Source organism: Castor canadensis, chromosome 9 (assembly GCF_047511655.1).
Source record: "Castor canadensis chromosome 9, mCasCan1.hap1v2, whole genome shotgun sequence".
NCBI classification, from domain to species: domain Eukaryota; kingdom Metazoa; phylum Chordata; class Mammalia; order Rodentia; family Castoridae; genus Castor; species Castor canadensis.
This window is the reverse complement of record NC_133394.1, coordinates 100,827,013-100,971,191: the sequence shown is the minus strand read 5'-3', so window position 1 is coordinate 100,971,191 and position 144,179 is coordinate 100,827,013. Positions and strand designations below refer to the sequence as shown.

The window sequence follows — 144,179 nt, the reverse complement described above, 5'->3', positions numbered from 1 at the left end:
AGTAGCTGTCTTGGTTACTAGACTAACTGCTGAAGCGTTAGTTTTCAAGTAGCCATATTTTACTTAATAATTAACCCAAACAGCAAGAATAGTGAGGCTAGTAATTCAGACATCTCAAAAAGAAGCCATAAAGTGCTTCCTTTAAGTGAAAAGGTAAAAGTTCCCAATTTTACAAGGACAAGAAAAAAATCATAGGCTAAGGGTGCTAAGATCTACAATATAATGGTATTATGAAAGAGATACTTTATTACATTGCTATAATTTTTCTACTCTATTACTGTTAATTCTTTCTGTACCTAATTTAGAAATTAAACTTTGTCACAGGTATGTATATTAGGATAAAACATGGTAGCTATAGGGTTTAATGCTATTCAGTTTCAGGTATCCACTGGGAGTCTTGGAACATATTCCTCACGAATAAGGAGAAACTACCATAAACAGAAATCAAACTCAAAGCTACTAATGAACCAAGTGAATAAAGATACCTTACTTTGACTGCATTTATAAAATCCAAGAGGGTAAAATCTTCTTTTCCATGTATAATCCATCTGTCCCAAATTGTAAATGAGATTCCATTTCTGTTCAAAAATATTCACAACAGAAACATTATTTTCTTCTCTTTCGTAATGATAATAATAATAAAAAAACTTCCCACAATCCATTACTTGTGATTTAGTAATGTGAAGGAAAAAACCTCTAAAATATTCCATAACTTGTTTCCCCATAATATCACATAGGTAACTACTTTTATCTGTATCTTGTTGATTTTTTAAGTGACTCATTACAAATCAGTATGTCTTAGAGAGTACCTCTCTTTCATTATAAATAGTTGGAGGAGTTTTATTGTGGGGATGTTCCAGTCACCTATTACCAGACATTTGGATTATTTTAATAATTGGCTATCATAAACAATGTCAGAATAATTATGTTGCATATAAATAACTTAAGTGCGTATTATCTGCAAATTTGAAATACAGCATTGTATTTCCCTTATTATATAGTATTTTGTACTCTCACCAGTCATGTGTAAGAGTGCTTGCTTTCCTTGCCAAGATAGTTTTATTCAAGTTTTTGGCTGTTGCCAGCATAAAAAGTAAAAAATGGAGCCCAGGGAATTGTTTTTCTTTGTCACAAACTGGTTGAATTAGATTCTACATCTCATAATCCACAGTCAGATGCTAGAGAGCCTTCTAATGTATCTGAGTTAGGTAGATATCAACAAAACCATATAGTACTAAATAGTGTGGCAAATCAAATGCTATGACAATTCTTTGTCTTGTTTACTCAGAAATACTTCATCAGGATCAGGTTTGACTTACTCTTGAAGTGACAGCAAGGATTTACATATATATAAGAAAAGAAGAGGGAAAGGCAGTATTTTTCCCTTTTAAAAGACAATACGCACAAGCAATAGACCTTCGTACATACCTGATTTCAGTTTTCCTTACTTCAGATGCCTCTGTAAACACTATAACTGGAATGGCTAAGTTCAGGAAACAATTTTTATAAGCTTCAAATGGATAGCCACCAGTTACTTTGATCATCTCCAAGGCAACCTAGATAAAAGAAGGCAATCTAATTATACGAAGAGTCTAAAAACTATTCATAATTTCAATTGGCTCTACTCAGTTTTCCTAAGTCCTTCTCAAGCACTTCTGTATAAAGAGTAAAACCTGCTACAAGACTGGAGTAATACGAATTTCTTATTTGTAGGTCTCTATATTTTTATTATATTTTATTTTCAAACTTTAAACTTACTCCATACAGAGTGAACAAAGTTATTTGACCATGTAATCTTTGTACTTTGAAAGCAGATGCCCGAACTCAAAAAATAAAGCAGTCTAAAACCACTCAATATAAGGGTAAGCAGCTAACTATATAGCCTTTTCAGACAAACGCTATAAGATGGGATAATAACTAAGGCCATGCTAAAAATTCTGAATTACATAAAGATTAGGGCAGTTTATTTTATTCAAGAATAACAGAGAACCTTATTTATACAGAGAATATAAAGATGACTGAGATAACTACTTGTAAGAAAATTTGTATCTTGAGCTTATTTTTCAAGATGTCAATTTCTGAATTTTCAGAACTACCTTGAAATTTTAAACAATATAACCTTCCACCTCTAACATCTGAGTGACTAACTCAGAACACAGGAAAAGGCAATAAAAAAGAAGAAATTTTTAATTGAAGAATAAGCTTACCAAGCCAGAAACTGCAGCAGTGGATGTTGCTATAGCAGGTATAATCTTACCAGCTATGCGCTTTGTTTTAAAACGGTCAGCTGGTTCAATGCTATACATTTTGGCACGAAGATTGGATGCAGCTGTGATGAAATCTATGTGTCCATTACTATCATCATCTTTTTCAAATGAAAGTACTGCCATCTGAAGGTCACCTGGTGAAAGAGGTCAGAATAAAGTTCCCTAGTAAGTGGTAAAAGTTTTGCTAGGTAAAAAGCAATGGGGTTCAGTACTTTTAAAACTTAGTAGCTGGTGCCAGTGGCTCATACCTGTAATCCTAGCTACTTGGGAGGTGGAGATCAGAAGGACTGTGGTTCAAGGCCAGCCCAGGCAAATAGTCTGTGAGACCCCATCTCCAAAATAACCAGAGCAAAAATGGACTGGAGGTATAGCTTAAGTGGTAGTGTCCCTGCTTTGCAAATGCAAAGCTGTAAGTTTAAATCCCAGTCCCAACAAAACCAACAAATAAAACCTAGTAAATAGATAAATAAGAAGGCTGAGTACTACATTTCTGCTGTCACACAGTTTCATAAAAAAGCCAACCTCTGTGGTATTATTAAAAATTTAATCCATAAATCCTTCTCTGAAACATTTTCCCTCTGACAACTAATAAAGTCAAGTGGTTAAATAAAAATATGTACTTTCTAAATCAGTAGTTTCCAATATTATTCTAATAATCATTTTCAATTAGTTTCCTGACATTTTATTGATTCATGCATAAAATCCCAAAACTCTGGAGCCACTGATTTATACAACAAAAGATGGTGAGCAAGCATAACAATAAGCAAATGGATCTGCTTTCAAAGAATTAAATGTTCACTTTTCCTAGATTTTAATATGTAAAAATCATTTAACAAGGTTGAACATAGGATACTTTGTAATCCCTGACATCAGTTAAGCAGAAAAAGAACCTAAGAAGAGTTCTGTATGATTCTTTATCATAAAGTGATACAAATGGGTCTAAAGATTAGTTTCCACAAGGACCCCATTATCCTGAATTTTTAATTCCTTAACAGAGATATTTGCTCATGTTTTAAAATGTGCTCATATTTAAAGGATTAAAACAATCAGTACTACAATAATAACAGCAGTTAACATAATTTGGAGAATTAGATTTTAACACTTGAGGGTGGGGTCACTGTGAGGAAAATGATGAAATTTAATCACAGGTAAAAATGAAAAATGACTTTCACATGATAATGAAATCAACTATTACTATTACCATTTAATCTCACAAACTTTCCAGTATGAAGCTGGGGTAACATAAAAGCCCATCTATAGCTACTTGGGAGGCTGATATCAGGAGGATTATGGCTCGAGGGCAGCCCATGCAAAACGTTTCAAGACCCCCCCCTCCACCCTCCATCTCCAAAATAATCAGTGTAAAAGTGTACTGGGGGTGTGGCTCAGCAGCAGAGTTCCTGCTTTGCAAGTGAAGTCCTGAGTTCAAACCCAGTACCACCAAACAAATATGTAAGCAAAAAAACCCCATTTTAAAATGTTTTTAAGGAGTTTCCCTTACTTTTGGAAGCTTCATTAGATGAAATAGCCTTTTCTAGTTGGAAAACAGCATTCCTTTCATCTTCACTGCTAATAGGAACATGGTCTGGTTTCCTTGCAGTTTCATCTGTTTGAACAACCTTTAAGTATACGTAAATATATCTATTAATGTTGGTTTGGTTACAATTTATCAAGTAGATCAAAAGAGATAGTATTTTCTCCCTGTATTTTAATTATATCATTAATTACTACAATCCAATGTACAACTTTTCCTAATAAGTAATATTGTTATTTGTGTGGTTTTTTTTTTACTTTATTATCTATTCTCTCACACTGCCATGTATACTCTATTAAGAATAGGGCTCTTATCTTGTTCACCAAAGAGACCCTCCAGTAGACCTAAAACAAACTTTTTCATACTGGTGCTAAAAATATGGAATGAAGCTGGGCACCAGTGGTTCACACCTGTAACCCTAGCTACTTGGGAGGTAGAGATTGAAAGAATCAGAGTTCAAGGCCAGCCTGGGAAAAAAGTTGGTGAGACTCAATTTCAAACAACAGCTAGGTGTGATGGACCATACTTGTCATCCCAAGCTACATTCGAGGCTGAGATCAGGATTGCAGTTCCAGGCCAGCGTAAACAAAAAAAAGTTTGTAAGGTTCCACCTCAATGGTAAAAAACTGGATGGAGTGTGGTGCTGTGCACCTGTTGTCCCAGCTATAGCAGGAAGAGTAAAATAGGAGGACTGTGGTCCAGGTCAACCTGGGCAAAAAAAGCAAGACCCTATCTCCAAAATAACCAGGAAAAAACCCAAAAAACAAAACAAAAAACAGCTAGAGGCATGACTTAAGCAGTAGAGCACCTGCCTAGTAAACTCAAACCCTAGTAAAGCAACAAAACAAAACAAAAAGTACCGAATAGATTATACAGATATAATCTATTCTGAAATTCCGTATTGTTAATTCTGACAAATCTACTTTCAACTCAAATTGCGTATCTTTAATTAGTGTAGCGCTGTTTTATGTAGTAACAGAAATTGAAGAAATCCATAAAAATATAATATGGGCATCCTTTAAATACTTATCAACAAGAAGTTCTTTCTTGAAGACTGTGTCTTCCTTCATACACAAAGTTTGGCATGGTAAAGGCAGTATAAAACCACAAATACTTTTTTTTTAATGGCAAACTGTTTTTTAATTAATTTTTGTTACAAGTTTAAAATTTTCATAAGCCCAAAAAATAAATGCCACCTTTTAAAAAAAGGGGAAGAAAATCCTAGGCACTAAGGTCTTGGACATGGCAGGGGAGTTATAACTAGTTCATATTGATTTATTCATTGTTACATACATTAAAAACTCTTTAAAATCTGCTCATTGTCATGCATTTTAAAAGAAGGGGAAAAATTGGCCAATACTTCCTAGTTGGTGTTCCTCCCATCTGGAGTTTTCAGTTAAACCACAAATACTTTATTCTTAAAAAATTACTTATTAGATAGTGATCTTTTGACCACCCAGATTTAGTACAATACAATATGCATATTAAGTGGATTCTCGGTGCTGTATGGCAACTCTACATCTTTTATTTGGTGGTGCTGGGGTCTGAACACAGGGCTTCACGCTAGGCAGATGCTCTAGCACTTGAGTCACTCCTCCAGTCCTTTTTAGTGCTAGATATTTTTGGGGTAGGGTCTCATGAACTTATTTTCCTGGGCCTGGGCTGCCTTCTAACAGCAATCCTCCTGATGCCTCTCCTAACTAGCTAGGATTACAAATGTGAGATGCCAGTGCCTGGCTCAATTCTACATCTTTTTAAGTAAGAAAACAATAATGTTTACTGTCACACTTGAATTTCAATCCCTTGGAAGTCCCCTCAGGACTACACTAAAGTATACATAGAATCTAATTCCTTCTCACCACTGTCCTATTATTTATTACTTCATTCAAATCACCACCATCTCTGGCCTGCATTCTTGTAATCACCTAATAGCTTTTCCTGCTTCCTCTCTGTATGCCCCATATATTCATTCGTAACTAAATAGCCAGTCATCCTTTTTAGGGAACTGATTTTTTTTGGTGGTACTGTGGTTTGAACTCAGGGCCTTAACACTTGCTAGGCAGGCGCTCTACCACTTGAGATACACCTAAAGCCCCAGAGTCATCCTTTTAAATCTAAGTCTTACCATGTTACTCCTCCTCTGCTTAAAACCCTCCATTAGCCTCTTATCTCACAGTAAAACACACAAATACTTATCATAACCCCAATCACCTCTCACATCTCACGTTTACACTCTCCCCTCAGCATATTCTCATACAGACAATCCTAGCTGTAAAAGCCTTTCTTTTTACTTGTTCCTAATGTCTGCATTGTTCTTTTACCAGTACATGGTTGGAGAAAAGATCACTACCAGGTATTGGCATGGCTCTTTCCTCCACTTCCTTTAAGTTACTGCAAATGATGCTGTTACCGGAGAGAGGCTTGACCCTTCCATTCCACATAAAAGGATTATCCCGTCCCCAGTATTTCTTTTCCTTTTCCCTCTTTTATTTCTTTTCTTAGCACTTGTGTCTACATTGCAATATTGTATACTTACTGGTATTTTTGTTTATAATCACTTGTTTCACTGGAATACAATACTCACAAAGGCAAGAACTTTGTTCTTTGTGATAGTCTCCACATTTAGAATGGAACTTGTCACAAGCAGAAATTTAATAACTATTAGCTAAATGAATGAATTTGTAAATTTACCTTGTTGGAAGGTTTGAATTCCTGAATCTTTACTTCTGAAAGAATATTCATTAGGGCATCTGCTGCTAAGTCCTATTCATTAAAAAAGTAATTTTATCAACAAACATATTCTTCCAATTCTAAAATCTAAAGATAAAAATATCCTATAAAAGGTCCTGTATTTAAATATTTAACTATCTGAATATTTAAACTATATTCATTTGAAACATTTACCTTTATTTCTATAGAATTATCACCCATGATGACTACTGGGAGGTGAAAACACACTTATTAGTAAAAATATCTGAAATCTTCATTCTGTAAGCTATAAAAAGTTTATCGTTTTTATTTCCTTAGTGTCAGAGTTTTACAAAGTTTCAATAAATACATAAGTTAATGGAATTCAGACCCTAAGAAGCAGGAAAACATTTACACAGTTCAAGATGAACTTAGATGAGTTTAAAGCTACTGTATACACATTCTCTGTTAAGAAGCTGTTTAGGAAAAACTAAGGCATACTGTGTCTGAAAAATCTTTTCATAAAAAGAATACCAGACCGAATGCCACCATTTTTTATTAGACATTTACTGGTTGTTTTATCTATATTAAGTTCCAGAAGTATGTATCACCAACAGGCAGAGTCAGGTGGGTATGGTGATGCATGCTTGTAATTCCAGCACTTGGGAGACTAAAACAGGAGGATCAACAGTTCCAGGCTAGAGCTGGGGATATCAGTTCACTGGCTGGATGTTTGCCTAATATGCACAAGGCCCTGAGTTCCATCCTTAGTATTGGGGGTAAGGGGAAATCAAAAAAACAAAACACATTAGAGTTCCAGGCTAGCCACTCGGCAAAATTCTGTATCAAACAAAGCAAAAACAACAAAAAACCCCACACTGAAACAACTGACTTCATATTTCACCACTGTTTACCTGAAAGTATAGAATTTCTTAAGCATTGATATGCTTTTTCAAAGAAAAACTGACATGCACAACTGCCTCTTAACACTGTATCTGGCCCTTCATATGTCAATGAAGATGATATCTAAGAGAATGATGATAAGGGTAAGACAGGTCAATATGGGGGACCATTTTTATGTTTCTGGAAAAGCACAGAAGTTAACATTACGAAATAAGTAAAATATATTAAAGAGAATCTTTAAGAAGTATTTCTAAAATGCTCTGAAATGACTCACTTTGGCCTTTTAGAATAACTAGGATATCAGAGTGGATAAACAGGTTATAAATATTTTAAAAATGAAGCATGATTGTTTTTACAAATATTGGTGTTTCATTACTTCATAAATGCAAGAAAATTTAAACTTTCTTTTATTTACTAATACTGCAATGAATATTTAGCTTCTGCTATGGTAGGACGGCAGTAATACAACATAAAAAAAAAGTTTATATCAAAAAGAATCATTCTGCTGGACACCAGTGGTTCATGCCTTGTCTTCCTAACTACTGGGGTGGTAGAGATCAGGAGGATTGTGGCTTGAAGAATCATTATTATAACATAAAAATACATTTTGAATCAATTAACAATTCTAGCTTGGTTTTTTATTACTAGCAAGGGCTTGAAGAGTATCTTACCTTTTCTGTAAATGTAATGTAATATATCGTAGCATACAGTTTTGCAGCATTCTGAAGGAAACTGAGGTGCCTTTTTAAATTAAAAAACAAAGCAAATTTGAATGCATGGTTCTGAAGGAGACATTTAACTTATCTTTAAAACAGTGTTGGAGGAAAAACAGTCACAGAATTTTTATTACAGGATTATATGTATTTTAAAGTTAGACAATGAAATTCTAGTCTAGGCCAAAACACTGCAGAAGTTATAAAAGAGAAAATATCAAATATTTATCATAAAAAACACAGGTAGTCATCACAACTACTTTGAAGATAGACATGAAAGTCAGAAGTAGAAAATTTAAGACTAGTGGAAGAAAATTTTATTTTAATTCTTAACTAAATATTATATACCAGGTATTACAGAATATATTTCAGGTTCAAACTAACAAATTTAGCTTGTGTAAAAACACAACAAAACAAAAAAAGAGGTTACATCTTATAGAAAAAGCAGTTCAGGATATTGTGAGTATAGGATATTGTGACAAGCAACAAATCAAAGCTATTTAATAGCTTTTCTCAAGCAAAATGCTATTTGTAGAAAGGAAGATTAATGAAGGCAAGCTAAGTGTTTAATTAAAATATAGGCACATAAGTGTGAATATAACATAGTGTCTGTACCCAGGCATTCATGTAGAGACCAACTCCTTTGAAAACTTACTTGAGATTAATTTAGGGAGATACTCAGCAATAATTGCTTCTTCCATATAACTAAAGATTCTTAGCTTTATTAAATACAAAAATATTTATTGTCATTTTACTTTTGTATTGACAAAGTCAAAGAGATGATTTTGGTTTTACCATAGAGTAGATATTAAAAATAATGAATTTATTTACCATGTAAGTAAATGGATTCACATTTGTGTGGGAAGAAGGGTTGTTGCTAGCTTTGTTGATCAGAATGGCTTGTTAAATTCTTGGATTAATAAGGATGCAATAATTTAACATGAAAGACACTGAAATGTACAATTAAAACATTTACAGTTAAAACAGATATACATACTTACAAAGGTTCATTTAAATCAAATTTTATTGGAGAAGGTGGCCTTTTTGGCGATTGCCAAAACAAACCTGACAAAAAGACACAAATATTATTTGGTATATTTGTAGTCAGCAAAGAGCAAATTGTATTACAATTTCTTCTCAGCATTTGTTCATACTTACTGCCATCTTTTAATTGTGTGTCCAGAGGAAAACAGTGAAGAAGCTGAAGAGCCTAAAGAAAAAAAGTTGAATTAAATAAGCCCACTAAATATTATCAAGGAAAAAACTATTTTTATTAAAATAAAATTTTTTTGTGTTAATATATGCTTATGCTTTATAAATCCAAACACATTAAAGAATCCCAGCCACCCTTTAATTCAGTCTGTTCATTCTTTATTCTTCTGTCATTATCCCACTATAACCAGGGTTAAAGAAAAATATACACACACACACACGTACACACACACACACACATACACACACACACACATATTTTTTTTTTTCTTTTTGTGATGCTGAGGATTGAACTTGGGCCTTGTGCATGCTAGGAAAATGCTCCACCACTTGAGCTTTGACACTAGTCTTTTGTTTTTATTTTGTTTCTGACACAGGGTCTTACCATTACCTTTGCCTGGGCTGGTCTCAAACTTGTGATCCTCTTGGCTCCACCTCTTTAGCAGCTGGCATTACAGCTCAGCTTTTATCATCATTTATTTTAACAATAAACTTTTTTTAAATTATTTTTAATCAATGTAGTTTTTAATGTGTACAGCAAATACAAACATAGATTACTTTATCCCTTTAATTATTGTTGAGTTTTTGAAACACGGTCTTGCTACATAACCCAGACTTGCCTTAATTTGAGAACTCTTGCCTCATCCCCACAAGTGCTATGATTATACGCATGTACACCTCATCTGCCTACTTCACTCCTTTTAATATAAATGGCATACTTTATATTATCATTTTTTGTGCACTTTTTTTTTAACTGAAGAACTAATCCTTAAACCAGAAGAAAGTCAAGTGAAAATGCACAGTATACTGTATCTTGATATGTGCTGGAGCTGTGCTTCAAAATCATCTGGGAGAGGGTGAGAATGGAATGTAGATAATACAAAATTATAGGCTGATAATGGTTAAATTTAGATGTTAGGTTAATAATGATTGTACTGGGATTGTTAGCTATACTATTTTCTCTACATTTCTATGGTTGGAAATTTTCCATATTCAAAAATTTTAAAAACCACTCTCAGAATAACAGGTGTGGTAGTATACACTTGTAATCCCAGCTACTTGGGAGGCAGAAGCAGAAGTTTTTGAGTGTGAGGCTAGCTGGGCCAAAGTTAATGAGACCCTATCTCAAAAAGAAAATAAAAACTAAAGGGCTAGAGCACTTGCCTAGCAAGTATGAGGACCTGGTTCAATACCCAATAACATGGGCATGCACCTAAAAAATACCCACCCCCCCAAAAAAAACTCTAAAGAACAAATACACAGATAATATGATCTAAAAACAATCTTTAAGTTCTGAAACACTGACAATAATGGTAAAAGAAGACACATTTTTCTGGATAAGAATGTGACTTTAGACCAATTTCCTAAAAAATAGAGCCATGAATAAAGTGAAAGGACAGGTAAGTATAATCATAAGATTTTTTTTTTTTTTTGATGGTACTGGGGTTTATTCTGTAATAGGCAAAAGAGTGACTAAAAAGGAAATAGGAGGCCTGGAGGCATGCTTTAAGTGGTGTAATGCCTGGCTCACAAGCACAAAGCCCTGAGTTCAAACAAAAATATCACAATTGTATGTAACTGCAAGTAAGAATGATGACTAACATTTAGTGATTATTTACATGCCATATTCTGTTCTGAATACTTTGCATATATTAACTCATTTGATCATCATCACTACCCTATGTATTAGATATCAATTTATTATCCTCAATTTACAGGTGAAGAAAGAGACATAAAATGTATTTATGACATATGGTGGAAAAAGTAAAACTTGAACAAAATTTCTGACAAAAATTATCTTATTGTATCTGCCTCTTGCTTCTATTTTGAACAAAGTAGACTATAGACAGAATATACTTGTCATTCTCTAGAAAGAAATGCTATGTAAAACCCAACTAGACAAGATCAGTTAAATAACAAGCCAATAAGTGTATTTTAAAACTCTTTTTTTTTTCTCCTTTTTTTAGGTACTGAGGTTTGAACTCAGGGCTTTGCACTTGGTAGGCACATTGTTATTTTTGAGATGGGGTCTAACATTATGCCTGGGCCAGCCTGGACCACAAACTTCTTATTTGTGCTTCCCTGCATAGCTGGAATGACAGGTGCTTGCTACCATGCCCAGTTTTATTGGCTGAGATGTGGTCTTGTGAACTTCTTGCTTGAGCTGGCCTCCAATCCCCCCTCCCAAGGGTGTAAGTCACTGGGTGTGGCAAATTCTTTAATTAGTAACACTCAAAGACAGATTAGTTGTATGCCCAGCCTTTCTTCTACTTAAGTTACTACTTATTTCTGAAAAGAAGAAAAGACATTTTAGGTCAATGAAATTAACTTAGTAATAACTAAATTAACTGATGTCTCATGATACAAACTTACCTTATGGTTAAAATATTTTTCAAACTTTAATCTTGCTAGTTCTACACACTGGAACCAATTTCTAGGTCTTCTGCTAAGTAACTTAATAACTTGAAAACAGCCTTCTAAACTCTGTCCACTTTTTATCTTCTAGAACGGGAGAAGAAAATAAAACAAAACACAGGTCCAATTACAAATGCACACTCATTTCAAAAGTATTAATCAAAAGCTGAAGTGCCAGCTCATGTGTTCAAAATTTTTATTCTATTTTTTCACATCAAGCCTCTTTTCTCTCTCTGCCTACTTTTTTTTTTTTAATTAGGAAGGAATGGAAAGAGATACCACAGAAAATTTTAACTCTCAAGTTGGTTAATTCACAAGATACCTTCATTGTCCTAGGTGTAAATTATCAGTGCCATGTATGTACTTACTATATGGAGTCCTAGGAATAAAAATGAATATAAAAAAGTTGACCTTTTTAGTAGTACAGAACTAAGGAATGTAAAAAAATCTTCGAAGCTGCTCTCATAATAGGAGTAATAAGTCTAAGATTACTGTCCCCTCAAGACATTTTTATCTGAACTTTCCTCAACTTTTTTCCCAAACAGCTTTGCAAGCCCTTTATTTGTTGCTCTTTTATCATTAACATCACATCCTTATTAGTCTGAACCACCTGAGTTGCTGTTTTGTGGGTTAAACATGGACAATTTCATATAGTTCATCTTTATTAACAAAGGCCATTTTGTGACCTAATCTCCAGATTCTTGATGTATCATTTCACTTTTTATGCACAATGGTAATACTTTAACCATTCCTAATGCAGGTAAAATAAATAATTTGTAGGCAACTTGAACGTAAAATTATATTGACAGAAACTGTTATGTCTGTATTAAAACAAATTTATTTGTTACCTGTAAGACTTCTTCTGCAGATGGATAGGTTTGCCAAAATTTATTAAACAATGAAGGCTTGTGAGAAAAGGAACTTTCAAACTGTAAGGAAGACAAAAATGTTGCAAACGAAACTCTTTAAAAGTTGGAACTACCTTCCTTTTTATTTCAAAGAAAACAAATTCCTTAAAAAGAACTTTTACCTTATCTCTTGCCCATTGTATAGTGTGTTCAATAGCAGCTGGAAAGGATTTTAGAGTACAAAATGGTATTTCCTCTTCTGGGGGGTCCCGCTATTGTAAGATATAACAATGGAGACTTAATAGAAGCCATGACAAATTTTTATTGAATCAGTTTAAGTTTTAAGAGCACTATAAAAATTAAAATAAAAGCCAGGTGCCAGTGGCTCACACCTATAATCCTAGCTACTCAGGAGGATCATGGTTCGAAGCCAGCCCAGACAAATGCTTCCTGAGACCCTAGCTCAAAAAAGCCTTTCATGAAAAAGGGCTGGTGGAGTGGCTTAAGGTATAGGTCCTGAGTTCAGTCCCCAGTACTGCAAAACAAATAAATAAATAAAAAATAAAATAAAAAACAAAAAAGTTCAATAATACATTTTTGTATCTTCTCAGGCAGTATGAGAAAAAGTTAATTCTTTCGATTCTTCACCTATTTGTTAACAGTGATACAATGAAAAACACAAATCCTATTATCATTTATTACCTGTGTACTCATATAACATACCATTTTACTAATGGCAGATCACTAAACGTTATTCATTTTTTTTCCTCTAAAAATCTAGGTGATATTTGAATTTTTGTTGTACTACTCCCTAGTTTTAAAATCCAAGAATCTTGGATTTTCTCATTTCCTGCAAAGGGAGTAAGAAATATCCTCCACACTTTTTTCCCACTTCTCCCTACCTTATCCTCTTCTAAAATTATGGCCTTGTGAGACTTTGACCTTTTTGTGAGTGAGACAACTTGAAATGCTTTGCACATAGGAATCTCAAATTTCTGAATTTTGCATGGAAGCTGGGTAACTGAGAGAACCCTCTCATCCCTCATCTAGTCACAGAAGAATGGCTAGGCTGAGCCAGGAGTTGAATCTCACAAGTTTGGATCCTTCTCTAAGGTGTTTACAGTCAAACTCATGGAAGACATCTGTAGGAAAAGTATTTCTATCTAACAAAGTAAACTGAGCAGCATTTTTTAAGATGCCAGGATATTACCTACACAGCAGAATGAATTAAACTCAAAAAATGGATGCCAGACTATCCTGGGCATCTCAGCCTGGCAATGAAGGACAATTAAAGACAAACCGGGTAACTGGTCAATGGATGCCTTCAGAAGAAAACTGTTCAGAAACAAGGGAAAATTTGTCAAAATAAAAATGGAATCACACCAGGCATGGTGTTACATGCCTAAAATCCCAGTGCTTGGGCAGCCGAAACAGGAGGATCACGGACTACACAGAGAATTCTAAGCCAACGTGAACTATGTAACAAGACCTGTATTCAAACCAATAGCAAAATGGAGTCACCCTGCCAACCCTTCTAAAGTAACTAAAGCCACAGTTATGAAAAATGGATTCTTATGTGTGGGTATCTCACATAGGCAATGTAATAGATACTTTATTTTTAGCAATTAAATCTATTCCATCAAAATGTAACAGCCATTGATTATAACCTTAGTTTTACTTTTGCAAGGGATAGTAGCACCTAATCTGATGCTGGAGATAGCCAAGGAGACAAATAAAACCTTATTGTTCTCAATAGCTCAGTGTAGTGTGACAGATTCTAAACTTATTGTCTTGGAGAAAAGATTACATTAACAACCAAAACACCTTAGCAAGGGAATTGAAGTTTTTAACTTTACATTGTAGAGCTCTACATCAGTATGTGGATGATCTTAAACTTCTTGGGGTCTACAGGATCCTTTCCATTAAAGGCACAGATCGCTAAGCAAAAAGTAAAGTTATCTAGGCCATCTTATAGCACCAGAAGAACAAACTCTTACCCCTGAAAAAAGAAAGTTCTTCTTAAAAGTAGGGCCTCCTCAAAGAAATAGCTTAAAACTTACTGTAAATGGCTGGGGTTTAGAACTCTGGCTTTGGGGTAATAAAGAAGTCCTTTTAGTCCTTTTATGAGGTAACCCAGGACCTGACTGTAAACACCTGAAATAAACTACAAAAAAAGCCTCTCAAAGCTGAAAGAATTACTGGTACCTGCCCCAGCAATTATATATTTTTTTGGTTTTGTACTGGGGTTTGAACTCAGGGCCTCATACCTGCTAGGCAGGTGCTGTATCACTTGAGCCACTCCACCAGCCCTTTTATGTGTTGGGTATTTTCAAGATAGCGTATCAAGAACTGTTTGCCTTGACTAACTGTTCAAAGCAATTCTCCTGATCTCTGCCTCTTGAGTAGCCAGGATTACAGGTGTGAGCCACAGACACCTGGCAGAAATTCCAAATTTTGATAGGCCTTTCATTCTATATGTAACTAAAAGGCAGGACATGACATTAAAAGTTTTATTCCAAGGTGGGGAAAATTCTATGATCTATGGTTTCATTTTTTCAAAACTATTAGGACATGCTTCTTGGATTCACATTCCAAAAATAAAACAAAAGAAGAAATAGCCAGATTGATCAAGAACTAAAATATTTTATTACTATGAGTCATTTACACTCAGTACTGAATGAAAACATTTTCTAAGGAGGGTAGCTAAGACCTGACTGGTACCATCTAAAATAGACAACAGATGGTTATAGGCTGCCATCTTTACAATAGCTATCAATCTGCTATGCTGTTTCTATGGCTGACAGATATTTTTAATACATTAAATCTATAAGCTTTACATTTCCTTACTATTTTTACGTTTCTTCTTAAAAATTCTATTAACCATATCCATATAGGAACACTTTTTTACTTTTAAAGGCTGCTTTTCACTAATTTCTCTTTTAGCAAAAGAATAAGTTGATGTCTTCTGGTCCTGATCGTGGCAACTTGTCAACTTAATTTCCCATGTCACTTCCTAAAGTAAGATAGGGAAATGACTTTTTGGTTCCCTTGGTAGGTAGGGTACCTACAGAAAATGGACTATCGACCTCCTGCATCACTTTTAAGATTAAAAAGGACCAAAGTTATTGGTGGTGGGGGTAATGAAGCAGGATAGATACATAAGGAGACAAAAAATAAAATTAGGGGGCTAGACTCAGACATTAAAGCCATAAAGTGAAACCTTAAAAAATATATAGCAGCAAGTTCCCCTCCCGTCACCTTCTTTTAGATGTTATGTTACAAGGATAAGAGATATGAAGACCCTGCAAGGCTCCTTGAATGAAAAAAAAAAGACAAAAGAATAAAAGACATGTCTGGCAAAGGGAAGTCCTAAAATTACCTATTGTCCTTGTCTTTTGGGTGGGTCTAGCTCTCCTCTCCATGTTTTAGAAAAATAAACAGCACCCATCATATTCACCCAAAAACCTTTGTCTAAAGTGTATTTCCCCCAGCTCAGGAAGCATAAAGCAAAAGCCACCATTTTGAGTCTTTATTCCCATTTCCTGCATGAAGAGCAGGAAATGTTTCTTCCTTTTTTTCCCCCTCCTCTCTTCTCCCTACTTTACCCTCTTATACTAAAATAAGTCCTTGCTAAAGCTTCAAAATGAGAAAAAAAAAAAAAAATCCTCAATACAGAGCTCATGGTACCACAAGTCTCTCCAAAAACATCTGAAACAAAATGTTGGATTCTTAGTAGTTTCTTACATTAAAGTGTGTACTAAATAAATGGGAAATTATTATCTATCATAGGGTGTGTTTATAGTTCAGGCTTACTGGTTTATTCAATATAAAATAACTTAATTAGTTTCTCTTCACTTAGAGATTTATATTTTAGTTTGTTGACTTATGAGTTATCCCTATATCTGTATAATCTAGTAACAGAAGCCAGAAGAGTACTACATTCTGGTTTTTAGAGTTTGAAGTCAAAAAACTTAGAAGACAGTTTAGGAAACATGAAGAATGATAGAAAACTTAGAATTTTATAGTGTTCCTTACTTTGAAAGTCTCCCAATAACATTCAGCATATTGTGATTTTTTCCCCCACCTAACTGCCTTCAAGTTCAACTTGTCAATTTAGTCTATTATAATGTTTTCACTGCATATATAAATTTATTTCATGAAAAGACATGGGGAAACTATAAACTTCATAAAAATTGAGCAATTTTAGTAAACCAAACACATATCTTAAGTAAAAGTACACTAATGCTTATAAAATTATCATGCTTTCAATTATTTTACTTGAGTTGATCTTTTTAAAATTGCAATGGCTACAAACCAGGTGCTGGTGGCTCACACCAGCAATCCTAGCTACTTGGGAGATTGATGGGAGGAGTTCAGTTTGAGGCCAGCCAGGCAAAAATTTCATGAGACCCCATCTCCAAAAGGAACAGAGCAAAATGGAATAGCAGTGTGGCTCAAGTGGTAGAGCACCTGCTTTGCAAGTGTGAAGCACAGTGCTCAAATCCCAGTCCCACCAAGTAGGAAAAAAAATGCAATGGCTACAGTTATTTCCTAGACTAGAGGTTTCAACTTTGACAGTATCTCAAAATAGCTTATAGGTTTTAAAAGTTACATTTATATCATCTATTTAAAATATATACACAGAGATGGCTTAGTTTCATTTAAGAAGAATATGATTCTTCAGTTAGACTTTGAGTAAGCCACGAGCGTTTGTACTTGATAATTACTAAGTTTCAGATATTTCTGACACTGCATGCTAGGGTTGTAAATTCTTTAATGAGAACAAACATTGTATATCAATTAGAATTGAGTTCTTTACTTTTTACACCAGCTAATGTCTAACAAAATATAATAAAAAAGAACAACAAATGAAATAATTTTATGTCTTTATTGACAGTTCTATTCTCAGTCTAAAAGTTTAATTATTTTATGAAGTAATCTTAAACTCTAAGGTTAGAAAAGTAATCAAGAAGCTCTGAGAAATAGGTTGAGGACCCAGCTCAAGTGGTAGAGTGCCTGCCTAGCAAGCACAAGGCTGTGACTTCAAACCTTGGCACCACAAAAAGAAAAAAATAAAAGAATATTCCAGAAAGGACATAAAGTTTTAGCCATTACTAAAAAATACATTCAATTATATTTTTAAAAATTCACACGGACATACTTGGGGCACCAAAAACAGAATTAAGAAAGCTAGATCTAGCCAGACACTGGTGGCTCATGCCTGTAATCCTATCTACTCAGAAGGCAGAGATCAGGAGGATTACGGTTCGAGGCCAGTATGAGTAAATGTTCTTGAGACTCTATCTTTAAAATACCCAATACATAAAAGGGCTGGAGGTGTGGCTCAAGTGGTAGAGCAACTGCCTAGCAAGTGTGTGTGAGGACCTGAGTTCAAACCCCTAGTACTACCATAAAGAAAAAGGCTAAATCTAAATCTATTTTGTTGACTGAATGATGAAGACAAAAAAATTATGATATAAAGACGACAGACATTTTAGTTCAAAATACTGGTTCACTTACATGACTATTGTAAGATTCAGTCAAGTGAGGTACAACAACTTCAGTGTGTCCCTTAGTGCCCATTGTTCCCGAATCTAAGAGAGGCCGTAGATTTGCTAAGCAACGGCTGTACAAAAAAATAGTATGTACAAAACACACAAGTGAGCAATAACAAGCAAACAAAGGACATCCACCACTTTCTATTTACCATTTCCATATTGATCACTACCTGAATGTAGTATTTTAGGAAACAGACGCATGACCCATTTCTACTTCCCAGCCAAAATCTGCCATACACATAATTTTCTTTTTTACTAAACCCTAGTCATTTTTGTCTTTCCCTTCTACTACTACCAGGTTAATTCTTAACTGTGTTACCCAAATCGTATTAACTTTTCCAGTATTCACGTTATCTACATTCTATGCACTTTAATGTCATAAGTTTCTAGTTCCTTTTACTATCTTCCTCTCAAGATTATAATCTCTCCACTACATTTCTCAATGGTAAAATTTCATGTGTTAATATATCTGCTCTAGCATCCTAACATTATGGAGTCATAAAACAATCTAAGAAAGATTAAGCAAGGTGTACATATTTATAATTACTCATTAGTATCTATTTATTTCACAAATACTTATAGAGTGATGCCATGTATTTGGCACTGAAAGTATACTGATAAAAAAATAAATGGTCTCTGGATGAATGATTTAGTGAGGAAACAAACATTACATAAATATCCATGTCAGTAAGAATCATTAAAGAAAAAGTATATTGAAGGGTCAAAAAAAAATCTGTTTTAAGAAAGACATTTAGGTTCAAACTGAAAAAAATGAAGAAAAAACCTAAACTGAAGAGCGGGGTAGCTAGACTTGAGACAGGAGTTTTAGAGGAAGAGAAATATCACTTCCTGAAGACTGAAGAGTAAGTGGGAGTTCCTGAGGTAAAAAGTGCTATAGGTCTTCTAAGAACCAAAAGAAGGCACATGTAGCTAGGTGCAGAGGGGGAGCCTGGGGGAAACTGGGTACATTTTAAGCTGGTGTGTGGATAGGTGGTAGGAAGTACATGAAAAACATTTACATACTGAATTTTTTGAAGTATAATAGGAAAACATCAAAGGGTTTGAGTAGTACTATAATAGAAACATAAAGAATAACCAAAAATATTGGTAACTTTTTAATTAGTAGGTATGGGGAAAAAAGCAAAAACAAAAGATAATTCCTTATGAACCTGAATTTCAAGAACATACCTGTCTACATATCTCCTGGCTTCCACATTATCTAATGCTGTAATAATTATATCTTGTTTAGTATAAAATTCATCATTATAAATGGTCTCAGTGGCTGGACATACTTTGTTCAGATGTGCATCTATCTTTATTTGAGGATTTATTTTCAGAGTGGCATCAGCAGCAGTATAGCTTTTAGGTTTCTAAATAAGTAACAAATACAAACAGAAGATATGTTAAATAAAAGAAAGATGAATTATGATTGAATTTACACATTCTTATCATCTGGAATATATGTATGAGTGAGAGCAAAGTAATAATACTAATCCCCATTTCTGTTTTGTGGAAATTATAGTCATTGTAATAGACAACATTTAATAATGTGCATTATTCCAAGCAATTTATACTTTGTTAATAAAAATTCAAACAACCTTTATTTCATAGAAAACTGCTTCAGAATTTTTTTTTTTTTTTTTTGGTACTGGGGCTTGAACTCAGGGCCTTCACTCTGAGCCACTCTACTAGCCCTAGTTTTGTGAAGGGTTTTTCAAGATGGGGTCTCATGTAACTATTTGCCCAGGCTGGCTCTGAATCGCAAACCTCCTGATCTCTGCCTCCTGAGTAACTAGGATTATAGGCATGAGCCACTGGTGCCTGGCCCAGAATTCTTAAAATACTTCAAAAATTATTACTTATGTTTCATTTTTATGAAAATGAATACCTAATTATAATCAATTCTTTTTTTAAAGATTTAGTAATCATTAAATCTCTGGTATCATTTCAAAATGTACTGCTTCTGATACTAAATTTATCTAGCCCACTCTGAATTCATGCTTCTAATTGAATGGTATTTCTGTTTCTTCTCACACTGTTAGGCTCACATGTTTCACTTATGAATATTCTTAGTAAAGAAATCAGAAACTTTGTTTCTGCTCAGCAAAATAATAAACAGGTCTTTATAGTTGTTTTAAAAATAAAGTGTACAAAGTGAATACATTTTCTGATATAGTTTAGCTCAGGGGAGACCTTGTTACTGTGTCTTTTATATTTGGATAAGGCAATTAGGTTAACTATGTTACCTGCTTTAGTTACTTTCTGTTCATGACATGCCTAAGTTTAGTTTACTAACACTGTCAATGTCAACTGTCAACTGAACAATAAGGGGAAAAATTCCTAAGGTAAAAGCAAATTTGCTTGACTAAAACAGCTTCTTTTCCTGACTTAAGTGAGAAAATAGCATTAAGCGAATAGGATTAAAACTAGTGCATGAAAAATCTAAGTGTTAAATTTTACCTTTTTATAACAAGGACCAAAAAGTTTCCAATTTGTGATCTGTTAAAACTTCAAATTAGAGAAGTCGTTTCAATATATTTAGTTTCTAAAACTAAGTATGGAAACAAACTTTGGTGATCACAAAATGAAAAAAAATGCTGTTTCACAACTTGAATATTAATATCTAAAGTCATGCAAAGACAATTTTTTGCATTAAAAGATATTATGTTTTTCCTTTCCCTTTCCATTATTTGATAATTCAAGAGATTCTAATAAAGAATATATGCTTAGTCCCTATTTTCCATTTATAAAAATAAAACTTTTTTGCATAATACACAGATAATCTAAATTTGAAACAAAATAGCCACATACCTGTATATGATGAGGACGAAAGAGGAACTGTCTATTTAAATTGGATTTTTCTATCAAATCAGGATCTGTGACTGTAACCTAATACACCAAGAGGAAAACATATACAGACAAAAGGAAAACAGATAAATCTATTTTGCTTTTCTTAGTATGACTACAACAGTCCCCACAAACTATTCTAAATTGTTTTGGCTGGTAAAGGTCGTAAGAAAATAAATACTCTAAAATGGTCATCAATACCATGGTTTTTTGTTTATATTTAAATGTAGTTAAAATGTTTCACATAGGAGTATGTCAAATAAAATAGCTGACCTCAGTAGTAATTCTTGATCAAAACTTTTTTTCTTAAATTATTTATAACAAAACAGAAGCTGACAACATCTCCATCACCTTTTAGAACTACACAATTGTTTACCCTCAGAGGAGCTATGTCTTTTTTCTCTAAATTTATGGACATTTATTCCTTTTTGGGGGCAGTACTGGGGTTTGAATGTAGGGCTTCATCCTTTATTTATTCTAATCTCAAATAACTTGGGAAGAATGCTGATATATCTCAATTTGAAATGAATTACAGCTCAGGGACGGCCTTCAGGGCAGTCTGGCTATTTCTATAAACAAAGTGAAGTTTTACTGCATATTGTCTATGGCTATTTTCATACTTAAAGGGCAGAGTTGAGTAACTGTAACAGAAAGCTATAGGCCTAAAGTAATTGCAAACTGATCGTTTAAAAGTTTCCAGACTTCCATTCTAAAGGATCCAAGAAGAAAGTAAACAGACCCAAGATAACCAAAGAGTATTCAAATGCATTTCCACTAAGCTAGTATTCTTTTTTCTTTTTCCTTTTATTTTATCGGTTTTATATTTACTTGTATGTGTATACATTATTTGTGCCACCTTCCCCCTAAGCTAGTATTCTTAAACCTTGTTATCCTTCTGTTTATCCTTCAAATACTATTCACATGATACATTTTTCAGTGCTCATGATGATAATCCTTCATCATTTTACTTACTAGATCGCTTTAATTTGCCTTCCCTCCTGAAAGATAATTTCAGTTTATAAATTATAATTATAATTTTAGTTTATAATTTATAATTATAGGTTGATAGTCATTCCCACTTGTACTATAAAGATAAAGTTCCATTATCTTCTACCATTTACTGATGATCAGATATCTTGAAGTCTTTACACAATATAATTTTGGACCAACATACCAGGGTGGCACATGCTCTGAATTGTATGTTCTCATGAGTGAGTTCCCTTTTTACTTAAGGTTTTGAATAGACATTCAAGTTGTGTCTTAACACCTGCAGATTTCTCTTTGTACCTTGGCTACATATGTAAACATCTATAATACTTTTTGTACAGTAAGCCCATGTATTTACAGTATGATAGAGGCTGGTCTGCATGTATTCACTTTGTTCTGTTGCCTGAAGTCAGTAGATCTCCTCCCTTCTTTTCCTCACCTTTACATGCTGATGAGCATTGTGAATTCACAAACACTAAAATGTCTGGGTGATACACAGCTTATATAACCAAGGATTTTTGCAGTACTGGTGTGCAAACTCAAGGCTTTGTGTTTACATAAGTGCTTTACTGCTTTAGCCATACCTCCAGCCCCAGGAGTATTTTTAAACCACCAGAACTAATAGCAGTTTGTGGAACACAATTTAGGAAAAGGTGGGCTAGGACAATACCTATGATAGTAACGAATCCCCTTTTCAACTGCAACAATGTCAAGTTTAATAAACTATAAAATGTGAATTATACACATTTTAGTTATTTATGTAGTCAGTCTGTTAGTTACCCTGACAAATGTATGAAACCACTAATGAAAGCTATTTTATATCTTAAAAGGTAAAACACCAGCTGGGCACCAGTGACTTATGCCTGGAATCCTAACTACTCAGGAGGCAGAGATCAGGAGGATCACAGTTTGAAGCCAGCCCCAGGCAAACAGTTCACAAGACCCTATCTCGAAAAATACCAATCACAAAAAAGAGCTGGTGGAGTGGCTCAAGGTGTAGTCCTGAATTCAAACCCCAGTACTGCAAAAAAAAAAAAAAAGTATTTAAATATTTGACATGACTTTGCAATTAACTCACATTTAGTCTGAAGAATTTTAACAGCAGACCAATGCATTATTTCTACCAATCTGATACCAACTGAAGCTACATCTGATTACTCTGCAACTTTCTAATGTCTTCTCTCATCTTAAAAGATTTAACAATTAATAGCATCTAATAGAATAACGTTTTTTAGTTTACAAAATCCTTTTGCATTCGATCTTCATCATAATGTTATGAGGCAGTATGGATCTCAGTTTCATAATATTAGAGAAAGAACTGAGGAGCAACGAACAAAGTAACTTGTCATGAGGTAATATAACTTGAAAAGCACTCAGAAGATAATTAGAATCTTCTAATTTCTAGTTAAATGCTCTGGCTTAAATTTGAACTTCTCAGATATGTAATCAAATACAGTTCAGAAAAAGGGCAGCAACAGAAATATAAACATTTAACTCTCAATGATTTGTATCTTACCATTCCTTTCTCTTTGCTTGTACCAACACCAAGTAAAGCAAAATTTTTTAACATTTCACAGCCTATGGCTCCACATCCTACCTAGGGGAGAGAAAAATGATACATAATGTCTACTCAACAAATAACAACTTCATTCTAGTTTTCTTCAAATGCTGTTATAATAAATATATATTTTAAAAACTGCCCATTTGTGATTCATTTTACTTATAGGTTAGTGATGCCATTGTAAGTGTCTCAAAGGAAAAAAAGTGTAAACCAAATAAGGAGAAGTATAATATTTATAATTCCTTTAATCAGATGACATATAAAAATTCCAAATAAAAGTCAAACAGAGAGCACATTTTTTTACATATGATAGAAACAAACAACACAAAACTTGGCCTCACACTGCTAAGCAGGTACTCTACCACCTGAGCCACTCCACCAGTTCAGGTATGACATTTTAATGAAAAAAATTCTTTACTTTTAGACGTTTCTTGAAACTCATCTGATGGCCAGAACTATTCTAAAGACTTCCCTACTAATAGTTTTGAGTAAGATCAGATAATCAAAACCTGTTAATAGTTGATTAACATCCATGTAGAAGCTCAGTAGTAGTTGCTGATCTTCCAAACATTATTTTAAAAATGATTACTACAAATCAGTATTTTCAAAACTGATGTATAATGATTATGATAATAATGAAAGAGCTTTATGCACACTGAGGAAAATTTCCCTGCCAATGCACTAAGATATTTAAAGAAGACAGAATTCACTCAACACTGGTGGCTCACAGCTATAATCCTAGCTATTTAGGAGGCTAAAATCAGGAAGATCAGCATTCAAGACCAGCTCAGGAAAAAAGTTAGTGAGACTCCCATTTCAACCAATACTGGAGTGCAGTGGTGTGCACCTGTCATTCTAAGCTATGTAGGAGGCTGAGATCAGGAGGATCATGGTTCTACGCAAGCTGAAAAAAGCTACTGGGACCCCATCTCAACAGAAAAAAGCTGGGCATGGTTGGTATGTACCCGTTATTCCAATTATGGAGAGAAGCATAAATAAGAGGATGGCGGTCCAGGCTGGCCTCAGTAAAAAGGAGTCATAGTCTCCAAAATAACCAAAGCAAAAAGGGCTGGAGGTGTGCCTCAATTGGTAGAGTGCCTGTCTAACAAGCACAAAGCCCTGAGTTCATAAGTCCAGTACTGCCAGGAAAACAGACAAATTAAAACCAAAAAGAAAAACCAGAATATCATTCAATGTTCAAAACTATCATACTCATTTTAATTTGAAATTTATTAATTCTTTAGGCCATGTGGGCTGGCAAACTTCTTATGTAAAGGATCAATTAGAAACATTTCAACTTTGTAAGCTATATGGTTTCTATCATAACTATTCTCTACTAGAATCAAATTTACTTTAGTAAATTAGCATGATAAGCAACAGCAGTTTGAACATACTACTTATTCCCATCAAGATTCACACTTACTAAAAAGATATTCAAATTTTGGAGCTTCTGACACAAAGTATCTCCAATGCAGGCTCGTAAGGCATCATACCTATCTCCTCTGAAGAAAATAACACAACCAGGCAGAAAGACATAAAAACATTAACATTAGTTTAGTTATTGTTAGTACCAATTTAATGTTGTGCTTTAAAATAGAATATACTTTTAAGTGAAGATGACTTTAGATTACAGCAGTCCCCTTTGACTCAAGATCTTCAGTGGATGTCTGGAACCCTGTATGGTCCCAATCCCTATGTATACTAAATTTTATCCTATACATTCATACACAAATTTAATATCATTTTCATCTTAACTAAGTAATTATTATATACACTATTCTTACAACTTTTGCAGGTTGAGGTGCAACAGAAAAACTCTTACCTCTTGAGGAATGCCTTCACCCCTTCTCCCCCTTCCTTTTTTAACTTTAGTTTTTTACTTGTTTTGTTTTGAGATGGGGTCAGGCTGCTCTTGCACTGTCAGTGAAAGTAATCCTCCTGCCTCAGCCTCCAGTCTAGCTGAGACTATAGATGTACATTACCATGCCCAGCTAGATTTATTCTTACTGTAGATAGATCTCAACAACCTCAGCATAGAGTGTTTTTCTTTTCCTTACATTGAGAATTTTCATCTGAACTTTACTTTCTTCTCTTTGGTGTATGTGAATTGCCAACATCACTATTCTTGCATTTTGGGGCCATTATTATTAAGTAATGGTTACTTCAACACAAGCAACTATGATAGCCACAGTTGATCTGATAACAGACGACCTCTAAGTGACTAAGGGGTATACAGCACAGATAAATTAGTCAAAGGGATGATTTGACTTGTGAGAAAGGAAAGTGAGATTTCATCATGCTACTCAGAACTACAATTTTAAATTATGGATTCTTTATTTCTAGAATTTACCATTTAGTATTTTCTGACTACAGATAACTGAAATCTCAAAAAATAAAATTGTGGGTAAGAAGGAATTACTATATCTAGGAAAAAAAATTCTAAGTCGGTGATTTTTAAGAAAGCTCTTAAAGGAAACTATGAATGGAGTTTAGGAATTATCAACCCTCTTAAATTGAAGACATGAAGGAGGCGCTGTTTCTCACGCTCCCTCCCTTGCTGGAGCAAGGTTTTTTCTCTCCTTCCTTCAGCAGCAAACAGGGTGGAGCAGAAGCTCTTGGGGGAGGGGCGAGACATTATAACAGGAGAGACCTGTGTTCCTGCTTCTCTGAATGCAACCTTAGGAGATGCAGCTGTACTGCTTTTTCTGTTTCATGACCTGGGCTGTGCCTATCTCTGCCTACAAATGAAAGAAATTAAGCCGCATCTCGCCTTGCTTACGTCCAGTTCTCATAGGCTTTTCTAATCCCCTCTCATAGGGAGAATGAAATCTATAAACTTTTAACTGATTCTGAAAGAGATTTATGGCCCAAAAGGTGAAGAGGGACTAACAAAGGATTGTAGATAGCATTTTTTTCATCTAATTTCACTATGACATTTTGAATACCACTCTTCATGGTATACAATTAAGTTTATATTCCTTATTTATAAGGTGGTAAACAGGCATAGTATTTTATAATACTCAACCCTTAAGTAGAAAAAAAGCAACTGCAAAAAAGTAAATGAGTTAGGAGAAAAGACATCTAAGACAAAGGCATGTGTAGACAAAAACTTAATCTCTGCCTCTTAAAAACATACTAACAAAAAAGCAACACAAACTTCATTATTACCGTGGGAGAAATTCTTCACGTTCAGGTTTGCCGAGGGATTCAACAATATCTGCTGCTTCAAGATACAACTTAAAAGTAGATTAAAAACATAATTTACTATGTATAAAACTTAAATCACAAAAAAACCAGCTCTTCTATTGTCAATAATAATCATGCTAAAAGCTGATAAAAATGCCAATTTAGCATAAAGTTACCTTTTATAATATAGTATATATTCTTATATTTTTTTCCATTTAAACAATGGTGAAACATTAAAGAACTGTCAAGAGATCTATAATTTATATCATTTATTCATCCTAAAGATGATACTTTCTAATCTTTAACAGGAAATTTCACCTCCAAAACTATTTTTCTTAACTATATAAAAACTCTGCAAGTCTTACTCAATTTCTGCACATTTGAATAAGTAAGCTAATTAATTTTTGAAGAGAAACTACCTAGTCTGTACTTGTTTTCTAGCTTGGATATAGGAAATGGTCTAGGAAGCTCAAAATTTCAGTACTTTAAAAGTATCACATAGAATTAGTTTAAGTCAATGGAAAAACAAAGAACCTAGTGTTACTCTCATTTTCACTTAAGTAACTTATGTGGCTAAATTTGAACATGACCAAATGGTTAAATTTATAACACAGAATCTACAACATTAGTAATAAATTACATTTCACACTAATCAATTTCTACCAATCGATTTGCATTGTGTTCAATAACTCAGCAGCAAAATAGCATCATGTGGGTACTTTCATAATATAAAAAATGATGAATGTTATATTCAAAATATTTAAACTGTTTCAAAACACTTAAACTGTTTCAAAACACACAGGGTCTGCAGAGCATGTGCTTTGATATTTTCTGCCAATTATTCCTTTTGGTAACACAAATGGTTTTTACTCCATCTTGTTTTTAATCTTATATAGCTCTCAAATCTACACCATTTCTATGTTGTTCACCTTTAGAAGTTTATTTCCAGGAAAGAGACCTGAAGATCCACGACAGCAAAATGTTCTATGGAACAAGGTCAAGAGTCCTGAGAGTCTAAGAATTTTAAGGTAACAGTACTGGAGAAAAACTAACTATACCAAATGAAAATTCACTTCTTTGCTCTTACAATAGAGGGAAATATACCTGAAAAAGTATCTTTGCGTTATATCCCAATGTCCTCAACATATGATATTGTTAATTTCAAATACAGAATTAAGATACTTATCTCTCATGTATCAAACATTTTAATTTTAGTTTTTAATATATAATTAACATTACATTATAATACACAATACATTTATTATATGAGTGGAAACTCAACCATAAATATAAAGAAATGGCAAAATTAGAACTAACCCACTGGCACAAAGGAGAAAACTTTCCTGTCACAGCTTTTAATACTTCTTGGCTAGCAACACCTCCTACTGCTGCAGCAAGTGGGGGTAAAAAGCCTCGAGCAGTCCAAGAGAGCCACTGCACAATGTCATCGTTTACTTCAGGCTGAAACACAAACAATGAAAGACAGTAATATTAACGCTATTTGCATAATGCCCTTAAAATTTCAGTGACTAAAGGTGATATATTACACTTAACTTCTAAAAAAATTACTCAAGTTCTCTACTAAATAGCTTTTAAATCCTAAAAATTTCTTAATCTCATAATAAAAGAGATCAATTTGCATGTTATCTGCCCATTTTTTGCTTTCAAACTCTATTAATAGCCTATGGTATCATTTAGAATTAACAGAAATATCTACCATCTATAGTTTCATTAAAGAATAGTTCTGTAATACCAGTCATATTTACAAGAAACTGGAATTACAGAAAAAGTTAATGAAAATACAGAAAAAACATGATAAACCAGATAAAGAAAAGTAAAAATAAAAAAGAATCCAAGAAAAAATGATAAAGAAGAAATATAGCAGATTAGAGACACCAGTGCTTCCATGAATCTCTACAAGTCTGAAATGAAACTTCAGGTACATGGCTGTCAGTGGTGTGGATGGGCATGGGAGTGCAACAGAATATAGGAGATAGAGACCATGTGAAAACTGAAAATACTGAACTTCAGATTTGTAAAAGAAACTCAATGGACACTAACACTAGGTGCAAAGCAAAATGGTAGGGAAGGGGAAAATCTTTTTCAGCAGGGTTTTAAGTGAATCAGATGAGCAAGTTCCACAAGGGCACAATGTGGTCATCTGCAAACACACAATTTAAGATGGAGGATCTACGATCCATACAGCAAGCACAGGTACAGAAAGGGGGCTCTGAACTTCCTATTTTACTCACTGGTGCTATGGTGGGGAACCACTTAAGAGAGGTCATCCAGTCAAACCTTTTGACTAAATAAAGCCAAAGACCCTGCATTTTTTATCTTTAAGCCCCAAAGCCCTTTTCCCCTGGCTAAGCAACACCCTGAAAATCAGTGTGAACCCAGGAAGCTGGTTTTGACATGTGCATAGGTTTTCATGGTGGGAGTGCAGTCCATGCTAGAGGGAAGTGGAGGACACTCGTAGCAGAGAACTATGGTTTAAGTTTGGGAAGAGGAAAAAGACCAGCTATATGTGAATACAAGCAGGCAAGGCTAGGTTAGAGACATCATGGCCAGGGCAGGCAGGGGGTCATGTCTCACTGTGTGAGTGCAGACTACCTTGGTCTGACTGCTTTCCACACTCTTAGAGCTTCATGGAAAAACAGCAACTGCTTATCCATTTCTCTCACCCATGACTACGCTGGCAGAATACCTCTGGGGCGAGGGAGTTTGTAGAAGGGGGTATTTAATAGTGGAGGTCCTTGTGCTCAGCAGATAGAAGCATTCTGAGGGAAGGAGCTGCACCTGTCACACTGCCAGGCCTGCAAACTGAAAACACTGGCAGGAATTCAGCCCACTGGTCACAGTAATGCACAACCTGCAGGAAAGGCAGGGCAGGGATTGGACTGAAACAGATTAGTTTAACTAGTTTGGGCTTCAGAAAGAAAACTACTCAAATCCCCTGTCATCCCCACCAAGTAAACTTCAAAACAAAAAGCCTGGGAAAAACATGAAACATTGCCATCCTCTATCTCCTCAGCAAGGAAGAAATATTGATTGGTCTTTTTCTTTTTGATTGTTTTTTAGTTGCCATGTTTGTTTTATTGTGTTTCCCCTCCTTATTATTTTTTATACCTTCATCTTATCTACTTTTCCTCTTTATCTTGCTGCTCTTTCTTCCACTTCCTATTCCCCTTCTTTTTGTTACTTAATAATTAATACATTAATACTTTAGCTCATTTCTTTTCATCCTTATTAGGGGTATAGTTAATATTTTCAATTTTTTTAAACTACATTTAAAATTTTATTTGTTTCTGAAATTAATTACTGTGACGCTTTCTCTCTTCTGAGTGGTATGGGAATTGAGACCTCAAGAAAACAATGTCCATGAAGAAGATACCCATATAAAAACAGAAGCAATATCCATGTCAAGAAATGTGCAAATTGCAGTATAGTAACACAGAAATATGGTTCCTCCAAAAGTTCTTAACTCCTCCATAACTGAATCCAAAGATGGTTCAAATGCTGGGCAAAAAATCTGTTAAGTGTAGTTTTAAAAATGACCAATGACCTCAAAGAGGAATAAACAGATGAGTAAAGTAAGGAAATCAATTCAAGACATGGACAAGAAATTCACAACTTGGGTAAGAAACTCAGTAAATAGATTTTGCAAAAAAAAAAAAGAAAAAAATCAACCAAATGGAAATGCTGGAAATGAGAAGCTCAATAAACCAAATTATAAACTCAGTGGAAAACATCATCAGTATGTTAAATCAAGCAGAAGAAAGAATATCAGGAATTGCAGACAAGGTTGAGGAATTATTACAGTCAGAAAACAATAAAGAAGAAAAAACGATCATAATCACAACTTTCAAGAATTCTGGGACATAACTAAGAAGTCAAACCTAGGGCTGGTGGAGTGGCTCAAATGATAGTGACCCTGCCTAGGAAGCCTAGCAAGAAACCAAACCTAAAAGTCCTTGGGTAAAGGAAGGAGCTGAGATATAAACTAAAGGAACAGTTTGAAACATATTCCTTAAGAATCTATTTAATGAAACTATAGCAGAAAATTTCTAAGTCTAGGAAAAAAATATGGACATCCAAGTACAAGAGGTATTTAGAATCCAAAAGAGACATGAGCAGAAAAAAACCTCTTCACATTACATTATAGGTAAAGACATCAAGAACATACAACAAAGTATAAATACTAAAAGCTGCCAGAGGTAAAGGTGAAGTTACTTACAAGTGCAAACTCATAAGAATTACATCAGACCTCTTAGCAGAAACCCTCAGTCAGGAAAGTATGATATAATTCAAGCCTGACAGAAGACAACTGATAACCAAGATTACTACATCCTACAATGTTATCCTTTAAAGTAGATGGAAAAATAAAGACCTTCCAAAATAAGCACAAATGACAGTAACTCATGATCACTAAGTCAGCATTGCAAAGATACTGAAAGGAATCCTACATACAGATGAGAAAGAAAGTCACAATCATAGGAGCTCAAAAAAAAAATAAATTTCATGAGAAGAATGGAACAAATGAACATCAGGAACAAATCAAACATACTCAACTCAGTAAAATAGTAAACTTCACTTGGGCACCAGTGGCTCAAACCTGTAATACTTGGGAGACTGAGACTGCAAGGATCACAGTTCAAGACCAGTCTAGGCAGGAAATTTGAGAGACCCCATCTAAACCAATAGCTGGACAAGGTAATGTGCACCTGTCATCCTATCTATACAAGAGGCTGAGATGGGGAGGACTCAGATTCTAGGCTCGCCCAGTTTAAACAGAAATAGCTGTGAATATTCACCTTCTCTTCCAAGGTTTCACTTACTGATGTCGCCAGTTTCATTAGCTCTTCTGAATCTTGTTGGCATCTGCAATTTAAAACAAAGCACTAAAATAAAAATAAAAATTAAAAAAAAAAATAAAATAAAATAAAATAAAACAAAGCACTTTGATTTCAACTTTCTCTATTGCTATAAACAGCAAGTCACGTTCAAAACTAAAACACGAGCTATATGTAAAAAATGTGGAGCTGGGTGCCAGTGGCTTATGCCAATAATCCTAGCTACTCAAGAGGGAGAAATAAGGAGGATCATGGTTCAAAGCTAGCCTGGGCAAATAGTTTACGAGACCCGATCTTGAAAAAGCTGTTCACAAAAAGGGCTGGTGGAGTGACTCGAGGTGTAATCCTTGAGTTCAAGCCCCAGTACTGCCAAAAAAAAAAAAAAAGGAGATATTTGCCAGTACATAGCACAAAGTGTTTCACTGAGTTTAAAGGTAACTGGCTTATAAATGTTACTTCAAAAGCATAATCACCAAAGGGCAGTATATAAAAAAGATTTAATTTTAAATACACAAGGAATGACCCTTTGTAATGGTTTATGACTTAGACTAGAAGGAAAAAAATAGTACCCTAGATTAATAGTTTAGTAATTCTGCTTTTCATTTAAAAAGTTAATAGTTTTTTAAAGGCTTAAAATAGGAAAATTATCTGGGTATTGGTGACTCCTGCCTGTAATCTCAGCTATTTGGGAGGCAGACATCAGGAGTATTGTAGTTCAAAGCCAGCCCAGGCAAACAATCTGAGAGGCCCTATTTCAAAAATACCCATCAAAAAATAGGGCTGGTAGACGGGCTCAAGTGGTAAAGCGTCTGTGTAGCAAATGAGAAGCCCTGAGTTCAAATCTCAGTACTCTCATCCCCACAAAAACAAACAAAAAGACTAGGAAAATTCAGCCAGTATGATCCCATTCCCAATTTCTTTTTCCCACCAAAACAAACACTCCCCCCTCAAAAAAAAAAAAAAAATCCCAAAAAAAGTCATAATAAAAGTTTATACAGTTTGGTGTACTTACTGATATTGCAATTATATTGCTTTAGTTTTTTTAATATATAATTTCTGAAACATAGCTTTTACAAAAAGGAAAACAGTTATTTTAAAACAAAAAACATTACCCAATATTTGGCTTCCGACTATATTTCTCCTGAAACTGGTCCAAAGCAAGCATAGCTGTGTGAATCTGTAAAGGAGCCTATTAAAGACAGTAAAAAATGGCCAACATTTACTGAGAGCATAATATGTAGCAGGCATTGTGGTAAATGCTTTTCAAACATTATTTAATTTAATCCTGAACATTAATAGTATGATTATCACTTCAAGGACATACAGATATTTTTAAGAAACATCTTCAAGTGTCAACTCCAAGTGGTATGACTAGCCTTAACATGAAATTTAAGAGTAGTAAACTGAACAACAGTAACAAATCATTTGTAATGATCACCTAATTATTTTTTCCTTTATCAACGTATACAAATTTGGCACCTGTTCATTCTTTCCTCAGCACAAATACATTTACTGTTACAAAATTACACCCAGTGGTTAAAAAAATAGACTATGGTATATGCTTAAGGTTTTTTCTTTTTATATTACACAAAACTCTATATGGTTAGGAAAATCTTTTAAATCATATAAGTTATTGACCTATTTTTTTAAATTATAAATGCATGTCAGCAAGTCACTATGAAGTAAAACTTTCCTCCTGATATTCTAACATTTTTTTCCATGCTAAAAGTTCCCATTTTTAATTCTTCAGAGTTAACTTTGCATCAATAAGAATAACCTTAAGAAAACCTAACAGCAATTAACTTTATAATCACTTACCAACCCCCACTGCCCTCTATGGCCTCTTCCAAACCTGCAAAGTATTTATTTACCTCAGGTTTGCTAAAATCCGCAATAAGGCACTTTGGATGTTTTATCTGTGTCTCCAATCGTTCCTAATATAGGAAAAAAATGATTACTTCACAGAAAGTGAGTGACTACTTCAGAAATATAGTGTTACATGTTGAATCAGTGAAAGTGATTGCATTTTCCCAAAGGTCTAAAATAAGTAAGATTGGACTGATATGTTTTAATTCAATTATAAAATAGCTACGATTTTCTCTTACTACCTAAAAAAAAAACAAAAAAAACAAAAAAACCCCCAAACCCTCCATACAGTAAACTTGAAAAGAATTAGTGAAAACATCTCTATACTCCAAAACCTTTAATCTACAAAGTTCACTTTATAGCAAAAATAAAGTTACCATATTTTTTCCTGATATCAAGTAATGTAGACTAGTTTTACCTCCCAAGCCTTGAACAGATACTCAAAGTTAAAATCTTCTGTGTATGTAAAGAACACAAAGGCAAAGCAAACAAAAATCTGTAAAACAGTAACATCCAAATACCCACTCAATCTGAAATTATTTGAGTAATAAACTATCCAATCAAAAATTAGAACCAGAGCAAGAGAAAGTATGCAGGGGCAGATCTGATTGTATCATTTTAACTTTGGCTTGAAGAAATCCTTGAAAAGGACTATAGCTGCTAAGTTCTAGGGGGAAAAAAGTCAATGAAGTTAAAACCTTGACAACTTGCAAACATACTCCAACCCCCAAATCTAAACAACATCAAATACCAAACAACCAGAGATATGATAAAAGGTTACACTGAGAAGTGGCCTAAGATTTAAGCAGTATGAGATTCCTTAGTTCTAGGACACAAGCAGTCTCTACTTTCTATTCAGCAACTTACATTTTCCTTGTATTGCCAGGAGCATATGGGAATTATTTCAAAAATATACAGTTTTTTGAATCTAAAAATTTAAGACTTGGGTTAACAAGTATAATAAGGAAAATATCACTTTGATTTAAAAATTAAATAAGCAAGACAATACTTGCTAAATCTTTTGAAAATATATGTTTTGTCTTAGAAAGTAAATAAGATATATGATAAATTTTTGATTATTCAGGAGTATATAGTTCCTTTGTGACAGACTCATATACCCTAATTACATGTACATAGTATTTAATGTATAAAAAATGTTTATTTTATTTATTTATTTTTTGCAGTACTGGGATGGAACAACGGGCCTTGCACATGCTAGGCAAGTGCCCTACTGAGCTTCACTGAGCTATATCTCCAGGCCTTAAGTTTTTCTATAGGTATCAGTTTTCACCCAAGAGAGTGTAAATTAAAAATAAACACAAAAACGAAATTTGGTCAGCCTTTTTTAACTGGGTATTTTATTTCTTTTTTCTTTTACATTATTCTTTTCCTGTAAAGAAATATTTTTAAAGCAGAACAGAAGTACTTACAAAGCAAAATGTTTTAGGAATCTTAACTTGTACAGCTATGCCTCCATGTAAGTATGGTTCCAGTTCTGTAGTATCACCAATGCTAAAAGAAAATGGTGATACCACTAGGAGAAAAAAAAAAAAAAAGAAAACCATTACATAGGGATATTTAAATGTGAAGACTTACGTCATAAAGATACTAATTCTCCCTAATTTACAAAATTAAAAGATTCTAATATAGATTATTTTTACAGGGTGGTGGCAATGGAGGGAGCTACAGAGTATTTTTTTCTAATATGAACTTGAGGACTTAAAAATTGTCAAGAAAATTCAGACAGAAAAATAGAGAAGTACAACATACTCACTATTAAAAATTAAAACATATTTTAAAGCCTCCATAACACACTGATACTAATTATATATCATAGTAACTAATATAGTATGATACCAACTCACGAACAGACCAATGGAATAGAGAATTCATAAATACACTCAAATATACCAAGAGACACAATAAATTTAGCAAAGGTGGCAACACAATCCACCCTCACATGGACCCCCAAATAAGCAAATGGTAACCCCAAATGATTAAGTTCAATTTTCACAAAAACCATGTAAAAATTCCTTAATCTTATGATCTCAACTTGTATTCAAGATAGATGTAGTCAGTAAACAAAATCAAATAGTTTTGTTAGCAAAGATGCTTTAATATGGATCGAAAATGTTTATCTACACAGAGTTTGTAACAAGGACTCCTTTTTCTGGCTTTTAATGATGTATTTTTCAGAAATTAAAAAAGGGGCCTGGAAGTCTGGCTTGAGCAGTAGAGTGCTTGCTTAGCATGCATGATCCCCAGCACAAGAAAAAAAAAAAAAAAAAAGAACGAACTAATTCTATAAGTCTTTATAATAACAGCATGATTATAAGTGCTATAAAAATAAAATTAAATCTCTCCTCCCTAAACAAGAATAGACATGCCATAAAATTGAGATACAGATTTAGTGCTCTTTAAGCCTTTTAAAAGATGGCTATAGGAAAAACACAAACTATGCAGACTGATGTCAGTATAAATTCACTATCTTCCACACTGATTGAGCCCTATATTATGCCTGATAATCTCTCTATGTTTTGAAATGAATGTTCTCCTCAGGCCTCTGACCTTAGCACCTTCCCTATCTTTTGGATAATGATCTCACATTACTTTCCTGGGGGTAATAAAAAAACCCAAAAACCTCCTTCAACTTCTTGCCAATAAACTTACAAACTTGCCTGTAGTTTTAACTACTCATCCTTTTTATTTGAGCTTCTGAATAAGAACATATATTCAACCAACATGTAGTTATCTCCATTTGAATACTTCACTGCCACCTCACTCAACAAGTATAATGATAACCAATATTTTGTCTCCGAAGTATAACCTTTCTTGTACGCCTAAGTGAGTAAGTTGCCCAAGCAGAAATCTTTGCTATCTATAGTAGATGCTAACAAAGATTCCTCTGAAATGTCTTAAGACTCTTGTAATTCTGACTCTCAATGCCAGCCTTATCATGGTATGAGTTCTGTCTTGGATCTGAGACTTTTACAGTTTATCTCTGCACAGAATACTCTTTCTCAACACCTTCCTAAGCTAACGAAACCTTCAGATTTTAATCAAGAAACTCTGTCCTCACTGCTGCTGTTGCCCCAAACTGGGTAGATGTGCTTGCTAAGTTTAGAGTTCTTGCTTAATACTACCACTATTTAACATACTCTCATTTGAATTGAGTGTTTTGAGGATAAGATCCATGAATCAGGTTGATGTGTTTTCAACACTGAGCATAGTGTCTGAATTATAAATATGCTGAGTAATTATAACTGAATTAATAAGACACATCAACTTACCAGTTATTTGTTGCGTAGATCCATTCAAACCTGTCATTCCATTAATTTCTCGAAATGTTAGGAACTGTCCTGTCTCAAGTTTGTGAGGATGATTTTCAAGGCAAGTGACAATGCCAGGATCAGCCTAAAATTTTAAAATCAAGCTCATGTATTCTATTCATATAAATCCTAAATCTCACACAATAATGTCAATGTTATTATAAAACTCACAAACCAAAATTCTATTCCATTCTTCTCCATTAGTAAAAAAAGCCTATAAGGAACTACTATGTACTAGGTTAAGAATGTTGTTTAGCTTTTTCAAATTGTTGGAGGAAAATAAAAAAGAGTAATAATATTGTGAAACATGAGAATTATACAAAATTTGAAATTTAATATCCATAAATAAAATTTACCAAACCAAAAAAAAAAAAAAAAAAAAAAAAGGAAGTCCTACAAAATAATGGACCAACTTATCACTACTTTCCTTCTTTTTTTTTCTGTCACTGGGGTTTGAACTCAGGGCCTCATACTTGCTGGGAAGACACTCTACCACTTGAGCCACAGATCAGCCTATTCACCAGCACTTTTTTATTTTTTGATGGTTCTGGGGTTTGAACTAAGTGCTTACACCTTGAGAATTTCTTTTCTTTTGTGATGGGTTTTTTCAAGTTAGGGTCTCATGAACTATTTGCCCGGGCTGGCTTTGAACCACATTCCTCCTGATGTCTGTCTCCTGAGTAGTTAGGATTACAGCCACCAGTGTCTGGCTTCTATCACTACATTTTATAATGAATAATTTCATGGGATTTCATACAGGAGTTCAAATATTGCATAGATTCAGATTCTTGTGATTTGTAAAACATATTTAAACTCATGTTGAAAAAAAAAAAACTGGTATAAGGAGCTCCTACCAACCCCCCAAAAAATTAACTTTGAAAAATCAGAGAAATGTATGGAAAGAGGATGGAGATTTTAAAGATGGGAATCTGGTAGTTCAGTTTGCTCAATATTGTGAAGTCAAGAAACACTGCTTATGAGCTTACTTCCTTCACTATTCCTTAAGTGAAAATACCCATTCAATACAAGAATCCATGCAATCTCTTAGAGCTTATTCTAACTAACAGTGTGTTATTCTCAGGGACAAACTAAAACCAACAGAAGAGAAAAGCATTAATATTACCTGAAAGAATAACTCAGGTAGGACAATAAACTACTCTGTATTCTGAAAGATACACAGAATGATTTTTCAGTGAATTTTTTTTAAAGGCATGAGAAAGGCAGTATCACCCTGGGTTTAAAAATAATGCAAAAAGTCAGAAACACAAGTACTATTATGTCAAATTATATTATCATTCCCTTGTTTTGGCTTTTTGAGGGCTTTAACTACAGAGTACAAATAAGGTAAATTACTTAGACATAAAAGAAGAATATTAAGAGAAGATCAGAATAAATGTTCCAGTTTTTTTTTTTTTTTGAAAACTGGGATTTGAACTCAGGGCTCTGTGCTTGCTAAGCAGGTGCTCTACCACTTGAACCAGACTTTCACTTATTTAGGGAATAAAAAATAAGTTTACATGAGATCAAGTGTATGTAATTAGAAAATACAGGGTTAATTAACTCTTAAAATCCTCCCCCATCTTTTAAATACCGTTTTAGAAATGTAACAGATTAGAAAAGCTTTTATCTAAAAAGCTTTTTCTACATCCAACCAGACTATTAGGCTAAGTGACTATGACATATTTAATTGGTCCATAATAAGACACTGTCAAAAGTCTGGTAAACATAGAACAACAACTCATGTTCTATAGGAATACAGTAAAGAAAATTGAAATTAAAATTTATGACAAGCAGATGTTCAATCAAGAAATAGTGGGAATCCAGAACACTCTTAATAATTAACATTCCAATTTCAAATTAGTTTTAAAATGTAGTCAAAATTGATGAAATAATTCCATTATCTTAAAACACTGAATAAAAATACTGCATATTACATTTTTGCTAATATTACATTTTAAAAAATAAGATTCACACTTAAAACTTTTAAAAAATTTATTAAAAAGTTCATCATTACAATCATACTTGCGTTATGTTTGAAATGAAAATTTCTTTTGGTTCTTCTCCTGTTGTATCTGAGACTTCAAATTCATCACCGAAATCACAAAATAAACGTGACCAAATTCCATGTATATCTGCACTAATGAACTGTGAAATGGCAAAAATAAGTCCATTTATTTATGTGAAAAAAAAAAAAAAACCAAACCTCAATTACCTTAGGTCCTTTCATGACTACTTCATTCAGAATTAAGTATATCTTTTGAAACATAAAGTGAATCACAAATAGGATAAACTGTCTATAGATCAGTTTAGTAATAAAGAAAATTAGTATTTAATGAGTGAATATTTAGTGTAACAAAATTAGAACTACTATCAGTTTATCATCATCATACATTCTATGATTTCTACTCCTATGGAAATGTGCTTGCCAAGTAGGCATTCTACCACTTGAGCCATGCCTCCAGTTCATTTTGCTTTGTTTACTTTGGAGATGGGGTTTTGAACTATTTGCCTGGGTTGGCCTACAACTGGGATCCTCTTGACCTCAGCCTTCCAAGTAGCAAGGATTACAGGTGTGAGCCACTGGTGTCTGGCTATCATTTTTATTAAATAACAAAAATTCTGGCCTTATCATAAATTCAAGTACAATACATAAGAGCCTGATTTCTTGTGTTAATAGTCTAGGAATCAACCTGTATCTAGTACATAGCACATGTTGAAGGAATACTTGTGAAAAGAAATAATGAACCCTTAAAAACAATTATATCACACTTAAAGTTAGATGATGCTCATCATCCTTTAAATTCCTGACCTAATTTTCCTTAATTTTGGTAATTTCTCTAAAAACTAAATGTAAATCTTATTTAAAAATAGGAAATGAATATTATATCAAAATTATCGGGAAAACGTTTACTGTGATTGTACTTTTGTAAAAAGAGTTTCTCTTATAACTCAATGAAAGCTACAAATTTTAATAGTAAAAGTGTCCTTTCTTCGCTTAACTGCATGCCACTATTCAATGACATTACCTTAATTGGAGGGTGACGGGAATGGCAAAAGTCATTGATCTTCTTCTGTAATGGAAGTTTCATCTCAGTCAATACTATACACTGTTGAGAACAAAAGAAACTGCACAATTACTTGGGTAAAATTCAACTTCTAAATTAGAATTATGCTAGTTCCAATTATGCTAAAGATACATTGCTAACTTTATGAAAAAGTTACTATGCTATTGTATTCCAAGGGTAATACCTTCAGAATTATAAAATGGCATAAGCAAAAGTAACATGTACAGGGGAAAACTGACTCACATGACCTTCATTTACCCTCAGAGGCTTCACGATTAGCAGCAAACCTTAATTATCCTATGTGGTATTTAGGCACTCTCCAAATGGAAGAGGTGGAGATGTTTTATCTGTTAATATCATAGAAATACTGATCTAGCCACCACAGTAATAGTTTAAAAGGGCAAGAGTTACAATTTTAAGATACATTTGTTGAAATAGTTATCTTTTACGTCTGAGATTCAACAGATTGACAAAATAAACTTTTGCTTTACAAGAGTGTGATCAGTAAAACCACTCAATTCTATTTAAGACTGAAAGTATTTTCAACATGTATTTAATTTTTTATGATCACCCTGTAATATATGCAGGTTTTAAAATCAGACTTTATTCTAACCTTAGAATCACAGAGGTTAAATACTTTCTCAAAGCCATTTCCTCATTGCTGGTATGCACGAACTGGATATTAAGTTTTACAAGAACATCTTTAAGTGTGGTTTTAGTTTGTCTAGTTCAGAATATACTGTGCTGCCTATAGTGAGACATTCCTCCATGAGTCTTTCTTCTTTACTCTTTTTCCCTATGCCATGACCCACTCTTTACTTGATGCCATTACTCAGGATTGTATTTGCCATGTAAAAACCTGAAGCATGAGCTAATGTCTCCTTCAGGGACAAAGAGAAGATGTATTTATTGCTTGCTATATAAAATAGCAGGTTTGGGGCTGGCAGAGGGGCTCAAGTGGTAGAGTACCTGCCAAGCTAGCGTGAGGACCTGAGTTCAAACCCCAGTACTGCCAAAAGAAATTTTTTTTTTTCTAAAACAGCAAGCTCTCTAAACTCAATATTCTTCCTTAAAGCAAACTACTACTTGTAAAGGAATCCACTGAGCCTTTTGCATTGCACTACTGGGAAAGGGTGGGAAGGGGTTGTAGTGGTGGCTGTAAAAGGAAATACAATATAATGCCCACACTTTAAATTTTTATTTTGTTTTGAATTAACATGTATTAACTGCACATAGAAAGGGGGTTCAGTGTGATTATGTCAATATATGCATATAATGTGCACTGATCAAACTGAGCCTCCCTTCATCCACCAGCTTCCATCACTACTTCCTAACTTCTAGTAGTGAAGTATGCTAACATTCACATCAATTTTAAATTTAAACACGCAGTACTTGTCTTTCTGTATCTGGATTATTTCACTTAAAATACTATCTTCTAATTACATTCATTATTTTTCAAATGACAGGATTTCATTCTTCATTATAGCTAAAAAATATTCTATTTCTGAGGGTAAACTTTTTTTTTATCCATCCATACACTGAAGGACACCTATATTTGACTTCGTATTTTCAAAATTGTAAATAGTGCCTTAATAAAGTGGGTATGTAGATTACTTCATTGGTATGTTGACTTACTTCCTTTGAATGCACACCCTGCAGAACAGGCTGATCACACAGAACTATTACTAATTTTCTGAGGAGCCAGTATACTGTTTTCCATAATTATACATTTCTACCAAAGTGCATGGGAGGTTTTTTCTCGATTTGCTTGCCAGAATGTGATTTTGTTTTATTGATGATATCTATTTTGATTGGGGTGAGATAGCTCAATGAAGTTCTGATTTAGATTCACTGATGATTTAATGACATTGAGTATTTTTTCATATATTTTGTTGGCTATTCGCATTTTTTCTTTTGAGAGGTATCAATTCACATCATTTCCCAAAGTGACTGTTCAGATCAAGATTGATTTACTTGTTTTAATGCTCTTAGGTTTTTTTTTAGTTCCTTGTATATTATGGATATTAATCCTTTGGTCAATGGATAGGTGGCAAATATTTTATCTTATTCTGTTTCCCTTTTTTTGGTTGTACTAGATTTTGAATTCAGAGCCTCAGGCTTGCTAGGCAGGTGCTCTATCCCTTGAGCTATGGCAGTTCCAGCACATTTTGTAAGTTATATCTTCACTCTGTTGATTGTTTCCTTTACTGTCACAAGATTTTTAATTTGATGTAATCCCATTTATCTATTTTTGTGTGTTCATTGTATTTGTGGAGTCATATCCAGAAAACCATTGCCTGTATCAATGTTTCAAAGTGTTTCCCATTTCCTTCTTGTAGTTTCATAAATTCAGGTCTTACATTTAGGGTTTTTATCCATTTGAGTTGATTTTTCTACAGAGTGAGAGACAAGGAGGAGTCCAGTTCAAATCAAAGTCAATCTAGTTATTTTTGTAATATCCAAGGTGCTGGAAGATTTTGTTCTTCCTTTTATTTAGGAAATTGGTACCTATGGTACAGTCAATTATTGATCCATGTACTTTATTATGGCTCCTTAGGAAGTAAAGAATGTACTTTGCCAATTCTTGACTTTGGGCTTGACAATGTGATTTACTTTGCCAATGTAACATGAATGGAAACAATATGAACTGGGCTTTAGGTGTGCTTGAGTGGTTGAACTTGCCTTTTTGTGTTTCTCCTTTTGCCAGTAGAGCATGAAGTGGGTAGCCTTCTAGTTCCAGAAGAGACACATGGACAGAATACAGACTCTGGGTTCAATCTAGGCTAACCTGGGCCTAGAACAGCTGAATTTTCAATTGACATGCAGATACAGTGGGAAAAAATAAATGTATGTTGCTGTAAACTACTCTGAGTCATAGGTAGTACTTTATGTATATTAACTGTCGTGATAACCAGTAATTCTTAGGGTCTTTTCTTAATTTTTTTTGGTGGTACAGGGTTTGAACTCAGGGCTTCATGATTGCTAGGTAGGCACTCTAAAAATGGAACATTTGATAGGTATTATTCCAAAGAAGTCTTCTAACTTGAAATTTTTTGTTCTGCTTAATATACTAGGTTACATCAGTTGTACACTATATTAATTATCTGCCTTGGAATCTATAAAAACATTTAAAACAAAATGATGTACTAACCTGGTATTGTTCTAAAAAGGAGAGATCTGTGGTTTCATTGAAAGGAACAGATGATGATGAGACATGAACATATGGATTTAGTTCTGCAATGTGATGAAGCACAGCTTCAGCCCTAAAAAAAAAAAAAAAACAACTTTACCACCCTTTAATTCAGTTTGCTCAATCTCTTAATGTTGGCCACTTTAATGATATCAGAAGAAACTGAAATTGTAATGAAATTTCAACAGAAACCGAATAAATTCTAGACCAGACTTAGTTGTCTATCATGTAACTACATAACAGCAGGATATATTGTCATATTCATCAGTAATCCAGACAATTTCAAAGCATATCCAAGTTCAAAGTTCCACAAATCTTTTAATGATTCAGCAATAGTAAACTTTCTTTAAATGAATATAGAATCTTAAACCAACTGAAACCACCATAAGAAAAGGACTAAGGTAGAATGGACAAAATTAGAGGAGATAACCCAGTTGGGATTACAATACATCCACACATGGAAATACCACAAGGAAATGCCCTGTGTAGCTACCTATATCACAAACAAACAAAAATGTCATGTTTTTCTTTAAATCTTTTCTCTTGTACAAAATTGGAGAATAGGAGGGCAGAACAGGTCCTGCACAGGAGAGAGGGTTGGCACCAGTGGAATGGGACAGGAGGCAGGTAAAGGGGGTAGGAGGGCGAATACAGTGCAAAAAACATGCACGCACGTATGTCAATGCAAAAATGATACTTGCTGAAACTATACGAGGAATTGGTGGTAGTTGGGGGGGAAGGATAGAGGTGGACAGGGTGAATTCAAGTATGATATATTCGATACACTGTAAGAACCTTTGTACATGCCACAGTGTACCCCAACCCAGCACAACAAAGGAAAAAAAAAAGAGAGAAAAAAAAAGACTTTCTTTAGTAATTGCAAAGAAATTCATTTCTACCTACATACCAAAATTTGACACATACAAGTAATTATATATGCCAGTCCTTATTTGTCTATGGTAGTGTGAATGTAGGGTGATAACTTAAACAACTAAGGGTGAACTGATGTTTTAGACACAGAAAATATTCTCAATTATTGAGCGTTTAAAAAAAAAAGTCTTATGACAATATATGAAAATATCATTACCTGTTTCTCCCACTAACAACATCATCTTCACAGAGAAAGAAGTTGGTCCCTAGATCCCATGCTTGGCATTTTTCCGAATCATGAATAGTAAGTGCCTTCAAAAAAGAAGAAAATATCTGTTGAGTTAAAGAATAGGACAAGGATGCTATCTTTATTATGATTTTTACTGTACTGGATATAATATATATAAATAGACAACAAATAATAGAGACATAAGAATTAGAATGAACATAAAATCACATCTTTATGCATATGCTACAACTATGTACATCTAGAAACTCTAATATCTTGACAGAGAAACTATACAGTAAGAGATTTTGAAATTATGGAAGTAGCATATTAAAAAATTACAAAGCCGGGCGTTGGTGGCTCATGCTTGTAATCCTAGAGAGTCAGGAAGCAGAGATCAGGAGGATCGAGGTTCAAAGCCAACCTGGGCAAATTGTCCACAAGACCCTATCTTGAAAAAACCGACCACACACACACACACACACACACACACACACACACACACAAAGGGGGGCTGGTGGCCCATCTCACACACACATACAAAAAAGGGGGGTTGGTGGTGTGGCTCAAGGTGTAGGCCTTCAATTCAAGCGCCTGTACCACAATAAAAGTACAAAAATTCAGAAAGTTCATGTAATAAACATTTCAAAAATACTACATGCACCAAGTAATAAAAAATAATCGACAAACTTGAAAAAATATTTGGAACTTATATCAGGCCACAAAGCTTATCAAAAAAGGAGCAAGATTAATTTATAAGGAATATACTGAAAAAAGAAATGCATAGTGCTCTTGAAAATATATGTAAAGATGTTCAACCTTGCTCAGGAATGAAATACATACATATACATATATACATAAACAGATATTCATTTATGTGTAGATGCATTTACGTGCATTTAAAACAATGGAAGAGTAAACCACATTTTAAAAAAGGGGTGACCTAGTAAGTGAAGGAAGAGGGTAGAGAGAAGCTAGACATACTTTATTAATTTGACTTTGAGTCAAATGACTCTCATATAATAGTAAAATTACATTTAAAAATTAATCCCTAAAAATTCAAAGCAAAATTAATAAATAGATTTAACCATTTACTGAATTGCTTGCCTGAGTAACCAAAAAAACTACTTTAAGTGACTTAAAAAACCAACTGGTAAACCTAAATGTGGTTTTAAAAAGGATAAAAAAACTCTTTCAATAATATAGTTATTAATAGTGAAATTGGCATTCTGAATTTGTCACACAGGCTAAATATAAGATAGGACAAATAAGCAATTAGGTTAATGTAATAAGGAGCCAAAATCCTTTTAACAGAAAAACAAAACATAAAATCAGTTGGCAGAGTGGCTCAAGTGGTAGAGTGCCTGCCTAGTGAGCATGAGGTCCCAAGTTCAAACCCAATGCCAACAAAACATAAAATTAAAGATGTAATCCAGTAACTGCAAATGTGAATTAGAAATTTTAGTAATGTTTTATATTTCTAAACTTGAAAATCAGAAATTTCTGTGCATACTCACAGCTAATGTTCTAGTTCTGTACATCAAAAATATTTAAAAGTGGTTTTTAGAGTGTCTGAAGTGTTAAAACGCCTGCTTGGCAAGCATGAAGCCCTGAGTTCAAGCCCCAGAACTGCCAAAAAATGGGCCTGGAGATGTGGTGAAAGTGGTAGACTGCCTATCTAGCAAGCACAAAAACTAGAGGATCTCACTAACCCAAAGATTGAACAATTTTAGAATCGATGGAAATAACGCCTATAATGGATCACAACATATCAAATTATTTTTAGATCAACTTACGTGTATATCATTATCATGACATGCATGCACACACTGAAAGACACAAAGACTTAATTCACTGGTCATTGCTGGAGGATAAGAAACCAGTGGATTTTTTTTGACAGTTGTACTGGAGCTTGAAATCAGGCCCGTGGGCTTGTTAGGCAGGCACCCTAGCACTTACGTCCGTAAGTCAGGCCTCCAACTTAAAGTCAATGATTTTTGAAAGTTGATAAATGGAGGGGAATTCAAGTATTTGTCTTGTTTTTTGTGCATGTGTAATTTACACTTTTGTGAAATTAAGTAAGTGATGAAAGGAAAATTTTCTTTCTAAAATATTATTCCCACTAGTAAGTGAGAAAGAATGATACAGTATAACTGTTGCTTCTAATGAAATGATGTATCTAGGCAATGATCATTAATGGCTATAATATTATACTTAAGGATGATACAAGACAATGTCTGAGGTTTACATCAAAATAATTTGGCAGTTGTGGGCAGTGGAAATGCAAGAAGATAAATGAAAAAAATGTGTTCATGGACTTGATAAATGAAGCTGTGTGACAGGTATAAGGGGTTTTGTTAAACTATTCAATTTCCATACTTTTGAGATTTCAATAAACTTTTTAAACAAAGAGAAAGTAGAGCATTAAAACAATTTTGGTATAAAATGAAGAAACAATAAGCCATCATGTAAATAACATTACCACTACAAATGAGCAAAACCAAAATAACTCATAATAATTTTTCATACAAAGGACATATACTCACTTTAATCCCTGCAAGAACAAGATTCTTTGCTATAAGAAAAAAAGAAAAAGGAGTAACTTGTATTAGGAACTCATGGAGCTTGGCCACATCTCTGACTGGGTAACTCTTAACTTTTTCTTAACTACTCAGTTCCTCCTTTAAAAAAAAAAAAAGTAGGAAATACAGATTAACAAAAAAGAAACAAAACAGCTTGTAAACTTTTTATGACTGTACCTATGTGCTACCATAACAAATTAATGGACATAAAGGATGATCATTAATAACTACTAACATCACAAAAAATAGAAACAGTGAGAGGCATTATTGGTTCCTTCTGGAAAATGTTATTGGAGTTGTGAAAGTCTTATTAGAAGAACCAAAACTGAATTGACCAAGGGTATGGTCAGATTTCCTTTATTTGAAATACAAGGAGAAGGAGTTATTTAAATTACAAAGCTCAAAAGTGTCACATAAAAATGGATAAAAACATTGCTTACCAATTTCCAAACCAAGACCACCCATACCACTTAAGAAAACATGGGACTTCGCCATCTTCTGCATCGCTGTGTCTCCAAGAACATACCTCTGTCGACTATGTAAAAGACAACAAAAAGCAAAAGACCCTTGAAGTTTCTTGGAAACTAAAAACCTAGGAAATATCTGCCCACAGAGTTGTTTTGGATGATTTGCAATGTTTAAAAATATCTAAATCAATTGCCAAATATATGACATATTTTGAAAATTAGATGAGACAACAGATGGAGTTCAGTAGGGGCTTCACTTTTTACATAGGGAGGATTGTGTGAGGTAGACTTGCTACAGTTACATTCCTTCCTGCTCCGTTCATTTATTTCTTCCACGACCACTGAAGACATTTGAGTTTGTTATCTCCACTTTAAAAACTTTCACTATAAACAGGGCTTTTGAGACAAAAATCTGTTTTTTTTTAGAATTCAACTGATTTAAAATGAACCAACTTCTGAAAACTGTGTTACATGTAAAAGTATATTTAGGATCTTGTTAAGTTACATATCCAAAGAGCAGCAAGTAGTACCAGGGTGGGAATTTAAAAAAATATATACCTTGATAATTTTTAAAAGTCAGATGTATTAATGAAGTCAAAAGTAAGAGTTTATCTGAGCACTATAAGAAAGTTGATGTATCAATTATAATACAAATTTCAATGAATTCTTATGAAAATCATTTGAAAAATGAGTTTAGTGTAAGTGTCAACTTCAGAACTCCTTGGGTATAGAATTATTTCATTTTGTAATTAAAACTTGCACATTTAGTGTTTGTTTAAAAAAATAGGTATTTGTTTAAATTCCAGATTTCAGAGCTCTATATTTAACACAAAAGCCTGAAAAAGTGTTTCTTGTTTAGTTAGATGAAAACTGTAAATACAAGCTATTTCTGTTTCCTTGTTTGTTCCCTACAGAATTGAATAAAACCTAAACTTTTCTTTGTCAATCAGTGTTCAAGATTTCTGTTTTAGAAAGTAGAAACTACCCGTTTACCATAAACTATTTACCTGAACATCTATTATACTATGGTATGCCTATTTTTCAACTTTGCATAAACATGTCTTGTAAATATAATTCTATTCAAAAGAAACAAGATTGAAGACTGATGAATTCATCTGGTCAGTACTTTTCATTTCTTTTTTATTCTACTGCACTGTAATACGAATTGCAATAATACACCCCAATTTAACTATTGCACAGTTTTGAACAGCTACCAATAATGGGACTATGAATATTATGTTTTCTGGTACACATTTGCAGTTCTTCTCTGGTGTATATACTTTGCAAAAGAAATGCAGGTTTAAAAAGTATGTACATCTTCAACTTTATTAACGTCAAACTATTTTTCAAAGTGGATATACCAATTTACTTTCCCTTTGACAGTATATGAAAGTTTATGTAGTTTAGTATCTTTGCTATGCAGGTCTGATCAGAAGAGCCTGGTTACAGGGCTAATTTCTGGCTTGCAGCTATGAACTTGGTCCCTTTGTTAGTAAATATACTCTTCCACTTTCTTTTTTCTCTAGTTACCTGAAATAAAATCTCATTAATTTTCGGATTTTTTCCTTTTAAAAAATGTAAAACTCTGATGTTAAGAGCATCCCAAATTTTGATAATAGTTTTTTTTTATTTTCCAATTTTAATTATGATTCCTTTTTGACTTCAGTGTTAATAATAAGTATATTTTAAAATTTCTAACCTGATGGGGAATTTTTTAGATATCTTTTGTGCTGACTCTGAACTTAAAGACATTGTGAACATATTTTGCTTTTTAATATTTGAGCATTTTTTGGTCAATTTTGTAAATGTTCCATGAGTTTCTGAAAAGAATGTGTATCTTACAGCTGTTTAAAATAAATATTCTTTATACATGAATTACATTAATTTTAATAATCAATCAGGTTGAGAAAATCTTCTTTACCTGTTGTTTTTTATCTGCTTATTCTTTTGATCAGAAAAAGCAATATTTCAAAAAAACCCCACAATAATTAAATTTTCTATTCATCTCATATCCTAGGCATCTAAGTAATATCTGATATATAATAAAGGCTAACCTTTAAGCTTTTACAATGTACCATATGTTATTTTAAGTGTTTTACTTGTATTAATTCATTTAATCCTTACAAAAATTCTATGAGATAATTTGTATTATTATTTCCATTTTTTTATATAGAAAAGCTTAAACACATTGAAGAAGCAAGGTAAGATTTAACTTCTTCTAAGAAGTAGAGGTAAGATTTAAATGAGTCACTCTAACCTTAGCACTCACACTCAAGTGTTATGCCAGAGTACATGCTGACTGGGAAAATCAAATCACTATGAAAGTTGGGTGGGTGGTAGTGGTGGGGAAAGGAATCAACCCAAACCCAACAATCAGTTCCTGACCTAATTCTTTCCTACCCCGATTCCTATTCCTCAAGAACAGCCATTCTCAATTCTTTCAGTTATTTCTTCTAATATTTGCCCTCTTATTTCTTTTCTTTTTTTAGGGCTAGTAAGTGAACCCAGGGCCTAGGCAAGTGCTCTACTCTTTTATTTCTAAATAACATTTATAACTTTATTTCTTGATTTTTCTCAGTGTTAACTTTCTACTAATAAAGACGATCTTTCTGAAGTACAAATTTTGATCAAGTTATTCAGTTCCCTTGACTTAAAAATCCCAATGGTTTCCTATTTTCCTTATAATGATCTAAATTCTGTAAGTCACAAGACCAGTAATAAACTAGTCCCTGCTCAGCTCTACGGTTTTATCTCTGGTCACCTCTCCATCAAACTCTAGGCTTTAGACATACTAAAGGTTTTTAGTTCTCCAAATGTGGCATGTTCTCTTTGGTAGTTACACTTTATGTGGAGTATTCCTCTCCTCCAATATTCTATGCCTAACTAGCTTCCACTCATTCTTTGGGTCTCACTTTATACATTACTTCCGCATTTGTTGCTTCCAATAAAAAGCACATCTTTTCTGAAGAAAGTGGTGGACCATATTTACATGCATATAGAACATCCTACGTTCTACCTGTAACACTTATCACAGTGTGTTTTCACTATTTGTTTTTTTGTTTTTTTTTTTATATATTCCATAAGGCAGGGCTTTTACCTCATGTACCACTGTCTTCTTAGTAACTAAGAAGGCCCTGGGACCTCTAATTTGTGGAAAGCCTCCCTACACCATGCTGTGCTGAACCAAGTCACACTAAGTATCTGCCTTGAGAAAAGTGACAGGCCATTTTTCCCTGCCCGCTGGCTCCAAAGCCCTTGCGTGAATCTGCAGAACGAACAGGTAAGCATCACATACCACACACGACTGCCCTTCACACACTCCTAGAAAATAATCCAGCACAGCCCCTAGGCAGATTGAACATCCCCTCCAACAAAAGTGAAAAGCATAAACAGCAAATTGCAATCAACACGGACAGCAGGGATGAGGAGGAACGCTGAACCTGCCCTGGAGAACAGGGGTGGGGCAAGGATCTGAACTCTCAGTGAAGGAAGGCAGGAAAAGTAACAAAGGGAGGGTGACAAGCCAACCTCCCAGAGGAGCTGAACTAATACCTAGCAGAGGTGGGGTGAGGTACAAGGACTGACAGTGGGGGTGGGGTGACAAGCCAACCTCCCAAAGAGGGTCCAGTGGTGGATCCCTGAGCTGGTCTTGGGGGACTGAGGGCAGTACTCAAAACTGAATACCCCCACCTTGCTGGGGAGGAGCCCACCAGACCGAGTTGCAGCTATATAGCAACACAGATGCCTGGTGAAAACAAAAATAGTTCTGACCACATTGCACGAACTGACAGTGAGTACCTCAATTGCATCCTGCTCTGTGGACAGAAGGAACCAAGTACTGCTCACAAGCCAGTCCCCTGGTGAGACCACTTCAGAGGTCTCACTTGTAACGGATGGTCCATAAGACGAAAGAAAAAAGAAAAAAAAGGGAAAAAAAGAAAACAACCCTCCAGTTGTCTCCACCTTAAGCTGTCCATAAAGAGGGGCAGCACCCTTCCCCATAAAGCCCAGAACACCAAGGGCCAGTACCAGTATTGGATGCCAAAGGACTAACTCCAGAACTTTTACCAAGCAGACTGAACGTTTTGTTGTTGCTGTACCTGGTTTTTTTTGTATTATCAACTTAACCATCACTATTCTTTTATCACTACTCTCACTCCCTTCACTTTCCCTCCTTTTCATATGCTACAATCCATTGTTCTCCCTCCCAACTACTCTTTCTGCCCCTTCTCATCCACTCTCTCTCAGTCTTTGCTTACCCCTCCTATCCTTGCCCAACCTGTCACCACACTACCACTCCAGCCTACATACTCACCACCTGCTGACTAGCCTATTGTACCAACCATACACACCCCCAGCTCCCTGAAATCCATGACATAAGCACCTTAGACTACAAAAGCAGAAATACAACCTAATACACACAATGGCCACAAAACCCAGCAGCCCCCATACTTCCTCCCCACCACCTTTCAGCGCCACCTTTACCATTTACCTAAGTTTCTATGTCTAGCCAAAGAACCATTCCCCCTCAACTCCCACTGTTTACAGATATTATCACCAAGGGGTTTTCTATATAATTTGTAAACAACTGATCTGACATTGAACCTGAATTTGTTATTGCTAATTTACACTTCCAGGCCAGGAACAGAAAGCGCACATCAAACTAGCTAACAACCAAGTCAGTCACACACAAAAATTAAATCAAAGGAAAGAAAACAGGCAATTAAAACCAACAACTAGCCTATCAAGAACAGTTACACACACCAATTGGAGCAATGGGGAGAAGAAAAAGGGAAGGGCATCAAACCCCTTGAAAAAACTATTCAATAGAGGATTTACTGGGAAATGAAGAAAATGGATACCCAGTTCCTGACCACAACAAAAACAAGAAATGTCACCAATGAACCCAGTGACACCCATAAAAAAATCACTCAAGAAGGAAATCAGGGTAAAGATCACTGAGAAACTCATGGACAAGGTACAAGAAAGTACAAGATACACTCAAGAAATTTCAAGATACCACAAATAAAAAACATGAGAAGACACAGAAACAATTAACTCAGAGAGGACTTCAACAAACACCAAAGTGAAACAAAGGACATTATTAAAAAAAGAGATATGTGAAATAAAGACAACACAAAATGTAAAACAGGAGTTGAACAAAGGTATGGAAAACTTCAGAAAAAAGTATAAAACAGAAATCCTGGAAATAAAGTCCTTTAGTCAAAAAAAAAAAAAAAACACAGTGGAAGGCCACTCCAGCAGACAAGAACAAGTAGAAGACAGAATCTCAGAGCTCAGAGATTAAAATAGAAATTAAAGAAGAAAACAGAAGAACCCTTAGTCAAACAACTCAAGAGCTGTAAAAGGAATATGGAAGAACTCAGGGACTCCATCAAAAGACCAAACCTGAGAATCAAGGGCACTGAAGAAGAAGAGGTGCAACCCAAAGGGATATGTAACATCTTCAATAAAATAGTAACAGAAAATTTCCCAAATCTTGACAACGATTTGCCCATTCAGGTATAGGAAACCTCCAGGACACCAAACACACCTGAACAAAACAGAATCTCTCCACAGCATATTATCATTAAAATAACAAGCACAGAGAACAGAGACAGAATATTGAAGGTTGTAAGACAGAAAAAACAACACATAAAGGTAAACCCATCAAAATAACAGATTTCTCAACAGAAATCTTAAAAGAAGGCCATGGAGTGAGGTATTTCAGGCACTGAATGAAAATAATTTTAGCTCTAGAACACTCTACTCAGAAAAACTATCATTCAAAATTGACAGAGCAATAAAAGTCTTCTATGATAAACAGAAAGTAAAACAATATGTGATAACCAAGCCACCATTATAAAAGATTCTACAAGGAATTCTGCATACAAAAGATGAAAGCAAACAAAACCACAAGAAGACAGCAAGTATTAAGCAGCAGGAGAAGAAAAGTAATCAGAAAGTAGCATTGATTTGGCTACTTAAACAACAAAAACAACTAAATGGCAGAATTCACCACATACCTATCAATATTAACAGTGATTATCAATGGACTGAGCTCCCCCATCAAAATACACTGTTTTGGCAAACTGGATTAAAAAGGAAGATCCAACAATCTGTTGTTTCCAAGAGACCCACCTTACTGACAGAAATAAACAGTCTTAGGGTGAAAGGCTGAAAGAAGATTTACCAAGCCAATGTCCTTGAAAATAGGCAGAAGTAGCAATACTTGTATCAAACAAAGTAGACTTCAAACTTACATTGGTCAAATGAGACAAATAACATATCAGAAAGATCATTCACCATGACCAAGTCAGCTTCATGCCAGGGATGCAAGGATGGTTCAACATATGTGAATCATTAAATGTAATACAGCACATTAATAGAAGCAAAGACAAAAACCACTTGATCATCTCACTAGATGCAGAAAAAGCCTTTGATAAGATTCAGCACCATTTCATGATAAAAGCTCTAAGGAAACTAGGAAAAGAAGGAATGTACCTCAACATTATAAAGGTTATATATGATAAACCCATAGACATCATACTTAATGGGGAAAACCTGAAACCATTTCCCCTAAAGTCAGGAACAAGACAGGGTGCCCACTCTCCCCACTCCTATTGCTTGGAATTCCTAGCCAGAGCCATAAGGTAAGAAAAAGAAATAAAAGGAATACAAACAGGCAAAGAAATAGTCAAACTATCCCTGTTCGCAGATTATGTGATCTTGTATCTTAAATACTCAAAACTTCCACTCCAAAACTCCTCATATGCGGACTTTAGACGAAGGGCAAACACAACAAGGGGACAGGACTTTGATTACACGATAAGGCTAGTGCACACGAGGGAGGTATGAGGATAGGTAGGCAACCCCCCCCCCCAAAAAAAAGATAGAGAGCATTTGATGTCTTCAATGCAAAGGAACTAATGCAGAAACTTTAAAGCAACAGAGTCTAATAGGAGAAGGGGACTAGGAACTAGAGAAAAGATTAGTTAGAGAAGAATCAATTAAGAAAGTAACACATATGTACATGGAAGCAAAACTAGCACTCTCTCTAGATAGCTATCCTTACCTCAACTAGCAAAAACCCCTGGTCCTCCCTATTAATGTTTATACTCTGTCTTCAAAAAAATTAGAGATAAGGGCAAAACAGTATCTGCTTGGAAGCGAGGGGGTGGGGGCGAGAGGGAGTGGGTGGGGGCGAGAGGGAGTGGGTGGGGGGAAGGGAGGAGTAATGACCCAATCATTGTATGCACATATGAATAAAGGAAATTAAAAAAAATGCTCACCATTCCTGGCCATAAAGGAAATGCAAATCAAAACTGAACTAAGATTCCACCTCACTCCTGTTAGAATTGCTACCATTAAGAATACCATCAACAACAAATGCTGGTGAGGATGTGGGGAAAAAAGAAACCCTCATATGCTTCTTCTGGGAATGTAAGCCAGTACAACCACTATGAAAAACAATATGGAGGTTTCTTAAAAACTAAACATAGATTTGCCATATGATCCAGCAATACTATTCCTAGGGATATACCCGAAGGAATGTGACTCAGGTTACTACAAAGGCACTTGCCTACCCATGTTTATTGCAGCACTATTCACAATAACCAAGCTATGGAAATATTCAAGATGCCCCACTACCGACAAATGGATTAAGAAAATGTGGTATTTATACACAATGGAATTTTACTCAGCCACAAATAAGAATGAAATTTTGTCATTCACTGATATATGGATGGAACTGGTGAACATCATCTTAAGCAAAGTTAGTCAGCCTTAGAAGACCAAAAATCGCATGTTCTCCCTCATATGTGGATTATTACTGAAAACAAATGCAACAATGTTATTAGACATGGTTCACACAATAGGGGAGACCACACACGGGAGGGATAGGGAAAGGAAAGGAAACCCAAAATTGAATGTGGTTGATATGCTCACCGTATAGGAGTGAATATAGTAATCTTAAACTGGTGAGAGCACTATGCGAAGTGGACTAGGAAGTAGTGAAGAGGTCTGGTAGAGATGACCCAAAATGGGTTGTAATACACATATGTATGGAAACAACACTAGGAATCTCTCTGTACAGCTACCTTTATCCCAAGCTAACAAAAACACTATGTTTTCCTTATTATCTCTTATGTTTTCTCTTCAACAACATTGGAAATGAAGGGGGTGGAACAGGTTCTGCCTAGAAGTGTGTGTGTGGGGTGACAGGTGGCCAAAATAATGTATATACATATAAGTAAATGTAAAAATGATAAAATAAAATTAAAAAATTATACAATTTTGAAAAAAATATTTTTCATTGAGGTCATGTCTTTCTTATGAATTAATTTTAAGATTACTTGGGAAAATAATGAATAATCATGATATGAATATGGGTATAAGTAACAAAACAGGTAAGAAACAAAACTTAAGATATATGAGCCAAAGTTTTCCAAAGAATCACATAATCTCAAATTCTCAATAGTCACCCAAACCAAGTATATATACGTAATATACACAAAAGACTTCTACTTTTAGCCATAGTGAGGTAACCAGGTCTAGATTTATTCTCCAACCTCAAATAATTGAAAATTGAATGAAATAAATGAAATAATGGGAGTTCAAATACTGAACAACAAGCAACTCAGGAGAGTAATCTCTGAAATAAGAACAAATAAGATGAACTGTCTTTTAATTCTTATCTATAGTTTCCAGGCTGCAGTGGAAGGTGGGAAATACAAACAGAATCTAGTGGGCTCCCCTGAATTAAAAAACAGATGTATATTCAAGAAGGCTAGGATTTGCAAGTGGCATACAAGAGTAGAGAGATGCAGAAAGAATACCAGAGATCTGCAGAGGGTTCTCCTTTACGTTTAAGTTGAGTACAGATTCACACATGCACAAGAGGATATAACCTTGAACGTGGGGAAAGAATTACCTGAAAAGGCAAGAACACTCACTGCTATTTAAGTACAGCTGGAAAAAGTCTCTAGACAAACAGAAAATGTCACAATACAAAGGGCACTGAATAAAATATTCAGAAGGGCATTACATCAATAGTGGACAAAAATTAATTTTAAACTTAAGTCATCTCTGGTCTTAAAAGCAAGTTTTGAAAAAAATAAACTGTTTTCAAAGTAACTGTGTTCCTGAACAAAGCTGAAGAATATTTAAAGAAGTCCAAAAATTATCCAGCATCCAAAGTAAAATTCATAATGTCTGGCATACATTAAAAAAAATAGTAGGTATATAAAAAAACAGGAAAATACAATGCATAATGAATAGAGATGTAAATGAAAAGGAACAAACTCTGAAATTTCATAGACAGAAGTAGACACAAAGACATTACAACAATTTTAAATATCATCTGATATGATCAAGAAGGTAGAGGGAAGAATAAGCAACCAAACACCTAGAGAATAAAACTACAAAATATAAGATAAAAAATACACTGGAAAGAATTAGTAATAGATTTGGAAACTACTACAAAGAGAACTTGAAGATACAGCAATAGAAACTTCCCAAAATGAAACAAAGGGATTAGAAAAAAGGATAAAAAAAATAAACAATGTAAGTAATATAAAGGACTTCACTTGGCTTAATTTATGTGAAACTGGAGTCTCTGAAATAGTCTTGAGTGTAGGGATATGTGAGTAACTAATGGCCAAAGTCTTTCCAGGAATACTATAACCTCACAGACCACAATGTAAACAAACTCCAACCATGAAATAAGGAAAACTACATCAATGCACAACACAAAACCAGGAATGAAGAGTAAATATTGTAAGTAGCTAGACAACACTATTCACAATAGCTAAAATACGGAATCAGTTTAGGTGCCCATCAACTGAGCAGGAAAATGTGGCATATACCCCACGTATTACTCAGCTGTGAAGAAGAATGTTGTTATGTCAATGGATGGAACCAGAGATCACCGTGTTAAGCAGAATAAGCCAAAATGAGAAAAATAAATATTGTATGTTCTCTCTCATATGTGGAATTCGGTCTTTAAAAATGAATGATAGTATGTAAAACAGGTCCTTTTTGGGAGTGGGTGCCAGCATGAGAAGAGGGAGAAAGGAGAGGACGAAGGGTGGGAATATGGTAGAAGTACTTTATATGTACGGATAAAAAAATAGAACTATTAAACCTGTTGAAATTGTTTTAAGAAGAGGGTAGGTGGGATGGAGGGAAAGGATAGAGGGGGTGAATTTGACTGAGGTATATTGTATACATGTGTGGAAGTATAAAAATGAAACCCCATTGTATGAATAATAGATGCTAATAAAAAAAGGAAAAAATATCATTTGGTCTGATAGACACAGAGTGCAAATAAGAGCGTCACTCTCTCTAACCCAAAGTAGTATGTGGATTTGGACAAAGTGGTATGGATTTTTAGGCCCTTTCCATGTAATACCTGTCTTGTTTTTCGTGCACTTTGCAATACTGCTAGCATCTTGGCTTTCACTAGAGTGGCATTTTTGGCAGTAGTAGTAGCTCTTAATCCAGCATTGGGCTAAGGAGAGGAATACAAACTCTCAAACATGACAAGGCAATCTTTAAGATTTGTCGTAAGATAGGAGGAAGTGGAGTCTCCACTCTTGGGAAAAATCTGTCTTTCAGTTAGTTCTCTCCTCTCTTGTGTGGTGGTTGGGGATAGCAGGACAACTCTACTCATTTAGTGGGAATAAATTAGCGTCTGGCTGGCGGAATGGCTCAACTGGTAGAGTGCTTGCCTAGCAAGCGTGAAGCCCTTAGTTCAAGCCCCACACTATTATTTTAAAAGAATCATATAAGTGAGACAAAAATGACTTGATCTGTAACATATGTAAAAAAAATCCTGTTCTAATATATAAGCAACGATTTTGTGATACATCAGAGCAAATTTTGTTTTACAGATGAGAAACAATACTTTAAAGAGACAAATTTCATATTAAGGTTGCAGAGCTATTATGCATTATTCCAATTTTGTAAGTAAAACTGAGAAAAAAAAAGTCCTGAGATAATTTCACATGGGTCAACTTAACATAAAGTCCAGTGTAGATAAGTCTTCTATTCTAGAGTCTTGTTTTATAACCATTGTTTCCTATTTGGATCTTGTTACTTAAACATACGATTAAGGCATAAACCTCTGATTCATATGCCTTTATAAAACTAGATGAGCAATAATTTAAAAAATTAATTTATCAACCTTATGTAATAAAATGGAGGGTGTCATTTTGCCAAAACAACAGATGCTCTCTTTTAGGAAAAAAGTTACTAATTAATTACTTCAATGAAACACTCAATTTAATAGTATATTCCTCAATACAAATGAATACAAAAGTTTTAAGAAAAAGTAGCGATAGAAAACAGAGTACATTAAGTACAGGAAAAAGAAAATAAGCATAACGTTTTCTGCCAGCAAGCAATGCAAGTTAGAAGACTGTGGCTCAACATTTAAAATTTATTTCTGGCTGTAATGAGGATTGAACTTAGGGCCTCATGCTTGCTATAAAAGCACACTATCACAACATTTTTTAGAGTACTGGAAGTAAAAAACTGTAGACCTGGAATTTTACACCCAGAAGAAAAGTTTTCAAAACAGAAAGGAAAATAAGGAATTCTTCAGATACACAAAACTTGAAAGAGTTCCCTGCCGGCAGGCCTTCAATGTAAGAAATCATAAAGGGAATCAATTGAATTCACGGAAAGCATGGAGAGCATTAGAAATAATAAGTATAAGGATAAGCACAAATATCCTTTACAAAAATAAATGGCTGCTGGACTGGGCATGATGGTACATGTCTATAATCCTAGTTACAGTATAGGAGGTTGGAGGACAGGCTAGGAAGATATTAGTTCAAGGCCTGGAGAAAATGTTAGTGACTGCCTATCTCAAAAAAAAAAAAAAACAAGCCTGAAGCTAGGCATGGTGGCATACACCTGTAATCCCAGCTATGTGGGAGGTCATAGGTAGGAGACTTTTGGTTCAGGTCAGCCTGGGGAAAAATGTGAGACCTTATTCAAAATTAACTAAACAAAAAGAGTCGGAGTATGGCTCAAGTGGTAGAGCTCCGGCCTAGCAGGACCTTGTGGTCCTGAGTTTAAATGCCAGTACCATCAAAAGAAAAAAGAAAAAGAAAATCAACAACTTAAACTTTAACAGTAACAACGCTCTGTGAGTTTATTACAAATGTCAAACCCAAATGTAAGACAAAAATAACTAAAATCCTTGGATAGGACAAAATAGAAGTATACTATTATAACTATAAGGTTATTTATACCATACAGGAAGAAATACAGTATTTCTTCAATATATACTGTGACAAATTCAGGATGTATATTATAAACAGAATGTATATTATAAGCCATAAGGTAATCACTGAAAACATCAAAAAAAAAAAAGTACAGCAATATGCCAAGAAAAAATAGAATAAAAATTCTCAATTATAGGAAAAACAGTAACAAAGACACAACCAAATAGAAAACAAAAAAGCAAACTAGAACAAAATAGTATCAGTGTTGTCAAATTCAGTGAGCCCTTCATGTCCATGGATTCTACACTCACTCATTCAACCAACTATGGATCCAACATATTCCTGAAAAAACAAAACTCTGTCTGATCTGAACAACTACAAACTTTTACCCTTGTCACTATCCCTAAACAATAACACCTGTTACACAGCACTTACATTGCATTATAAGTCATATACAGATGATTTATCAAGTTCACAAGAGGATGTGCTTCGGCTATAAGCAAACACTGTGCCATTTTGTATAAGGAACTTGAGCATCCACAGATTTTGGTATCCATGGGGACAGGAGGTGGTGGTATCCTGGAATCAAACCTCCATGTTTACCTAGGGATGACTGTGAATGCAAATGTTACAAATACTACTATTACAAGATATTTTCAGATTGAATAAAGAGAAAGGTGCAGGAGACAAGGACATCTGCTTTTACCACCTGTTTTCAAAACAGTACTGGAAGAACTAGCTAGGCAATCAGGCAAGAGAAAGATATAAAGGTTATTCAAACTGTCCCTGGTTGCAGAGGACATCTTATATATAAAAAAACCTCAAAGGCTCCATCAAAATACTATTAGAATTAAGAAATGAATTTAGTAAAGTTGTATTATACAAAATTAACATATTAAAAAAAGTTGTGTTGCTATCTAAAATTACTAAACTACTTGAACTAGAAATCAAAACTAATCCAATGTAGAACAGCTACAAAAAATAAGATACCTACAAATAAATTTAAACAAAGAAGTAAAAGACCTCCACAATGAAAACTGTGAAACACTGATTGAAAAAAACTACAGAGGACATACACAAAAAGAGGGAAAACATCTATAGTCCAGACTACAAAAGTTAACATTGCTAAAATGCTATACTACCCTGAACAATCTACAAATTCAATGCAACCTCTATCAAAATACCAATGATATTCTTCACAGAACAAGGAAAGCGATCCTAAAATTTGTACAGAATCACGAAACACCCATACAGCCAAAGCAATCTTGAGCAAAAAGAATAAACCAGGAGACACAATACCTGACTTCAAAGTATCTTAAATAGCATGTTATTGGCATAAAACCAGACACACGTCAATGGAACAGAACTGAGACTCTAGCAGTAAACCCACAGATTTATAGCCAACTGATTTCTGCAGAAGTGCTAGGAACAGGCATTGGAGAAGGACAGACTTTTAAATAGAAGGTGCTGACAAAATTAGGTATCTGTGTTCTTTTAGTCACTATGACAAAATTATCTGAGAAAACAACTGGGGGGGTGCAATTTTGGCTCATGGTTTCAGGCCATTTTTGTGGGGAGGGCGTGGTGGAGCAGAACAGCTCTTATGGCAGCCAGGAAGGAGGGAGGAAGCGGGGAGGTAGAGAAGGAAAAACAGAAAGAGGGGGAGGGGGATGGAGAGAATGCTCTACTCTTTTCCACCTGGGTCCAAAGCTTATGGGATGGTGCCACCCCTATTCAGGAAAGGACATTCCCCTTAACCTACCTGAAAAATACCTTCCAGACACACTCAGAGGTGTGCTGTAAATGGAGGAGATGAAGGTGAGGGAATGATTGATGGGCCTCATATACATTTATGAAGAGAACAATGAAACTTCTTGCAATTGCTTTAAGTGGGAAAGGGAGAGGGTGTGTGTGGGAGTATGGCTGGGGCAATCTAACCAATGTATAATATAAGGCTATTTGGAAATACACAATGAATCCCCTTTCCAATGAACACACACTAATAAAAATGAAAAAAAAAAAAAAAGAGAGAGGTGATGGAAACTAGGAGGTGGGGCCTGGTTGGAGGAAGTAGGCCACTGGGGGTGTGTCCTCAGGAGCTATAGTTTGCCTCAGGCCCTCCCCAAGGTCTCTCTTTGCTTCCTGGTTGACATGCCATAGAGAGCTCTCCTCCACCATACTCTTTAGCCATGATGTTTTGGCCTTCCTCAGACTCACAGCAATGGAGTCAGACAACCATGGACTGGAACCTCTGAAACTGTGAGCCAAAATAAATCTTTCTTCCCCTTTAGTTGTTTATGTCAGATATTTTAGAAAAGGCCCTCACTAGACGCCAGATGCCAGTACCTTGACCCTGAACTTCCAAGTCTCCATAACTATAAGAAATAAATTTCTGTTCTCTATAAACTAAAAATAAAAGCAAATTAAACACAAAGTATGCAAAAAAAACCCCTCAAAGACACAAACAGAAATCAATGAGGCATAAAACAGAAAAATTAGTGAAAATTAAGACGTGTTTCTTTTTGGGGGTACAATTTGGGTTTGAACTCTTTGGACTCTGCACTATACCTTCCATTTTGTTCTAGTTATTTTGGAGATGGAGGTCTCAGGAACTATTTGCCTGGGCTGGACTTGAACTGCAATCCTCAAGATCTCAGCCTCCCAAGTGGCTAGGATTACAAACATGAGCCACTGGCACCTGGCTTGAAGGATGGTTCTTTGAGAAAACAGTAACTAACAAACTTTGGCCAGAATGATCCAGAAAAATACAACACAGAAAAATTACCATCATCAGGAATGAATGAGGAAACATCACCTCAGATTCTATAGACATTAAAAAGGATACATAAGGAATAATGTAAAGGTACTTACTAACCTAATGACATTAAATTTACCCACTAAAATAATGGATATGTTCTTTGAAAGGTCCAACTAGTAAAAACCACTCAAGGTGAAATATATAATCTGAATATCCCTATATCTATTAAAAGTCCAGAATTTGCAGTTGAAACTTTTCCACAACTTCAAGGACAGGTCTTTCTAGAAATCTGAGAAACTTTCCCAGTTCGTCCTATGAAGTCAGCCTTACCTGATATAAAAACTAGGAAAAATCACTGAAGTAAGGAATACTCCACACAAATATTCTTCACATGCATAGACACAAAATTTCTTAAAATTCTGGTATGTACACGTCTATAAAACTACACCAAGACTGCTATGTTCTAAATGTCTGTCATTCCAAAATTTGTATGTTTAAACGTAATATGATACCATTAAGAAGCTGGGCCTTTTGGAATGTGATTTTGGGAAATTATTTTATAGAACCCTAATGAACGGTATTAGTGCCCCTGCAAAAACGGCCCAAAGGAGCATGTCTGCCCTTTCCATTATGTGAGAACGAAGCAAGAAGGCACCATCTGTGAAGCAAGCCCTCACCAGATACCACATCTCCTGGCATTTTAATCCTGGAACGTCTCAATTCCTAGAACTATAAGCACTAAGTTTCTACTGTTTATAAATTACCCACCATTAAGTATTTTGCTATAGCAAAATTATGTTTGTAAATCAGCTTTATCAGGTTGGAGAGACATAAAAAGTAATGAATAAAATTAATCAGTACAATTTCAAGGAGTTGCCACTTGCTATTCCAAGAACGTGACCAAAAGGACACTAAGAATGTAAAATATATTAAGAGCCAAACTTAAGGTGCTTTCTGAAGTACATTTTATGATCAGGAGACCACCTATAAAATTATTTTCATAAAAGCTAGATTAAGTGTTAGTTCTATCACTTTTTCCAAGTGTGTTATACAAAACAGGATTTGGACTCAACATACCGGTGATGTGAATGTAAGCTCCTAATATAATGCTTACAGCTGACTACACATCCCACATTAAAAAAAAAAAAAAAAAAAAAAGAATTAAAAAAATATAAGCCTACCCTTCCAAATTCTACTTACATAAATCTATTTCTCATGATTATATAAGACTATGCTATTTTCCATACAAACTCCAACAGTTAAAAAGTAGTTAAAATAGTTTCTGCCGGGTAGTGAGCTGGTGGGGAGGAGAGGGAGGAGATGGGGGGTGGGGGGAGAAATGACCCAAACATTGTATGCAAATATGAATTTAAAAAAAAAAAAAAGTATTATGCTTCCAAAGTCAAACCTAGATAACAAGGTACATTCAGAGAAGTTTACTTCCATTCCTACCACTGCCTGCTGGTTCCTTTTTCCTTCAGTTTTGTAAGATTTTTGCATCAAACTTCTGATGTAAATAATAAGCAAACACATATATGTGGTATACTTCTCCCTTTTAGTACACAAAAGATTAGGTATACTATAAAAACTGTTCTCTACCCTTTTTTTTCACTTACTATATCCTGGAGATTATTCTATGTCAGTATATAAGGATTGTTTTCATTCATTTTTATAATTGTGTATTACTCCATACATGATGAGCATGTGGGGTTTTTTCAGTCTTTTGATATTGTAAGTCGTGTCAATAAATAGTAGTGGTCATGTCACTTTGCATTTTTTCCAGTGTACCTTTGGAAAAGCTTCAGGGCAGTAAATATATATGTCATTTTACTAGATGTTGACACATTCCCCTCCACAGGGGCTGTACCATTTTGCATTCCCAGTAGCAGTGTGTGTGAGAGAGCCCAGACCTCTTACTATCTCTCCAGAGCCAGTGTCAATCATACTGGCAACTCTTGCCTTTACAGTTTGAAATATACAGAGCTTACATCCTAATTATTTTCCTTATCACTTCACCTGTGCTATAAACAAATAGGTTGCCTGGCAGTAATGAGGAAACTTTTGTGGCAAGCCTTGTTTTGTTATAGGTCAGTTCTCAAGCTGCCTGTATGCCCTGGGTGGAGGAAGGTTCTGAAACATGTTAAACAGCCTTGGTTGCCAATGAGTCCACATCAGTTCCTGTATCAGTGGTGTGAGCTTGCACATACACCTTTTTCTGGAGACTGGAACATTAAACACACATCTTTATGCTCCCCTAAAGTAGCTGTTTTCTGTTCATTTTTATCAACTTTGAAATAAACTCACTGGGAGGTTCCCAAAAGACAAAAAAAAAAAAAAAACATATTTCAATTCTCTCTTTTTTTTTTTAGTATGGGATGGTAGTGGGGCTTGAACTTGAGCCTTGTGCAGGTGCTCTAACCACTTTAGCCCCATCCCTTTTTTGCTTTAGTTATTTTTTAGATAGGGTCTTATGTTTTTGCTCAGACTGTGATCTTCCTATCTACAGCTTTCCATGCAGCTGGAATTACAAGAGAATGCCATCATGCCAGGTAACTGAGATGGGGTCTTGCTAACTTTTTGAACAGCTGGCCTAGAACTGCTATCGTTCCAATCTCCCACCTCCCAAGTAGTTGGGATTACAGGCATTAGCCACTGCACTCAGCCAAAAAATTTCAATTTTATGAAAAAGTATAGTTTAACATTCCATCAAATTCCATTCAAATCACAACTCTTCAGCCACATATTTCTCCAGTCTATAAATTCTGTTTTATTGAGATTACACTGAAATAATCATGTTCTCTAGATGTTACTGTGTAACTGCAGTGAAATGGGTTGTTTTTCATGAAACTCCTGTACTACCAAGAACATATATAAACACACTTGTACAAATCCAAGAGGTGTATTTTTGTAGGAAATAGCAAAATCCTTCTCAGTCCTATCACTTAAATCTAGATAAACAGAGATTTTACTATTACTAAAGTTTTTGGGTTACGTATAGAATGAAAAAAAAAATCACAGAAACCCTAATTTTTTCTTGAAAGGAATTCTTAGGATATACATAACAAAATCCTGCACAGTCCTATCCTTCTATATTTATAGAAACTCTCAGGCTATGTATATACAAAATTCTGCATAGTCCTAATGGTATCTTCAAATAGACTACTTGATTACTTTAGCATTTCTGAAGAAAATAAGTTTCAGTTTCCATGAGGTTCTTACCTGTAGAGTCCATCATCAATCTCCAAAGATTCTGTTGACATGATGGGCAAATTTTTACTTGCACTGGGGAGAAAAAAAAATCCAAAACTTTTAAGAGCAAGGATGGCTATTAAATACTCATATTCTGTAATGTAATATTCAATTATACATGGGATCAGATTAACAAGTTATCACGTTTTTACATGCCAAACATATTTTATTATCTATCACTTTTTAGATTTAAAAAAAAAAATGTTTTGAAGTTAAATTCTCTACCTGCTTGTTCTGCCCCATGTGCATTGTTAAGATTATAAAATCCCACAGCTGTTTTATTATCATGTTGTCATTGCTACCTTTATTCTAATGGATCTATATTTTTAACAATTTTGTCCCATGAATCTTCTCTATATACACATTCTCCCTAGATAAATTCATTCAGTACCATGGAATTTACCATATACTGATGATACTTACTTAATATATTTGTGAAAACAAGAACTCTCTTCTGATGTCTACACAAACCCTAGACAGTTTAATTCTCCCTGCTTCTCATAACAGGCATAAAGAAAGCACCCAAGAAATGAATAAATTTTAAAGTTAAAAAAATCAAAGATAAACATACAATTATGATGAGGTAAACTTTAGTGGTACATTTGCATTGGTGTGTCCCAATTTTTCCATAGCAATTTTTCTTCCAACTTAAGAAAAAGCTACAGGCTTATGAGCAGTTTCTTACTAGCTGAAAATAATGCATTGCACCATTTCTATCTTTGGTATGCTGTATTCTGAGTGTGCAGAATAGATACAACTACTGGCTTTATTAATTATGGAATGACTGAGAGAGGAACTACTTACCAATACACTGGCATCAAGGCCTACTAGCAGGAACATTTCCCCCTAAGTTTGCAAGAAAACCCCCAAGACTAACTAAGAAACAAGATAGCACCTTGCTTTTGTTTTTTCCTTTAGTTAACAGAGATCTGAGCGTGTCCACACTGCCACCGACTCATCCTGACTAGTTCTCTCTGGTAAGAGTTTTCAGTGGAGGATGGTGCACAGGGACGCGGTTCGCTCTTTACCAAAAGGGAAGGTGCGGAGCACCAGACCAGAGAGGTCGGAGGAAGGGGAATGCGGGACCCCAACCGGAACTGAGAGCCCGAGAAGGAAGGGGGTTTTGTCCTCGGGAGACCCGAGGCAGCGAAGACCGGAGCCCGCGCAGCCACGCCCACCGCACCTCCCCGGCCTCCAGGCCGGCTTTGCCCCGTGGCCTCCCGCGCGCTCCCGGCCGCCCGACGGAAGTGGCAAGCCAGAGTCCGCGTGCTGCCGGAACCCCTGGTGTCTTCGCGCCCACGCCGTCCTCTCACCCGCTGGACCCCCAAGAAGAGCAGGACGCCTCTTCCGCGCGAGGCGGGCACGCCGGTTCGGACTCCTCCATCGCCACCCCGACACGCTACCGTTGCCGGCAGTGGAGAGGCAGGGAAGGGGGCGGGACCGTGGGGGGTCAAGGGGCGGGCGGCGACGTCATCAGAGGGGGCGGGCCTAGGGCAGCGCGGAGCCCGGATGTATTTCCCGTCAACCCCAGAGACGCCCTGGTTTCCGGTTTGGGTGTGGCCTAAAGGGGGGAGTCCGCAGGTGAGTGAAGGGGCTGGCGTTAAGGAGGTCGGATCACGTGGATTTAAATGCAGGCTAGAAAGAACTTTCAAGTTACACGTCACCTCCAGCCCTGCAAACTAAGCATACTGGTCTCTAGTGAGTCACAAAATCATGGAATTGCATCGCAAAGCCTTGAGTCTTAGACCAATCAGAGGAAACGCCTTTATTTTATAGATTAAAAAATCGAAGGTAGCTCCAGATTTCCAGGCTGAGATTCCATTTAACAAATAATTTTGAGCACCTGTCATAAATTTAATACGATCGTGATTTTTAGAGCTGTAAAGTTTGTCCCCTTCATATTATGGGTGAAGTCAAGGAATTTCCGGTCAGTGTGACTTGGTTAAGGCCATAGAGCTAGTCACTGTCAGATTACCAGAACACATGTTTAAGGTCATCTAATTTTCTTTCCATTCACTGCTTTTCACCTGTTTTTGAAAACAAATGGACAAGCAATACCATTAGAATTTGTCTTTCAATGTAAATAGCTGTGTGTATTTTAAGAAACATCTGCATGATTTTAAAACTTGGCATATACTTTGACTTGGGAATTATATAATTTCCTGTAATATATATTTTTACTGAACTAGAATTTCTTCCTCTCTCATGTGGAGACAAGGATCCAGGGAAAACTATATTAACCTTTGCAATCTTCCATTCTGTTTTCAAAAACTGAATGTCTCCAAATACTTGGAAGCTTTATGTTCATCTGTGGCACCCTGGACTCACCTATGGGTTAGACATCTTAATCCATTTGTGGACCTTTTCTACATAACCGTTAAAATGAACTTGGTTTATGTTAAGGTTCTGCTCTAGCACTGAGTTTATCTCCTGTTTTTTCTCTTTATTCTAAAGTGAATAAATACAAATACTGAAATAAAAGCGGATAAGGAGACTAAAAGACTGGAGGAGGGAAGAGGAAGATAATTAGATGGAGTCATCATAGATGACCTCTTTGAGAAAATGGCATTTGAGCCAAACCTAAACAATGTGAACCGTGAGATAATTTAGCAGAAAAAAATTTTAGAGAAAAAAAGCAACTATAACCTTTTCATTTTAGTATTTGTCATCTTCTGGTGTATATTTCTTTGTTTATTTGTATATTGGCTCTTTGGAAAAGACTGGGTTTTTCCTGGAGAAAGACAGTGTGAGGAAAATTCAATGTGAGAGAGATTCTCCATTCTTGGCTTTGAAAGGAAAAGGACCAGATGACAAAGAACAGAAATGACTGTTAATTGCTGAGAGTGGCTTCTAGCTAACAACCAAGACAGAAATGGGAATATTGGCCTACAACTACAAGAAACTAAATGTATCAATCTTCATGTGTTTGAAGAAGAGTGAAGTGTCAGATCAGATGTAGGCAGCTCATATGAGACTCTAAGCAGAGAGCCCAGCTATGTTATTCCTTAAATTCTGACCTATAGAACTGTAAGCTAACAGGTTTGTGTTGTTTTAAGTTACTAAGTTTATAGTAATTTGTTATGCAGCATAACAAAATACACTGTATTTTTTCTAAGACCCACATTTCTTTGCATTTTAATATCTCAGAAATTGGAATATAGATTTTTTTATCACTATAGAATATAATGGGGCATCTTATTTGTTAACTTTCTGTTACTGTAACAAATGCCTGGGATAATCAATTTAAAAGAAGAAAAGACTTTTTTAGTTCACAGTTTGAGAAGTTTTAGTTCACTGTGATTTGGCCTTATTTGCTTTGAGCTTGTAGCAGCATAATACATTATGGTAAGAAGGTGGGATATAGGCGGTCTGTTCGCCTCATGGCATCTGGAAAGCAAAGATCCAGGGTTCCAATATTCCCTTTAAAGACTCATTCCCCCAGTAACTTAACTTCCTCTAACTAGTCCCCAACCACTTAAAGGTTGCACCACTTACCAATAGCATCATGTGCTGGAGACCAAGCCTTTAACACAATGGCCTTTGAGAAACATTTAAGATTCAAACCATAGCAGCAGACATCTCAGATTTGGTGAAATATGGTATAAATTACTTTAGACATGCAATATAACAGATACTCTGATTTTAATGTTTTGCCAGATTTGCTGAATAGGAAAAAAATCAAATTATCATTAGACTTTTGATAGTGAAGTTATTTTTTTAACTGCACTACTTTTTTTATTGTTATGCTGGTGATACATTGTAGTATTTACAAAAGTTCTTGCAATATATTAAATATATTATAGTTGAATTCACCCCCTCCAGTATTCTCCTTTATCTCCCCTCACCCAATACTGAAGTTTTATGCCATAATAAAATAGAATAGCATATTTAGTATATTAAAGGGGGAAAAAGTATAAACCAAGGATTTTAAATCCAGCAAAACTAGCTCTCATGTTCAAAGGGTACAAACTGTTATCAACATTTGATATAATACTAACATTTGATAAGACTACACTTTTCTTGAGCACTTCTTGAATAATTATTAGAGAATGAATGTCTGACAACTGAAACAACTAGATACATGTTGGTCTGAGGATTGGCTCAGGTTCTTCACAGCAAATCGTAATCCATTTGTATTCCTCCCAGTTTATACCTTATTGTTAATTCTTCCTAGTTCTGTCTCCTCATTTCTGAGTTTTTCTAGTTCTGAGTCATGTTCTTTCATATTTTGTATAATTTATACATGTCATTTATCTAGTTCCAAACAGTAATTTAACAGTTTAGATCTATTTTGTGGTAACTCTTTCAGGCATGTTTTCCTTGTCTGTGATGATGTTATGTGCTTTATTCTCTTTTTTTTTTTCCTTATAACTTTGTATGGGCTTTGAACTTGATACTTTTTTTGTTGCTCACTTATATGTGAAATTAATGTTCCTGAAATTTTAGTACAAGGCAGGCTTCCTTGTTCATTAAACTTAAATCCATTGAGAACAAAGTATTCTAAGAAAGTCAGGCTTAGTGGTACATTACAAGGAGGGAATCTATATTCTAAAGAAACCATGGGATGGTTCACCAAAGAAAGCAAAAGATATATTGGTTGTAAAAATTTGGGAAAGCATGGAATTTAGAAGAAATTAAAACAAGTAGCATTTTAATAGGTTCAAAAGTAAACAACACTATTTTAAGGGATCTACATTAGGTCTGAACTGCAATGTGGATTCAGGATTATATTTTCTTGAAAACTACAAAGTGTACCCTAAAGGCATAGCACAGTAATTTTATTCTAGCATTTTTGTTTTTGGAATAATTTTAGATTTACACAAAATTTAAATCCTTCCCTCAGCTTGCTCTAATGGTAACAACTTACATTACCCCGATGCATCTTTCAAAACTAATAAATTGATATTGGTACAATGTTAATTTAATTACAGTGCTAATTGTTACTATATACTTTCCTGGGCTATTACAAGTATTTATGTGTGCTATGATCCAATCCAGGATAGTATAATGCATTTAGAATTACTCCATGTGGGAGTTTGGAGGATAGCTCAGTGGTAGAGCACTTGCCTTGAATTATCCCATATTAATCATTATGCAGATATACATTGTGATGCATCTCTTCCAGAAAACTTATATGCATAATAGATTTCTATAAATCAGATGGTTTACATTGTAAATTATAAAGTTAGCTGATAGTATTTATGCTTTATAATTGCAGAGAATATTTAAATATATTTTTTATTTTATACTCTTAAATTATTGAATATTAGCATAGAAAAGATGCTCAGCATCAACCGTGGTACCTGTGTCTTCTCTCCACCATCAGTTTTCCTCCTGACAGATTTCTGGTTTTGCTTGTACTGGTCTATTTATATTTGCTATAACTTAAGTAGAGTTAGGCATCATAAATGTACAATAAATAGAGTGCTTTGTCTGTTAAAGGGAAGGACTAATTTAGTATTGGCCACGAGCAGGAGAAATTTCACAGAAGAGGTGAGATTTATCCTTTCTTAAAAGTTTAACACTTGAAAGTTGGATATTCCTAATCTAAAAACCTAAAATCTGACATGTTGTAAAATCTGAAATGTTTTGAGTGCCAACATGACACCACACTGTAATATTCCACACCTGCCCTCATGAAATGTGGTCAAAACACAGGTATGCTAAAAATATTGCATAAAATTACCATCTGTATAAACTGTATATGAAATGTATGTGAATTTTCTGTTTAGAGTTTGGGTCTCATCCCTAAGATCTATCATTTTGAGTATGTAAATATTCCAAAATCTGAAAAGTCCTAAATCTGAAACAAGTTACTTAGAAATAAAGTAAGTAAGTTAATTTATTTTAGAGTAGAAACAGTCTAACTTGATACTGATGGTTTAAGTTGAAGACAATTAGATGTGACGATGTGAAGGCAATGGATAACTGGTATTTCTTTCTTTCATTGCTATATTCTCTTGAATCCACAATTACTTTTTCATAATATCTCTTTAGGGTATACATACTTCAAAATACTCCCCTTCCTCCATATCCTCAACTGTATGCACAGTGAACAAAGATACTCTTGGCATGATACATTTGTGGTAAAAGCAAGCCCAGGCTTTGGGTATGACTGCATTATTGCTCTGTGAAGACTCAGCTTCTTTACTTGGAAGTCTCTATTGGGAGGGTACTGCAGAGGGAGGTTGGCAAAGGATGCCAGCTTTGAAGCCAGGGAAGCACTGACCTCGATAACAATCCAGCCTTCATTTGTAAAAACCGCATCACTATGATACCATAGACAAAGACCCATACAATTATCATTGTAAAGGTCACAACTCATCATCTAGTTGACTAGTTTAGAGCAAGCGTTAGTAATAACTGCTGCAGACAATGTGGTAGGCTTTCCAAGCAGAGAAAGCTGGCATATATAAATATTATGTAATATATAAATATATAAGTATTATGCAATATATATTATATAAAAAACTATCTCTCTGAGTATACATATACTCAGAGAGATAGTTATGGAGATAGAGATCAAGTTTTTATGGAATTCTTATATATGGACATTCAAGATACCAAAAAATATGAGAGAAACAGTGGTGGAGGATATAATCTTGTTGACAATATGGCTAAATTTTCTATATTAGATGCTTAATATCAAGGGTTTATACAAAAATATAGTAGATAGGCACAATCTATAATATAAAGATATAGTCAAGAGTATTCCAGTATAAATGAAAATAAAGACATCAGCTATTGCAAGGAAAGCTAAGAAGCTGAGAAATGGAGAACATATGCATATTCTATCTTCAGGATGACAAAAGAATTGATTTTATCACCAACCAACAGAAATTCAAGAAAGCCTAAAGACCTGTCTTTAGGTCAGGTAGCTTCTGAAGTTTATCCAATGCTAGGTGACTGCTAATAATGTAGGAGGGAAAACAGAAGTTTCCCTCCATACCAGGAGGGTATGGTTTCAAAGAGCTAAGAACAGTATCTCAAGTAGGAAGTGAGTTGGTGTAGGATATCATCACTGTCCAGTCCCACTCAGGTATTGGTACTGGGCTTTCTCTTCCACACCATCAGCACTCCTCAGTTTAAGAACTATACCCCATCCCCTTTCAAAGGAATTAAAAGTGGATTAGACTGATGATTTACATACAAGCTATCATTCAGGTGGGGACTTGGTACTGTTTTAAGACAATGACTGTTTCCATGAATTTTCAATAGATGTACAAATACCTGAAAATGGAAGGACATCATTGGATGGTGATAAGAAAAACAGCAATGAGGCTTCTCAGCAAGGACAATGTGATTTACTTATTTGAAGGGGGAAGGGTAGTCTTCAGACATAGCTATGGAATCAGTGTTTGTGCCCTACCCATTCATATGTTGAAACTCTAATCCTCAACATAATAGTATTAAGAGGAGGGGGATACTTGAGGGGTGATTAAGTTTTGATGTCTGTGAGGGTAGGACTCTCATGATAGGTTTCTTACAAGAAAAGACCATAGAACTTGCTTTCTTTCTCTACCATGTTAGGATACAGCAGGATGGCAGTCTCTGCAAGCCAGGAGGAGGGCCCTCACCAGAACCCATCCATGCTCACACCCTGATCTCTGATTTCCTAGCCTACAGAACTGTTGGGAATAAATATTGTTTAAGACATTCAGTCTATGGTATTTGTTATTGCAGTCTGTGCTAGGGCAGACGTCATTCTAGCTTCCATGTAGCTCCCTGGTGCTTGACAATCTCCAAACAGACTTCCTGGTCATGTGATCTCTCTCAAGTCAGTCCTTCTCTTTTTCCAACCTCCCTCCACTTCAATATTTACCAGGAGATGTCCCAGTATTCCTCCACTTGAGTTCCTTACAGATAGAATGATATTATTTGAATATTAATTGGAGGGGGCGCTGTTTTCTCACTCCCTCTTGTTGGAGCGAGCTTTCTCTCTTGCTTCTGGTTATTGCCGAACCTAACTGGGGCTAACTGGGGGTGACTGGAGATTCAGAAAAGACACAGGATAGACAGACAGACAGAAAGTGGGGTCAGGTGTTCTGGGAGCTCTAGTGGAGACACCAACCCTCATTGCTTCTTTATCTTTGTTCTTTAAGGCCTTATTCCTTTGCAGTTCTTTAAAACCCTGCCTCTAAAGTCTTCTTTAAAACCTTGCTTAAAACCTCTTTCCTTAGACTCACTCTGTCCCATGTTTTCTCTTAGCTATTCCTTAGCTTAATTGCTCTTAAAGTCTTTTGCCCCCAGGCTTTCACTATCCCCTCTCTCTTTAGCTTTCTTAAAGCCTAGGTCCTCAAACTTGTAAACATATGTATAAAGTTCTTTCTTTAGTTTAGCTTTTCTAAAGCCTATGTTAAAGTTCTTTCTTTAGCTTAGTTTTTCTAAGACCTATGTTAAAGTTCTTGGTGCAGACTTTCTATTAACCCCTCTTTAGCCATTCTTTTCCCTTCAGTAATTTCCCTTCAGCAATTCTTTTCCCATCAGTAATTCTTTTCCCTTCCAAAAGCTTCCCACACCAAAAAGCCCAAAGCCAAAGCCCAAAGTGGAAAAACCCAAGCCAAAACCAAAGGCAAAAAGCCCCAAGTAAAAGCTAAAGGCAAAAAGGAAAAGCCCAATCCAAAAGCCTCAAGCCCTCCTTCAGTAGGCATCTTATACCCAGTGGCAAACAGGGTGGAGCAGTGGCTCCCAGGGAGGGGCGTGACATTGTAACAGGAGAAACCTGCAATTCTGCTTCTCTGCACATAAACAATTTAGATGCAGCTGTTCTACTTTTCCCTGTTTGTGGCCGGGGCTGTGCCTATCTCAGCCTACAGATGAAAGCAATTAAGCTGCATCTTGCCTTGCTTATGTCCAGTTCTTGTAGGCTTTTCATAATCTGCTGTCCACAATTAGTGGACATTGTAGTCAGTGAAAACAAATCCTTTTTAAAATAGTCAGATACCAGTGTGTGGTCTCAGGAAACCCTGGTTGAGAAGGTCTCAGGTCCTTGCATCTCTCAAACAAAGAACTGGACACAGACACAGATTGCAAAGTAGTAGTAAAGTTTTACAGAAAGTAGTAAGAAAGTCTAGGCACTGCAAAAGAAAGAGTTGTGGGCTTGGTGACACAGAAACCCAATCTTTGCAAAGTCAATTTACCTCATGGTTGTTTGCTTCTTAAAAGGCAGCAGAAGTTCTTACTCCAGTTTTGTAATATATATATAGTATAACATAAGAGTGACATTCTATTACCTTTGCTTTATAATGTCACCTAATCTAGGGAATAACATCCTATTAATTTGCTATTGGTAAAGTATGGTGGAAGCAAGTCACAGGTTTCAAGTCACAGGAGATTGTACAAGGGTGTGACTTACTAAGGATTGACAGAATTTTACATAGACTGAGTTCTATATATTCTATATTTTGCTTCTCTCTCACTGCAGTTCACATATTTTTGGGTGCCATATTTCTAGATACATTTATATCATGATATGACATAAGCTCCTACACTTTCCTGTCATTACAAGACATAAGTCAGTAAAACAAGTGTTTTATCTAGTACTTATGTTTAGAAGCTTACTGTGATGGTTAGCAATGACTTAATACATGAAAGTGACCAAGAACCACATAATAAGCCTCTAGATCTAATCTAAAGATATCCCTAATTTAGTTTCCCCTTGGCTTTACTCTAAAGATTCCATGGCCAACCCAACACCACCTCAGCTGAAGGGAAGTGTGAGAAAGAGGGAAATAAGAATGGAAAGAGATGGTATTAATCAATTGCAATTAAAAAAATCTTATTTAAATGAATTTTATAACAACATGTGACTTTGAATTTATTTACTTATTTGGTGTACTGAGTTTTTGAATGAGAGCTTTGCACTTGACAGGCACTTACTGCTTAAGCCAAGTATCCTGCCCATGTGTGAAGTATGTTTTCCAGGACCACAGAGCAGACAGAATAAATGAGGAGCTTCAAAATTGATCAGCTTTGTGGGAAATTCACTTTAAGTTGCAGTTATTTATTAACTTACTTGGCAATTTTTCTCTGAATCTGAACTAATAGCTAGAATTTTTAAAAACTTACGGAAAATTTCTTATCCAGTGGACTAATTATATAAACAGACAAATGGACATACTAATAAAGAAAAATAAAAACAAGAACTAAGACTGCTCAAGAAAGTCAATAATTAGGCAGAATCTACCCTTGATATCAGATGAATATTCCAGACACTAGAGTTTTAAATACTTAGGTTTAAATTACAAAAAACAAGGGAAATCTGTTCTTTTCGTAGGGATGCATTTTTTTTTGCAGTTAGCATGTTCCTAAAACTGCATTTAGTTTTTATATTTTATATTTAAATTGTGCACTTTTTAATTTGTGATAAATATATAAGTCTTGGATTTGGTTTGGGAAGTTAATTGGTGATTATAAGAAGCTGTTGCAAAGCTCTGAGTTAACTAACAACATGCTTACCTCTGGACATCCTGTGACATCAGATGGAAAAATGCCATTTCTAGATTGATATTTCTAGTTCTTATAGCAGAAAGCATTCTAACAGAAACAGTGCTGCATAAAATAAAATAACCTATAATAGTTATTCTGATTTTTTCTCATTACAAGAGCAGCATATGTTTATTTGGAGAATTTGGAATTACAGACATTCACAAGGAATAAAAATTTAAAAAATCACTCCGCAATAAACACATCAACATGTTCTGCATGTGTCATATGTTTTTATGCATGCATTTTATATATTATATAATTTCTAAAATTAGATTGTCACTTTAAATCTAATTTTTAACTTAATCATAAAAATGATAAGCAAAATTAAATGGGACTATATTCCTTTATTCTTTTTCCCCATGTGGAAATGCTTTATAGTAGTTAACAAAGCTCTAAGAATTGTTTCAACATTTGAAACTAGGCCATAGGTAAAAATAGATGAAATTCTATAAATATTTTTACTGCCTTCCTCCATTTTTCTTTTTGACAGTGTTGGGGTTTGAATTCAGGGTCTGTCTCATGCTTCCTTGGCAAGTACTCTATCACTTGAGTCATGTCCCAGTCCTTTTTAATTTATTTTTCAGGTAGGGTCAAGTGCTTTTGACCTGGCTGGCCTTGGACCATGATCTTCCTACCTCTACTTCCCACATACCTGGGATTGCAGATATGTGCCACCATGGCCAGTTTGTTTTCACTATAAGTTCTCTCTAATTTTTTTGCCTAAGATGGCCTCAAACTGTGATCCTCTTATCTCTGCCTCCCATTTAGCTGTGATTATAGGCATGAACCATCACACACTCTCCAAATCTTATTTCTTTATGACTACAATGTAAGTTCTGAGATGAGGCCACTCTAAGGACATTCCTAACTCATTTATGCTGATTTATACTCCCTAGAAGATGTCTGTGATACCTGCCTCCCCACCACCAAGAGTATTTTTTTAAGCTATATCTCTGTATAATAGGCTGAAATTGAATTAATATAATCTTTACTTAGTTCATTGTTACTAGTTTATGTCAATTCTTAACTAAACTGAATTTCTGAAAGAAATACAATTTTAACTAGTTTAATAAGTTAAGTAATGAAGAAAATCAAGATAGAATCTTAATTACCTGATATCTTTGATTCATTGTGCACAATATTTCCTTTTTTTACAGTCTTCATTTTTATTATAATTATCAATTGAATAACCAAATAACTGAATGAAATAAATATATGTGAAATACTTTCTGGTAAGTGATGTATCTTTAATTGAAAAGTCATATTTAATTTATGGATTATGAATTTTAATTTAAATCCATGTCCATATTATAATGTATGGACCACAATACTGATATAGAATACTTACGAAGTTTCTCATAACATATTGTACCTTATATTAAGCCTTAAAAGTTTCTCAGTTTATGCCTAGCAAGCACAAGGCCTTGAGTTCAAACCCAAGTTCTGCCAAAAAGTACCCCAAAACAAAAACAATAACAACAAAGAGTTTCTCAGTTTAAAAAGAATGATTAAGAATATTGAAGCAGGGTTGGAGGTGTGGTTCAACTTGTCAAGTAAGAAATTCAAACCCAGTACCACAAAAAAAAGAATATTGAAGCAACATAGTATCATTGTTAACATTATTGTGCACGTCTATAAACAAATATACTTGGACACATTTTTATTATAAACTTTCTTATACAAAATCAAGCATAGATTCTTAATCTTTTTTGTGCTTTATTTTTGGCAGTCTGGTGTAGTCTATAAACCTCCTCTCTGGATTGTTTTTAAATGCATAAAATAATACTAATAGTACTAAAACAATGGCGATTATATTGGATATAGTTCTGTACTTGAACTACAGGTTAAGGATACCTGTATCCAGACTTCAAATAGCCCTTTAGTAAATGTACTAAAATTGTGCCTGAGTGGAACAGTTTCACATAAGAACCCATGTGAGATTCATTCTTTGAATGCATATGTAATAAAGCCCTTAGGTTTTACATGTGTAATTTGTACATGTGGGTTGTTTTTGCTTTTAAATTCAGAAGAGTTATCAGTATAGGAATACGAATGTGATTAAAAAAAAAACCTTGTAGAAGGTTGGTTTTGTTGTGAATTATCTACATCCCTGTGTCATCTAGCAGGACTATACAGTCTTGACATGAGTAGCCATGCAAACCTTGAGCATTTCTGCACACTGCAAATTTAGAGCCTCACCCAATTCATCTGTAGAGTTGGGCCATGGATCGGTTAGTTACAAGTTGAATAAGAAAAAAGATATGAAAGGAAGAGTAGACAGAACAAGGTTAATTGGGACAGAATTAGGAAATAAGAGAGGATATGAAAAAAAAATCCCATAATACTATAAAACTGAAAGTGCAAGAGGAGAAAAATAAGTAAAAGAAGGCTTACCATTAGTTAGCAATTTGTTTTCCACAATTTTGCATAACCTGGGATATTTGGAAATTGGTTTTATCTTTTGCATGGCTTTATACAGTTCATATGAATATAGTAGAAGTATCTTATCAATTTAAAAACATTAAATAACAATTGAATTTACTTTAAATCCCTTACATTGTTCTCACTAAATGAATATTATACTTCATTAGTATCTTCTCTTCCTATTTTTCATAAAAGAGATAGATACAGTCCTGAATTAAATAAAACAAGACACATGTCTCAAACATCTTTTTGCTTGTGCATTTGCTTGATTTTGTATTGATTTTCCTCAGTGATTTATGGATTATGCATTTAGAAGGATAAGGAGAGAGACAAAAACTCAAATTACTAAAATGGAAGGTCTATTATATATAAAATATAACCAGTATGTATCTTTTCTTAATTATATTTAAAAACACTGTTATTATTATGGCAGTTACCATAGACTTTATAGATTGTACAGCCTAGCAGAATATTCTAAAACCCCTGCCCAAACCTAACCCTTCTTACTTCCCCCAGCCCTAAATATAGGCAGTTCATATCCTGTACCATGTAAATGAAAGGGTCTGTGCCAGGGTGTGGAATGAATGGTGGGGTTGGTTGCTGAGGACTATAGGTTTCAGAATGCTTTTGAAGTCAAAAAGAAAATTATGTCCTTTGGGTTTTTTCCTCTCTTTTAATCACAGAAGGGAAAATTGATCCCATGAAGAGTGTCCTTCTCTATAAACTCTTGGCATTGTTAAGATTTTTTTTTTCAGCTAAGCCCCTTTTGGAGAAAAACTCTCCAAAGCATGATGAGGTTGGGACTATGTTGTAGTCTCTCAGCCTTCCATTTTTCATCTCTTTGCTGTAGGCTGTGGTTAAGTATTTATACATTATATTATTCAGAGGAAGTGAAAAGAAATCCAAATAATACGTAACAGGAAACCAGGCACTGCTGACTCAGGCCTATAATCCCAGTCACTTGGTAGACTGAAATTGGGAGGATTGCAGTTTGAGGCCAGCATGGACAAATAATTTTTGAGCCCCATCTCCAAAATAACCAGAGAAAAATGGACTGGAATTGTGGCTCTAGGGGTAGAGAGCCTGCTTTGCAAGCACGAAGCTCTGAGTTGAAACTTCAGCCCCACTAATAATATGTATGTGCGATAGGAGGTAAGAAAGGGCAGAGATTAATTTAGAATCTTATGATTAAAAGACAAATCTCAGTATATTTCCTGAAGTTCTGTTTTTCCTTTTAACTGCAACTCTGACAATGTGATTTCTAAAAGAATAAAGATAACTTAAGCTTAAATCCTGATTTATTTATGTGTAAATATGTTATAACCTTTGTGTTTATCATTCTCAAATGGGGGAAATTTATTACCTTGCCTTTCTTTTCATTACTTTTGTGTAGTCTATCAGTTACAGGGAGAAATATCCATATATAAGTGGATCAAAGCATGGGTTTAAAAAGGCAAAGAGAAAGAAGAAGTGATTTACTGGTTCTGACACTCTGTTTAACATCTCAGGATCAAACCAATACCAAATTCCTAAGACATAGTAGGGAGTCCAACAGACAATAAATGAAGTGGCAAATGCAACTGTCATCTTTAAGGTCCTCAGCCGGGCTCTTGGAATGTTGTTCTTGGATTGATTCAGCTGTAGTTCTATTAAACAGAAAAAAAGAGTAGTTGTTTAAAGATACTTTTCTTACAAAACCAAAATGGTCAAAAAGGAAGAGAGAATTACTAATTCAACCATGGAATATAGTGAAAGAAAATCACCAGTATTTTTAGTAATGATAATTTGTTTAAATAGCATTTTTTGTATGCTAGGCATGGTGGCACATATCTGTAAACCCAGTGTTCTGGAGGCTGAGATAGGAGGATTGTGAGTTTAAGGCTAGCCTGGTCCTCATAGTGAAAAGACCCCATCTCAATTTTTTTTAAAAAGCATGCTTTTATACTAAGTTGTCCACTATACTTCATAATGAATAGAAAAGATTAAAGAAGAGAGTATTTCTAAAGTTAAGTTCCATCAAATGAATCAGGAAATGAAATATGGGATACTCAAACAATTAAAATATAAAATTGAGAAAGTAGAGGTTGAACTGAGTTGAATTCTGACTTTACACAGAATTTTATTAACTGGCCAGTAAAATTGTGTATGGGTAAAAGTATGCTGCCCCAAATTATTTACTTCAAGTGTATGTTCTTCCTATGATATTCAAAATTATTTCACTTTTCATGTATATATATTTTAAAGTTTATAGGTTACTGTTGTGAAAAAAGTTTCTGAAGTGAATGCAATAACTGACTTTAATAGTCAGGATTCTTCTCTGAAGTTAAGGTCTTAGACTTAATGTTAAAAATTTTAAGTGTTAAAAATATGTTCTTGTATTTCATAATCCAGAAGTATTATTTTAAAATGAGAAATATTCTTTAAATACTATTTTTTCAGGCAAACAGATAGTGCTCTTCAGAAATAGTGATTTTGCAACTTCATTAATCAACAAAGAATAGAATTACAGAGAAAAGCATTCCTGATATTTTAATTATAAAATTAATTTTTTGACTAGAAATGTTAAAATAAGTAATTATGGAATTTTGGTGAGACAAAAATAATTACCGTTTCCTACCTGCCTTGCTATTTTCACACATTATTTCTTGTAATCCTCAATATTTGTAAATGTTAGAGGAATTAAAAAATAACAAAGCAGTCATTAGGAACAGGCACATTCAAAAATGGTTTTGGTTTAGCACAGTGGCTGAATATGAAAAATATAGACATTTGCCTTTTTTTTGTGGTGCTGAAGTTTGAAATCAATCTCTACACCTTGAGCAATTCTACCATCCCTTTTTTGTGATTTTTTTTTTTTTTTTTAGATAGGGTCTCATGAACTATTTGCCTGGACTGGCTTCAAACTGCAATCCTCCTGATCTGTCTACTGAGTTTCTAGGATTACAGGTCTGATCCACTGATGCCTGACTTCTTTGCCTCTTTTGAAATGTCTTTCCACTTGATTCTTGGTTTACTGTTTACTGTCTGACTTTGCTGCTGGACTGTAGGTCCTGTGAAAGCAGGATAATCACTAGATTTGTGTTGCTCATAAGTATCCCACCTAACAGTTTCCATCAGTATCAAGTAACCAGTACATATTATTTGAATAAATAAAAAAGCAAATGAATAAGTGTGCTATTTATCACTCCCTGTTTCTGCTTTTTAGTTTTTCTGCTTCTGCACTGCTCATAATTCTTCAGATTAACTCCTGCTTTGGATTCATGTTTTTATTCCCCCTGTGCCCTTCTTAGGTAGTCCTTATGTGATTGAATCTTTCTTAGATAAGATTTTGAAGACAAATTATATTTTGCAGTATGCTATTTTATAATATATTATACTACAAAATGATAGAAAATATTTTGTGCTGGTAAGTGAAAACTTATAGAACATCACTGTCATTACTTCCTTTTGACAATATCTATACACATAGCATGCATAATTTATATTGTGGATACAAGGGATTTGAATATAAAACAAAACAGTTTCACAGGTCTACTGCTATTTTCTAGATACCAGGTATTTAGTGTATTGGCCATACAGGAGCAATTTTCCAGTGCTTATCTTGGGTTTTAATGGAGTAATTTCTTCTTTAATTTCATGGTGCAAATTTAGAATATCAGAAGATATTAGCAGATCTGTTCTGTAAATTGGGGTATAACAAAAGTATTATCTCATGGGGTAATATATTAAATAACTAATACACATAAATTGCTTAGAACAGTATCTGGCACATAGTAAGTGCCGCTCTGCCTTAGTGCTGTTGTTTAAAATTGTTTGCCCACATTTAACACTAAATCTAGGGAATACATACTGCGGGGATCCTGATGTAGGACCTGTGTCAGAGTGAAGATGATTTTTGCATTGCACATCAGCATGATGAGAAGAGGGATAATGAAGAGGCAGCTGAAGGTGAAGAAGTTATAAAAGGCTTGATGCCACCATTGTGGAAAACTGCAGTGTGTTACACATTGAGAAAAAACCTCTGTCTGCCCAGAACCATCTGCTAGGTGGACCATCCTGAAGATATATAGCTGCATGAGAAATAAGAAAGTAAAAAATTATGTTACTTTTTTCAAACAGTATTTGAAAGCTTTCTCTCCCGTATTCTACTATCCTTCTAACATGTTTTTAACCTAAAGTAATTTTTAAGCTTCTTGGTATGATTTTTTGGCATTTCTCTGAAGACTTATAAATGGATGTTACTTAAAATATATTTGAGTACATGAGAATGGAACTATAGGATTTTGGAGATTTGGGGAATTACTTCAACCTTTCATAGTTATCATACCAACAAATGATGGATAATCATTTGTGTTGGATAATCTCAGCTGTCAACTTGATTGGGTTGAGAGATACCTAGAACATTGGGTGTTCCTAGAAAGATATTTGGCACCTGAGTAAGCCAACTGAGGGAGGAAGATCCACCCTGAATGTGGGCAGCACTGACCATTAGACTGGAGAAATGGATAGAACAAAAAGTTGAAGAAGGGGAAACTTGCCCAGTACCTATCCTCTGAACATTTTTGAGTGGGTACATGTCTTTGTTGCTGCCATTGCCCCAGACAACAGAATCCAGATTCTTCAACCTTTGGATGCACTCTCACTCCAGCAACTCTCTAGGGGCTTCCAAGACTTCAGCCTCAGATGGGGATAGAATCATTGGTCCCTCTTGTTCTGATGCCTCCAGCTTCTTGGACTGAACAGCTATGTTTTCCCTGACTCTCCAGAATGTGGGTGGATATTATTGGACTATACAATCTATGGCTGTGTAATCTAGTCTAATAAAGTCCCTCACAATTGTATATATTCTATTGGTTCTTTTCCTCTGGAAATTTTTTGTATGATAGTAAGAAAGAGCTTTCTTTTCCTCTGCCCATTTATTAGTTGTTGTTTTATAATTTTTATCAGCACCAATTAATGGATTTTACTTTTGTATTTGATAGTTCATTCCATTTTTTATGTTGTTATTGTTGTTTTTGGTGGTACTATGGTTTGAACTCAAGGACTTACACTTACTAGGCAGGTGCTCTACCACCTGAGCTATTTCCCTGTTATTTTGATATTTTGATGGTTAAAGTGTTCCAAGTTTGGCCATCTGGATCACAGATCCTTTATATATGCTCCATCATTCTTTGAGCACCTCATGACTCTTTGGTATAAGAAAGCTCTTTCTTACTGTAGATGTAAAGCTTGCTCTTTACTATAGATGTAAAATAGAATTAGTGATTAACATTTTCTAATTAGTATATAATAACTGATTCAGCCAAGAATCACCAATGGCTGGCCAAAAAGTGAGTAAAAGTTTGAGAATAAGATATTTACAAAATCTCAAAGTATTTATCTGCAGGATCCTTATTCATCATAAAGAGTAAAACAATAACTTTTCAGTATGGAAGTATCCACATAACACTGCCAGTAATGGAAACAATTGACAGTATATTTCTCTTTAGCCAATGCATGGAGAAGAACTCATACTGGCTTAAGGTCACAACTTGAGAATAAGCATGAGAAAACCTTAGACAAACCTAAATAGCTGCATTCTTCAACAATGACAACACAAAGGAAGACTGAGGAATTGTTCCAGTTAAAGGTAGACATATAACTTAATCCAGCACAGAATCTTGGATTTTCTTTTTTTCCCCTCAGGTTTCAGTAATAATCTTGTATTTTCTTTTGCAAAAAGGGCAAAAATTAAAGTATGACAACCAGTGAGATCCGAACAGGGCAGATAGATTAAATAATACTCTCACGTCAATGCTAATTTCTGTAAGTTATGTGTAAGAAGTCTTCAACACTCATTGAAGCATTGACTGGTAAGGAAATATCATGTCCTCAACTCTTAATCAAAAACTGTTATATATGTGAGAGATTAAAACAAATATGAAAGTGTAGGAAAATGCTAATATTTGTTAATATATGGGTGAAAGGTATCTAAGAAATTTTTGTATGATTCTTGCAACCTTTCTCTGAGTGTGAAGTTACATTTTAAAATATATATCTTTATTCTAAAAATTTTAAAACCACATATGAGATTAACTTTTTTTTTACACCAACATTTTTTTTTTTGCAATACTGGGGTTTGAACTCAGGACCTCATACTTGCTAGGCAGATGTTCTACCACTTGAGCTACTCTGCCAGCCCTGTGTCAGCTCTTAATGAAACATTGTAACTAGTTGTAAATAATAAATTCTAGTGGACATTTATCCATTCTTTCCCCATTCATCAAGCACGTCTTAGTTATTTCTAAGCTTTCCACTGAGAAAATTAATTTTACCATGAAACAATTACTTTTTTCACTAAGAATTTTATTTATTTTTATTGCTGTACTGGGTGGGGGTACATTGTGGCATTTACAAAAGTTATTATAATATATCAAATATAATCACACTTGAATTCATCCCTTCCAACATTCTCGTTTTCTCCCTCTTTGCCCCATTCCTGGAATAGTTTCAACAGGTATCATTTTTCCATTTACATACATTTGTATACAGTATTTGCACTGTATTCATCTTCCCACACCTTTTCCCCACTTCCTCCCTCCTCCCACTGGTACCAGCCTCCCCCAGGCAGGACATGTCTTTCACCCTGTACAAATATCAACTCAAAGTGGATTAAGGACCTTAAAGTAAGATCTAAAACTTTGAGGCTAGTGCAGGAAAGAGCAGGGAATACACTGGAATTAATAGGCATAGGCAATGATTTCCTAAATAGGAATCAAATGGTTCAGCAACTAAGAGAAAGGATTGACAAATGGGACTGCATGAAATAAAAAGCTTCTGTACGACAAAAGAAATGAAACATTATCAAAATGGGAAAATAAAACAGCAAAAGAATTTTAAAACTGATATCAAGTAAACTTGAACAAAATAATTTTATTTTAATCAAGTGAAAGATAATATATTTGTAAATATATTTATTTTTCCATTGAATTAAGAAATTTTAATTTAACAGACCCAGAAGTTCTTTCCTTTTTTGAATTATATAAGTAGGAATAAGGCATATCTATTAAAAAGTACAATCTTTTTTTTGTAAAGTTGAAAAATAATGCTGTTTATTATATTTATAATTAAGATTTTTGGTTTCAGATCTTTTTCTATCATTAGGAAAAAATTTGAATTAATCCACTAGAGGGCGACTAATGATCATATTACAATCTCAAAATCAAGGACTCCAAAAAAGTGCATTCAGCTACTTTATCTTATGATCCAGAACAACTTTTCCCCACATTTCAAAGTGAATCAGTGTTCCATTATTTCTTTACAACTTTACCTCATGTAAAAGTTAGTGTTTAATTAGATCAAATAGATTTGTGAGTTGAAGTCTTTGGAATGTTTACCTCACATAGAACTTGATAATCTTACATTTCTTTAAAGTTTTACCACTTTCCTCCATACCTCCCCAAATATATTTGGAATCAGATAAGCTGAGTCACCTCTTTGCTCTGCACTGGGTCACATTTTCACTTTAGTATTTCAAATTTTTAAGCCATAATTATGAAACTTTCAGTATCATAAACCTTGAAACATAGTATTATGATTTGAGTAACTACCTAACATCTTTGTTTAACAAATGTCTTTTTTAGTAACTCCTAGGTGACTATAACTATACCAGGTGTTCTCTACATGTTTGAGCAGGATATTTGTAAATAGCCTGTCACTAAAGTCGAACCAAATATTTATATCAGGAATTTAATAGTTCATGTAGATATTATAGAATATAGGTGACACCTAAAATATGAAACAGACTGACAAGTTTAAAAAGAGAAATATAATAAAGTATATAAGAATTGAGAATCTCACTTGTCCCTAAATTAATTTGAGTCTTGATCCAATTTGTTTTGTGCTCCAAGGTCATGTTCACTTGAGTAATTAATATAGGGATCCATTTTGCTTTCAGTGATCCCTTTGTCATTGGATTATATTTCTTTAACTTCTGTATGCTTCCCTGACTTGTCCCTGATTATTTCTTATCCATGTTTGTTTTATTTCACCATAAACAAGAACATTCTGTTCTTTTTTCACATCCTTCTTCACAAGCAATTTGCAGATGTTCATTCCTTCTTAGAATATTATCTTTAGCCTTCACCCTACACACACTTACTACAGTATTATCAAAGGTAATTAAAAAGAGAAAAATACAGTAAATGAGAAAATGAAGATCCATTTACAAAGTAAATATATATATGTATAAATGCATAACATATAGTTCTTCTACTGATGTCTTCTATGTATCTACTTACACTCACCTTAAGATTTTCCTTCCCTAGTCTCCTACAGGAATAAAGGAAATGGATAATATTGTGTAGAGTGTAGTAGTTAAAAGCTCTGGCTATGGAGTTGAAGGAGTTAGGGCAAAATATGCTAAACTGGCACATAGATTACTTGAAGTTGGAAATGCTTGAGGAAACATAACTTCAGAAAGAGTTATTTGGCCTGACTTTCCCTACATATAAAATACTCTTTTTGGGAGGGATGTCTTTTAAATACCAGAGGTTCATAATTAGGGCTGCAGTTAACCTGAATAAACAAGTTCTTTGAAGTAATGATTTTCTTTCACGAATTACTACATCTCCCCCTTCCTCGCCCATATACCTCTCTTAATAAAATTCCTAGTATTAACTACCCTAGTCACAATATCCATTTGTCCTGTCATTCCTTCACAAATTTTTGTTGTATAAAAAGTATAAAAGCATTGTGCTTTGGTCATTTCTTCATACTTCATTATCTTGTGAATATAAGTTTAATAAAAGTTTTAGTGCTTTTCTCTTGTTAAGCATCTCTTGGATTAGTTGTGTTCCTAGGTTCAGCCAAAGAGCCCACATAAGAACTAAGGATAGTGGGGATCTCTCTCCTCCTCACAGTTAGCTGGATATATTGACATTCTACTCATTAGACAGTAATCTTGAGCTTTTATGTAATACTCATAGGCTTAATTTCTCCATGTATAAAATAAGGACAAAATTGTACATAATTTATACAGTTTTGGGGAAGATTTATAAAATATTGTATGTAAAGACATGTAGCACATTGCTAGCACATATTTGTGTCTTTAGCTATTATTTGTCATTTTCACTATTGGTATTTCTATTTCTAATGTGCTACTACTATGTTCTAGCCCAGTGCTTGGCATATAGCACATGTGAAATAAATATTTATTGAATTTAAACTTCAGTCCAAGTTCAGAACTACATTCTACACCAGTGAACTCTCTTATGTGTCAAGGTAAGCCTCCATGCATCTTCAGACCATATTTCTTTATCTCCCAAACTAAGGAGTGGCTCATTTCTTGCCTGTAAGCTTGAGTTAATTATAGAAGTTAAAAGCTGTCAATCTGTAATACTCCATATTAACACAGATAAGCTGAGATATGAACTCTTTCTGCAAAATCTGCAAACAATCTGCTACTCTGAAACTCTTATGGTCTTAGATTATTCTTCTTAAAAAGTATGTGACTTTTAATTAGGTAGTCAGACCTAATTTAGGAAGTATTTTTTTCTTTAACTACAGTGCCAGCCTGACCACAGTCTTAGAGCTACTCCCAAGACATGCTTACTGCTTTTCTTCCCTCTCTCTCTGCTTTCTTCCCTGTCTTCCTTGCCTCCTTTCCTGACATCTTCCTTCCTTCCCAACCTACTTTGAGAAATGATAACACCAAGACTTGAATTATACTTTCGCATATGTAGCTTTCAAAATGAGCAGTATAGTTTTGTTACCAGGTGACACTTCTGCCAAATTTCTTGATCAGTGAGAATGCAAGTCACAATTTTGAAAAAAATTGAGTAAATCTATCTTTATGTAAGCATTTCTTTTTTTCTTTAACAATTAACCATTTTCATAAGCTTATCTCTATAGTTTTTATTTCCTGACTTCAAAAACCCTACTATGAAGGAAAAAAGTAGGGAGAAAAGAAGGAAATGAACATTAATTGTTTAAAATTACAGTGAAAATTCTTATACTAGAAGATTTTATATATCACACAATATATTCTTTACAATTACTCTTTTAAACTTAGTTATGTAATTCACTCAGAATCATGTAACTGGAAAAAGACAACTCTGAGATTTGAACACAATTCTATTTAAATCCAATACCCATGATTTCTAACATTCTGCTGGCTTTCAAATATTGTTGCAGGGATATCTGACATCTTTAAAGGGACTGTGAGTGGATGCTAGCAAACAGCTGAGAGGAAGAGTGGTCTGTCCTATCCCCATTTAAAACAGAAATGCTCTACTTATAGCTGTTTAATTTATTGGGGCTCCACAAAAGATTTTTTTAAAGGAATTTTATTACTCACAAAAAGTTTATAAGGTACTCTGTGCTGAAACTTACGAAAATGCATCCCAAAACCATTATAAGACTTGGCTTCTGAGGTTAATAATCACGAATGTGGAAAACCAAGTGGCCAATATAAAATTGATTACTCTGAGTTCTAGCAAAATGTCACAGATTTCCAGATTCTCTGACTTTAGTTGTAACAACTGGTTTGTTGTTATTTTTTTTTAAACTGAGGTTTGAATCACTCAAGGAATGAACAACCAATATATGCACCAAGGAATGAAGATTAAAGTTACCCTTTCAATGTAAATTAGCCACAACAGGATGTGATTTTGTCAATGGACTTATCTATTGAGTGTGGTGAAGCATGAGACATACTATGTTTCAAAGTCTAGAAATAAAAATCTCAGTGTCTCTTGTCTTCTCTATTACATACATACTATATTAGTCACAGGGTTGAAACCTCTTTAATTCGGAGGGGTAGCACACTTGGTAAAATGTGTCCAACAGGACCACTGACATTGGGAAAGTTAGTGAGTCCTTTTAGATCCATGGGTTTTTTTTGTTGTTGTTAGAATTTTTTAATTTTTATTTTATTATTTTTACATCTACTCGCATGTATATATATTGTTCCCCCACTCCCCCGCCCTTTCTGGGCAGAACCTGTTTTGCCCTCTTGTTCTCCGAATTTGTTGAGGAGAAAAACATAAGAGATAATAAGAAAGACATAGCATTTTTGCTAGTTTGAGATAAAGATAGCTATGCAGAAAGATTCCTAGCATTGCTTCCATGCACATGTGTATTACAACCCACATTGGTTCATTTCTACCAGACCTCTTCACTACTTCCTAGTCCCCTTCCCATAGTGGCTTCTGCCAGTTTGAGATTACTATATTCACTTCTCTACAGTAAGCACATCAACCACAGATCCCTGTTTTTTGAACTACAATATGTGCCCATTAAATATTTAAAACTGAAATATAACACACTATTTATATCATGAATCCTTTTTCTTAGTTACGTATGTGTGAGAAAAAGAGAGACAAAGAGGTAGATCTCAGTGTAGTATGTATTTCTTAATTCAAGTTATTGCCAAGAAGATTTGAATGCCATTTCTTTCAAAGGTTAGACCTTAGCTCTTTTATATGTGAAACAGAGAAAATTCTATGACTCCTATTTATCTTATAGAGTTAATGTAAATATCAAATGAGATTAATAGTGAGACTTCTTTTTTGAAACTTCAGCAAAGTGCTCTACAAATTTAAAGTATTGTTGAAAGTAAAGATGAGTCATTTGTTTTACAAAATAAAATAATGCCATCATATCCTGTAGTTAATATTCATATAAATCTTTCTGATAGAGTAATATATTTGAGATCAGACTATTACATGACATTCCTAAATAATTCAAAGCCACTTTCATATTTTTTTTTGTTACATCAGATAGGTAAGTATAGTATTTGGCTTTATCTTTCCATTATTGCTGTGGTATGTTTAAATGAAAATAATTGAAATAAGAAGTCAATCTTTTATGTAGTGTTTCTGGGAGAGTTCTTTCAAGGACAATGAAACTGTAATACGCCATTCATTTATTATCACAAATTGGTTTATTTATCTTTGTTTGCATTTTTATCTACATCAGTGTCTCAAATTATTTAGCTGTACCTAAATAAAGATTTTACATTGCCAATAGTCATGTGTTAAAGCATGTTTTTACCTCTTCCCATAACCTAGCTATCCTTGCATTTCAAACAGATTTGTAGACAAACCCTTCTCAACCTACCTGGCTATTTCAATGGGCTTACTATTCAAAATATTTGGCTACAAAAAAGTGGAGGATTAATTTAATCTACTGTATTATTAAATAGAATCAATTTTTTGAAGATAAATATAAATGCCTTTTATTTAAATTGTTTTAAAGCACATTAAAATATAATCAAATACTTAAAGCAGACATAACAATGTGGGTGCTATAACATCTGTAAGAATAGAATATATGACCACAACACCACAAGGGAAAAGAAGTAAGAGTAAAAAAAATTCCATTGCAAAGCGATGTATATAATATTTGAAGATAGAAATTTTGTAAATTAGTAGAGCAAATTTATTGCCAAGTTTTTTTCTTGTTTATTTGAATTTGGCCCTTAGTATTGATTCCCTCTAATATCACCTTATCCAATGGAGCTTAATCACGCCATTGCCAAATAATTCAAAAAGATTCTTTATCTCACTCCACTCTATTTGGTCTTACCTATATAAATGTATATTCATATTATTGTTGCACTGGGGGAACACTGTCACTTTTATAAAAGTGCTTATAATATATCTTAGCTAAATTCACCTCCTCCATCATTCTTCTTTTTCCCCCTCCCCTCTTCTTAGAATAGTTTCAACAGGTATAATTTTTCTCTTTTCATATGTGAGTATATAGTATTTCTATCATATTCACCCTCTCTACATATATTTTGCCAAAATATTTTTGTTAAAAAATCACTTTGGGGTATCAGCTTTGCTAATTACTCTGATTTGATCATTATAAAATGGGATGTATTGAAACATCACGTTATCCTCATAAGTATGTACAATTATTATTTACCAATTAAAAATAAAAAGTTAAATGCCATTTTTACTTATTACCCAGGACTCACAAAGGCTATCAGACTTCTACATTAACTTCAAATATTTTTTGTGGCTATCAGTTTCTTCTATAATATCAATATATTATACTCTTCATCCATTCATTTATCCAAATGTTTTTAATATTATATCTTTAAAATTTTTTGTTCAATTTATTTTTAATTTATCCATAAAGACATAAATATTATACATATTAATCTATAAAAACATTTTAATTTTCATTTTTGTTAGATACTGTAAATATTAGTTAAGTTGAGCACAACAAATTAACATGGTAGTGGATGCTACCATGTTAGCATCTACTGTAATGACAAACACAGACAGACAAAAATCTAATCACAATATTAGATTAGGCTATGAGGTCAAATAAAGAGGGGCAAACTCCAAACCTAAGTTCTCACTATTCCTATTCTCAATCCTTCACTTCAACCAAACAAGTTCCCTATTAAAATTAGTCATACTTTTGAATCTTTAATAAAAAATATGTAAAATGTTTCTTTTATTTTTTCACCCAAATACCATTCAGCCTTTATAAAAACTCAACTTATTCTGTCTTTAACCTAAAACCTTTCTTCTTCAACATTTCAACTAAAACTTACCTCTTTGTTTTCTCATAAATATAATAGGTTTAATATTTTTTTTGTACCTAGCTGTATTAGTGTTATATAAGTTTTGTCTCCACATATAAATTACATTTTCTTTGTGGGTTATTTCTGAGGTATCAGGGTTGTGTTACGGATCTAAATTATGTTTAGCTTCTCTAAGAAAACCAACCGAAGCAGCACTCATACTTTAAAGAAACAAAAATGGAAATTTCAAGAGCAAAAGCCTTAGCTAAATAACTTCATTTCAAGTGACTTATTTGTGAGATCTAATCTTGCATATTCAACCACTGTAAGAGTAATTATAATATACTCTTCTCCAGGGAAATCAGAGTTTTAGTTTTTCCCATATCTCTTGCCATGAAACATGTACTAATAAAATTGTCTCATAGGAAAAGGTATAAATACATTCTGCCTATGTAAATTTCATGGTTCCTAAAAATTTTCTTCAACTAACCATTAATCCGTGTCAACCAGAGCAAAAGAAAAAATAGAAGAAGATGGGCACAGTGGAGTGCACCTGTAATCCCAGGTATTTGGGAGCCCGAGGCAGGAGGATTGAGAGTTTGAGGCCAGCCTAGGCAAAATAGTGGGGATCCCCCCTCATCTCAAAAAAAAAAAAAAATTAGCATAGGAACGAAATAAAATTTGAGAATAGCTATCTTCTGAGAAATCTTTAGTATGTACCAGAGATTACAGTAGATACTTTAATGCCTGATTCATCTAATCATTACAAAAACAAATGAAGTAGGCATTACCTGAGTTTTATAAATAAGTGAACAGAAACTCATGAAGGCTAAGAAATTTGCCCAAGGCAATAGCAGAGTTAGGATTAAACTCTGTTCTCTGATTTGCAGAACCCCAGTTCTTAAAGGCAATATAGTAGGTATTGCCTTTGATAAGGTACAGACTTACTGAAGTTTAGATAGGAATTTGTAATCACCATGTTCACACAAGTTCATGGATAATGGTTTACCTGTGGTCCAGCAAAAACACTACTGAGGATCCAGGCCAGGCCAATCATGGACTGTTCAAGCTTGCGGTTGCTTTGCACAGCTAGTGGCCGGGTGATGGCTATGAAACGGTCTAGGCTGATCACCATCATCATGAAGGCTGGGGCGTACATGGAGAAAAGCTTCAGGTAGCTGAGGACTTTGCAGAGGAACTCTCCAGCATACCACTGGACTGTAATGTTCCACATCCCGTCTAGTGGCATGACAATCAGAGTCTCCAACAGGTTGGCTAAAGTCAAGTGTTTTAAAAGCACCTTCATTCTGGAGAGCTTTTTCCCTTTCTCCTTCTGAGTCCAATTCTGAAGTTTCAACAAGAAAGAAGCATTAAAAATGGTGGAGAGTAGAAAAAGGAAGAAAGTCACTGTCACTCGGATCTTTCCAGATAAGGTCAGGGTGGGGAGGTTCCCCTGCATCAGCGGGATGCTGTTGTTGATGGCTGAACAGTGGTTTTGATTCTGTTCAGGAGAGGCACTGTTTGCCATATTTCCCCAAAGATAAAGAATGGAAACTTGTGTTTCTGAGAGTTCTGATATTTTATTGTAAGAACCCAAAGTCCTGTTTTATATCTATCTTGGTTAGATGGAAACGTCACACGTTTAGATTTATGTTGAATTTTGTCCCCAAGATAGTTTAGACTTGATGTGAAAGATCAAGGTGAACTTGTTTTGTGGATTTGTAATCCAACAGAGTGCTGAAACAGAGGATGCCAAACACATTCTGAAGGCCAAATGTAACTGTAGCACCTCAGCAGATGGCCTGGTTTCCACAACATTTTTTCCTAAGTGAGGAAGTACATCTGAAGCCTACTTTTGAAGTTAAAAGTCACTCATGATTTTATTCGATTAATTGTAATGAAGAGATTTTCTAAGAACTGTTCAGTGTAGTATTCTATCACACAGATGCAAAATGAAATGAAAAATACAAAAAAGCCTGATCTTATTAAAATCTGTTGTTTTAAGAATTTATTAATTTATTTTGCATTGTTGTTGTCTTAAGAATTTAATACAGTTCTTGGTGCCAGGTATGGGATTCAGGCCTGTAATCCCAGCCACTTGGGAGGCAGAGATGGGAAGGAGCAATTGTGGTTTAAGGCCAGCCTTGGCAAAACATTAGTAAAACCCCATTTCAACTAACAAGACAGGTGTGTTCTGTGGGCCTGTGGTCTCAACTTTTCAGGAGACATAGGTAAGAGGATTTCGGTCCAAGCCCAGCCCAGTAAAAACCCAATTAAAAAAAAAATAAAAGAATTTATTTATTTTATAATTTACCTTTTCTTTTGAAGGTTTCAAATATTTATTTTAAAGTCTCCAGAGCCAAATGTGAACTGGCACATTGTAGAGACTCAATAATATTTATAAAAATGAACATATATTTAATTTTTAACAATACTATACTGTAAACACTTTGTACAAAAGATCCTAAGTATCCTAATGTATATTATAACTATTCTTAAGTAACCCAAACACATTGATGGTAGACATAAATGCAAAATATGGGTTCTTTAAATACATTTTATAATTTACTTTTGAAGATAGTTGAAAGTATCTTCAACTCATAATAGATGTTGTCTGGGTTTTGTCACACATTTTAATGTTAAAGGTTTAATTACTTTATTACTTGCAAGTAGTGTGAATGGTTTTCCCTACATGGGAACAATGATTATAAAAAGATGACATACCACATGAATTAAGTCTTTTTAAATTGAAAAGCTAACAAATTGTCTACTTATATTTCTCCTAAAAACCCACAAACCAGGTAGTAACTGACTCTCGACAACATATTCAAAGCTGGGAAGATTTTAAAAAAAAGTCCTCAAGTCCAATTAAGAGCTCTGCTACATGTAAGCTAATCAGTATCAGTGGTACGTGCTTGACTCTAGGAGTCTGGAAGACATCCCAATATCCCCACTCAGAACATTAACTTCAAGTAAGCCTTTTCCAGTTTCCAACTCATGAATAAAGATAATAAAACTTTTTGCAAGTTGTTTTATTTACAATGCCACCTTTTAAAAGCTTAACTAGAGTTAACTGGACAATGAACTAGGCAGAAATTGCTTGACAGAAAAGAGGGAAAGCCCAAAATGCTGCTTTCTACAGAGAACCCACAGTTCAGTTTTATTCAGAGTAAAGAAAGAAAGCTTTTGCTTTATTATTTATTTACTAAATTTTTTATTAGTTTTTAGTAGTTGTACAGGGGGTTTCATGGTGAAGTTTCCATGTACACCTATAATATACCCCAATTTGATTCCTCCTTTCCATTGTTCTCCCTCTAAAAAAATTTAATATATTTCTCAAAAACATTTCTTTGTTTTCTTTTTAAAGCACACATTGCTGAGTATTCAAAGACTAGACATATATGTTAATTTGAAGGTAACTACAGTGCTCCCTTAGGCAGCACATATACTAAAATTGGAACGACACAGAAGATTAACATGGCTCTTGCACAAGGATGACATGCAAATTTGTGAAGTACTCCATATTTTAAAAATCACTACACTACACAAAACACAAAATTTATACATTAACAGTTAGAATCAATTTGATCTAATACCAATTAGGCTAGATTCAAATTTGTCAGTTGATCTTACTGATCAGATTATCCAAGCTTAAGTTAGAGTAAAGATGATTAGTTTTTTATTATTGCCTTGTTTTCATAATTGTCTAAATATTGTAATGCTTATAGGGGAACTAGATATTGGAAAAATACTTGAATAAGTACTGTAAGTACAGTTATATATGTTTGTATATATAATATAACATGAATATATAATATAATATGAATATGAATATTTATGCCCCTGTACATGTTATATCATTATTTCACTTTGGAATCATTTAGAATCTCTTTATCTCACTATTTTGTCTTTTATGGTGAGTACTTGATGATGGCATTCAGACATACCAATAGTGTGGTTTGACTTACATAAGCACTTTGATTTGATTAGACCACCAGCTAGTTTGTTTCTGTGGCAACCAAAGCAGGGACAATATTAAGGATAAAGATGTTTATTTTGACTTAGATGGTTCATTCTTGTTTTATTTACTTATTTATCCCTCCTTATATTCACTTATTTAACAGAGTTACTAAATATCTATTAAATATACTTTCGTAGTCTTTGATGGTGATATAAAGTAAGCAGATCAGCCAGGCCTTTTGGTAGTGTATTTGGTCTTACAGAAATTTAGATAGGTCTACCAGACATGTCTTATGTGTCTCCTCAGCTTCCATCTGTTTGAGTGCCTCTTGGATCTTGAACAGCTTAGACCAGTTGCTTACTTGGCCTCCCTACTTTGTCACTATATGCCCAGAATTACTGGCTTTTCTCAGTACTTCTAGACTTGGATAAAATGTTATATTGCAGAGCATGGAATGGCTTTCTGAAGAGTCTAGTACAAGAATATTTTGTTTCTGAAATTTGTTTTAGAATAATTAGTGGGAGGAACGGATAAGATGAAAATCATGGTAAGTATGCCTTTTAGAAAGATTGTCTATTTTACTTATTTTAAGCACATATACAGCCCAAACACAGTTGACTCTCATTATTTATCATAGTTACATCCTATAAAGTCACTATGAACACTAAATTAGTGAAGACTGAACCACTGCTTCTAGGGAAACTAAAGGGTTAGAATCCTGGGAGCCAAAATACCATTTGTATTGTATATGGTCATTTGCCAAAGTCCTTATAAAACAAGGCAGTCTCATCAGTGTTGAAAACCTACTGTTCCTCATAACTCTTTCTCTGTATTACACTTAGCAGGCATTAAAAAAACTCCTCCACAGCTGCAGAACCTACCTTACCTGTAAGTTTAACATTTTCCGCACTGTATTGTCATACTGTCTTTGGAAGTATGTAATCCAGCTGCTGTCAATTTCTTTGGCTTTCAGGAGTGCTTTTCACTACACTAAAAAAAACCCAACCAATCAACCTCAGGCCTCATATCATGCATGATTCCATGAATTTAGCCACTTCTTTATCCTTTCCATAGCTTCAGCACACACAATAAGTTTTATTTATACATTTTTCTGGAGCAGACTCCTCTACCAATTGACAAATTTTCTGGATGGATTTTCTCCAAAGGTACCTCACAATCTCTTGCAGTTAAGATCACTAGGTAGCAGATCAGCATTAGCTTGGGGGCTGTTCTAAAGAACAAAATCAGTAACAAAAAGCGTAAAAAAAATTGAAAAGCTTGACTCTAAATAGATTGCAAAAGGGATGCTTGTTTGCATTGTGAGAGCTAAACATTGCCCTATTTAACTGCAGCTGGAAAACTTCACACAGGGCTACTCAAATCTTTCACCACTCTACACCTACATGTAATGAACAATCATGAAATTACCATGGATAGTAACTTTGGCAAATAAAATTTAGCAAGTGGGCAAATTTGCAAATAATGAGGATTGCTTATAAATAAGAATCAGTCAGTAAAATTAGATAAATTTAAGAAAATTTCTAGTCCTACCAAAAATTCTGAGTAACGGTGTCTTACAAACACTGTTTATAGTGTTAAAAAAAAAAGTATTGTAAGTCAGGTGTCAGTGGCTCACGCCTGTAATTCTAGCTACTCAGGAGGCAGAGATTAGGAGAATCATGGTTCAAACCAGCCTGGGCAAATAGTTCACAAGACTCTATCTTGAAAATAACCCAAACAGTATTTTAGCCCAGTAGTTCCCAATAAGCATAAAAGAGGGTATTGAGATTTTAGGGAAGAGAGTGATACCATATTTACATAGAATATCAGAGAGACTTTTTTTAGAGCTAAGATTTGTGACCATAAAATTTGTATCTACTGCATTAGCTACAATGGGTTTCTTCAAACAGTCCTGATTACAATAATTTGTTTTTCTTAAGAACTCAAAAGGCTTTGCACTTACATCATGTCAGTTAATCTAATCAGGGTCATATACTTGAAGCAAAACAAAACAAAATAACAACTGGATAGATTTACAAATCTGAAAAGCCATCATATGTAAGCCAGCAACCAATAGAACAAATAAAAAATGTTCACGGTAAAATTTGATTATACTGAAGTATGTTTTTTCCTTTGTCTTCTACATTTAGGGAAAGAAAAAATGAGCTTCATTATGAGTTCTTGTCCTTCCTTTCCTTTTTCTTTTCATCCTTTAAATTTCCTGTCCTCCCTTCCTCCCTCTAGGAAATCAGTGTTTGAGGATAATAGCATGCCCTGTAATGGAACTGAAACTACATTTTCAAAAGGAAAATAGTATAAAAGGAAGAGCGCTAATATACTGGGAGTCAGGAGATTCCAATTTTCTAGTGTGAGCTCCAATCCTTCTGGGTTTCACAGCTTTCTGTAAATTTGTGACATGCCCTTTAAGTTCTCTTTTAACTTCATAGTCATTTCCTATTGTTTTCTTTTACTGTGCATAATTTTCTACTCATTAAAATGGTATATTGTCATTTGTTGTATGTCTTATTTAATAGAATCATATGAACCATAATTTGCAAACTTGAGTCATTCACTCATTCTTTTGTTGATTTACTTAACAAATATTTATTATGTAATAAACAGGGTTTTAGATTATAGGAATAGAGAATAAGAAAAAGAGCTCATAATCTCATGGATTTTATTAAAGGAATATCATAGGGATATCCTATTTCTGGAGCTTGAAAATGAATTTAGTATGGCTCTTTTTTTTTTAGCAGGAGTCTTAAAAATGAAGTGAGGACAAACTTTCTGTATAGGTTTTTGTTTTGGCCTAGTGTTGTCTACTTCATGTAAGTCTTCTTAGTGAAAAATCTTTGAGGAAGCCAGTAATTTCCACTTAAACTATTGTAGCAGAGAGGAGGATCAGAAGAAAACAGTCTAGGCCTGAGTCCTGAGAAAGTAGCAGGGAGGTAGGGATGGCATAGCAGGGAGATAAAACCTGAGAAATCTGAACATGTGGAAGGTCATGTAACACCAGGGAGGGGAAAGTCACATAGCACAAGGGTAAAATAGCCAATAAAATTAAATATAGCCATATATGGATTAGACCTTGCTTTTTGCTTGCAAGGGTATATAAGGTGAGACCCCTTTGTTCTCAGGGCTCAGCCTTTAGACATGAGTACACTGAGTCTGTACTGGCACAATAAAATGTTGCTTCCTGCTAATTGCCTCAAGAATCCTGTATCTCAGCTAGAAAACTCCCACAACACTATGAGAACTTTTTGAAATAAATAAATGAAGCATGCCAGAAAAGATCAGGCATGGTGGCTCATGCCTGGAATCCTAGCTACTCAGGAGGTGGAGATTAGGTGGTTGTGGTGTGAAGCCAGCCCAGGCAAAAACTTATCAAGACCCCATCTCAACCAACAGCTGGGTGTGGTAGTACATGCTTTTCATCCTAGCTATGTGAGGAAGCACAAATAGAAGGACTGCAGTCCAGGCAGGCATAAAGTGAGACCTTATCTAAAAAAATTAAAAAAAAAAAAAAAGAAAAAGGAAAAAAAATCCCAGAATTGTTCATAAAAAGTCTGAGCAATCCTAAATGTATTTTCCAGTAGCATAAACAAAGATAGTATACCCAGGAAAAGAGGCCTGAAAAGCAGCAGATTAGAGTGAAATGAGAGAAATCATAGATCGCAGTAAGAATGTTAATAAGGACAGCAAATTGTAATAAAACTGGTCTTACTAGCTATTGAATCAACCAAAGGAGAGCGTCTGAAAGCCATATCTGAGTATAAATAATCACAAAGACACTGAAAGAGATGCCAGATAATTCAGTAGCTAGCTGTCACAGAGGCATGGGGTTAAAAAAGGTGAAAGAAGAAACCATCTGAGAAGTGAACCTTAAGTTCAATAAGATTTTACTAGCTTACTGGCAAAGAGAGATGGATATAGGGTATTTCAAATGCAGAACTTGTAACTCACCTATCTAATAAACTTTGTAATTATTTATATTCACTGTATTGAATTTCACTATTGTTTCAAAGTTCTTTTTTATTTTAAATATTTAGTTGGTAAAGCTTGTATATATTCAACTGAATATGATGATTTTATATGTATATACTATGCAATGATTATTACAATAAAATTAGTTAGCACATCTGCCAGCCCCTGGTAACACTGTGTCTATGAGTTCAGCTTTTTTAGATTGTACATCTAGGGAATATTATACTTTCATCCTCTCTCTCTCTCTCTGTCTCTCTCTTTGGTGATACTGGTATTTGAATTTAGGGCTTCATATTTGCTATGTAAGTGTTCTACCACTTGAGCCATGCCCTTAGCCTTTTTTACTTTAGTTGTTTTTCAAAGAGGATCTCATGTTTTTGCCCCAACTGACCTGGGCTGCAGTCCTTCTATTTATGCCCCGTTGTCTTATTGAGATGACAGGTGGTTGAAATAGGATCTTATCAAGTTTTTGCCCAGACTGCCCTTCAATCATGATCCTCCTATTCTCCACCTCCTAAGTAAATGAGATTGTAGGCACGCATCATAAGGCCCAGCCCAGTATTTCTTTTTCTGTGTCTGGCATCTCATTTAACATAGTATTCTCCAGGTTCATCCATATTATCACAATTGGCAAGATTTTTCTCTCTTTTATGCTGAATAATATTCCAATTGTGTTTGTGTGTATTCCATATTACACACACACACAGAGAGTTTTTGTATGGTACTGGGGTTTGCTAGGCAGATGCTTTAGCACTTGGGCATTCAGCCCCTTTTTGCTTTAGGTTATTATTCAGTTAAAGTCTCGTGTTTTTGCTAGGTTGACCTCAGACTGAGATCTTCCTATCTATGCCTCCTTCCCACCTGGGATCACAGATGCATGCCACCATACTCAGACATATGCTCATTTTCAAATTAGGTTATTGGTTTTATTGTTTTATTCAGTACTGAGTTGTGTGAGTTCCTTATATATTTTTGATATTTGATTATTATACCCTTATCAGATATATGTTTGCAAATATTTTCTCCTGCTTTGTAGATAACCTTTTTATTTTGTTTCCTTTGTAATGCATACATTTTTTGTTGGAAGTAGTACTACTTGCTTATTTTTGCTTTTATTTTCTGTGGTTTTGCTGTCATAGCCAAAAAACCATTGTTTGTTCCAATGTAAAGGAGGATATTTTCTTTTAGGAGTTTTAAAGTTTTACATCTGACATTTAAGTCTTTAATTAATTTTCAACTTTTGTATGGCATAAAATAAGGGTGCAGTTTAATTCTTTTATAGGTGTACTCATCATGAACTCTTGGCAGATAGTCTTTATAGCACCAGTGCCTGCACCTGAAGAGACCTGGTAATTGTAACATTAATGCACAGGTGGGGAGACATCATTGCTATTGTTATTACTTATTGTTTTGACTTGTAGAAAGGAAAAGAGCATCTGTTATTATATAGTGTATCATCATGCAGGTAGCTTCACTCAAACCAGCCTTATTTGGAAGCTCATTCTGAAATTTTGCTTATTTAACATTTTTGTGTTCAGGTGAAACTATTTTCTAAATTAGAGATGAAATATTTTGTTTTTTTTTCAGAGGAACTTTACAGTCTTTGCATACAAAAAATTAGACAAAGAAGTGTACTGGTGGCTTAAATTATTAGTCTATATTGCTTTTTTCCCAAATAATAATATATATAGAACACAAAATCTATAACTTAGTACTTAATTTCATATGAAAATATAGAATCTCTATTTTGAGATTCTATGATTTTGAATAATATTGTATTGACTCAAAAGTAACATATATTGGGTAACTATTATTTAAAAGTACTTTTTTTCTTGAAATGTCCATACTTGCCTTGAAAGCTTGTCAATCAAGAGACCCACCTTTTTCACAAGAGTCATACCTGGATCCAAGCAAGTTAATCTTGACCAATATACATAAAGTTTTGTTTTGTTTATGCTTAATTTCTTAAACATCAAATAGTAGAAATACTAATTTTATGACTATAAAATGATACCTCAAAGTATTTTCAATTCAATTAAGTAACAAAGCTGTATTAATTTATCCATCCATAACATTTCTAACAAATATTACATTTTAGAATACTATACTAGGTAGAACTTTAGTTATAATCGTTTCACATAACAGAATAGTTTCATAAACGTGTGAGCTCTGGAATGCAATTATTGCTTTTGAATTCTAGCTTAGTTGACTATAAACTCTTTGATCTTCAGAAAATTGCTTGACTTTTCTAAACCTCAGTGTCCTTATCTATAAAACTGACATAAGAAGGGGATCATACTCCTGGTGCTGCCGGGTAAGTTCAATGAAATAATATGTACAAAGTATGCCTGGTACATAGTAAGAACTCAATGAATGTTAGCTACTATTATTAATGTATTTTCAGAGGAGAATTATGAAAAAAAATTACACCATGATGAAGGCTATTAGTGGTAGCTATAAATTGCTAGTGATAAAAAGGGAAGGATAAACTCCTCTAGAGACATTGATGGGTTATTGTTTATGAAAGCACTTCATGAGATAATATTTTGAATAAACAACAACTGATCTACTCATTTAGCCTAACAGTTTAGCTATGGCCTCAACTAGGATATTTCTGTATGGGCAAAAGGGGAGTGAAGTGGAGGCAAAATTTCTATATTATTTATTCTGGTTGATAAGTTGAATTATTGAAGAGTTTTAAGAGTTTGAATATAAGCATGGTATTTTTTGCATGGTGTATTCAAGCCATATATTGAAGCCCATAGGTCTGAAGATATGTTATTATTGTGTGTATATGTGAGAACCATTTTCTGGCCTCACTTTCACACTCAAAAGAGAAACAGGATAAATCAACAAGCAGCTTATTCAATGCACCCAATGGGATTGTCATATTGTTTTCTGTTACTGAAGGTTAGCAAGCCATAAATAAAGAAGGGATTAGCATTGGCACTTTGGCCAGAAAATAAATACAAAATCAAAAACAGGTGGACAGATTTTCCTGAATAATTCTTTTAGGTAGTATTACTACAACTCAATAGACTAAAACCCATAAATATATTGATCCTGTTGAACCCATGTGCTTGTCAGCAGAGGACTGTTAAATAAACAGAATTTATTGCTAACACCTACTCAATGATTTCCCAAAAGATTTGAACCTGCAAATTACCAGAGAATATTTCCTTAATAAATCAAAACCATATTTACTCATAATAATTACTGTCAATATAGAAAGGGGTAAAAGGGAAAGTTGTATGTCCTGATTCACAGTTTCATTAAACCATTGTTTCAGTATAATAAACAAGTTTTCATAGTTCTAAAGTTGCATGTATTTAAATGTGTATAGGAAGAGGTGATATCTAAATTAAATGTGGGTCTGGAAGTTGCAAATGTATGTAAAGAGCATATAACCTTTGAGCTTTAATCTACAGAGGATTTCTACACTAGAGACCAGTTTTGGACCTGATCCAGTCTCTATAGTGTGTCACTCGAGTGTAGACACCAGGCTTGTTTGGAAGAGCACATTCATCTCCCCAGCTTACAATACCAACAAGGAACCAGGTGCCTTTAGAATCTTCACTAACCAGTGGACCACCAGAATCACCCTAGGGAGAAAAATACATAAAATTACCATACATTTAAAGGGGAATACTGCATATTTTTCTTTTGTGGTAAAGACAGGGAAGGAGAGAATAAAAAACCCTAGATATTTTAATACTTAAATAATGCTAGTCTGGAATATTTTTGTATCCTGTGATTATATACTTAAATCTAAAATATCAATACATGTCTTTGGACATAAGAATACAATAATGGAATACAGATATGAAAAGTTTCAACTTATTTATCAAAGAAGCTGTTGAGGATATTATTGCTTAGGCAGTCATCAATATTCTGAGGAACTCTCTGAGTATCTTCCCCCAACACCTATTTTCAGGCAGATGCTGGAAAAAAGGAAGACTTGTATTTACTCACCACAGACACTGGACTATTGCTCTCAGTCCAATGAGTCCATTCTCTATGAGAATGAGATTATGTAATGTTCTATTACAAGAACTATATAATTTGGCTATTCCTGCTCAACACTTCTATAGTTTTCATCTACTCACCTTTACACCATTTCCCCAGAAGGATGGCATACCTTAATGCCTGGATTTTCCTTTGTTCTAATCCTTCTCATCATCCTGGGTAATTTTAATATGTATGAGATGACATACCTAATATCTTAACCCACACTCTCTTGACTTCTTTTACTCTGATCATCTACATTTTATTCAACTTTTCCTGTCCTTGTCACTTCTTGTCATTACCTGAAACTGCCCCACTTCTGAAACACTAGTATTCAGCATAATGATTGCATGTACTAACCACTTCAGTTTTGTATCCCACTTTTTCCAGTTTCACTCTGTGTCTGCTCTTAAACTTCAACAAGAATGTCAATTCTCTTAACCTAGAAGGTAACACCCACATACAGGAAATCAATGTGAGTCAACTCCCTGTATAGCTATCCTTATCTCAACCAGCAAAAACCCTTGTTCCTTCCTATTATTGCTTATACTCTCTCTACAACAAAATTAGAAATAAGGGCAAAATAGTTTCTGCTGGGTATTGGGGGGGGGTGGAGTGGGTGGTAAGGGAGGGGGTGGGGGCAGGGGGGAGAAATGAACCAAGCCTTGTATGCACATATGAATAATAAAAGAAAAATGAAAAAAAAAAAAGAATGTCAATTCTCTAATTCTCCCATTGATGTATTAGCTCATTTCCTCATTCCCATATTTCTTTATGCAGGCTACAGTCACAGTCCACAATTCACTCGCATTACTACTCTCTCAACAGAATCTTTAGCTCCTTACTTTCCTCCCCATCATATCCTGGACCCAACCACATACTGGGAAATAAAATCATGTTACAAAATTATTTCTTAAAATATTTTTAGTGTCTCTGGCCAACTTTATTTCATATTTTTAAAGCAGTTATTCACAATTTCAGGCAGTCATTTCACAATTCAAAAAAAAAAAAAAACCAGTTCTGTCACTCTGAACCTAGTGTATTGCTTTCAAATTCTTAGAGTGGAGAGTAAGAGGTGGCAATTTCTCCATTCCTTGTATTGTCCCTTTTGACTTCTCATCTCACTTACAGTAATCCAGATCTATATCTCCTCTCCTTCTCAGACAGATAGATGTGGTTCATCTTTTTGCAAAATTAAGGTATGATTAACAAATATATATTGTACTTATTTCAGGTATACATTGTGAAATAATTTCCTCAACCAAGAGGTTAACTTGTTCATTACTTCACATATGTACTTTTTGTGTGAGAATGTGTAACATTGACTTCTATTACAATTTTTGAGTATAATAGATCATTATTGAGTCACTATACTATACATAAGATCCCCAAAACTTATTAATTTATTTTTGGTGGTGCTGGGGTTTAAACTCAGGGCTTCAGGCCTGCTAGGTAGGTGCTCTTATAGTTTAAGCTACTCTGCCAACCTGTGTGTGTGTGTGTGTGTGTGTGTGTGTGTGTGTGTGTGTGTGTGTGTGTGTGTGTGTTGGGTATTTTCTAGGTAGGGTCTCATGAGATATTTTCTGAGCTGGCATCTCTGCTACCTGAGTAGTTAATATTATAGGTATGAGCCACCCATACCTGGCCACATTTACTAATTTTGTAACTAGAAGTTTTCACCATCTTAACAACATCCTTTCATTTTCTCCCACACCTCCCAGCCCCTGGCAACCATAATACCCCGGCAACCATTATACTCTGCTTTGGTGAGTTAGATTTTTTTTCTTGGTGGTACTGGGGTTTGAACTCAGGACTTCATGCTTGCTAGACAGGCACTCTATGGCTTTGAATAGTAGAAGAAACTTGTTTATTCTGAGGCCAGATGGTGAGGATGAATGAAAATATAAATGTATTAAGGAAAGAGAAAATGAAAGGGTTTCTCATGTGATTGCTTTAATTTTTTCTGGTTAGTAGAAGAAAATATCATATGCTAAGGAAAATAAGGGTACAGAGAGCTAGGTAGCAAAATGTCTAATCCTTATTCTGAGTATCTTCTCCAGTGAACACACCTTCTTATAACAGGAAAGGTGATTTAACATCTCAGTACTTTAATGAGACTTTATTGACATCAATATAGATTTTTTCTTGGTTGGACTGGGGTTTGAACTCAGCACTTGCAAAGCAGGCACTCTAGTGCTTGAGCAACACTTCTAGTTCATTTTACCCTGGTTACTTTGGAGATGGAATCTCGAGAACTGTTTGCTCAGGCTGTCCTCCAACCACCATCTTCCCAATATCAACCTCCCAAGTAGCTAGGATTATAGGCCTGAACCACCACTGCCCAGCTCAATATAGTTTTGATTAGATCCTTTAGCCATAAAAGATGCTTAAGCCTTTAAAATTTAAGAAAATTGAACTGGCTAATTGTAAATTGTAAAGTATAAATTTCAAACTACAAGAAAAAAATCTTGAAAACAGACTAGACAGATTTACCTGGCAGGCATCCACATGTCCTTCCAGGAACCCAGCACATAGCATTCCAGGTGTGATGACTCCACCATACACCTTTTCACTGTTGCAGGTCTTATTATCTATAATTTTCACTAATCCTTTTTGTAGTATATTAGGACTTTTTCCTAAAGGAAGAAAATGACACAATTTTTGCTAAACTCAGTATTTATTTCTCTGGATAGGTTAGTAGTATCTGATGTTCAAAATATTACAATTTCAAAATCAATGTAAAACATATGTTTTAACCAAACTTTCATTTTTCAACTTGCATTGTAACAAAGAGGCAAGTAATGTTTATGGATGCACTAAGATATTGCTAAAAGTTACTGTATTTAGAAATACTTAGTGTGTATAGCCATTTAATGGGATTTTTTTCTTTAAAATTATTTTAGAATTACAAAAAATTTAAGTTTGAGCTTGGGACCTTGCACTTGCTAGGTAAGTGCCATACCACTTGAGCTATGCCTCCAGCTCTATTTTAGAATTTTATATTTACTACACATATACCTTTAGAAAGCAAAGTTAAAAATTCATATCCCAGAAGCATACCTTTCATGATCTTTTTATATTTTCATCCAAGTTTATAACTATGATTCTGGATCTTAGAATTAATTTTAGGCTATTTTTCTGCTTTCAAAATGCATTTATGAACATAAATAACCACTGAATCTTTACATTATTAGGTTCAGGAGGATGCCCATTGCATAAATAGTCTTTGCTTAAGCATCATTTCCTTACTACTGGTTACTTATTTCATTTTATCAACAGTGCCTAATGTGCTAGAATCTTAATTTTTTCCTTTGATACTTAACTGCATAACACATACAATATAGTTTACTTATTTCTTATATTTTGTGACTATTGTCTGTCTTCCTTTACTAAGAATGGAAGCTTTTTCTTTACTAAAAGATAAGAATAATTGCCTATTTGCTTTACTCTTTAAAATATCCAAACCACATAGAACAGTACTGTGAATAAAGGTGTTACTCAAAATAAATGTTTATTGAATAAATGGATGAATGAAATGGAGGAAGTTGAAATATATACCTAAATAACAAATTCTGTAAAAACTATTTTAGGAGAATTATGGTGACCAGCTCTATGAAATTGTAGTTTCTGTATATATGATACTGAGGATACTTTTTACTCCTTTGCACATTATCCTTTTTAAAATAATCCACAGAAAGTGTTCTCCAGATTTAGTTTTAATTCAAAGTATATTTCTCTTTAACTCTAAAACTCAAAATATGTAATGGAGAAAGGTTAGGAACTCACCATCAGACTTTAATGTTCCCCATCCAGTGACCACCACATCTGAATTGGGTGGTAATTTATGAGTAATTTCTGGAAGACATGCCCTTCGGATGTTGCTTGAATATAATACTGGTGAAGACAGACGCACAACAGCAATATCATTATCGTGTGCAGGGTATCGGTACTTTTCATGAATTATAATATCCTTGATAGTTCGTCGTATTTGCGGATCACTTAAAAGAAGCCCAAAACTAACATTCCAGTCTTTGGGATTACTGGCCCTAGAGAGGATAGATTTATTTATTAAACGTCCTGTATATTGAAGATGTAGGAGTTAATCTCTTAACTGTTTTAAAATAATTAGTTTTGTTTGAATTCTCATAGTACTTATAAGCATACAAAATTAAAGTCATATGAAAAAGAAAGCATAAAAATAATGATAACATGAACAAAAATAAATTCTGCCTTAAAAGATATCCCATGGAAACTGTATTTTATTTCTTGATTTGAACAGAAAGTACTAATGGGGATTTAGAAAGATAAAAATGACCTCACAAAATAGCAAGATTAAATAAGAAGTGGTCAAGGATTGAGTTAATTTATGGTAATTAAAGAAATAGTACAGATTCTATCTTTAAATCATTGAAAATGATAAGGAAATTTTTTATTTGTTATGCAAAGATTTGTACATTAAGTACTGAAAAAATAGTGACTCTCTACTAAAGCTACATCATAAGCAAGCATGATTTTGAAGAGCTGATAAAGTTTGAGGGGGATTTAAAAAAACCGATAACTGCAAAACCCGAAAACTACAGAAAACCACTGGAATTAATGAAAATAACCTCAAAAAGTATAAAAATCTTTTAGGTGGAAAAGGACCAAACTTTGGTACAATAATATATCCTTTAAGGAAACTATCATTTCAGCCAGATGTTATGGTACAACTCCTGTAATGCCAGCACTAAGGCATTGGCAGGTGCAGGAGGATCTTGAGTTCCAGGCCAGCCTGAGTTACATAGCAAATTCAAGGTCATCTTGAAACTCTGTCTCAAAAAAAGAGGAAAAAAGTCATCATTTCAAATGGGGCTGTACATATGTGGGCAAGCAAGATGAATTCAATTACCTATGATTAAAGAAATAAAATCAACTATAATAAGAGGAAAAAATAGAAGACCCATTTTCAACTTGAGATTTAAATTTTTTAAATAAAATTGAAGCAAATGACTAACCTAATATTTCTTAATTGGCGGCCATTTTTACCCCTTTCCCTGCTTATCATTTAGCAATATCTGGAGCCATTTTGGTTGTCAGTACTGAGCTACTGGTGGGTAAGAGCAGGAATACTGCTAAATATTCCACAAAGCACAGGACAGCTTCCCATAAGAAAGAATTAACCAGTCTAAAAATACCAGTATTTCCACTTTCGAGAAGCCCTGTTCTAGGCTGACCATATCTGCTATTTTACTAATAAATCACTGAGTAATTCTGAGATTATATCCAACAATATTGGACAGTTATATGGCCATATTTATGAATGATATTATTAGACTTTTAGATACTTGAGTGGCTTTATCTTTACCTGCATCAGAGCTTACTTTATGAAACAATGAGCAGCAGTGACGAGCCAGGTGTTACTAATAAGAGTGGCTCCACATCGGTGGATGTTGTTCTGTTGAAGGCTTGCTTGCCAGGGCCATTCTCCTTCCTCAGCATCCTGGCCCCCTGCAATTTTATTGCCAGAGGGAGTTATTGTGCGTTGTCCACAACCTGTTCAAAATGGAGTCCATAGTATTGCTATTGCTTATGCACATGTATTAATATGATAAACAAACTTCTCATAACATGTGTCCCTAACTGAGGAATATCTCACAGTCTTGAAGGTGTTAGGATGACTTACTGTTGACATATGATTTCCTGAGAAGTCATTCAAAATATATTGACTTCTTACTCCCCTATAGTCATTGTTCACATATATTTTATGTGTTTAAATGGTCTCCCTGTGATATGATATAAGAGGTAGGTGGAATTTTAGGTTTGGTTTTAGAAGACAATAACTCAAGTTACAGTACACAATACTTGCATAAAAGGAATGACTAAGTGCTTTAGTGGTAATGTTAAGATAATCAAGAGAACCAGAGAAAGAGTCAGGCTAGCGGAGAGAATGATAATGAATTTGTGTTATTACTGCAGACTTCAGAGTCCAGCAGATTCTCTGGATCTGAATAGATAATAAAACACTTCACTGAAGCACAAAACTTTGGAAACCACTTAGCTATGCCATTCCTTTTATCCAGGTATTGTGAATTGTGACATGAGTAAGAACACATTTCTGTCTCTCTGTTTCATCAGTATCTCATTCACATTCATGTTCTTTCAAACAAATATTTTCATTGACTCATTGCTCTACAAACGTCACTAAAACCAAAAAACACGTTTCCCTGTGTAGCTTAGTAATTTATATAGAGTTGGGATGACAGTACCCAACTATTTGTTGAGATGGGGTCTTGCTAACTTTTTTGCCTGGGCTGGCCTCGAACTGCAATCTTTCCAATCTCAGCCACACAAGTAGCTAGGATTATAGATGTGAGCCACTGAGACCCAGCTAGAGACACTTCTAATTGTCACAATTGGAACAGGGATATAGGGGATGCTACTTTATTAGTGGTAAAAGCCAAGGATGCTGCAAAATATCCTATAATGAACATGAGAGCAGTTAAAAGAAAGAATCACCTGCACTCAATGTTAATAGTATTAAGGGTGAGACATCCTGGGTTAGAGAAGGTACTCGTATCAAGAATAAGAATATTTAAATAAATTGGAAAGGTTAACCTGTCAATTGTTTCACAGAGATGAAGCATGTGACTAGAGCTATTTTGAAATATTTTTTCCTGAAGGTAGAAAGGCATTAAAAGCACAACAGTCATATAGACTCCATTAAAGGTCCAAATTGGCTCTCTGAGATCCTAAAGTTTGTACATTGCTTTTAATTCTAGGTTATTTTCTGGTTGCAACCCAAACCTCAGGCTGTTAAGGCATCTTCTTCCTAAGAGTGACTTAGCTGAACAATAGCTTTTATGGCTGCTGTTTCTGATGAGAGTTCTCACCCTGACTCATTAAATGTAACTCCCTTTTCTTCTTTCTTTCTCTCCCTTATCATGGACACTACAGAGGATAAAACAAATAATCCAGAACCCAGAGTATAATGGTTCCTCTCTATCCTTGCTTCTGTTTGGACAACTCCTAAAGGAAGTTGGCTTTTACCCAACTTCCTTCAGAGGGAAAACAAAGATGTGTCTCTGTGGGGGAGGAACCTCCCCTAGGCACCTTGACTTCACTGTTTCTGCTCTTACTCATGGTTCTCACTTAATACCTATCCATGCGTTAACTCTCATTCTAAATTCTCATTTACTCATGATTGTTGTGTCTATCAAGCTTTTAGCTACCACCTTTGCAGCATAACCAGATTATTACCTCTGCTGAAGTCCCAAGTGGCACCTTGTAGCTTTGTTGTGTCAAAAGAAATCGTGTGTCAAAAGAAACCAAATTCAAAGATTTAAAGACTATAATGAAGATTGCTGCTTGATACTTTCAGAGACATTGGCGAAACCTATAGAGCACTTACTGCCCTATTATCCTTTTACATTTTCTATTACTGCATTTTAATGCATTTTATCATGTCACACACAAAGCTCTATTCTTTCCTTTTTTCTTGTCTACTCCTTCCTTTTTTATTTAAAGTATGATCAGAATCCTACATAGGCCAAGTCAAATTTTAAATTCCTGATATAGAAGGTTGCTGCATTCCTTCTGGGAAAATAGATAAATTGGATGATCTCTGTCTTACCCCTGCTTACCACCTATCTTACTATCTCCCATGAATCTAATAAATTCCCAATTGTGCATTGTAATCTTCAGGGTGCTAAAGAGTTTCACTGTAATAAATCACCTTATGATCTCTTATCAGGTTGCTTGACAAGTGTTCAGTCAAAAATCAGTGAGAGAAAAATAATCTAAACCAGGTTTGCACTTAAATTTTGCCAGTTTTCTCAGAAATAACTATGTTGTGGATGAGGGATATGAGTGGTAGAGGTCAGTGTTGCCTGGCTCTGGAGGGTGATTCTATCCAGCTGCCCCAATCAGTCTCTGTCCCCATATAAAAGCAGTGGTTTTTCTGACCTCTTACTTTAGATTCTAGCAACCCTGGGAATCATATTTCCCAGAACAGGTACTGGGAGAGTGGAACCAGAATGCCTTGCCCAGCAAGGAAAAAGCAAAGAAGCTATTTGCATAGAAGGCAGTTTCTTCTCTACTTACAGACTTAAGCTCCTAGGCCTGGGGTTTTCATAGGCAAAAACATAAACAGCTGATACATACTGAGTGCTTACAATGAGCATATACACTCTGCTAAGCTCTTTACTTGTGTCACCTCACCTTTATCCTCACAGCAATTTGGAAGTGAGACTTTGAGAAGTTAACTAAACTGTATAAATTCATTTACTTAGTTTGTGGCAGATGTTACTTAAAACCCACGTGTAGTGTGTAGCTGATAATTAATTGGGTCCCTTTTGCCATTATGGCATGTGTTCATGTTTTAAATCCATGATATCAGTCAATTTTAAGTTAACTGCAGTAACTTTCATACAAGTTTCTCACAGCAGGCTTCCTATTACACCTTTTGAATCACATTGAGTCTCAAGTGGAGGTTTTTTGGGCATTTAAGGAGCTTTGTCAATAGAAAATAACTCTTGCTTGATGAATGAACTTACATGTATGGAGAAGATTTTCTGCTATCGGCATTGCAATATCTGAAAGTCAAGGAAAAAAAAAGAAAATATTTACATTTATGAACGCAGTTTATTTTAATTTTGAGAAGTGTTTTTAGAAACATTTTGCGGGCATAATCATTTTACTTAATCTTGAGTATATCTTTTCTCTATTCATAAGTTAATATAGAGAGTAATAAAGGGTTTGTACTCATTGTTCATCATCTTCTTTTTTTTTTGGTGGTTCTGGGGTTTGTACTCAGGGTCTCATGCTTACTAGGTAGGCACAAGCTGTGCCCCTCGCCCTCATTCTGTTTTTGAAACAACTCAAAGTCCTCATTGTAAGTTATTTGAAAAAGCAGTCTGATTCTAAAAAAGTACTGAAATATATGAGAAATGTTGATCTTCTACCACATCCCAAACCATACCTTAATAATAATGCTAGTAACAAGGAGAAAGAATGGATATTATTATATTTACTGGATTTGTTTTAGTGTTGAGTGCATTTTATTATATTTTAATTATATTTAAGTCATTGTTTGCTAAGTTCAAATTATATGGAGCATTCAATTAAACATGCCATCCATTTTCTATTAATTTTAATTCAAAAAGAATTTAATTCAGCAATGAGGCACACTGAATGATTATGTACTCATTTCTGGATAGACGCATCGTTTTAGAGAATATTACAGAATGAAATAATTTATGCCAGATAGTTTTGTTATGTACCCCGTATGTTTACAGACTTGCAAACTTGTTCTTTTCATATGGGAAGTCTGTGAGGAGAGGGTAAACAAGTAAGTCATACTCCAGATTTCAGGTGCAGAGAACTATGAACCCACCAGCCATTTCAGCTTAAAGAATTCTTCAAGAATTCTGCTGTATGAATTAAGAACTGAAGGCATCAATGTAGGTTCATTTTTATTATGCTTTTGGATTTCTGTAAATCTAGCAAGGAGTATCTAGTTCTACATGCCAATTACAGTTACACATTCTTGCATTAGATTGCATAATAAATCAGGAGACAAAAAAATGTTTTACCTGAAAGTTAGCCTGTGTAAACAAAAAGGCAAGAGCCATTTCAGCATCATTTGAGCTATGAGAAGAAATGAGCCACACCTACTTGAACAGAAAGCTGTCATAGTTTCATTATGTCCTTCCCAGCTGCCTTCCAGAAGCAAATACTTTTGTTTGATATAATACCTCTAAAGTTCAGTTTCAAATTTTGTATGCTTGGCAAATTATATCTAAGCACATAAAAATATTTAGAAACAAACCTTTACCTAAACTGGAAAAATTTAACTAGTATACTTGGACTAATTATTTAAAAATGCTATTGTAAAAAAAAAAATAATAAAAAAAATAAAAATGCTATTGTATTCACAGAGGTTCCTTCTTTCTTCAGGGTTTTTTTTATTAATGCATGACTTGCTAAAGGGAATAAATGTTTTTTATTTACTTGCTTTTAATAGTTGCATTATCCCACAGCTCAATAGAATGACTATCATTGGATTGGTGACAGACAGGTTCCAAACCAATGGATGGAATGGAGAGATGAAACTTAAGCCATTATCATTTCTGACTGATTCATTGCTGTGGCTGTTTTGTGATTTCTGCTTTTTAAGTTCTTTGGCTCCTCCCAAAGGCTGGAACCCCTGGAGATTTACCTGTGAATCAAGAATTCAATTGTGTAACATGAGATACACAGTTTCTAATGTTCTATGGTAAAGGAAGAGCTAGAAAACAATGGTACTTTCTCTGCTAAGGAGGAGATGAATCAAAGGGTAAGAAGAAGACTGGGTATGGTGGTACATGTCTGTAATTCCAGCACTTGGGAGACTGAAGCAGGAAGATCTTGAGTTTGAGGCCAGCTTGGGCTATCTAGTGAGAAACTGTCTAGGAGACTAAGGTAGAAAGGAGGAAAAAAGAGGGGATGAACCAATTTGGGCTATAATACATATATACATGGAACTGGCACAACGAAACACCCTGTATAACTATCTTAAATAAAAATGTCATTTTTTAAAAAACAAAAACAGAGATAGAAAGGCAAAACAGGTCCTATCTAGAGGCTTGGTACCAGTGGAATGGCAGAGGATATAAGGAAAGGGTGGAGGGGGGGAGGGTGAATATGGTGGAAATACTATGTACTCATGTACATAAATGGAAAAATGAGATGTATTGAAACTATTCCAGGAATGGGGGCAGGGAGGATAAAAGAGAATGATGCTGGGGGTGAATTCAACTATCATATATTGTAAGAACTTTTGTAAATGTCACAATGTTCCCCCAGTACAATAATAATAAAACAACAACAACAACAAAAGGGATAAGACAAAGCACTTTAACAAAAACAGCTCAGCATTGTTCTCCCTTTGGCCAGGAATCAAAAATAGACAAGATCTGCCCTTAATAAATATGTATAGTGCGGTAGAAGACATAGACAATTAAGCAGATAACTAAATCACTGTGATGAGTGCTATGGCAGAAGTAGGCAAATTTGTCATAAAGGATGAATGTGAACAGTTGATAACACATATTCTTTGGGGAGGGAATAAAGAAATTAATTTTACTCAGGGAAAAATTGAATGTTAGAGTAGAAAAATGATTAGATGCTCTATTGATCTGCAGTGTAATCATGCCTATTACTACTATTCAGAGTTAGCAAATAAGAAATGCACTTGTAAGAAGGAATACTTCCCCAAAAATATGATTTCCAGTGAACATTTTTTCCTTGAAAGAAGAAATTCGAAACAGATAATGATAATGACAACTAAACTATATGACTCAAAGAATAAGGAAGAATTTTATGGTAATGATGGATTCATTTGTAATATAAATTTTACAAAGAGCATGTTCTTTAACTCTTAGGTGAATTTATGGCTTCACATGAGTCCAAATACTAAATTAGTTTATTAATTATACTTTTAAGATAGTTTTCCTCTGGCTATAACACTAAAAATATAGGAGAATTCAGTTGCATTTTTTTATAAGATATGCTTTTTGGAACATTAAAAAATATTCAACTGTTAGATTTCTGAGATGTCTAAAACTGTAAGTGAACCTGGACTTTTTAAGCAAAAAAACTTGTAAAAATTGCTTTATGACACAAAATCCTCATCTTCATTATATATGCTCACTAAGAATATTTTCACCAATTAAAAAAGCTACTCTGGAACTGTAATATGACTGGTCTGCATTAAAAGATGAAGGAACAGAGCATGATCTGGAATGGAGTTGTACAAATCTGAATCCTTCACTAACTGAAGGTTAAGATTAGTCACCTGATGGCATGCCTGTCCTCCCCAAATGCTTTTCTTTATGTTTCTTTTTTTTTTTTTTTCCACCAGAAGCAGGAGTGTGATGGCAAGAGGCTGGATTCTGAAGTGAGAGGGCCTGGGTTCAAATCCTCACCCCGCTACTCACTAGCTGTATATTATTGGACAATTTGTTTAATTTTTTTATGCCTCAATTTCCCAGACTATAAAATAATATAGTTCTTATCTCCTAGGGGAAAGGATGAAATAAGTTTTATACATAGTACAGCACTTAGAATGGTGTGTGACCCTAAACATGATATAACAAAGAATAACTGATACAACACAGGTAGTAAACAAGCTCAGCCCATCCAGTCCCAGGTAGCACTGGGCAAGAATTGCCTTTGACACCCCAAACCACTCCCGTGTTTTCTTAGCAGCCCCTGCTTCTTTGGGGTACAGCTCAACACTATTCTTAATTTCATTTTCCTTACAGTAACTATTGGAGTTCTATCTATCTTTCCTTCATCCCCATGATCACAGAATTCACATTTACTTTGTCCCCTCCACAGGGGCCCCCTTCCCAGCACAATCCCTGGATCTTCACAGGAGGTCAAAAACGTTCGCTGAATGAGCAAATGAAGGAGTCAAGTGTAACCTCTTAGAGGTTACTCTTTATGTTTCTAATCGCACTGAAAATTATCCTTGTGGTCAGACATTACACGTCATTTGTCATTCCTTGGTGGGGGGTAAGTTTCTTTTTTATAGTATATACCTTCCACATTTAGCACTTTGACAATGAAGATAAGTTAAATTAAATTAATAATGAGTTGTACACACGTGATGCTTTTAAAGATAGAACTATGCTCTTTTTTAAAACTTTTTACCGATTTTAAGAAATATGAAAAGTCAGGAATATCTATTTTTATTCAGATATTATATATGCTTCTCCTATTTCTGAAGCTATTGTTTAAACTTTGGAAGCAGTACTAGAGGCTGCTGTGAGGCAAGATACGTACCTAGCAGTATGTCAGACAGTCGTGCTGATGAAGTGCATAGTGTATAACATTAAAGTGCCTTATGATTTTTGTGGACACACACTGAATAGAAAGTTAATATTTAGGATTACCATTTTTCAGTTTAAGAATTCCTAGCTTTGTTCTCTCGGACTTACGTTCTTTTTTCTTCCTTTCAGTTCATTCCTTTTTGTTTGTTTGTTTTTTTGGTACTGGAGTTTGAACTCAGTGTGCAGGCATTCTACTACTTGGGCCATGCCCCCAGGCCATTTTTTGTTTTAGTTATATTTTCAATGGGCTTTTATGTTTTTGCCTATGGCAGGCCTCGGACTTTGATCCTCTTACCTATGCCTCATGTATGGCTGGGATTAAAGATACAGGCCTGCTTGTTGGTTGAGATGGAGACCCACTAACTTTTTGCCTGGTCTGGCCTAGAACTGTGATTCTCCAGATCTCTGCCTGGAAATTAGCTGGGATTTCAGATGTGAACCACCATGTCCAGCCTTTACTGATTTCTTTAAGACTCATCTTAAAAACTTCTGTAAGAATTTCCTTCTTGGGAAATAGTGACTCATGCCTGTAATCTGAAAAACATAGCAGGTAGAGATCAGGAGGATCTAGGTTTGAAACCAGCCTGGGCAAATAATTCATGAGACCTATATTGAAAATACTCTACACAAAAAGGGCTGGCAGAGTGGCTCAAGTGGCAGAGTGTTTGTCTAGCAAATGTGAGGCTGGGAGTTCAAACTCCAGTACTGCAAAAAAAAAAAAAAGAAAAAAAAGAATTTCGTTCTTATCCCCTTCATCTCAGATCATTCTGTAGCTTCATATTCTGTTGGTAATTTGTACATAATTATTTCTGATGTGAAGTGACTATCACCTGGCAATATTTATTTGTTCACACTTAATGTATTAAAATGTTTCTGTATGGAGTTTACTTCAGTAAATGAACTGGCTTACTAGATGTAGTGATTTAGTATTGATCATCTTAAATTAGTTCCTGACTATAAAAAATAATTATTACAAAACTATAATTGTTTTTTCCTTGACAAAAAATAAGAGAATCATTGCAAAATAAGAATAACTAGTCCACTAGGCCATTTTCATTTTGGGGATATTATTGTGGAAGTATATCTCTTATATTCTATTGATAATAGTTTCCTTGAAGGTAGAGACTATCTTATTAATATTTATGCTTAAACAATCTGTACAGTATCTTAATACATAGTTGTATTATTTAATAATAAATGTTTTAAGCTCTGAGTTGAAAACTACATTTGAAAAATACTAAAAGAAATATTTTAAGTAAATTATTGGCTTTATTGAAATACATTCTGAAATACCAACAGATACTGTATTTCACATCTTTTGGGAGACTTGATACCCAAGTCTTTATTTCTCTGTAACAAAACCAAGAATTAGAAAACAAGGGTGTCTGAAGGCAAAAAAAAAAAAAAAATCAATGCACAGAAGTATTAAATAAGAAGGTCTAGCACACCTTCCTATTCAAAAAAATTGGAAAAGCTAACATCCTTTGAATGTTAGCTTTTCCAATTTTTATGTATAAAGTAGTATAAAATATGGAAAACAAATTGAAAAAAGGTAGAAAAAAGATCATAGGATGGACACAGAGAAAATAGAAGTGACAGTTGGGGTTTCTGCTGTCTTTGAAGGATGAAAAAGAAGTGAAATATAGAGACCAAATATGAGGTCTCAATCCTCCCCCCAATACTGGGATAATTTGATAAAGATGCCAATAAACTTACACTTCCCAAAGTGCCTGGAGGTTACCACAATACCCTCTCTGTATTAATGGGTATTCATAGTGACATATGGGAGTTTGAGAAATATTTTTGTAAAAATCACAATTTTAAGAAGAACTTCTGTGTTGTATTAAAATGATAAAATTTGAACTATTCAGAAAATTTGCCTATTTTGAAATACTTATTGTGGATGGCTAAGGTGCTATACCTTAATTAGGATATCTTAAGATATTTTAATTAAGAATATTTTAGGAAACATTTTTCTGATACAATTGAGCTGCAAATTGGCTCTTAGTTAAGAAAGCATACTCTGAGTAGTAATAATATGTAATAAGTACTATGTAATAAAAAATGTCCTCCAGGAATTTCAAAGATTGATTGGTTAGTCCAGTTGTCTCAAGATCAAATCCATGGAAAATGTGTTCTACTAACATAATCCATACCTCAGTGTTGGCCAGCTGCTCACAAGTAAGTGGTAGGCCCAGCCTCTCTGTTCTTTTCATAAAACTCTTGACAGTGTGTCAGGATCAGCATCCTTGCATATGAAGGTCTTTGTTATTATTTTTTCTATTAGATTACTTCTATATAATTTGAAGCTTTACTTTAACCAATTATGAGTTAGGGTAAATATTTAAAATATGTTTCATACCTATACAATTCACTAGGTGGAGTATACCATTATATACAAGGCATTTTTGTATGGGAAGTGACCATTATTTTTTAAAATAAATAATAGTCATACTCTTAAATATGCCTATTAAAGTTATGAACAATCAACTTTATAAGGCATTTCATTTAAAACCTTCACTTTAGCATACGAGCCTTTTTTTCCATTTGCATGGACCAGTTTCGATTTTTTTCTTCTATAGCTTCCAAGAGAGAGCACCACATGCTTGTTTTTGCAGTTTTGTAGTTGGTGCATCTGGTCTACTATTAAATTACCTTCTTAACTCATGGTTTAATAGTTTATGGTAGCAATAGTCAAGTGCATCATACTGTGAGGTTAACTTGCTGGGTATATGAGGTATCGTTTTCACTGTGCTTCTTTCTCTCTCTCTCTTTTACTCTTTCTTCCTCTCTCCCTTCCCTCTCTCTCCCTTCCTTCTTTCATTGTTCTTGCATTGAAGTTTGAATTATGTAAACATTAAATGTCCATGTATGTTCTGTTTGTCTTAACAGGATCATGTAAGCAGTCATAAAATAATAAAGGGGAAATTATAATTAGGCCTGGTGGTGCAAGCTTATAATCCCAGCACTTGGGAGGTTGAGGCAGCAGGGGCACTGTGAGTTGTAGGTTGCATCCTTGAAATGAGGAACTTCTTTCCTGTGAATCTGAAATGATGCTATGTATCATCTTTGAAAGAAGTAAAAAAAAAAAAAAAAATTCCCCAAAACATAGTCATCCCTTCCCACTTACTTTTGGGCTTAGTTCAATTGAGGAACCTTAGCTGAGAGTTGATATTATCTTCTTCTATTGTGGTTGTTAATTACAGCTTTGAGAGTATGGAATTCACTAGTCCATCCAACAGCTATTACTGATATATTTCAGGTCCTGTGCTAGGCTCTGAAGATATAATCATGAGCAAATGTGGACATGGCTTCTGCTATCATTGGAGATTTTGTTCTGACAGGAAAGTCATTAGGCAATCAAATAATCATCTTAGTAAATATATGATTAAAACTTGAGAGAAGTGCTCTGAAGGAAAAGAACACAGTCTTCATGTTTCTGACCTCTACTAGAATTGTTGGCTGACAGTGGTGACAAGAATATGGAGGACCGTGGACTAAGTAACATGGGCTTTGGGTGTGTGGTAGACAAGAGTTTTCAGCTGTTCTCAATTAGCTGAAATTTAACTCATAATCATTGTTTGATTTTATCAAACAATGGTGGCTCAGGTCCAATCCATATTACATGGTTTCTACTGGAAAAGTTTAAAAATACATATGTGAATTAATGATACTAATTGTGCCTTTTATTTCCTATGCACTGTTAGCATAAGCAATAAGTTCAAGTAAGATTTTGCTGAGAGACACTGTTCTTCTCTCTGAATTTTCCATAGTTCCTATAGAGTATTCTCATAGCTACTTCATATTTGTTTATTAAATTAAGTATTTTCTAATATTTTATTTTATCCTCTCTTAGTAATATCCTCTCTTAGTAATTCAAGCTAGGTAAGGATTTATATCCTTTTGTCATTGATGCTAAACAGGATAATTTAAAAGATTTGGATCTGGAATGATTAACTAACAACAGATTTAGAAAAAAAGAAGGCAGATTTTTTTTCCCACTAGGAACTTTATAAATCAACAGCTTAAACAGGTTTTTAGTTCAGCTATCAGTTCTATTCTAATTCATAAAAATAGTGTGGAGAACACTCAGTGCAGTTAGAATTGGAAGACAAGTGTTCAAGTCTTCGGTCTGCCCATTATTATTATTTTTGGCCCTTTTTAATTAATATGTATTAATTGAACAAAATAATAGGTTTCATTATGACATTTTCATACACGCATATAATATATTTTGATCATATTAATTCCCAATTTCCCTCACTTCTCCCTCCTACCTCAATCCCCTTCCTTTCCATTATTTGTTTTTTGAATTAGTATTTGAACTGTTTTATTTCATAGGATCTTAATTTTTTTTATTTGTAAATGAGGCAACCAGACTAGAGATCTCTAAGGTTTTTCCAAACTCTAAAGTCTTCTAAATGTAAGAGATAAATGATTTAATATGCATGGCAGTTGTAGAGAATACAATTACTAAATGGAAATTATTTGAGATTTGGATGTTTGGGCTTAGTCATTCCTGGCAAACTGAAAAAAAAGCCTTAAACAAAACTCTTGTTATGTACGCTTTAACTCCTTTAGAATGTGCATAGGAAATAAATGAATTTAATATTACTTAATTTAATATTAAACAAAACAATGATTAGTAAGGTAGAATTTTATCCCAATTTCCTGGGCCATAGTCATTGTTTGATCAGTATTTATTAAATAAGTGAGTAAAAAAATTAAGCCAATATTAGATGATTTAAGCATTTCCTTGTTATGATTTAGCATTATAATACCCAGGAATTATATAAAACAATTTTCTGAGGTAGGTATAATTATTAAGTGCTGAAATGTTAATGGGCACTTAACTGCTTTAATTCTATAAGAGCAATAATTTTTATCCTTGATCCTTCATCCCTGAGGATTGTAAAATCTCTTTAAATGGGCTTATTGCCCTACTTTGAATCCATATATAAAATGAACATTTGTATATTTCCTAAGATTCAGTTATTTGTGGGGTGAACATACAATGTTTAGTTATCAGAATGTTTCCACTTCCTTCTCCTTCACTCCTAGATCAACCTATGTCTAGGAAAAATAATAGCCTGTCTATCCTATATACTATCTAATCTTTATTTACCTATCTATCTATCTACCTATCTATCCATCTATTTATCATCTATGTAATTGACTTGCATGTCCATAATCCTTAAGTCATACATTTTGAGTGTTTTTTTCCTGATAAAAACTCAATGGTTCATGATACTTTGTACCACTCCTGGTTTTTGAAAGTACTTTATAAATCATTTGGTCTTTAAAATCCTCATAACAGCCATAAGAAGTATTTTCAAATGTTTGCATCATTCCTTTGATGAGATACTTAGGCTGAGGCACTGAGATGTTAAGTAAATTTCCCAGTCATATGGCTAATGTGTAGCAGACATAAGATTTCAAATCTTAGGCCAGCACATAGCAGAATCCATGGCCTTATACTGTCTTATAGTCACTCTTTCCAGGCACAATGACATAGGTCACTGGTGCTTTGTAGCTAGCTAGTCATTGTCATGAATAACACTGGCCAATGATATCTAAGGACAGCTATAGGAAGTAGTGACTTCCTTCTATGTTAAGCAGCTTGTATGAAATGAAATTCACCACTGTGACATATTTAGGTTCTAAGTCACTGAATTAGTTAGCATAAGGACAGGATATTTAATGAGGTGCATGTAACAGCAATTTTGGTTTTCTAAATAAACTTCACAGATTCCCTATGGTTCAGACCCATCTATGTGATGACCCATGAAGAGTAACAATTCATCTAGTGAGAGCTGTCATGAATGTGAGCCTTGTATCAACTTGTTTCAGTGTGGTTTTGGAGGACTGGCTTTGTCAGTTGTTAAGTTTGCTCCTGCCTGGGTGAAATCTCAGTTTATGAGGCACAGAGCTTCTGATGAAGGATGAAGAGGGAGGAACAGGGAGTTTCCAAACAAGTAGAGGTTAAGAAAAGACCAAAGCACAGTCTGTACTTAACATGCTGCATTTAGCTGTCACTGTTCTCCATAAAATTATAGAATGGCATTGTAACAAAACTTCTGAGAAAAATCACATTCTGTTCTCCTGAGATCTTACATAATGTTCTTAAAATTTGGACAAGTACTGGGAATATAATACTATTTCTTTAAATTTGATGTTATGTTTTTAGCTGATGAGTTTCTAAACATATATCTTTGGATATAAATTCTCTACAAATTGGAAGGCTGCTTTATTTCTGCTTTTTCGAGGTCACCAAATACAGAGCAGGCTGTGTGAGAAGGAGAGTTCTAAGTGAGACTATCTCATAACCAGAGGAAAGTCACATTTCCACAGCATGTTGGCTTCTTATCTAGGAGAAGCATGTTCACATTTTGCTTTTTGATCGTTGAGATGGTCCATGTGAATGAAGGCTTGGCCTAGATCATTTTTTCCCCTAAACCTTACAGTTCTTCCTATAGAGGTAGCAATACTTTTCTGCTCTTGGTCAAATCTGTTGTAGCAGAGAACTGATAGCCCAGCTTAGAGTTTAGTTCAGTTTAACTGAGGACTGATAACTCAATCTACTATTGACTGTACTTTTTTTAAGACATGAGAGATACTCATAATCCTAGGAATAGGGGGACAGTTGTCCCCACCTTTTAGAGGCTATTTTTCACAATATTGGTAGGTGTCTAAGAGTAAGAATTTAATTGTATCTGAGAGTGAGAAAGACAAGTTCCATTAAAGGAACATCACAAAGTGTTTGATATTCAAAGAGGTCCATCAATTCTGGAATTTAGGATTTTTGAAACATCAGGAGAACTGAGGGTGGCATCACGACTGAAGTCGTGAATTTAAGGCTGTCTAGTTTTGCAAAGAAATCTTATTTGGGACACTGATTATTTTAGTAGTGCATAAAAGTAGCTATCATTTTATATAAAATGACATATAAAATGATTTTATATAAAATGACATTTAAAGAAAAGAATGCTATTTTCATTTGCATAGCAAAACACCATATTTAAATTAAAAGAGTAAAATAATTCCATATCATACATTTTCTTACCTGAAAATTTAAATGAGGAAGGATCTATAAATAATGACCCAGTTTGGCCTGTTAGCTTCTGATGTAAAATGGGTTCAATCCTGTCCCAAAATTTTGCTACATTATTTTTATAACAGGCTTTAAACTTCAGCACAACATGTATTACCACTTTCCCTTTGGTTTGGCTGAAAAACATAAGCAGACAAATAAATTAAGCTGTCATGTCTGAGCCTGTATCACTCTTATTGGGAAGGATGGGAAACTTCTAAACAGGTAGAGGTTAAGACAATAAGATGGAATTATCCCACCTTTTGTTAACTATTTCAGTCTCTTCCAAAGGAGTGGAAATAGCACTTTGTGGATATAGCAGAATAGTTTAAAGAATGTATGATTTAAACTCAGGGAAAGTGAGTTTGTATTTTAAATTTACTATTGCTAACTCCTAAATACAATAAAACTGTTTGCATTCTCTGTACTTGTTTCTTTATCTCTCAACAAAAATTATTTATTAATATAAATGTATCTATGTATTATGAATCCAGCATGGATTCTGTAGGAAGGGTAATAGAAAATAACAAAATTAAAGAAACAGGTAAAATGAGAGAATCACTTGTCTTGGTTTTTCTAAAATTGAAGCACAATTTGTAACAGTGATCCAAGTGTTTCTCACCTGTTGGAAATGAAGACTGAGAGCAAAAGTGTTAGACTAGACTTATTTTATTTGTCATTCTGACTTAAAGGTACAAGTGTATAAGCCATAAGTTTGCAAGGGAGTAATTACTACTGATCTGATGCAATATCCATTCTGTTTTGTTCTCTATTTCTAGCCTCATTACCTCTTCCTAGGAATTTCTCTCCATTTGTACACCTGAATATCAACAACCCAGAGCTCTATGTAACCTAAGAAGATCCTGATAACATCCCCTTCCAAACCTTCATAACACTCATGAATAAAAATATAAACCGTAGCCAAGATCCAGGATTTTCTCAGTGACTATAGTGTCTTATAATTTCCATTACTTTTTCTAGGATAATTTTAAATAAGTTAGCTAATTTCTATGTCACTCCTTATCAACTTATATTTTAAGGTGTTTGTGCATCAGGTGCCCTTCCTTTTGTGTTTATAATTGTATTCTTTTTATTTCCTTTGTATAGTATTAACAATTAGCAATTGTATGTCAATTTATTAAGTATGCTCATCAATTTTTCAGCATTTATGTTTCTCACAGGTGCAGTGCTAATCTTTTCTTGTCTGACCTGTAGGAAAAACCCCTTTGTTCTTTATGGAATAGACAAGGACATATCATATTACTCTATTTATTTTAAATATTTTATCAAACCCTGGATGTCACTCTGAACTTTTCTCCTGGGTCAAATAACAATCTAAGACCAAACTAAACATAGACACATGATGTCATGAAGGGCCTAGGATCCTCTTTATCACTGAAAACATGAACTAAAAGATTTTTTACTTTTACCTTTCTTGACTCACAAAATAATTTTAGTTTTCTGTGACAAATGTCTAATTTATTTTGCCACAGGCAACATTCCTTAACTTTCCACTCATTTTTTTTCACTTAACACACGTATATTAGTCCAGACAATATGCCAAACAGAGTTCTAGGTGCCTGATCTATAAGAGCCTAAGAACACCAAATCCCCATGCTCATTCTGCTTATATTTCAGTAGGAGAGAAAACTTCAGGAAAGATCTCTTTGAAGTGAGACCCTAATGACAAGAAGAAGTGAGTCCTGCTAACATCTGGTGGAGGAATCGTTCAAGGAAAAACAAATGGAAAGGCCCTGACCAAGATGGATTTAGTGGTTCCTTCAACTTTGTTAAGCTTTGGACAGGCTTCTTCCTGATTGTGAGTCATTATCTTTCTTTTCTTACAGTATTTACTTAAAAAAAACTTGAAACGCTTGTTCCTTTGAAGTGTGTGCTAATCTTTTAAAAAAAACCCTTGCCAATTTTACAAACCAGGAAATATCTTTCCCAGTAACCTGAAAGCCATCCCTTTGAAAGTAACTATCTAAGAGATGGCAATAATACCACTCAGATTCTATGGGAGGGTGGGATCCTTGGTCAGTGGACACATTGCCCTAATGTCTAAAGATACATTTATTTGTCCTTTGGTTAATGCCAGTTAGCGCACCTAGATGGTCTATGCTCTGCCTCTAACCTCTGCCCTTAAAACTCCCCATTCTTTGCTTCAGAAGAGTTAAGACTTAGTTCTGGTCTTTCTCCCCTATTGCAGTGGCCTTGAATAAAGTCTTCCTTGTTTGTTTAACTTTGTTCAGAACAAGTTTTAGCTTTGATAGTCTTGTGGTAGGAACCACTCTGGAATGTTTACTGGAAGAATAATTGTAAGTCAGTGTGGATATAAAGTTGTGTATGAGGCTATAGCTATGAGATGAGTTCAGAGAGAGAGAGAGAGAGAGAGCTAAGGAACAATTCAGTAGTATCATATATATTACAGTAAGAATTTTGTAATTTGTGGTAAACTATGAGAGGACATTGAATGAGGAAATTATGTGCTTTTTCAATTCATTTTGGTAACTATGTGGAAAAAAATTGTAGTGGAACAGAGGTAAAAGCTAGAAATGAGACAAATTGATACAATAATCAAGACAGGATTGTCTGGCTTTGAATCACAGCTTTATAATTTATTAAATGTGTCACCTTGGCAAGACACTTAACCTATCTTATCTTTAGTTTCTTCCTCTAGAAAATGGGAGACCAATATTCATAAATCATGTAGGATTATAACCAAGTTAAATGGGTCTTCGGGGGTATGGTTAAAAGTGGAGTTACTTAAAAAGAAACCAAGAAAACAGAATACTATCAGTTCTAGTTTTAGGCAAAGATAGATAGCAAACGATATATACCTTTCCATTTGTATTTATAGTTGTTATTTTTCCTCTGACATTCAGAAACCAATTCTGACTTACATATCATTTTTATCCTATTAAATAGTGTTACAGTGGATTGACTTCTTTGTTATTTTTCATAGGCATTGAAAACAAGTATATCTCACATTTTATCCATGCTGAGATTTTTATTGCAAATGATGGAGAATTTATCTTAATTTGTTATTGATTTGATTTATTTTAATCTAAATCTGAATCTTAAATACATCCACACAGATTTCTACTTGTATTTAAAAATATAACTGGGGGAGGGGGATAGAATTTAAGACTACAGGCATTGCTTTAATGCCACACATATAAAACAGATATATCATGGTTTAAAAAAATGTTGGAAGTTTTGTTGTTGTAGAGAAGGCAGTTTGAAAACTTTTTGCTAGAATTCCTGTAGTTTTTTCCACAGGTGCATGGAATTATTGCATTATAAGAATGTCTTTCCTTATGTTAGTGGTTCACTAATTCATTTTGAATATTATTTCTTCTTCCCAAAGAAACTTTCGCTCCCTCTTCCTCTTAAGGAAACTCATCAGAAGTAAAGTATTAAAGAATCATTTGAAATATATGCATAGTTTTATGATTCTCTGTTTCTCTTATCTGAGTTAGGTTTTCACAGGGGGTAAAGGCAATTATCATGTTCTAGGAGGATCAATTCTTTAGTTCCAGTATAGCATCAAGCACAGAACTTTGCTCATGACATTTTAATAGTTAATGATACTGATAACAAATAGTAAGGGGCAACATGACATATGTAAACACAAAAGGGAGTGACAGTCCATTTCACTAAATGAATTGAAAAAACAAACGGTAACCCTACTGGAGGGAATCTTGCTCCCAAGGCAGACCACGTAATGACCTGCCCAGTTTCCGTCAAGTGCTTGCTTCTAACCCAGGTTCATAGCTTTGCTTCCCTCCAGACTCTGACATTGTCTCTTGGAGTAGTAAGTATGAATTATTTTGTTTGGTTGGTGGTGTTGAGGCAGCTGAGTTCTGCTAGTATTTAGAAACTTGAGATCCTTAGCACCTAGGTTATCGATGACTTTATGCCTTTTTAATATATCCAAGATATATTAGCTATAGGTGCTATCTAGTTGGTTTCTCAATTATTCATGAGTATAAATAGTACCTTTTTCATATTAAGACACTGTAAGGCCCAGAAGAACTCAGAACAGTTGGATAACTAATACACATTTTAAAAATTAAATTTCATTAGCAGTAAGGGAATATTCTGGGTAATTTTTCCTATTGGGTGTTCATGACCTAGTGCAATGAGGTGACAAATAGTTTTTGAAAATGAATTGCTAACTGAGATCTATTTCTTGGTGACAAAACTTGAAATCTTCTACCTTTTCTACTCACTGACTTAATTTTCTTTCCATGAATCTCCTTCCCAGAGGCAGGACTCTTACAGATATGCCCCTCTTTCTCCAAGTATATAAACTTTTTTTTATGTCAATTCCTGCTGGATTAAACTTCTTTCTGTTCCTGCCTTATTTATTTGGATTCTCTGCTCTTTACCAATGTTTGGAGAAATATCTTGGCTGTTTGACAAAACTCTGATGTTTGATTTCTATAGGGTCTATTATGGTAAAGTAAAGGAGTGAAGCTGGTTGCGTGCAAATATACTATGCATACATCGTGTGTGTGTGTGTGTGTGTGTGTGTGTGTGTGTGTGTGTGTGTTAGGGACTGCTGTAAACTGCAGAAACTATTTAAAACTCTTTTTTTTTTTTCCTGAGACAGGGTCTTGATGTTTAGTCCAGGCTAGCCTTAAACTCGATCCTCTTGCCTCAGCCTTGTAAGTGCTGGGATTACAGTCATGCACTTCTACATCTAGCAGTTTCACCAAGTAGGGATGTAGGACCAGTGGGATCATCAATTTTGATTTTTGAACAGAATCTGAAAATTCATTTTTCTTTAATCTGAAATTTCTCAACTTTGGCATTTAATCCATTTTTCAAATCTGTATACAAGTCAAAAATAGAACTCTAAGCTATACTTGGCCTATTGATTACTAATTTGCCAGTTCTGAGTCAGACATTTTGTCCATGGCTTTCTTGCTCATTTTTGAAGTTTTATTTTGAAAGAAAACACTAATTTTAGACTTCCTTTTTGACTATGTGTCCTTAAATAAAAAACATACCTCTTCAGTCTTCATCTGATGACCGTAATCAGCTGAAATCCCTGGTTGTAGTGTAATGCAATTCTAACAGACCATAAATACTTCACTTCACATTTGGAGTGCTGTAAGTTATAATATTCCAAACTCAATTTTATTTCAATCCTTCAATTATACACCAAGCAAAGACATTCTGTAGAATATGAAATGTAGAGGTGAAGGGCAAAGATCTATGCTTCTTAGGTTGTTGTACATACCTTACTTGGACAACATGAGCTTTGATGTATTGTCTTCTCAGTTTTGATTCATGAAATATTTTATTTATCTGTTGAAAAGTAAAAGGGATGATGACACATTTTCTTTATTTTTAAGTTTTCTTTTCAGAAAACTTCAAATATTTACAAGAGCAAATAGGAGAGTATAGCAGAGCATGTATCCTTCATTCAGCTTGACCATTTATCGTCAGATGGTCAAATCAATTTTATTTACTTCTCTGTACTTCACAGGAATTAAATATCACCAAACATAGTGCTCATATTTTCCCAGATCATGTAGAACAGCATGATAGGGCAGAATATTCATTTTGAGAAGGTGAATGCAAAGGACCAAGTGACATTGTTTGCTTTCCATGTGCAAATTTTATTAATATCAATGTAGTAAAAGTTAATAGAAATATCCCCAGTAGAAATGCTCTAATTCTTTAAATTTGTGATATGGAAGACCCTATAATGCCTGTTGGCAATCTATTTTTTCCTACTTTTTCAATTAAATGTTGTTGACAGGTTTAAAATGTGAGACATGGTAATCTCTAAAGAGAAATTTTATGTAAGAAACCCTTTCTCAACTTTTCCCTTCTAATCTCTCCAGCTTAATGAATGACTTACCACAAAAGGACCTTCATGCATCACCAGACAATGAATTGCACTCCCCAGGGTTTTACTTTGGCAAAGACAGTTCTCATAAAAAGTAACTTATTGGAATTGACAAAACATTTAATTTATACTTTTTCTCATCCTCCAGTTGGAATGTGTTCATGTATTCACTAAATATTTCATGAAATAAAACTTTGAACAAGATGGAAGAGTCATATCTTTTGGTGATTCAATGGAAGAAATGGGTAATAAGCTTACCACAAAATAAATATATGATAGCTTGAGATAGCGTTAAGTGATATGAAGAATGTAAAGTTATGAGATGGAGTGACTCAGGACAGTATTTAAGTGATCAAATAAGACCTCTGAAGACATATGAGTAAGAGCTGAAAGATGAAAAGTTGGCCACTAAGAGGAGCAGCAGATGTGTTGGTTCTAGGTAAGAATGAGACTGGTATATTTGAAGGATAAAATCAAAACCATTGTGACTCAAGTGAGCAAGGGAGAAAGTGTAAAAGTTGAATTTTCCCAGATAGGTAGGCATGAGATTCCAGGGAGTACTGTAGGCCATGGTAAAGAGTTTGGATGTTATTGTTAGGTGCAGTGAATGCAGAGATCTTGAAAAGATGACAACTAAACTATACTTTTCTTCTATTCCCAATTCCAGTATGTCTACTTCTCTTCAAAGGAAATGGAAATGAGATTTATGGTAGTCAAGGAAGCAAGGAGATGATAAAGAATTTTCAGGTAAGAATCCAGAGAAAAGTATAAGAGCCTTATCCAAAGGAGGAACCACACAGGCCTTTGGTAGAGCTTGGCTAACTGGTGTTTGTGGATACCCAGGATTAAATTGACATTAATCTTCTATGCAGCTTTTCATGGTCCCATAGAAGCTAATAAGGAACTGCTAAGGGAGGGTGAAGTTTCCTTGCACTTGAGGTTACAACTTCAGACAATAGAATTTAAGAACATCTCACCTTCTATCTTATGAAGCCGATAAGCCAACAAAGAAATGTTATAGTGCAAATAAGGGGAACCCAGCATGCAAAGAAGACTAAAACAGATTGTGTGCTCCTCAGAACAGAATTACTAGGGGAAAAAGCAACCTGAATAACAATGGCAAAAAAGCACAGATAAGAATACTCAAAAAAAAAAACAAAAACAAAAACAAAAAACAAAAAACAATTATGGTACTGAAAAACAGAAATTTCAAAAGTTAAAATTTAGTCCAATTTAAAAAGATGATTGTCATTTTTGACAGCTGAATTTGTGGAATGGAAGACCAAATGGAATAAATATTTACAAATACCTCAAATGAAAGTAATAATGATATATGCTTACTGTACTTGTTAAAAAGTGTGACAGAAATTGTTGCTGGTGGAGATAGAGGGCATTCAAATGCACTGTGGTATAAGTGTGCGTTATTTCAACTTCTTGGAAAGCAATGTAACAGCATTTCTTGTTTTTCTTTTTTTTTAATTTGGCAGTACTGGGGTTTGCACTCAGGGCCTCATGCTTGCAAGGCAAATGCTCTATCACCTGAGCCATTCCATCATTATAATAGCATTTCTTAAAATTAAAATTCTCATTTGATTTAGAAATTTTAGCTTACAAATTTCTCAAATTAAAAAATAAAGGACGTCAGTGGAAGGATAGTTTTTGTACTCTTTATTATATTAGTCAAACCTGAAAACAAAGTAAGTGCTTACAAATAGGGAAACAGCTGTAGACATTATGCTATATCCATAGCAGACTGTTTTGGGATCATTGAAAGAATACATTAGATATTTACACTGATTTAGGTGATTTTGTATGAAGTGTTACTGAGAAAATAAACAATTTTTATGAAGCTGAATAGTGAACCCATTTTGGTAAAATATTGATAAACATCCATCTCAATAGTTTTGTTTTCCTGTATATTCTAATATAATCAAGAGGAAAACAAGGAAAGATACACATTGTGATGCTAGTATGGGTTATTTGGAGGTGGGGTTTTGGGTATGTATTGAGGGTGAGGGAGGAGTGGAAAAAGACAAACAAAAAAGGGAAAAATCTATTAAAAAATTTATTTTAGCTGGGTACCAGTGGCTCATACCTGTAATCCTAGTTACTTGGGAGGCTGAGTTCTACAGAATCACAGTTGAGGCCAGCCCCCAGGCATAGTTCTTGAGACTCTGTGTCCAAAATAACCAAAGCAAAGTGGGCTGGAGGTATGGCTCAAGTGGTAGAGCACCTGATTTGCAAGAGTGAAGTCCTTCGTTCAAACCCCAGTCTCACAAAACAAAACAAAAATAAAATTCAATTTTATGTGATTTGATACTATTCCTCTTTCATATCAGTTTTATATTTCTTTCTTTTCTTTTTATGTTTATATCTTTATATAAATATGAGTAAAGTTGAAAGCCTCTGGAGAATTCTTAAGCCTATGAATGATGTGATTTCATTTTCAATTTAAAAGATTATTTTAGCCACTGTGCGGAGAAATTAGGCTGAAAGCAAAGAAACTAGATGGGAAACAATGGTAGGAGTTTGGGAAAGAGAGATCATAGTGGCTGTAGTTAGGGAGAGAAGAGGGGAGATTAAAGTTTCATTTTGATAGTGGAGTCAATAGACTGTGCTGATTTGCTGGTGTGAGGAGCGTTCCTGGGCTAGGTTTTTGGGTTAAATAACTGGAGTATTTTGGAAGTTACTCATTGAAATGTATAAGACTGAGGGAAGAATGGATTTTGGGGATGAAGTTCAAGATTTTATTTTAGGTCATCAATGAAGATGGCTTTTGATGCTTTCACTGTAGAGGGAGCGTAAATAGAGGTGAGAAGAGAAAAGGGGTGGGGTGACATGGGGAAATAAATTTGACTTGGAGCAGTACAGTGGTGAACTCCTATATTTTAAACTACAGGTAGTAAGGAACCAGGAAAGGCAACTGGGTACACAGCTAGTGAAGATGAAGAAAATATGGGAGACATGTGTTATAGAGATAAACAAAACATTTGCAGAAAAGCAGGGAAGAAATGGTGAGGTCTTCAAGGAGGAAGCAACTGTTAGGTTTGGCAGCAACAAGGTTTTTGGTGACCTCTGGAAACATAGTTTAGTGTGGAGAGAGAAAGGGATTCGAGCTGCATTGAATTAAAGTGAGAGTAGGAGATGAAGTGTAAACAGCAAGCACACCTAACTTTTTGACAAAGTTTTGTTAAGAGAAACAGGGAAATGAAGTTGGAAGAGAACACAAACTCAAGAGATGTCTTTAAAGATAATGATATATAAGCTAGTTAAGGATATGTCTGAAGTAAAGATCATGAAATATTTATACAATATTGCAATATTACAATCTAGGAGAGCAATATTGTTATTGTTCTTATTTCCAATGGGAAAGATAAAATATTATGAAAAGATAAAAATAATATTTTTACTTATAAACTCAGAATAATTCCAGTGTTAGTTCTTCTGGGTTCCAGAAATAATTCTGCAGATTCCATAAATCTACTATTTTCTCCCTAAGCACTTCATCATTTTTTTCTTTGTTCTTATTAGCCATTCTCCCTCAACTATGTCTTCCTTTTCTTTTTGTGAATATTATTTGAATACGCTCAGCATTAACTAGTTTCTGTCCTTGACATAATTGGCACAATAAGGTGCAGGGACCATACAGCTAAACAGACAAGACAGAATTAGGTTACTACTATAGGTGTTCAGAGATAGGAAGCAACACTTTGAATTGGAATGGTTAGAATTCACATGCTGTAATTGCTAATAATAGATTCATGGAATTTTAAATCTATAAAGAACCTTATCTAGTCCTGTTCTTCAAATAAGTAAACAGAACTTTGACTATGCTAACTACTTATGCTGTCCAGTGATTATGTTAAGTACACACATAGTACTATTTCCAATTTCTAGATGACTACCTGATTATCTCAGTGCTACTTACTGAATTTGAAATAACATCATTATCATAAACTAAAGGATTATAATGAATTTACAGGTTAATTTGGGCTGGATTGATATAATTAGTGAGTCTTCCCTTTTAAGAACATACTATATTTTTCTATTTTTTATGCTGTTAAGTAAGATTTTATAGTTTTATCTGTACAGATTTTGTATAATTTGTGTTTGTTTTACTTTTTGTATTTCATAATTTTTGTGGTTATTAGGTAATTTTTTTAAAAAACTCCATATTTTGTTTTCTTTTAGTGATTAATCTTAAGAACACTATTCCTTTTTATGTATTGGGCTTATATTTTGCCAACCTTACAAAACTCTGTCACTACTTCTAGTAGTGTGTCATTCAAATTTCTTGGATGTTTTTAGCATACATTTACATTGTAAATGACAACCTTCCCCATTCTTTTCAATATATACACATTATATTCCTTTTCTTTTTCTTATTGTCTTGGTGGTACTTCTAGCAGTATGTTTGATTTAGTGTTTTATTTAATTTATAGTATCTTGTTTCCTGTTGAAAGAAAAGTAAAGTGCATTAATTAATTAATGTGTTTCCCATGTCTTTTTTCTTTTCTTTTTTTTGGATGATCCTGGGGTTTGAATTTTAGGGCCTCCCGCTTGCTAGGCAGGAACTTTACTACTTGAGCCACTCTACCAGTCCTGCTGGGTAGGGCTGATTTTGGGTAAGCCTCAAGTTTCTGTTGAGAAAACTCACTTTTTTTTTTTTTTTTTTGAGAGTGTTGGGTTTGAACATAGGGACTTGTGCTTGCCAGGCAGGTTCTACCGCTTGAGCCATGCCTCTAGCCTGGAACAATTCACTTTTTGAAGTTCCATTTACTTATATGAAGTTGTGAATTTGTTAGTAACCATGCTACTGAGATTTTTTTTTCTTAGACTTCTAATTTTTATCTTCCAGAATGTCTCACTCTTTTTGTATATTTAGGGCAATATTTCTGTCATTATCTGCCATGTTACAATGTGGTTTGGTTTTATTTTTAATTTTTCTTCTGTCATTTCAGTAAGTTTGGAGGAGATAGCTAGTTTTTAAACAAGTCTTACTTAGAAATTGGGCTGCAACCACTTTAAGGAATAATTAATAAAATTTGGTGACTGATTACATAATGGAGAAGGAGGGAACAAACTTGAGATTAAAATGCAAGACAGGCTGAGTGACAGAATGAATGGGAATGACAAAAACTGAAACTGAGGAAATAGACAAGACTTAGGGCTAAAAATGATGATTGCTGAATCATGCCCTTATATTTAAAAATAAGCATATAATAATTGTATAATAAAGTTGTGAATAAATGGATAACATAGAACCTTTTTTTGGTGGGACTGCGGTTTGAACTCAGTTCTTCACATTCGCAAGGCAGGCGCTGTACTACTTGAGCCACACTTTCAGTCCTAGAACTAGTTGTGATATGTCCCTGTCTCCAAACCAAAATACAGTTGAGCTTATAACATAGTTGTTCTCTTCTCCAAAGATGGTCTATTTATGTTCTTTTCTAGTGTTTTTAATTTATTCATTCCTTTGTAAACTGTATTCACCTTCCCAAAAGTTGGAATAGCTCAAAAGGTCAACACATACCTTAAATAATACCAAGGTCTGGCATCCTTATAACAAATAACTTTATGCAAAGGATGTTCCAAGATGCTGTAAGGTAGAGTTATGACAATTCTTCAAGTAATACTAATTTAATCTCTATTTTTAAGAAGCTTAGTCTTTTGTCAGACCTTTTAAGTAAAGAGTGGTTAGATACTTGACCTTTAATCCAAATGCCAAGTCTCAGGAACCCAGGTATGATTATTGGACAAGGCTTTGAGCAGGGATTCAGAACTAATTATTTTCCCAGAAGTAAGGGACAAATTGGAAATTCAAGTGATGCACACATCATGACTTCAAATCTTGTTCTTTGGTGCCATATAGACCTAATTTAAAGCTGTGTTCCACTCCTGTTTTCCTTTCCCCTAAAGTAAAATATATAAAATGCACCCATGCCTCCAGTTAGACAAATGTGTGGAGAGAAGCTTTGGATTGTATTGATGGCAAAACCTTGAAAATGGGCTAGTTAACTGAGAAATCATGATCATTATGACATTAACATTGTCTTTACAGGTGAGAAATGATCATAATATTTATTAACGCCATGAGACTTAAAAGTACAATTAAGACATGTTTTCAACAAGCAGAGGAATTTGATCAAAGCCCAAATATATGGTTATATTGAGAAACCATGAAAAAATACAACAGATTTTCCTTGGAAAATTTTCACAAGAAAGCACAAATTCTAAAAGTTAACAAAATTACTATATGAGAGAAGAAAAAAAGTTCAGAAAGTAATTGGAGCCACTTTTCTCAAGAATTTCTGAACTCTAAAACACCAAATTTTAGTGTCATAACATCATAGTATTAAGATACTTTTACGGTTATTCTCATATAAAAGTTCCCTCTTTTAAATTAGCTCAGAAATATACAGAAAAACTTACTATTGTTGTTACATTGTTAAATGTTTCACAGAGGATTTTAAGATGATAGAGTGTTATATAGATCCATTGTCTAATGATTAAGTGTTACTAGATAACATGACCATTTATTTCCATATCTCAGAAAGTTTAAAGATTATAGAGAAGAACCACAATTTGGAGTCTCTACTCCCCTTTCCTGTGTGGGGAGCAGGAAATGTTTTTCCTCTTATCCCTCATTTCTCCCTACTTATCTTGCTGTATTAAAATAAACACTTGCTAAAACTTGCACCTTGTGAAATGCCTTGTTATGAGACACCATGAAATTCTTTTCACATTTGTGGATCTCAAGTAACCATGATTTTGAGAGGAAACTAGGAAGCTGAGGAACCCCCTAATCTCTTATTTGGTAAAAATATGACCAGGTAAATTGATCTCTCAGTGCCTCCATTTCTTCACATGAAAAATGGGGGCATCATGAGGATTAAATTTTCATGCATAAAGTACTTAGACCATACTGAAAATTAGCAAAGGTTATTATTATTGCTAAGGTCTTCCCCCACTCTTATTTTTTTAAAAGAATTTCTATTCACCTTAATTGGGCACATATCTTCTAGAAACTGCAAAAAATAAGAGAAGGCAAAGATATTTCCTTAATTGCTCACAGACCTTAATAAGGTCTATGGTCTGTGGTAAAAACAACCTATCATTTAAATATCATCAACCAGTTTTTTAAAAAAATTATCAGTAAAGTAGCATCACTCTTGATCCAATTTATGTCTGTCTTTTTAGTGTGAATCATACAAAAATTATATAGTGGAATAAGAAAAAATAGACTAGGTATTATAATAGTGTCTAGCAGGTAGGCTCATAATGACTTACCCATTTGGTACAAATTATTATAACCAGTGTTTGTACTTCTGAATATTGTGTATATGCTAATAATTATAATGCAGGGAGCATCATTACATTCAATGAAAACAGAAAGGTATGTAAAAGCAGGCATTGTATGACAAGTACCTGATGAGTGTTTTCAAGCAAGGAAATTAGAACTAGGAATGTGGGTTGCTAAATTTAGGTGCCTGAAGCAAGATGTTAGAATTTGTGGTTGATCATAAGGATAATGTGATAATTAATTAGACTGATAGTTTTAGAATATTCATTTGTAGTGCAAAAATGGGTTAATTGATTTGAATAAATGGTCTGAATTTATAACAGAAAGGATGATTTTCTTAGTGTGAGTGTATTTGGAATTGTTTTAAAGTTATAAATTTACTTTGCTATACACTTACATTTATTAAGAATATTAATGATGCATCTATTTTAGGTAATTATGTTTTAGGCTATCTTTTTTTAAGGCTTACAGAATAATGGAATTTCTGCTTAAATCATAAAACAATTTCCTCTTATGTAATGCCTACAATAACCCTATAATGTTGGTATTTTAATGTCATTTTCTCTTTAATGAAACTCAAGTGCAGGGAAACTAAGTAGCTAAAATCATACATTTGGTAAATGGCTAATTTTAGACTTCAAAGAGGTGATAGAACAATAATGTTGCCATTTGTAAATCACAGTCATTTTATCCTCACCCCTTACTTGAGAAACTCTCAAGGACAGCCCTACCCTTAACAGAAATCCCTGTGCTCTAAGACAGCTCCACCCCTACCAGAGACTACCGCACATGTGCTAACTTCCTTAACCTCCCCCTTCTATAAAAGCCACGCCTTGCCCAGAATCCATGCTGTGCCATCTTTCCCTGGCCAGTCTCATTGTTTGAGGCTGCCATTAAACTTTGCTCTTGGACGTGAGACTTTTCTTGTGAGCTTTCTTCATGAGCAGCGTTTTTCCTAACATTTTGGTGACATGACTCAGATCAGGTGCGCTCCTGGCACTGACCTTGCTCTCATGGCCTCCCCCACCCCATCCTGCTCTCTCTCTCCCAACTCCTATTTCCTTCCTCCGGGATCTGAGCTGCTTTGCCAGAACCCCTGATCCTAGAAAATGCCACTCTCTCACTAGCTCACTGGGAATTTCCTCTGCCTCAGTGAGCCTCCAATTGCCATCTACCACAGGCCAATCTTCCCTCAGGGTCCCCTCTGTGTGAATCCTTCTCACACGCAGAGCTGTGATTTCTCTCTCATTTCCTTGAAATCCTAGTGCTAGGTCTCAGCTTGCTCCTGTCTCTGGGAACCAGTTTCCTCACTAGGGACTGTGGACTCTTGTGGTGAAGACGTTCCCTCTGGGTACTCCACATCTCTCTCTCTTTCCTAAGGACCTGATATTTCAGGGATGCTGCCATATCTCTCCTCAGGTCAGGCCTCACCATGGCTGTTGAACCATCCAAAATTCCTTCAGACTACCCATCTGAGTGTCTTCTGGCCAATCTTGGGCCCCTACGCCTCATGCCTGATCTTAAGCCCCAAAAGCTCATTTTTCTCTGTAATCAGGCATGGCCCCAATACCCATTAGACAATATCTCCAAATGGTCATTTAATGGTACTTTCAATCCCAATATTTTAAGGGATTTATATAATTTCTGTGAGTGTGCTGGTAAATGGAAGGAACTTCCCTATGCTCAATCCTTTTCCTATCTCTTCACCAAACTCTCCCTCTATACTTCCTGTTCCCCTGCGCAGGTTCTACTAGCCTCTAAACCAGCTTCTAAATGAACCAAATCCTCTCCTGAACCTCCTCCTTCCCTGTGTAAGCAGACTTCTTGCACTGCTCATGCTGCTTGTCTCTTCCTATCTTCCTGAGGGACTTTCCTGTCATGGTGTCAAGCCACTCCTTGCCAACACTTGCCTCAAGGTGATTCCAGCTCTGGGAGAGCTCATGCTCCCTCCCTGTGGGCTGAGACCAAGCCTGGGGTTTATTTGGGTACACCTCATGCTACACTGGGGGAGTCCTGTTTGATTATGGCATCTGACGACTGCTTCTCTTTCCCACTGCCCCCCCACCCCACTGTCTAATGACTCTTTTTCCCGAGACAGCAACTGGAGAGTGGAGGTTTCATGTTGCTGAAAGTGTTCCAGTACCAGTCAATGGGAGTGACTAGAGGCACAGGTGATGGCTAATCCCTCAGGCGTGTGTCATGCCTCCAGGCTCTGCCTTCCCCTACCTTAACTAAGATGTCAGGACACTTTTTCTGCTTCCTCCATAGTCTCACTACATGTCCTTTGTCTCTGTCTGCCTTCCCCTCCCTGGGCTTACTGGGACCCTGTCTCCCATGAAAAACTTGTAGCATGGTGCCTTGTGACTTAAGTTATTCCAACTAGTTTGCCAGACCTCTCAGTCTAAAGTAACATTAAATCAGCTGCTAGGCAAAAGTGCTTACAAAAAAAACCCCAAAACTGCAGCTGCCATGCTAACACCCTAACTCTGCCCCCACAAGGGGAGGAGGGAAACAAATAGGTGCGCTCATGCACAGTGGAAATGCCTGCCATAGCTAAGAGAATCCATAGGCCAACCCAACGCACATCCTAGGCTGCCAGCCACACATGGCAGTGGCTGAGGCCCACTGCACTTCCCCTAGAATAAATGTGCACAGGGTACACAGGAAGAGCGGAAGGGTGACAGGCCACAGGATCAGGCCTAGGCAGTCAGGCTTGCTTGTCCCAGGTGTGTGTGGAGGGGATCGATGCCTTGAGCATGCCTGCTCCTAGCCCCACCTCACACTTCAAGGCACCAGACCCAGCCTTTTTAAGCCAATTGTTTTCTCAAGGTTATAGTCCCAGAAGTCACAAAATGGACAGTATGGTACTGTTATTGGCCCGGAATGCCCTCTGAATGCCCTTCTCTTACTTTACAGATAATTTATTCCTTTGTTAAAAAGGTAGCCTTTATTGAAGAGGCTGCCTGCTGTTAGCTATAAGACAGGATACTAATGTTTTGTTCTTTCTAGATGGGACCTGCACCTTCCAGTCTTCTGGCTGGTAGATGTTGGAAGCTTTGTACTGAGGCCTGGCCTCAGTATGCCTTGGGTGACTAAGAGAAGTGGCCTTCACAGGGTTCCTTAAATTACAATATCATACTCCAATTAGACCTTTTCTATAAAAGGGAAAAAAGTGAACTGAGGTCCCCTATATAAATTTTCTTTCATCTCAGATTGGCTTCACAATTGCTATTTAGATACTCAAACGCTGGCCATTCTTTGTAAGCCACAGGATAAACATGGAAAGGAGGGCCAGAAAAGCCCCTTATCAATGACAAGTCCCACCCCTACTGCTTCACCCTCTGTCCTACCTTCCAAGCCACCCCAATATTCAGAACCTCCTAATGGGTGCTTTCCCCTTCAATAGGTAATGGTAGGAAGAAGGTGAGTCTGTGTCCCCTTCCAGCTATCAGGTCTTAGGGAAATCAAAAAAAAAAAAAAAAAAAAACCAAAACATCTAGACAGCTATACTGATGCACCAGATCAATACATTCAAGCCTTTATCTCTGTGATCCAAATCTTTAAATTGGCATGAAAGAATATTATGCTTCTATTATACCAAACTCTTTCTTCATTAGAAAAGCAGTGGGTTCTGGCCCAGGCCACTCAGGTTAGAAATGATTACCATCTACACTGAGCACCAATACCTGTGCACCCATGGGAATGAATGTGCCTATACCTCCAGGGGCACAGGCAGTGTCCTTAACAGATCCACACCAAAAGGGGCTGATGATGTGGCTCAAGCAGTAGAGTGCCACTTTGCAGGCATAAAGTCCTGAGTTCAAGTCCCAGTACAGCCAAAGGAAAGAGAAAAAAAAATATTTGGGACTAAGGATGTAGCTCAGTGGGAGAATGTCTGCCCAGCATGTGTAAGGCCTTGGGTTCAATTCCTCAGCATTGCTAAAAAAAAAAAAAAATGGTAAGGACAATAAGTGGCATTAATGTCACTTCAGCCATCTCATAGTGGAAGAAAGTAGTTTAACCCAGACAGATCCCTCATTCTTCAAGTGAGGAAACTGAGGCCCAGAACGGTTCAGAGACCTGCTCTCCAGAGTATCAGGTGTCAATGTGAAATAACAACTTTGCTTCAGGATTTGTGAAATCCTGAATATCCTGTTATTATGTGAAATAACAACTTCAGGATTTTCCTGAAGAAAATCCCCTTACCTTTCTGCAGCATCTTAAGGGTGCTATCAGAAAGCATACCACAGTGGACCCAGAGTCACAGGTGAGAGAGGTTCTCCCTCAAAGATAAATTTCTAACAGTCAGCCCCAGATATTTGTAGAAAACAGTATGTGGCTGAAGGAGAAAAGTCATTGGATCAACTAATACAACTAGCCATGTCTGTATACTGTAACCGGGATATTACTAACAGAGAGAAAGATAAGAGACATCATGACATCATTGCTTCCCTCACCTGACTGGGGCCTGTATCCTGAACTTGCTACCATCGTGGACAGAAGGGGCACTCCTGCAGAGAATGCTTAAGGGGGGATAGCACAGGAGTTAGCCCTGCCCCCAACTGGGACCCTGCCCTCTCTGCAAAGGTAGGTCTAAGAGCCCCCACCTCCAGGTGGAAGGCAAGGTGCCACCTCCTATAGATTGATGAGTCCCGGCCGCCTGTCCACGCTCCACTTCTTGGGATTGATGTTGAGGAGCCTTGTGGTAGCCATTGTGGCAGAAAAACAACAGCTCATTTTCCAGCTAAATAGTGGAGCCTGTTTCTCTGTCTTATCATTCTCTCCTGGACCCCAGTCCAAAGACAAGGTTATCGTTTGGGGCAAATCTGGCCAGCCCCTAGAGCACTATTTTACCCAGCCTCTGGCCTGCTCTTGAGGAGACCTCCTCTTCTGTCACCCTTTCCTCATAGTTCCTGAAACTCCAGTGACTCTGCTGGGATGGGATTTACTATCTCAACTAGTAGCTCAAATTCTTCTCCCCCCAGGCAGCTATTTCTGCTGCCCCCTCCTTCAGGAACAAATAGATCCCACAGTGTGGACTGATGAGATGAGTGTAGGCGAGACTTGACGGTCCTCCCTATTCAAATAAAACTCAAAAATCCCTTACAGTTTCCATACCCAAAACAATATCCCCTCAAGCCTGAGGGACAATGAGGCCTTATGCTTATCATAAATTCCTTAAAACAACAAGGGCTACTAATTAGTTGCTTCAGCCCCTATAATAAATCTAAAATTCTTATAAAAGTTAATTTTAAAATACAAGTTACAAAGTAAACAACTGGAAAGGATATAGATAGTTAGTGAGTGTATTTTTTGAGAAGTTGAAGGAAAAAGTAATGTTTTTGGATGAGAAAGGATTTTGTAGAGAAGGGTTGGTCCTAAAGATTGTTTCAAATAGGAGGGATAAAGACAAGCCATCACAGGGTTTAGTATGTTATATAAAGGTCTGAGTAAGTTTTAAAAGTGTATAATAAAAAGCTTTGGTGTGTGATAAAGTTAAAGTTGACTATAATCTAAGAGTTGCCTAAAAGATTTTTAGGATCATGTCAAACTAAAATAAAATTCTCTATGTCTATAAAATAACAAGGTTATCTTAATATTGTTCTGCTCTGAGTAACATCTACAAAAAATTTTACAGAAAAAGATTTTATTAAAGAAATTATTTGTTTTCTGCTGATCTTGTCAAGCTTTAAGTACTACTAAATCAGAGTTCATTTACATATTTGTTGATGTGTCTTAAATGACCACTCTGAAACAGTGTTGTGTCTATACTTTATCTAAATATGGTACAAACATTTACAAAGTTAAAAATGTAAAGTTATGTTAAAAATGAGCTAGAGCTCTCTTTTATCCAAGAGTGTTACATTTAAATCCTGACAGCCCCTGCCTCCCATAGGTCACATACCTAGGTGTGGCCTTAAAGGGACAGACTCACTCCCTGAGTCATGAGTGCATCAACCCAATCTTCCATTTCCCTCTCCCCCATACCATAAGGCATCTTAGAGCTTTCTTGGGAGTTACAGGATTTTGCAGAATCTGTATCCCTAGATATGCAGTCTCTTAGCAGACACCTAATATTCCTATTTGGGTCTTAAATAATGTATGGCCACCCATTTCTCTTAGAAAACTTGCCTCCAACAGACTCTGCTCCTCTGGCTGACTACCTACCTTATCTTAATCTTCTCAGGGAACTTCTCAGAGAGTATGCAGACCAGATCCTGCCCCACCTTATAACAATTTCTGTTAAACCAGGGGATCTTATTCTCCTAAATGATCTTCATCCCTCTCCATTGGGACTTCAGTGGGCCAGGCCTCATCTGGTCATTCTCACAACACCCACTGCTGTCAAGCTTAATGGGATCCCCCAGTGGCAGCACCTCTTAAGGAATGGACTCTTGGAATCCTCTAAGGAACAACATTTCACAGTGGTTCTCCTGGCCAATGCCCATCCTAATGCCTATGTTTCTTGCTCTCCTATTCTTAAGCTTCCTCCCTTGTATCATAACCAGTTGTACTTCTGGGGATATCAACCTCTCCAAAACTGTCCAGAGGACTACTATGAGGGGTCCCACCAGGACACAGGAGTCTGAGGATCTCACTCCATACAATACCCCCTGCTAGCAGGAAGCAGCTAAGAAACCGATGCTTCACCCCAATTCCTGATCCTCAGCCCCTACCCTCATCATTATTAAAGAAAAAATGGGGGAGTGATAGAACAATAATGTCACCATTTGTAAATTGGCAGCCATTTTATCCTCAGACCTTACTTGAGAAACTCCCAAGGACAGCCCCGCCCTTAACAGAAATTCCTGCTCTCTAAGACAGCCTCAACCCTACCAGAGACTTCCGAACATGCCCTAACTTCCTTAACCTCCCCTTTCTATAAAAGCCATGCCTCACCCAGAATCCGGGCTGCACCATCTTTCCCCAGCCAGCCTGGCGGTTCAAGCCTGCCATCAAACTTTGCTCTTGGACATGAGACTTTTCTTGTGAGCTTTCTTTGTGAGCGGCATTTTTCCTAACAAGAGGACCTTGAGTTCAAAGGCTATTTCTTTTTTTTATTTCCCCCTTGGCAGTACTGGAATTGAACTCAGGACTTTGCCCTTGCTAGGCAAGCTTTCTACTGCTTGAGCCTGCAAAGGATATTTCTTAATCATTGTGTCAGATTGCTTTCTTGCTGTTTCTTTATCATAAAACTAAAGGTGAGAGTTCTCTGTCTTCATTTTCTATCTATTATCATTTTGCATAATGTTGAAAGTCCATGAGGACTTCAAAGAT

General features: G+C 34.9%; 3 protein-coding genes and 1 non-coding gene across 9 annotated transcripts in view; 1 reads left to right on the top strand and 3 right to left on the bottom strand.

The window, feature by feature from the left end:
- Positions 1-66,873, bottom strand: part of Uba6 (ubiquitin like modifier activating enzyme 6) — a 75,016-nt gene extending 8,143 nt beyond the window's left edge. The window contains exons 1-31 of one of the 5 annotated variants that reach the window (XM_074042084.1): positions 66,721-66,873; positions 65,378-65,440; positions 47,141-47,235; positions 46,665-46,693; positions 44,110-44,204; positions 42,984-43,095; positions 39,794-39,874; positions 38,790-38,912; positions 36,729-36,852; positions 34,869-34,972; positions 33,444-33,506; positions 32,685-32,761; positions 31,534-31,600; positions 28,037-28,180; positions 26,702-26,769; positions 24,957-25,035; positions 23,489-23,569; positions 20,950-21,027; positions 19,327-19,508; positions 18,101-18,206; positions 12,763-12,852; positions 12,581-12,661; positions 11,691-11,819; positions 9,264-9,315; positions 9,107-9,170; positions 8,064-8,133; positions 6,493-6,564; positions 3,769-3,886; positions 2,208-2,401; positions 1,429-1,556; positions 491-578 (exon numbers count right to left, since the gene is read on the bottom strand). In XM_074042084.1, coding sequence (XP_073898185.1) covers positions 491-578; positions 1,429-1,556; positions 2,208-2,401; positions 3,769-3,886; positions 6,493-6,564; positions 8,064-8,133; positions 9,107-9,170; positions 9,264-9,315; positions 11,691-11,819; positions 12,581-12,661; positions 12,763-12,852; positions 18,101-18,206; positions 19,327-19,508; positions 20,950-21,027; positions 23,489-23,569; positions 24,957-25,035; positions 26,702-26,769; positions 28,037-28,180; positions 31,534-31,600; positions 32,685-32,761; positions 33,444-33,506; positions 34,869-34,972; positions 36,729-36,852; positions 38,790-38,912; positions 39,794-39,874; positions 42,984-43,095; positions 44,110-44,204; positions 46,665-46,693; positions 47,141-47,235; positions 65,378-65,440; positions 66,721-66,791 — 2,928 coding nt within the window. In that variant the 5' untranslated portion in view covers positions 66,792-66,873. Of the gene's footprint in view, positions 1-485; positions 579-1,428; positions 1,557-2,207; positions 2,402-3,768; positions 3,887-6,492; positions 6,565-8,063; positions 8,134-9,106; positions 9,171-9,263; positions 9,316-11,690; positions 11,820-12,580; positions 12,662-12,762; positions 12,853-18,100; positions 18,207-19,326; positions 19,509-20,949; positions 21,028-23,488; positions 23,570-24,956; positions 25,036-26,701; positions 26,770-28,036; positions 28,181-31,533; positions 31,601-32,684; positions 32,762-33,443; positions 33,507-34,868; positions 34,973-36,728; positions 36,853-38,789; positions 38,913-39,793; positions 39,875-42,983; positions 43,096-44,109; positions 44,205-46,664; positions 46,694-47,140; positions 47,236-65,377; positions 65,441-66,211; positions 66,562-66,590 lie in introns of those variants that run through there. The other 4 variants (XM_074042087.1, XM_074042086.1, XM_074042085.1 and 1 more) reach the window with 4 other exon arrangements.
- Positions 66,874-79,037: 12,164 nt separating this feature from the next.
- On the bottom strand, positions 79,038-94,223 carry Gnrhr (gonadotropin releasing hormone receptor). Of its 2 annotated transcripts, none has more exons than XM_074042096.1 (3): positions 92,851-94,223; positions 82,170-82,261; positions 79,038-79,965 (listed from the first exon to the last, which is right to left on the bottom strand). In XM_074042096.1, the coding sequence occupies exons 1-3, from the start codon at positions 93,367-93,369 to the stop codon at positions 79,830-79,832; spliced, it is 747 nt and encodes a 248-aa protein (XP_073898197.1). In that variant the 5' UTR covers positions 93,370-94,223; the 3' UTR covers positions 79,038-79,829. The 2 variants fall into 2 exon arrangements, with proteins under 2 accessions (XP_073898197.1, XP_073898196.1); XM_074042095.1 differs by having other exon boundaries at positions 82,170-82,389; positions 92,851-93,781.
- Positions 94,224-94,646: 423 nt separating this feature from the next.
- Positions 94,647-143,959, bottom strand: LOC141410969 (transmembrane protease serine 11C-like). Its single transcript, XM_074042094.1, has 8 exons — positions 143,802-143,959; positions 128,984-129,051; positions 123,706-123,869; positions 112,323-112,361; positions 109,152-109,323; positions 107,578-107,837; positions 106,285-106,427; positions 94,647-103,388 (listed from the first exon to the last, which is right to left on the bottom strand). The coding sequence occupies exons 1-8, from the start codon at positions 143,856-143,858 to the stop codon at positions 103,227-103,229; spliced, it is 1,065 nt and encodes a 354-aa protein (XP_073898195.1). The 5' UTR covers positions 143,859-143,959; the 3' UTR covers positions 94,647-103,226.
- On the top strand, positions 95,266-95,370 carry LOC141411141 (U6 spliceosomal RNA). Its single transcript, XR_012435982.1, has one exon. It is a non-coding gene; the product is annotated as a U6 spliceosomal RNA (small nuclear RNA).
- Positions 143,960-144,179: the final 220 nt, after the last annotated feature.

Excerpts from the sequence above, each read along its gene's own strand:
- Gnrhr (XM_074042095.1), bottom strand. The coding sequence starts at position 93,369 with ATGGCAAACAGTGCCTCTCCTGAACAGAATCAAAACCACTGTTCAGCC. Across the intron at positions 82,390-92,850 it reads GTGTTTTTGCTGGACCACAG|CTATATATCTTCAGGATGGT; the intron begins GTAAACCATTAT and ends TTTCTCATGCAG. Across the intron at positions 79,966-82,169 it reads CCTACATCAGGATCCCCGCA|AACTACAGCTGAATCAATCC; the intron begins GTATGTATTCCC and ends TCTGTTTAATAG.
- LOC141410969 (XM_074042094.1), bottom strand. The coding sequence starts at position 143,858 with ATGGCAGGCTTGAACCGCCAGGCTGGCTGGGGAAAGATGGTGCAGCCC. Across the intron at positions 129,052-143,801 it reads TGGTGCAGCCCGGATTCTGG|ATAAATAAAATATTTCATGA; the intron begins GTGAGGCATGGC and ends ACTTTTCAACAG. Across the intron at positions 112,362-123,705 it reads TTCCTCATTTAAATTTTCAG|ATATTGCAATGCCGATAGCA; the intron begins GTAAGAAAATGT and ends CTTGACTTTCAG.